Below are 144179 nucleotides of genomic sequence, written 5' to 3'. Positions count from 1 at the left end.
TTATGTTGTATATCACATCATGTTGTATATCACATCATTCTAATACATTATGTTGTATATCACATCATTCTAATACATCATGTTGTATATCACATCATTCTAATACATCATGTTGTATATCATATTATGTTGTATATCACATCATTCTAATACATTATGTTGTATATCACATCATTCTAATACATCATGTTGTATATCACATCATTCTAATACATCATGTTGTATATCACATCATTCTAATATATTATGTTGTATATCACATCATGTTGTATATCACATCATTCTAATACATTATGTTGTATATCACATCATTCTAATACATTATGTTGTATATCACATCATGTTGTATATCACATCATTCTAATACATTATGTTGTATATCACATCATTCTAATACATTATGTTGTATATCACATCATGTTGTATATCACATCATTCTAATATATTATGTTGTATATCACATCATGTTGTATATCACATCATTCTAATACATTATGTTGTATATCACATCATTCTAATACATTATGTTGTATATCACATCATTCTAATACATTATGTTGTATATCACATTATGTTGTATATCACATCATGTTGTATATCACATCATTCTAATACATTATGTTGTATATCACATCATGTTGTATATCACATCATTCTAATACATTATGTTGTATATCACATCATGTTGTATATCACATCATGTTGTATATCACATCATTCTAATACATTATGTTGTATATCACATCATTCTAATATATTATGTTGTATATCACATCATGTTGTATATCACATCATGTTGTATATCACATCATTCTAATATATTATGTTGTATATCACATCATGTTGTATATCACATCATTCTAATATATTATGTTGTATATCACATCATGTTGTATATCACATCATGTTGTATATCACATCATTCTAATATATTATGTTGTATATCACATCATTCTAATACATTATGTTGTATATCACATCATTCTAATACATTATGTTGTATATCACATCATGTTGTATATCACATCATGTTGTATATCACATCATTCTAATACATTATGTTGTATATCACATCATTCTAATATATTATGTTGTATATCACATTATGTTGTATATCACATTATGTTGTATATCACATTATGTTGTATATCACATCATTCTAATACATTATGTTGTATATCACATCATTCTAATACATTATGTTGTATATCACATTATGTTGTATATCACATCATGTTGTATATCACATTATGTTGTATATCACATTATGTTGTATATCACATCATTCTAATACATCATGTTGTATATCACATCATGTTGTATATCACATCATTCTAATACATCATGTTGTATATCACATCATGTTGTATATCACATCATTCTAATACATTATGTTGTATATCACATTATGTTGTATATCACATCATTCTAATATATTATGTTGTATATCACATTATGTTGTATATCACATCATTCTAATATATTATGTTGTATATCACATCATTCTAATACATTATGTTGTATATCACATCATGTTGTATATCACATCATTCTAATACATCATGTTGTATATCACATCATGTTGTATATCACATCATTCTAATACATTATGTTGTATATCACATCATTCTAATACATTATGTTGTATATCACATCATTCTAATACATTATGTTGTATATCACATCATTCTAATACATTATGTTGTATATCACATCATTCTAATACATTATGTTGTATATCACATCATTCTAATACATTATGTTGTATATCACATCATTCTAATATATTATGTTGTATATCACATCATTCTAATATATTATGTTGTATATCACATCATGTTGTATATCACATCATTCTAATATTATGTTGTATATCACATCATGTTGTATATCACATCATTCTAATACATTATGTTGTATATCACATCATGTTGTATATCACATCATTTATATATATCACATCATTCTAATATATTATGTTGTATATCACATCATTCTAATATATTATGTTGTATATCACATCATGTTGTATATCACATCATTCTAATACATTATGTTGTATATCACATCATTCTAATATATTATGTTGTATATCACATCATTCTAATATATTATGTTGTATATCACATCATGTTGTATATCACATCATTCTAATACATTATGTTGTATATCACATCATTCTAATACATTATGTTGTATATCACATCATTCATACATTATGTTGTATATCACATCATTCTAATATATTATGTTGTATATCACATCATTCTAATATATTATGTTGTATATCACATCATTCTAATATATTATGTTGTATATCACATCATGTTGTATATCACATCATTCTAATATATTATGTTGTATATCACATCATGTTGTATATCACATCATTCTAATATATTATGTTGTATATTACATCATGTTGTATATCACATCATTCTAATACATTATGTTGTATATCACATCATTCTAATACATTATGTTGTATATCACATCATTCTAATACATTATGTTGTATATCACATCATTCTAATACATTATGTTGTATATCACATCATTCTAATATATTATGTTGTATATCACATTATGTTGTATATCACATCATTCTAATATATTATGTTGTATATCACATCATGTTGTATATCACATCATTCTATTATGTTGTATATCACATCATGTTGTATATCACATCATTCTAATATATTATGTTGTATATCACATCATTCTAATATATTATGTTGTATATCACATCATTCTAATATATTATGTTGTATATCACATCATTCTAATATATTATGTTGTATATCACATCATTCTAATACATTATGTTGTATATCACATCATTCTAATACATTATGTTGTATATCACATCATGTTGTATATCACATCATTCTAATATATTATGTTGTATATCACATCATGTTGTATATCACATCATTCTAATATATTATGTTGTATATCACATCATTCTAATATATTATGTTGTATATCACATCATTCTAATATATTATGTTGTATATCACATCATTCTAATACATTATGTTGTATATCACATCATTCTAATATATTATGTTGTATATCACATCATTCTAATATATTATGTTGTATATCACATCATTCTAATATATTATGTTGTATATCACATCATTCTAATACATTATGTTGTATATCACATCATTCTAATACATTATGTTGTATATCACATCATTCTAATACATTATGTTGTATATCACATCATTCTAATATATTATGTTGTATATCACATCATTCTAATATATTATGTTGTATATCACATCATTCTAATATATTATGTTGTATATCACATCATGTTGTATATCACATCATTCTAATACATTATGTTGTATATCACATCATTCTAATATATTATGTTGTATATCACATTATGTTGTATATCACATTATGTTGTATATCACATCATTCTAATATATTATGTTGTATATCACATCATGTTGTATATCACATCATTCTAATACATTATGTTGTATATCACATCATTCTAATATATTATGTTGTATATCACATCATTCTAATATATTATGTTGTATATCACATCATGTTGTATATCACATCATTCTAATACATTATGTTGTATATCACATCATTCTAATATATTATGTTGTATATCACATCATTCTAATATATTATGTTGTATATCACATCATTCTAATATATTATGTTGTATATCACATCATTCTAATATATTATGTTGTATATCACATCATGTTGTATATCACATCATTCTAATACATCATGTTGTATATCACATCATTCTAATACATCATGTTGTATATCACATCATTCTAATACATTATGTTGTATATCACATCATTCTAATATATTATGTTGTATATCACATCATGTTGTATATCACATCATTCTAATACATCATGTTGTATATCACATCATTCTAATACATTATGTTGTATATCACATCATTCTAATACATTATGTTGTATATCACATCATGTTGTATATCACATCATTCTAATACATTATGTTGTATATCACATCATTCTAATATATTATGTTGTATATCACATCATTCTAATACATTATGTTGTATATCACATCATTCTAATACATTATGTTGTATATCACATCATTCTAATATATTATGTTGTATATCACATCATTCTAATACATTATGTTGTATATCACATCATGTTGTATATCACATCATTCTAATATATTATGTTGTATATCACATCATGTTGTATATCACATCATTCTAATACATTATGTTGTATATCACATCATGTTGTATATCACATCATTCTAATACATTATGTTGTATATCACATCATGTTGTATATCACATCATTCTAATATATTATGTTGTATATCACATCATGTTGTATATCACATCATTCTAATATATTATGTTGTATATCACATCATGTTGTATATCACATCATTCTAATATATTATGTTGTATATCACATCATTCTAATACATTATGTTGTATATCACATCATTCTAATATATTATGTTGTATATCACATCATTCTAATATATTATGTTGTATATCACATCATTCTAATACATTATGTTGTATATCACATCATGTTGTATATCACATCATTCATAATACATTATGTTGTATATCACATCATTCTAATATATTATGTTGTATATCACATCATGTTGTATATCACATCATGTTGTATATCACATCATTCTAATACATTATGTTGTATATCACATCATTCTAATACATTATGTTGTATATCACATCATGTTGTATATCACATCATTCTAATACATTATGTTGTATATCACATCATGTTGTATATCACATCATTCTAATATATTATGTTGTATATCACATCATTCTAATATATTATGTTGTATATCACATCATTCTAATATATTATGTTGTATATCACATCATGTTGTATATCACATCATTCTAATATATTATGTTGTATATCACATCATTCTAATATATTATGTTGTATATCACATCATGTTGTATATCACATCATTCTAATATATTATGTTGTATATCACATCATGTTGTATATCACATCATTCTAATATATTATGTTGTATATCACATCATTCTAATACATTATGTTGTATATCACATCATTCTAATATATTATGTTGTATATCACATCATTCTAATATATTATGTTGTATATCACATCATTCTAATACATTATGTTGTATATCACATCATGTTGTATATCACATCATTCTAATACATTATGTTGTATATCACATCATTCTAATATATTATGTTGTATATCACATCATGTTGTATATCACATCATGTTGTATATCACATCATTCTAATACATTATGTTGTATATCACATCATTCTAATACATTATGTTGTATATCACATCATGTTGTATATCACATCATTCTAATACATTATGTTGTATATCACATCATGTTGTATATCACATCATTCTAATATATTATGTTGTATATCACATCATTCTAATATATTATGTTGTATATCACATCATTCTAATATATTATGTTGTATATCACATCATGTTGTATATCACATCATTCTAATATATTATGTTGTATATCACATCATGTTGTATCACATCATTCTAATATATCCTTCTGTATCATTCTAAGCATTATGTTGTATATCGCCATCATCATTCCGGGACCACCCATTACGTTGTATATGCACACATGACATTCTAATAGCGTATTATGCATATATTATTATATTATGTTGTATATCACATCATTCTAATACATTATGTTGTATATCACATCATTCTAATACATCATGTTGTATATCACATCATGTTGTATATCACATCATTCTAATACATTATGTTGTATATCACATCATGTTGTATATCACATCATTCTAATATATTATGTTGTATATCACATCATTCTAATATATTATGTTGTATATCACATCATTCTAATACATCATGTTGTATATCACATCATGTTGTATATCACATCATTCTAATACATTATGTTGTATATCACATCATGTTGTATATCACATCATTCTAATATATTATGTTGTATATCACATCATTCTAATATATTATGTTGTATATCACATCATTCTAATACATTATGTTGTATATCACATCATGTTGTATATCACATCATTCTAATACATTATGTTGTATATCACATCATTCTAATATATTATGTTGTATATCACATCATGTTGTATATCACATCATTCTAATATATTATGTTGTATATCACATCATGTTGTATATCACATCATTCTAATATATTATGTTGTATATCACATCATGTTGTATATCACATCATTCTAATATATTATGTTGTATATCACATCATGTTGTATATCACATCATTCTAATACATTATGTTGTATATCACATCATTCTAATATATTATGTTGTATATCACATCATTCTAATACATTATGTTGTATATCACATCATTCTAATACATTATGTTGTATATCACATCATGTTGTATATCACATCATTCTAATACATTATGTTGTATATCACATCATTCTAATACATTATGTTGTATATCACATCATGTTGTATATCACATCATTCTAATACATTATGTTGTATATCACATCATGTTGTATATCACATCATTCTAATACATTATGTTGTATATCACATCATGTTGTATATCACATCATTCTAATACATTATGTTGTATATCACATCATGTTGTATATCACATCATTCTAATACATTATGTTGTATATCACATCATTCTAATACATTATGTTGTATATCACATCATTCTAATACATTATGTTGTATATCACATCATTCTAATATATTATGTTGTATATCACATCATTCTAATATATTATGTTGTATATCACATTATGTTGTATATCACATCATTCTAATACATTATGTTGTATATCACATCATTCTAATATATTATGTTGTATATCACATCATTCTAATACATTATGTTGTATATCACATCATTCTAATACATTATGTTGTATATCACATCATGTTGTATATCACATTATGTTGTATATCACATCATTCTAATATATTATGTTGTATATCACATTATGTTGTATATCACATCATTCTAATACATTATGTTGTATATCACATCATTCTAATATATTATGTTGTATATCACATCATTCTAATACATTATGTTGTATATCACATCATTCTAATACATTATGTTGTATATCACATCATTCTAATACATTATGTTGTATATCACATCATGTTGTATATCACATTATGTTGTATATCACATCATTCTAATACATTATGTTGTATATCACATCATTCTAATATATTATGTTGTATATCACATCATTTAATATATTATCATTGTAATACATTATGTTGTATATCACATTATGTTGTATATCACATCATTCTAATACATCATGTTGTATATCACATCATTCTAATACATTATGTTGTATATCACATCATTCTAATATATTATGTTGTATATCACATCATGTTGTATATCACATCATTCTAATACATTATGTTGTATATCACATCATTCTAATATATTATGTTGTATATCACATCATGTTGTATATCACATCATTCTAATACATTATGTTGTATATCACATCATGTTGTATATCACATCATTCTAATACATTATGTTGTATATCACATCATTCTAATATATTATGTTGTATATCACATTATGTTGTATATCACATCATTCTATATACATTATGTTGTATATCACATCATTCTAATATATTATGTTGTATATCACATCATGTTGTATATCACATCATTCTAATACATTATGTTGTATATCACATCATGTTGTATATCACATCATTCTAATACATTATGTTGTATATCACATCATTCTAATATATTATGTTGTATATCACATTATGTTGTATATCACATTATGTTGTATATCACATTATGTTGTATATCACATCATTCTAATATATTATGTTGTATATCACATCATGTTGTATATCACATCATTCTAATATATTATGTTGTATATCACATTATGTTGTATATCACATCATTCTAATATATTATGTTGTATATCACATCATTCTAATACATTATGTTGTATATCACATCATTCTAATACATTATGTTGTATATCACATCATTCTAATACATTATGTTGTATATCACATCATTCTAATATATTATGTTGTATATCACATCATTCTAATACATTATGTTGTATATCACATCATTCTAATATATTATGTTGTATATCACATTATGTTGTATATCACATTATGTTGTATATCACATTATGTTGTATATCACATTATGTTGTATATCACATCATTCTAATATATTATGTTGTATATCACATCATGTTGTATATCACATCATTCTAATATATTATGTTGTATATCACATCATTCTAATACATTATGTTGAATATCACATCATTCTAATATATTATGTTGTATATCACATCATGTTGTATATCACATCATTCTAATATATTATGTTGTATATCACATCATGTTGTATATCACATCATTCTAATATATTATGTTGTATATCACATTATGTTGTATATCACATCATTCTAATATATTATGTTGTATATCACATCATGTTGTATATCACATCATTCTAATATATTATGTTGTATATCACATTATGTTGTATATCACATCATTCTAATACATTATGTTGTATATCACATCATGTTGTATATCACATCATGTTGTATATCACATCATTCTAATATATTATGTTGTATATCACATCATGTTGTATATCACATCATGTTGTATATCACATCATGTTGTATATCACATCATTCTAATACATTATGTTGTATATCACATCATTCTAATATATTATGTTGTATATCACATCATGTTGTATATCACATCATTCTAATATATTATGTTGTATATCACATCATTCTAATACATTATGTTGTATATCACATCATTCTAATACATTATGTTGTATATCACATCATTCTAATACATTATGTTGTATATCACATCATTCTAATACATTATGTTGTATATCACATCATGTTGTATATCACATCATTCTAATATATTATGTTGTATATCACATCATTCTAATACATTATGTTGTATATCACATCATGTTGTATATCACATCATTCTAATACATCATGTTGTATATCACATCATTCTAATACATTATGTTGTATATCACATCATTCTAATATATTATGTTGTATATCACATCATTCTAATACATTATGTTGTATATCACATCATTCTAATACATCATGTTGTATATCACATCATTCTAATATATTATGTTGTATATCACATCATGTTGTATATCACATCATGTTGTATATCACATCATTCTAATATATTATGTTGTATATCACATCATGTTGTATATCACATCATTCTAATATATTATGTTGTATATCACATCATGGTGTATATCACATCATGTTGTATATCACATTATGTTGTATATCACATCATGTTGTATATCACATTATGTTGTATATCACATCATTCTAATATATTATGTTGTATATCACATCATGTTGTATATCACATCATGTTGTATATCACATCATGTTGTATATCACATTATGTTGTATATCACATCATTCTAATATATTATGTTGTATATCACATCATGTTGTATATCACATCATTCTAATATATTATGTTGTATATCACATCATTCTAATACATCGTTCTGGTAAAGGTAGTCTGGTAAACAGGTAGTCTGGTAAACAGGTCTGGGACAAGGTAGTCTGGTAAACAGGTAGTCTGGTAAACAGGTAGTCTGGTAAACAGGTAGTCTGGTAAACAGGTAGTCTGGTAAACAGGTCCAGGACAAGGTAGTCTGGTAAACAGGTCCAGTACAAGGTAGTCTGGTAAACAGGTAGTCTGGTAAACAAGTAGTCTGGTAAACAGGTCCAGGACAAGGTAGTCTGGTAAATATGTCTGGGACAAGGTAGTCTGGTAAACAGGTAGTCTGGTAAACAGGTAGTCTGGTAAACAGGTAGTCTGGTAAACAGGTCCAGGACAAGGTAGTCTGGTAAACAGGTCCAGTACAAGGTAGTCTGGTAAACAGGTCCAGGACAAGGTAGTCTGGTAAACAGGTAGTCTGGTAAACAGGTCCAGGACAAGGTAGTCTGGTAAACAGGTCCAGTACAAGGTAGTCTGGTAAACAGGTAGTCTGGTAAACAGGTCCAGGACAAGGTAGTCTGGTAAACAGGTCCAGGACAAGGTAGTCTGGTAAACAGGTAGTCTGGTAACCAGGTCCAGGACCAGGACTGGTAAACAGGTCCAGGTAGTCTGGTAAACAGGTCCAGGACAAGGTAGTCTGGTAAACAGGTAGTCTGGTAAACAGGTAGTCTGGTAAACAGGTAGTCTGGTAAACAGGTCCAGGACAAGGTAGTCTGGTAAACATGTCTGGGACAAGGTAGTCTGGTAAACAGGTCTGGGACAAGGTAGTCTGGTAAACAGGTAGTCTGGTAAACAGGTAGTCTGGTAAACAGGTCCAGGACAAGGTAGTCTGGTAAACAGGTCTGGGACAAGGTAGTCTGGTAAACAGGTAGTCTGGTAAACAGGTAGTCTGGTAAACAGGTAGTCTGGTAAACAGGTCCAGGACAAGGTAGTCTGGTAAACAGGTCCAGTACAAGGTAGTCTGGTAAACAGGTAGTCTGGTAAACAGGTAGTCTGGTAAACAGGTCCAGGACAAGGTAGTCTGGTAAATATGTCTGGGACAAGGTAGTCTGGTAAACAGGTAGTCTGGTAAACAGGTAGTCTGGTAAACAGGTAGTCTGGTAAACAGGTCCAGGACAAGGTAGTCTGGTAAACAGGTCCAGTACAAGGTAGTCTGGTAAACAGGTCCAGGACAAGGTAGTCTGGTAAACAGGTAGTCTGGTAAACAGGTCCAGGACAAGGTAGTCTGGTAAACAGGTCCAGTACAAGGTAGTCTGGTAAACAGGTAGTCTGGTAAACAGGTCCAGGACAAGGTAGTCTGGTAAACAGGTCCAGGACAAGGTAGTCTGGTAAACAGGTAGTCTGGTAACCAGGTCCAGGACAAGGTAGTCTGGTAAACAGGTCCAGGACAAGGTAGTCTGGTAAACAGGTCCAGGACAAGGTAGTCTGGTAAACAGGTAGTCTGGTAAACAGGTAGTCTGGTAAACAGGTAGTCTGGTAAACAGGTCCAGGACAAGGTAGTCTGGTAAACATGTCTGGGACAAGGTAGTCTGGTAAACAGGTCTGGGACAAGGTAGTCTGGTAAACAGGTAGTCTGGTAAACAGGTAGTCTGGTAAACAGGTCCAGGACAAGGTAGTCTGGTAAACAGGTCTGGGACAAGGTAGTCTGGTAAACAGGTAGTCTGGTAAACAGGTAGTCTGGTAAACAGGTCTGGGACAAGGTAGTCTGGTAAACAGGTAGTCTGGTAAACAGGTCTGGGACAAGGTAGTCTGGTAAACAGGTCCAGTACAAGGTAGTCTGGTAAACAGGTAGTCTGGTAAACAGGTAGTCTGGTAAACAGGTAGTCTGGTAAACAGGTAGTCTGGTAAACAGGTCTGGGACAAGGTAGTCTGGTAAACAGGTCCAGGACAAGGTAGTCTGGTAAACAGGTAGTCTGGTAAACAGGTAGTCTGGTAAACAGGTCCAGGACAAGGTAGTCTGGTAAACAGGTCCAGGACAAGGTAGTCTGGTAAACAGGTAGTCTGGTAAACAGGTAGTCTGGTAAACAGGTAGTCTGGTAAACAGGTCCAGGACAAGGTAGTCTGGTAAACAGGTCCAGTACAAGGTAGTCTGGTAAACAGGTAGTCTGGTAAACAGGTAGTCTGGTAAACAGGTCCAGGACAAGGTAGTCTGGTAAACAGGTCCAGGACAAGGTAGTCTGGTAAACAGGTAGTCTGGTAAACAGGTAGTCTGGTAAACAGGTAGTCTGGTAAACAGGTCCAGGACAAGGTAGTCTGGTAAACAGGTCCAGTACAAGGTAGTCTGGTAAACATGTCTGGGACAAGGTAGTCTGGTAAACAGGTAGTCTGGTAAACAGGTCCAGTACAAGGTAGTCTGGTAAACAGGTAGTCTGGTAAACAGGTAGTCTGGTAAACAGGTCCAGGACAAGGTAGTCTGGTAAACAGGTCCAGTACAAGGTAGTCTGGTAAACAGGTCCAGTACAAGGTAGTCTGGTAAACAGGTCCAGGACAAGGTAGTCTGGTAAACAGGTAGTCTGGTAAACAGGTCCAGGACAAGGTAGTCTGGTAAACAGGTCCAGTACAAGGTAGTCTGGTAAACAGGTCCAGGACAAGGTAGTCTGGTAAACAGGTAGTCTGGTAAACAGGTAGTCTGGTAAACATGTCTGGGACAAGGTAGTCTGGTAAACAGGTCTGGGACGAGGTAGTCTGGTAAACAGGTCAGTTTTCCATAGCAGCAGGCAGAACAGTAAATCAGACCGGTGCGCGTGTGAAAGAGCATTATATATTATTATCTGGAAAATGACTCCATTCAGCTTTTATGGTGACAATAACACCCTCATTTGCTGTGTGCTTTGGAGTATTGGAATTAGGCCAAGACAGTATCTAAGGAAATATCAACGCATTGATCACATGTCTTTGGAGGGGTTGGAATTAGGCCAAGACAGTATCTAAGGAAATATCAACGCATTGATCACATGTCTTTGGAGTATTGGAATTTGGCCAAGACAGTATCTAAGGAAATATCAACGCATTGATCACATGTCTTTGGAGGGGCTGGCAGAATTTTATTTTGCTTCATCCGGAACCTACATTCAGTGGTGTAAAGTACTTAAAATACTTTAAAGCACTTTAGGCATTTTTGGGGGTATCTGTACTTTATTATTTATATATTATATAAACTTTTACTTTTACTTCACTACATTCCTAATGAAAATAATGTACCATTTTCTCCATAATTTTTCACTGATACTCAAAAGTACTCGGTACATTTTGACAGGAAAATGGTCTAATTCACACACTTATTAAGATAACATCCCTAGTCATCCCCACTGCCTCTGATCTGGAGGACTCACTAAACAGATAACATCCCTAGTCATCCCTACTGCCTCTGATCTGGCGGACTCACTAAACAGAGAACATCCCTGGTCATCCCTACTGCCTCTGATCTGGCGGACTCACTAAACAGAGAACATCCCTGGTCATCCCTACTGCCTCTGATCTGGCGAACTCACTAAACAGAGAACATCCCTGGTCATCCCTACTGCCTCTGATCTGGCGAACTCACTAAACAGAGAACATCCCTGGTCATCCCTACTGCCTCTGATCTGGCGGACTCACTGAACACACATGCTTCATCTGTAAAGAATGTCTGAGTGTTGAAGCCCCTGGTTATCCTTCAATTTAAAAACCAAGCAAGTCTGGTTTGCTTAAACTAAGGAATTTTTAATGATTCATACATTTACTTTTGATACATAAGTTTATTTCAACCAAATACTTTTAGTCAAGTAGGATTTTACTGGGTGACTTTCATAATGACTTTAATCATTTTCTATTAAGGTATCCATACTTTTACTCAGTGCTTAATTTGTCAATCGGGAGGTGCGGGAACAAAAAGTGAGTGTGACTCTGAGGTAATCTCCTTTATAATAAAGCATTATTATCATTGCTTTAGCGTAGTGGCATAGAGTAGTTGTGTACAGGCGCTTGCAGAAGTTGCGAACATGGGGATTTGTTTGTAGCCTGGGGTCCAGGAAACATGTGGCATTTTTATAAACTAATTTCATGCAATTCTACATGACGGAATCTTTTTTAATCAATCAATAAATAAATTGGACACTGTGCTATCTAACCTCCAATCGAGCTTCAATGCCATACAACACTCCTTCCGTGGCCTCCAACTGCTCTTACACGCTAGTAAAACCAAATGCATGCTTTTCAACCGATCGCTGCCTGCACCCGCATGCCCGACTAGCATCACCACACTGGATGGCTCCGACCTTGAATATGTGGACACCTATAATTACCTAGGTGTCTGGCTAGAATGCAAACTCTCCTTCCAGACCCATATCAAACATCTCCAATCGAAAATCAAATCAAGAATCGGCTTTCTATTCCGCAACAAAGCCTCCTTCACTCACGCTGCCAAGCTTACCCTAGTAAAACTGACTATCCTACCGATCCTCGACTTCGGCGACGTCATCTACAAAATTGCTTCCAACACTCTACTCAGCAAACTGGATGCAGTTTATCACAGTGCCATCCGTTTTGTCACTAAAGCACCTTATATTACCCACCACTGCGACTTGTATGCTCTAGTCGGCTGGCCCTCGCTACATATTCGTCGCCAGACCCACTGGCTTCAGGTCATCTACAAGGCCATGCTAGGCAAAGCTCCACCTTATCTCAGCTCACTGGTCACGATGGCAACACCCATCCGTAGCACGCGCTCCAGCAGGTGTATCTCATTGATCATCCCTAAAGCCAACACCTCATTCGGCCGCCTTTCGTTCCAGTACTCTGCTGCCTGTGACTGGAACGAATTGCAAAAATCGCTGAAGTTGGAGACTTTTATCTCCCTCACCAACTTCAAACATCAGCTAGCTGAGCAGCTAACCGATCACTGCAGCTGTATATAATCTATTGGTAAATAGCACACCCATTTTCACCTATCTCACCCCCACAGTTTTTATTTATTTACTTTTCTGCTCTTTTGCACACCAATATCTCTACCTGTACATGATCATTTATCACTTCAGTGTTAATCTGCAATATTGTAATTATTCGCCTACCTCCTCATGCCTTTTGCACACATTGTATATAGACTCCCCTTTTTTTCTCTGTGTTATTGACTTGTTAATTGTTTACTCCATGTGTAACTCTGTGTTGTCTGTTCACACTGCTATGCTTTATCTTGGCCAGGTCGCAGTTGCAAATGAGAACCTGTTCTCAACTAGCCTACCTGGTTAAATAAAGGTGAAATAAATAAAAAATATTTTTAAAAATGTCACAAAGTGCTCTACGGAAACCCAGCCTAAAACACAAAACAGAAAGCAATGCAGATGTAGAAGCACGGTGGCTAGGTAAAACTTCCTAGTAAGGCCTAGAAAGGCAGGAAAAAACCTAGAGAGGAACCAGGCTCTGAGGGGTGGCCAGTCGTCTTCTGGTTTTGCCGGGTTGAGATTGAACATATTGGCCATGTGCTGTTATAAACATTCATAGATGTCCAGCAGGGTCAAATAATAATAATCCCAGTGGTTGTAGAGGGTGCAACAGGTCAGCACCTCATCAGTACTTTTAATACCCTGGTATCGATGGATGATCACGCAGATAGTCTTTCTGCTCCCGTAGGAGCTAATACATGGTCAGCTCTATCGTCCCTCCCAGTGGTTGTAGAGGGAGCTAATACATGGTCAGCTCTATCGTCCCTCCCAGTGGTTGTAGAGGGAGCTAATACATGGTCAGCTCTATCGTCCCTCCCAGTGGTTGTAGAGGGAGCTAATACATGGTCAGCTCTATCGTCCCTCCCAGTGGTTGTAGAGGGAGCTAATACATGGTCAGCTCTATCGTCCCTCCCAGTGGTTGTAGAGGGAGCTAATACATGGTCAGCTCTATCGTCCCTCCCAGTGGTTGTAGAGGGAGCTAATACATGGTCAGCTCTATCGTCCCTCCCAGTGGTTGTAGAGGGTGCAACAGGTCAGCACCTCATCAGTACTTTTAATACCCTGGTATCGATGGCTGATCACGCAGATAGTCTTTCTGCTCCCGTAGGTGGCGTCTGTGATGTTTTCTATGATGGATGTGCCTGTGAAATACAGTTGGAAATAAAGTATTTGTAAACAGTGATTTATTGCGTCCCACTGCTGGCCTGCCTCAGACGCTAAGCAGGGTCGGTCCTGGTTGGTAGGTTTGACCTGACGAAGATCCTTTTCAGATGGAAACGTCAATAAAGCAGGGAATTGGGAGCTTTCACAGTGTTCATGTTCTTTACTCAGTCCTGGTTGGTCCAGGAGACCAGATGCTGCTGGAAGTGGAGTTGGGGGGCCAGTAGGAGGCACCCTTTCCTCTGGTCTAAAAAATATATCCCAATGCCCCAGGGCAGTGATTGGGGACATTGCCCTGTGTAGGGTGCTGTCTTTTGGATTGGACTTTAAAAGGGTGTCCTGACAAAATTCCCAATCTGGCCCTAATACAATCCCCAGTTTCCAATTGGCTCATTCATCCCCCCTCCTCTCCTCTGTAACTATTCCCCAGGTCGCTGCTGTAAAATATGTTTTCAGTTAACTTACCTGTAAAATAAGGGTTCAATAAAATGTGGTGATGTTTTGTCTGTGGCTCAACACATGGCAGACCAGCAACTGGATATAGTCTTAACAATGTGGCTCCGTTTTCAACACATGGCAGACCAGGAACTGGATATAGTCTTAACAATGTGGTGATGTTTTCAGACCAGGAACTGGATATAGTCTTAACAATGTGGCTCCGTTTTCGAAACATGGCAGACCAGGAACTGGATATAGTCTTAACAATGTGGTGATGTTTTCAGACCAGGAACTGGATATAGTCTTAACAATGTGGTGATGTTTTCAGACAAGGGACTGGATATAGTCTTAACAATGTGGTGATGTTTTCAACACATGGCAGACCAGGAACTGGATATAGTCTTAACAATGTGGTGATGTTTTCAACACATGGCAGGCCAGGAACTGGATATAGTCTTAACAATGTGGTGATGTTTTCAACACATGGCAGAACAGGAACTGGATATAGTCTTAACAATGTGGTGATGTTTTCAGACCAGGGACTGGATATAGTCTTAACAATGTGGTGATGTTTTCAGACCAGGAACTGGATATAGTCTTAACAATGTGGTGATGTTTTCAGACAAGGAACTGGATATAGTCTGAACAACGTGGTGATGTTTTCAGACCAGGAACTGGATATAGTCTTAACAATGTGGTGATGTTTTCAGAACAGGAACTGGATATAGTCTTAACAATGTGGTGATGTTTTCAACACATGGCAGGCCAGGAACTGGATATAGTGTTAACAATGTGGTGATGTTTTCAGACCAGGAACTGGATATAGTCTTAACAATGTGGTGATGTTTTCAGACCAGGAACTGGATATAGTCTTAACAATGTGGTGATGTTTTCAGACCAGGAACTGGATATAGTCTTAACAATGTGGTGATGTTTTCAGACAAGGAACTGGATATAGTCTTAACAATGTGGTGATGTTTTCAGACCAGGAACTGGATATAGTCTTAACAATGTGGTGATGTTTTCAGACCAGGAACTGGATATAGTCTTAACAATGTGGTGATGTTTTCAGACCAGGAACTGGATATAGTCTTAACAATGTGGTGATGTTTTCAGACCAGGAACTGGATATAGTCTTAACAATGTGGTGATGTTTTCAACACATGGCAGGCCAGGAACTGGATATAGTCTTAACAATGTGGTGATGTTTTCAGACCAGGAACTGGATATAGTCTTAACAATGTGGTGATGTTTTCAGACCAGGGACTGGATATAGTCTTAACAATGTGGTGATGTTTTCAGACCAGGAACTGGATATAGTGTTAACAATGTGGTGATGTTTTCAGAACAGGAACTGGATATAGTCTTAACAATGTGGTGATGTTTTCAGACAAGGAACTGGATATAGTCTTAACAATGTGGTGATGTTTTCAGACCAGGAACTGGATATAGTCTTAACAATGTGGTGATGTTTTCAGACCAGGAACTGGATATAGTCTTAACAATGTGGTGATGTTTTCAGACCAGGAACTGGATATAGTCTTAACAATGTGGTGATGTTTTCAGACCAGGAACTGGATATAGTCTTAACAATGTGGTGATGTTTTCAACACATGGCAGGCCAGGAACTGGATATAGTCTTAACAATGTGGTGATGTTTTCAGACCAGGAACTGGATATAGTCTTAACAATGTGGTGATGTTTTCAGACCAGGAACTGGATATATTCTTAACAATGTGGTGATGTTTTCAGACCAGGAACTTCAATGTCAAAATTGCTCTGAATAGTCATTTTCCAGAGGGTCTGAATACTTATGTAAATAAGGTATTTCAGTTTTATTTTTTTAATTGCATAAATGTCTAAAAACCTGTTTTCGCTTTGTCATTATGGGATATTGCGTGTAGATTGATGAGAACATGTTTTTATTTCATCCATTTTTGAATAAGGCTGTTACCTCAATCCGAAATTACATTTAAATTTCAATCGTGCTGGAATGCGGCCCTTCGACGGTTCCAGAATGAATCTAGCCTAAACCCCCTAGAATTAGAATGAGTGACCCAATTCAACATATATTCGATGTTGGTTCAATGTCATTTAATTAACAATGTTCCGACAGACATAAATACAAATAAAATTGTTAAAAATACGATTCTAGTTGGTTTAGCCACGGAAAAAGGCAGGAACCTTCCCGCTAGCCATGATTGGCTGAGATATTGGATGAGCTGGATTTGCCGGGAGAAGAGTGTGGATTGGTCTGCAATGTCGCATGCTTCTGTCTATAACGTCAGCTGCTCAGTATGTGTTGATAGTCATTTCTACCGCGCTGTTTTTGAAAGATATAACGTTAGCCATCGAGAACTACAAAATTTTTGCTACTTTGATGCCCTGAATTTAGCAGGCCCTATCAACAGATCATTTGGAAAAAGTGATTGGCTACTTTCTGTACACGCCCCGGTCAGTGTGAACCGGAGTGACTTGACACAACGCTGACCAAACAAGATGTAGCTACAAACAGAACAGAGTTAAATATTTGCCGTGAAGCGTTCACCCATATATACGGGTAAGAGTCTAGCTACATTTTCACATATTCCAAGTTTCTAATTTGGTCAGAAAGTAATTTTCATTGCAGGTTAAAGCGTACTGTTCGCTAGCTAACGTTACATGTATGATCTGTGTAGTAATATTATTCAAATCAGAAATGCATTTGCATTGTTAGTTATAGCTGCAACAGTGTATGTTAAGAGGAGGCAGCGGGTTAAACAGCTAAACCACCCTAGGCCACAATCTCATGTCATTATCTATCTGTTATTATAATGTCATTATCTAGTTATAGCTGCAACAGTGTATGTTAAGAGGAGGCAGCGGGTTAAACAGCTAAACCACCCTAGGCCACAATCTCATGTCATTATCTATCTGTTATTATAATGTCATTATCTAGTTATAGCTGCAACAGTGTATGTTAAGAGGAGGCAGCGGGTTAAACAGCTAGACCACCCTAGGCCACAATCTCATGTCATTATCTATCTGTTATTATAATGTCATTATCTAGTTATAGCTGCAACAGTGTATGTTAAGAGGAGGCAGCGGGTTAAACAGCTAGACCACCCTAGGCCACAATCTCATGTCATTATCTATCTGTTATTATAATGTCATTATCTAGTTATAGCTGCAACAGTGTATGTTAAGAGGAGGCAGCGGGTTAAACAGCTAGACCACCCTAGGCCACAATCTCATGTCATTATCTATCTGTTATTATAATGTCATTATCTAGTTATAGCTGCAACAGTGTATGTTAAGAGGAGGCAGCGGGTTAAACAGCTAGACCACCCTAGGCCACAATCTCATGTCATTATCTATCTGTTATTATAATGTCATTATCTATTTATATTATTATAATGTCATTATCTATTTATATTATTATAATGTCATTATCTATATTATTATTATGTCATTATGTATATTATTACGGCATTATCTATATTATTATAATGTCATTATCTATCTATATTATTATAATGTCATTATCTATCTATATTATTATAATGTCATTATCTATATTATTATAATGTCAGTATTTATATTATTATAATGTCATTATCTATTTATATTATTATAATGTCATTATCTATTTATATTATTATAATGTCATTATTTATCTATGCTATAATAACATGTCATTATCTATTTATATTATTATAATGTCATTATCTATTTATATTATTATAATGTCATTATCTATCTATGCTATAATACCATGTCATTATCTATCTATATTATTAAAATGTCATTATCTATCTATATTATTATAATGTCATTATCTATCTGTTATTATAATGTCATTATCTATCTATGCTATAATAACATGTCATTATCTATCTATATTATTATAATGTCATTATCTATCTATATTATAATGTCATTATCTATCTGTTATTATGTCATTATCTATCTATATTATAATGTCATTATCTATCTATATTATAATGTCATTATCTATCTATATTATTATAATGTCATTATCTATCTATATTATAATGTCATTATCTATCTATGTTATTATAATGTCATTATCTATCTATATTATAATGTCATTATCTATCTATATTATAATGTCATTATCTATCTATATTATTATAATGTCATTATCTATCTATATTATAATGTCATTATCTATCTGTTATTATGTCATTATCTATCTATATTATAATGTCATTATCTATCTATATTATAATGTCATTATCTATCTATATTATAATGTCATTATCTATCTATATTATAATGTCATTATCTATCTATGTTATTAAACTGTCAATATTTATCTATCTGTTATTATGTCATTATCAATCTATATATTATATATATATTTTAATTTGGACTGTACACTTGTTTATTCCATGTGTAACTCTGTGTTGTTTGTGTCGCACTGCTTTGCTTTATCTTTGCCAGGTATCAGTTGTAAATGAGAACTTGTTCTCAACTAGCTTACCTGGTTAAATAAAGGTGAACGCTATTATACTGTCATTATCTGTCTATGTTATTATAATGACATTATCTATCTTGTCTGATAGATAGTGTTTGCTTTGAATTGAATCATGGTAATGTTACCGTGGTAACATTTATTTTAAATGGTGCATAGCTGAAAAGGGGCCATGGGATTGAATCCCGACCTTAGTATGACTGTGAGAGGTTGACTGTAAGAGAATGTATGACTATAAGAGGGGATGGATGGAAGAGCTCCTTTCATATGCCCAACAATGCCATCTGCCGGACAGGAAGGGAAATACTGTATGTCATAAACAGAAACCTCTCTTTTTATTGAACAATAACAATATATTGTTCAATATAAAATATTTTTCAACAGGAACTTAATATATTATTTCTAGTATAATACTGTAATAGAACATCAGACAGTAGCCTATAAATACTGTGTTGCAGTAAGGAGGACCAACAGGGCAGAGTAAAAACTAAAATAGTATTTAATGTATTTACAATGAACATACAATCATGTCATATTTTACAAGTCATATACAGAACTTAACATTGTTAAATATAAATGTATGCATTTTGAAAAAAGGTCAAATAAGTTGAAGCATTTGGGACATCTAAAAGTCTGACATGTTTAAAATACAGGAAGAGGATATTTTCATATTTCAATGCTTTTTGTTTTAAAAGATTTCCTGCAACGTGCCATGAGCTTTTGGTGTATATCACCTTCTAACGCGAGCCAACACCCCACTGCCCCGTTCAACCTTAATGAACCTGGTCAGCCCAGTGTTCCCCTTCAACCTTAATGAACCTGGTCAGCCCAGGGTTCCCCTTCAACCTTAATGAACCTGGTCAGCCCAGGGTTCCCCTTCAACCTTAATGAACCTGGTCAGCCCAGGGTTCCCCTTCAACCTTTATGAACCTGGTCAGCCCAGGGTTCCCCTTCAACCTTTATGAACCTGGTCAGCCCAGGGTTCCCCTTCAACCTTTATGAACCTGGTCAGCCCAGGGTTCCCCTTCAACCTTTATGAACCTGGTCAGCCCAGGGTTCCCCTTCAAACCAGAGCTGTGTTCACCACAGCGTTGGTGTCCATTACATTTAAATTCCAGGCAATTCAAAAAGTAAACCAAATTCCAATTCCAAATGGTCCTTATCAAAAAGCATAGTAGAGAATTGGAATTTCACTGTACTTCCTTGAAGATGCAGTCCGGGGATGGAATTACAACAACAAATAAACATATCATACTAAATGGATGATGTAGTACACAAAACACTAGCTAACTACCATCAGGTCTTAATGGCCTGGTACTCAGGGCTCTATTGTCCCTCCATCAGGTCTTAATGGCCTGGTACTCAGGACCCTATCGTCCCTCCATCAGGTCTTAATGGCCTGGTACTCAGGGCACTATTGTCTCTCCATCAGGTCTTAATGGCCTGGTACTCAGGACCCTATCGTCCCTCCATCAGGTCTTAATGGCCTGGTACTCAGGGCTCTATCGTCCCTCCATCAGGTCTTAATGGCCTGGTACTATATATAATATAATAATATATGCCATTTAGCAGACGCTTTTATCCAAAGCGACTTACAGTCATGTGTGCATACATTCTACGTATGGGTGGTCCCGGGGATCGAACCCACTACCCTGGCGTTACAAGCGCCATGCTCTACAAACTGAGCTACACAGGACCACAGGGCTCTATTGTCCCTCCATCAGGTCTTAATGGCCTGGTACTCAGGGTTCTATTGTCACTCCATCAGGTCTTAATGGCCTGGTACTCAGGACCCTATCGTCCCTCCATCAGGTCTTAATGGCCTGGTACTCAGGGCTCTATAGTCCCTCCATCAGGTCTTAATGGCCTGGTACTCAGGGCTCTATTGTCCCTCCATCAGGTCTTAATGGCCTGGTACTCAGGACCCTATCGTCCCTCCATCAGGTCCTAATGGCCTGGTACTCAGGGCTCTATCGTCCCTCCATCAGGTCCTAATGGCCTGGTACTCAGGGTTCTATCGTCCCTCCATCAGGTCTTAATGGCCTGGTACTCAGGGTTCTATTGTCCCTCCATAAGGTCTTAATGGCCTGGTACTCAGGGACTCTATCGTCCCTCCATAAGGTCTTAATGGCCTGGTACTCAGGGTTCTATTGTCCCTCCATCAGGTCTTAATGGCCTGGTACTCAGGGCTCTATCGTCCCTCCATCAGGTCTTAATGGCCTGGTACTCAGGGTTCTATTGTCCCTCCATCAGGTCCTAATGGCCTGGTACTCAGGGTTCTATTGTCCCTCCATCAGGTCCTAATGGCCTGGTACTCAGGGTTCTATTGTCCCTCCAACCACTCTGATATTATTGCAAATGCCATGGAAAATCACATGAAACACTTATCCTCAAAAGAGTAGTATCTTCCTTTTAAAAGGCAGGTTAAAACAGTGTAAAACATGGTTGCTGTGGATGTTGTTTCAAAGCCTCTAATACAACCAAATGGACAGCGCTTTCTAAAGTGATGATTCAGTCAAAACACCCATATGTATATTACCGTTTATGCACAGGCTTATGAGCCCAAGCCATCCTTATGGCATTACCCATCCTACCGCATGGCAGAAAAACATCTTATGTAACATGTCTTTGGTACATGATTGGTCCAGCCTATACTGGTTACCTTATGCTATACGCCAACATTATACTGTACATACATCTATACATTATACAGCCTATACTGGTTACCTTATGCTATACGCCAACATTATACTGTACATACATCTATACATTATACAGCCTATACTGGTTACCTTATGCTATACGCCAACATTATACTGGTTACCTTATGCTATACGCCAACATTATACTGTACATACATCTATACATTATACAGCCTATACTGGTTACCTTATGCTATACGCCAACATTATACTGTACATACATCTATACATTATACAGCCTATACTGGTTACCTTATGCTATACACCAACATTATACTGGTTACCTTATGCTATACTCCAACATTAAACACATTCTAGTAACGGCCTTTGGGTGTGGACTGTACTACTGGGCATACTGGTGGACTGGTTACCTTATGCTATACTCCAACATTAAACACATTCTAGTAACGGCCTTTGAGTGTGGACTGTACTACTGGGCATACTGGAGGACTGGTTACCTTATGCTATACTCCAACATTAAACACATTCTAGTAACGGCCTTTGAGTGTGGACTGTACTACTGGGCATACTGGTGGACTGGTTACCTTATGCTATACTCCAACATTAAACACATTCTAGTAACGGCCTTTGAGTGTGGACTGTACTACTGGGCATACTGGTGGACTGGTTACCTTATGCTACACTCCAACATTTATATCCACGAGTCTGGCAGAGAACGTAAAGCCCTAGGCCATGCGTTTAATAATAATAATAATATATGCCATTTAGCAGACGCTTTTATCCAAAGCGACTTACAGTCATGCGTGCATACATTCTACGTATGGGTGGTCCCGGGGATCGAACCCACTACCCTGGCGTTACAAGCGCCATGCTCTACCAACTGAGCTGATTCATTGATTGAGCAGGGTGGCTTACAGTTAGCCTACAATTAGTGAATTTGTATTTCATTTTGAATAGCCTAGTAATAGTGAATGTTTAATATTTGAATAATGAATTGGGTGCCCCATTACCTTTAGCTATCCATAATACAGTATCTCACCACTGTGCGTTTCCATCTCCTCCTCTCTCTCCTTTATTCCTTTCTGGAGCACACAGAGGGGCTGTCAACAGTTTAGTGAAGTATGTTTCGTTACGAAAACATGTTACTGTCAATGTTTCCCAAAAGATTTGACTTGGTTTCCAAAATGAAGCACTGGGTAGCTGCAGGAACAAGGTTGGAGAGCTCATGGTATACAGAGTACTGGGTAGCTGCAGGAACAGGGTTGGAGAGCCCATGGTATACAGAGTACTGGGTAGCTCCAGGAACAAGGTTGGAGAGCCCATGGTATACAGAGTACTGGGTAGCTGCAGGAACAAGGTTGGAGAGCTCATGGTATACAGACTACTGGGTAGCTGCAGGAACAAGGTTGGAGAGCTCATGGTATACAGAGTACTGGGTAGCTGCAGGAACAGGGTTGGAGAGCTCATGGTATACAGAGTACTGGGTAGCTGCAGGAACAAGGTTGGAGAGCCCATGGTATACAGAGTACTGGGTAGCTCCAGGAACAGGGTTGGAGAGCCCATGGTATACAGAGTACTGGGTAGCTCCAGGAACAAGGTTGGAGAGCTCATGGTATACAGAGTACTGGGTAGCTCCAGGAACAGGGTTGGAGAGCCCATCCAGAGTTTTGTCGGACAATCACCTGTCGGGCAGTGAGAGGCTGGCTGCTCCTCAAACTGCTTGATGTTGGAGTGAAATAAGTGTTTTTGTGTGCCCTAAAACTGAAACAACCTGGTGTTTACAACAAGCAATGTTAGGCAAGAGTTGCTGAAAGGGTCTGAAAAAGTCAACCAACCCAGAACGCAACGCAAGTTTGAGGACAAAGAAATCCTTTTCTACCCAAGCTACGGATGAGGAGCTGTGTCTAAGCGGGTGAATTCAAGTCCAACCACCCAGCCTCCATCTCCCATCGAATTGTGGTATCTAAAGGGTTTCATTCCTATGCTGAGAGCTCTGAGCTACAGAGCTCTCTGTCCTCAGAAGACCCCTTCCAGAGCAAAGGGGGGGACAGACTCCTAAGGGACATGGACACCGGGAGGACGAGCAATGAGGTGCGCAGGAGAAGTGCGTCATCGACCAACGGAACAGTCCACGCAGAGAATCCCCGGAGATCACCCCCCTACGTAATTACATCATTATATTCTGACCCATAAAAGCGGCAGTTTGAGGCAAGGTTGGGGTTAGAATAGCATAGCTGACAAATTAACCCAAATGTATATTTCTCTGGTGTACTTCTTTTTCTCTCTCTTTTGAAATCCCCACTGTGGGTAACACGCGCCATAGTGGGTAACACGCGCCATAGTGGGTAACACGCGCCATAGTGGGTAACACGCGCCATAGTGGGTAACACGCGCCATAGTGGGTAACACGCGCCATAGTGGGTAACACGCGCCATAGTGGGTAACACGCGCCATAGTGGGTAACACGCGCCATAGTGGGTAACGCGCGCCATAGTGTGTTGGCCCGTTATACTGAGTTCTAATAAATAGCCTATAATGTGTTTTGTCTATGTGTATCTTTTATCATCCTTTTAGTTTTTAGTAAATAACTCATTAGTGGGACCCAGGTCCGTGCAGATTCAAGGGCTATACAACGATCAGATTATGAGACTGATAGAGGAAACGGGTTCATTAGTGGGACCCAGGTCCGTGCAGATTCAAGGGCTATACAACGATCAGATTATGAGACTGATAGAGGAAACGGGTTCATTAGTGGGACCCAGGTCCGTGCAGATTCAAGGGCTATACAATGATCAGATTATGAGACTGATAGAGGAAACGGGTTCATTAGTGGGACCCAGGTCCGTGCAGATTCAAGGGCTATACAACGATCAGATTATGAGACTGATAGAGGAAACGGGTTCATTAGTGGGACCCAGGTCCGTGCAGATTCGAGGGCTATACAACGATCAGATTATGAGACTGATAGAGGAAACGAGTTCATTAGCGGCTGTTGTAAAATCCATATTCTGATATTCTTTGAGTTAATTTGGGAAATAGAAACTCAATAAAAAACAGTTTTCCCATGGTGCCCCAGGTTAATGAGTTAATAACTGCTTGATTCAGTTAATCATTGTTTTCCCATGGTGCCCCAGGTTAATGAGTTAATAACTGCTTGATTCAGTTAATCATTGTTTTCCCATGGTGCCCCAGGTTAATGAGTTAATAACTGCTTGATTCAGTTAATCATTGTTTTCCCATGGTGCCCCAGGTTAATGAGTTAATAACTGCTTGATTCAGTTAATCATTGTTTTCCCATGGTGCCCCAGGTTAATGAGTTAATAACTGCTTGATTCAGTTAATCATTGTTTTCCCATGGTGCCCCAGGTTAATGAGTTAATAACTGCTTGATTCAGTTAATCATTGTTTTCCCATGGTGCCCCAGGTTAATGAGTTAATAACTGCTTGATTCAGTTAATCATTGTTTTCCCATGGTGCCCCAGGTTAATGAGTTAATAACTGCTTGATTCAGTTAATCATTGTTTTCCCATGGTGCCCCAGGTTAATGAGTTAATAACTGCTTGATTCAGTTAATCACGTAATTATAAACTTGTAATCATTTGATGAGCAACAGTCGTCACTTTAACCAATTCAACGTTTATACCTGTAATGGTTTTCTTCATCTGAACGAGTAACACCCTGTATATAGCCTCCACATTGACTCTGTACCGGTACCCCCTGTATATAGCCTCCACATTGACTCTGTACCGGTACCCCCTGTATATAGCCTCCACATTGACTCTGTACCGGTACCCCCTGTATATAGCCTCCACATTGACTCTGTACCGGTACCCCCTGTATATAGCCTCCACATTGACTCTGTACCGGTACCCCCTGTTTATAGCTCCACATTGACTCTGTACCAGTACCCCCTGTTTATAGCTCCACATTGACTCTGTACCGGTACCCCCTGTATATAGTCTCCACATTGACTCTGTACCGGTACCCCCTGTATATAGCCTCCACATTGACTCTGTACCGGTACTCCCTGTATATAGCTCCACATTGACTCTGTACCGGTACACCCTGTATATAGCCTCCACATTGACTCTGTACCGGTACCCCCTGTATATAGCCTCCACACTGACTCGGTACCGGTACCCCCTGTATATAGCCTCCACATTGACTCTGTACCAGTACCCCCTGTATATAGCCTCCACATTGACTCTGTACCAGTACCCCCTGTATATAGCCTCCACATTGATTGACTCTGTATATAGTCTCCCATTGACTCTGTACCCCCCTGTATATAGCCTCCACATTGACTCTGTACCGGTACCTCCTGTATATAACCTCCACATTGACTTGACTCTGTACCGGTGCCCCCTGTATATAGTCTCCACATTGACTCTGTACCGGTACCTCCTGTATATAGCCTCCACATTGACTCTGTACCGGTACCTCCTGTATATAGCCTCCACATTGACTCTTGACTCTGTATATAGCCTCCACATTGACTCTGTACCCCCCTGTATATAACCTCCACATTGACTCGGTACCGGTACCCCCTGTATATATCCTTGTTATAGTTATGTTATTGTGTTTTTTTAAACTATTTTTTACTTTCGTTTTTTTGGTCAATATTTTCTTAACTCTTCTTGAACTGCACTGTTTGTTAAGGGCTTGTAAGTAAGCATTTCACAGTAAGGTCTACACCTGTTTGTTAAGGGCTTGTAAGTAAGCATTTCACAGTAAGGTCTACACCTGTTTGTTAAGGGCTTGTAAGTAAGTATTTCACAGTAAGGTCTACACCTGTTTGTTAAGGGCTTGTAAGTAAGCATTTCACAGTAAGGTCTACACCTGTTTGTTAAGGGCTTGTAAGTAAGTATTACACAGTAAGGTCTACACCTGTTTGTTAAGGGCTTGTAAGTAAGCATTTCACAGTAAGGTTCACCTGTTTGTTAAGGGCTTGAGGCATTTCACAGTAAGGTCACTACACTGTTTGTTAAGGGCTTGTAAGTCAGATTTCTATCAGTAAGGTCTCACCTGTTTGTTAACCCACAGTAACACACAGGTTCACCTGTTTGTTAAATGAGCCATAGATTCTACACCTGTTTGTTAAGGGCTTGTCAGTGTTTTCACAGTAAGGTCTACATTGTTTTTGTTTAGGTGTATTTGAGGTCTGCACCTGTTTGTTAACTTGTAAGTAAGTATTTCCAGTAAGGTCTACACCTGTTTGTTATACTTGTAAGTCAGACATTGCCAGTAAGGTCTACACCTGTTTGTTAATTTTCCAATGACTTCCAAGGTGAATGTTTGTTAAGGGCTTACAAGTACATTTCACAGTAAGGTTACACTGTATTTTGCAAAACGCAATTTGATTAGAATTGATCAGAGTTCACCATTTAAATGAGGCCCCAGGTCACTCCATGAGCCCTAGATTCTATCAGAAATGTTAACCCACAGTTAAGGGTTCACCATCTAAAGAGAATAATTCTAGTGTTAACCAGATTCTATCAGATCAGTGTTAAAGATCATTGTTTTTGTTTAGGTGATGTTGGAGGTGCATTGGAACAGTGACATCCACAATGCTCCCAGCGTTATACCTATCACAGACATTGCCATTGGTCCACCAATTCTTCCAATGACTTCCAATGAATGGAAGCTTACAAGTACAGTGGAGTTCCTGTCATTTTGCTAACGCTAGTTAGCATTGGCTCGCAAAATGACCTCCAACTTCCTCCATACTGCCGAGACATAGAAATGGTATCCACAAGTTAATCTCACTCTGGGGAAGCAGAATAATTCCAGAAATTGGCAGTATGGCTTTAATGTGATTGAATGTAGGCCTGAGTTGGGCCTTGGTCCTACTATAACCTGGTCCTACTATAACCTGGTCCTACTATAACCTGGTCCTACTATAACCTGGTCCTACTATAACCTGGTCCTACTATAACCTGGTCCTACTATAACCTGGTCCTACTATAACCTGGTCCTACTATAACCTGGTCCTACTATAACCTGGTCCTACTATAACCTGGTCCTACTATAACCTGGTCCTACTATAACCTGGTCCTACTATAACCTGGTCCTACTATAACCTGGTCCTACTATAACCTGGTCCTACTATAACCTGGTCCTACTATAACCTGGTCCTACTATAACCTGGTCCTACTATAACCTGGTCCTACTATAACCTGGTCCTACTATAACCTGGTCCTACTATAACCTGGTCCTACTATAACCTGGTCCTACTATAACCTGGTCCTACTATAACCTGGTCCTACTATAACCTGGTCCTACTATAACCTGGTCCTACTATAACCTGGTCCTACTATAACCTGGTCCTACTATAACCTGGTCCTACTATAACCTGGTCCTACTATAACCTGGTCCTACTATAACCTGGTCCTACTATAACCTGGTCCTACTATAACCTGGTCCTACTATAACCTGGTCCTACTATAACCTGGTCCTACTATAACCTGGTCCTACTATAACCTGGTCCTACTATAACCTGGTCCTACTATAACCTGGTCCTACTATAACCTGGTCCTACTATAACCTGGTCCTACTATAACCTGGTCCTACTATAACCTGGTCCTACTATAACCTGGTCCTACTATAACCTGGTCCTACTATAACCTGGTCCCTAACCTGGTCCTATAACCTGGTCCTACTATAACCTGGTCCCTATAACCTGGTCCTACTATAACCTGGTCCTACTATAACCTGGTCCTACTATAACCTGGTCCTACTATAACCTGGTCCTACTATAACCTGGTCCTACTATAACCTGGTCCTACTATAACCTGGTCCTACTATAACCTGGTCCTACTATAACCTGGTCCTACTATAACCTGGTCCTACTATAACCTGGTCCTACTATAACCTGGTCCTACCTGGTCCTACTAACCTGGTCCTACTATAACCTGGTCCTACTATAACCTGGTCCTACTATAACCTGGTCCTACTATAACCTGGTCCTACTATAACCTGGTCCTACTATAACCTGGTCCTACTATAACCTGGTCCTACTATAACCTGGTCCTACTATAACCTGGTCCTACTATAACCTGGTCCTACTATAACCTGGTCCTACTATAACCTGGTCCTACTATAACCTGGTCCTACTATAACCTGGTCCTACTATAACCTGGTCCTACTATAACCTGGTCCTACTATAACCTGGTCCTACTATAACCTGGTCCTACTATAACCTGGTCCTACTATAACCTGGTCCTACTATAACCTGGTCCTACTATAACCTGGTCCTACTATAACCTGGTCCTACTATAACCTGGTCCTACTATAACCTGGTCCCTATAACCTGGTCCTACTATAACCTGGTCCTACTATAACCTGGTCCTACTATAACCTGGTCCTACTATAACCTGGTCCTACTATAACCTGGTCCTACTATAACCTGGTCCTACTATAACCTGGTCCTACTATAACCTGGTCCTACTATAACCTGGTCCTACTATAACCTGGTCCTACTATAACCTGGTCCTACTATAACCTGGTCCTACTATAACCTGGTCCTACTATAACCTGGTCCTACTATAACCTGGTCCTACTATAACCTGGTCCTACTATAACCTGGTCCTACTATAACCTGGTCCTACTATAACCTGGTCCTACTATAACCTGGTCCTACTATAACCTGGTCCTACTATAACCTGGTCCTACTATAACCTGGTCCTACTATAACCTGGTCCTACTATAACCTGGTCCTACTATAACCTGGTCCTACTATAACCTGGTCCTACTATAACCTGGTCCTACTATAACCTGGTCCTATTTTAACCTGGTCCTACTATAACCTGGTCCTACTATAACCTGGTCCTACTATAACCTGGTCCTACTATAACCTGGTCCTACTATAACCTGGTTCTACTATAACCTTGATAAAGGATAAATATATCAAATGTTTTAGTGGTAGATAGCTCGACAGATAAGTACATGTTATGTTTTTGAAGCATAACATATTAAAATCGAATGTAAGTTTTACTAAAAACTAAAAGTCAGACTTCTTTTTGTGAGACCTAACTGTGTGACCGGGTCAGTATTTGACCGTTATCCATGAGAGAACTGTTTAGTCTTGGTCACAATGCATTTTGCGTGATAAAGTATTCTGGAACATTCTGGATCTGAAGGCCAATAACTGCTCAATATAGATGTAACCCTTGGTAAGCCATCAGCCACTCCCATGTCCGTGCAAGTAAATATATGTTTACATAAATCAGCAAGCTTTTCATCAACATAATATTATCACCTGCTTGCCACTGTTATTTAAAATATGCTTTTGGAAGTTATAGCTTTTTCTTGATGGCAAGTTATGAAAGTCTATCAAGGAAAAACATTCTAAATTAACAAATAAAATACATTCATATAAAAAGCAGAACAATATCGCTGCCAAACAGCCAGAGATATGGTTGAGCTGACAACCCTTTTCCTTGATCATGACTAGAGCCCAGAGTTATTCCTGGTTAGAAAAGCTCCTGGAAAACTCATGAAAACGGCGTTTTAAAAGACCAATCAGAAGGTAAGGTGTTGAGTGTCCAAACAGTTGAACTACTGATCTCTGTCTGAATCGTGTGCAGTGATGTCCACAGATTGACTAACACCACAGTGAATGAAGTAAAGGGATCAGTGATATGTCGTGCCAGAACATTCTAGACTTCTTCTATAAATATCACTATCTTCAATATATCTTTAACTCTAACTAGGTTTGCAAAACTAGTAAAATTACTACGTTTTCCAGAAATCCTACTTGGAAGGTTCCCAGAATCAGGGTGGAATAAGCAGGAAATGTGGAATCCTTCACCTAGGATCTCTGGAAAACCATGGAAGTTGGGGAAAATTACTGAATTCTGCAACCCTATCTCCAACTCATCTGTGGTGGAACTCTAACCTGCTAATCCACTAGCCTGCTGGTAAACCTGTCTACCATCTGTTGTGGAACTCTAACCTGCTAACCCACTAGCCTGCTGGTAAACCTGTCTACCATCTGTGGTGGAACTCTAACCTGCTAACCCACCAGCCTGCTGGTAAACCTGTCTACCATCTGTGGTGGAACTCTAACCTGCTAACGCACTAGCCTGCTGGTAAACCTGTCTATCATCTGTGGTGGAACTCTAACCTGCTAACCCACTAGCCTGCTGGTAAACCTGTCTATCATCTGTGGTGGAACTCTAACCTGCTAACCCACTAGCCTGCTTGTAAACCTGTCTATCATCTGTGGTGGAACTCTAACCTGCTAACCCACTAGCCTGCTGGTAAACCTGTCTATCATCTGTGGTGGAACTCTAACCTGCTAACCCACTAGCCTGCTGGTAAACCTGTCTATCATCTGTGGTGGAACTCTAACCTGCTAACCCACTAGCCTGCTGGTAAACCTGTCTATCATCTGTGGTGGAACTCTAACCTGCTAATCCACTAGCCTGCTGGTAAACCTGTCTATCATCTGTGGTGGAACTCTAACCTGCTAACCCACTAGCCTGCTGGTAAACCTGTCTACCATCTGTTGTGGAACTCTAACCTGCTAGCCCACTAGCCTGCTGGTAAACCTGTCTATCATCTGTGGTGGAACTCTAACCTGCTAACCCACTAGCCTGCTGGTAAACCTGTCTACCATCTGTGGTGGAACTCTAACCTGCTAACCCACTAGCCTGCTGGTAAACCTGTCTATCATCTGTGGTGGAACTCTAACCTGCTAACCCACTAGCCTGCTGGTAAACCTGTCTATCATCTGTGGTGGAACTCTAACCTGCTAACCCACTAGCCTGCTGGTAAACCTGTCTATCATCTGTGGTGGAACTCTAATCTGCTAACCCACTAGCCTGCTGGTAAACCTGTCTATCATCTGTGGTGGAACTCTAACCTGCTAACCCACTAGCCTGCTGGTAAACCTGTCTACCATCTGTGGTGGAACTCTAACCTGCTAACCCACTAGCCTGCTGGTAAACCTGTCTATCATCTGTGGTGGAACTCTAACCTGCTAACCCACTAGCCTGCTGGTAAACCTGTCTACCATCTGTGGTGGAACTCTAACCTGCTAACCCACTAGCAAACCTGTCTGTCAAATGAAACATTGGTTTAATGGCAGGTTCAACTAGCCCCTCCTTTAAGAGGATGGACTAGGACCAAACAACCAGTCAGAATAAAAAGACAATCATAAGCCGAAATCATTCAGATGATCTAGTGGGGATGCTATGTTCATTGGGACTGGTTGGAACTGAAAGAGATGTCCTATGATATGTAGAGCTGAGGAGAACAGACACTCTGAGGTGGATCAGGTCAGGACTGACCCTGTCTATCTGCACCCAGAGAGGACAACACATGACAGACGACAACAACTCCACCTCCTGTGGCCCTGACAAAAACCACTGAATTCTACCCAGCCAGTACTACCACTGTGTAGTCTGGCTCAGAACAATCATCCCAGGAGGAGACCTGTTAATGTGGATAAAACTGATCAGAAATGTCTATTAAAGACCAAAATAAAGATTGAATAGTAGTGTGTTGTGATGGCAACAGCAGTCAGCCAGCAAGCCAGCCAGTTAGCTTGCCAGTCAGCCAGCCAGCCAGTTAGCTTGCCAGTCAGCCAGCCAGCCAGTTAGCTTGCCAGTCAGCCAGCCAGTTAGCTTGCCAGTCAGGCAGCCAGCCAGGCAGCCAGCCAGTCAGCCAGCTTGCCAGTCAGGCAGCCAGCCAGTAGGTTAGCTTGCCAGTCAGGCAGCCAGCCAGTAGATTAGCTTGCCAGTCAGGCAGCCAGCCAGTCAGCCAGCTTGCCAGTCAGGCAGTCATCCAGCTTGCCAGTTAGTTAGCTTGCCAGTCAGGCAGTCAGCCAGCTTGCCAGTCAGGCAGCCAGCCAGTTAGTCATCCCCCGGGTCTTGGAGAAACTATAAAACAGACTCCATGTTATAACTCATCCCTGGTTCCTCCAGGTTATATATAAACGTTGTCCGGTTGCCTGGGTTCTGGGTGATCTCCTTGCCCAGGTTGTCCAGAGTCACGTTGGAGGCAAACAGCTGGGTGGGACTCAGGTAGCCTTCACGGTTCTTAATGTATTTCTTATAGTTGGTCCGGAGACACTGCCAAGTGGTGGTGTAAAGGATGAAGGCGGTGGACTTGAGAGCGATGGCGATACTCACGTAGAGGTGTCGATAGGCCACGTTGTCGTACAGCATGCAGGCTCCCTTGTCTCCACAGACTGTGGACCAGAACAGGCAGGTGGAGTCGATGCCCATGCCGAAGATCAGAGGGGGAGGGATGAAACCTGGGAGGAGAGGGAACATGGATCAGACATTAGACCCAAACCTTAGATGCTGTGATTGTCTGGTTTGCTTGGTTCATTGTGGCTTGAAAATGCAAACAATAGATCAGCCATCATACTTAAACACATACAGTATAGCTAACATTACATTGAATGGATTCAGCTTGGTTTGTATTGTACATAAACAATGGAGTAAAAGCCATGTTATTGATGACAGTGATCTCCTACCTAGTACTCTCAGGCCCAGAAACATGTTATTGATGACAGTCGTCTCCTACCTAGTAGTCTCATGCCCAGAAACATGTTATTGATGACAGTGATCTCCTACCGAGTAGTCTCAGGCCCAGAAACATGTTATTGATGACAGTGATCTCCTACCTAGTAGTCTCAGGCCCAGAAACATGTTATTGATGACAGTGATCTCCTACCTAGTAGTCTCAGGCCCAGAAACATGTTATTGATGACAGTGATCTCCTACCTAGTAGTCTCAGGCCCAGAAACATGTTATTGATGACAGTGATCTCCTACCTAGTAGTCTCAGGCCCAGAAACATGTTATCGATGACAGTGATCTCCTACCACGTAGTCTCAGGCCCAGAAACATGTTATTGATGACAGTGATCTCCTACCTAGTAGTCTCAGGCCCAGAAACATGTTATTGATGACAGTGATCTCCTACCTAGTAGTCTCAGGCCCAGAAACATGTTATTGATGACAGTGATCTCCTACCTAGTAGTCTCAGGCCCAGAAACATGTTACAGTGATCTCCTACCTATAGTCTCAGGCCCAGAAACATGTTATCGATGACAGTGATCTCCTACCACGTAGTCTCAGGCCCAGAAACATGTTATTGATGACAGTGATCTCCTACCTAGTAGTCTCAGGCCCAGAAACATGTTATTGATGACAGTCATCTCCTACATAGTAGTCTCAGGCCCAGAAACATGTTATTGATGACAGTGATCTACTACCTAGTAGTCTCAGGCCCAGAAACATGTTACAGTGATCTCCTACCTAGTAGTCTCAGGCCCAGAAACATGTTATCGATGACAGTGATCTCCTACCACGTAGTCTCAGGCCCAGAAACATGTTATTGATGACAGTGATCTCCTACCTAGTAGTCTCAGGCCCAGAAACATGTTATTGATGACAGTCATCTCCTACCTAGTAGTCTCAGGCCCAGAAACATGTTATTGATGACAGTGATCTCCTCTACCTAGGATAGGATAAGTAATCCTTCTCACCCCCCCCCTTTAAGATTTAGATGCACTATTGTAAAGTGACTGTTCTACTGGATGTCATAAGGTGAATGCACCAATTTGTAAGTCGCTCTGGATAAGAGCGTCTGCTAAATGACTTAAATGTAAATGTAAATGTTATTGATGACAGTCGTCTCCTACCTAGTAGTCTCAGGCCCAGAAACATGTTATTGATGACAGTGATCTCCTACCTAGTAGTCTCAGGCCCAGAAACATGTTATCGATGACAGTGATCTCCTACCACGTAGTCTCAGGCCCAGAAACATGTTATTGATGACAGTGATCTCCTACCTAGTAGTCTCAGGCCCAGAAACATGTTATTGATGACAGTCATCTCCTACATAGTAGTCTCAGGCCCAGAAACATGTTATTGATGACAGTGATCTACTACCACGTAGTCTCAGGCCCAGAAACATGTTATTGATGACAGTGATCTCCTACCTAGTAGTCTCAGGCCCAGAAACATGTTATTGATGACAGTCATCTCCTACCTAGTAGTCTCAGGCCCAGAAACATGTTATTGATGACAGTGATCTCCTCTACCTAGGATAGGATAAGTAATCCTTCTCACCCCCCCTCCTTTAAGATTTAGATGCACTATTGTAAAGTGACTGTTCTACTGGATGTCATAAGGTGAATGCACCAATTTGTAAGTCGCTCTGGATAAGAGCGTCTGCTAAATGACTTAAATGTAAATGTAAATGTTATTGATGACAGTCGTCTCCTACCTAGTAGTCTCAGGCCCAGAAACATGTTATTGATGACAGTGATCTCCTACCTAGTAGTCTCAGGCCCAGAAACATGTTATTGATGACAGTCGTCTCCTACCTAGTAGTCTCAGGCCCAGAAACATGTTATTGATGACAGTCATCTCCTACCTAGTAGTCTCAGGCCCAGAAACATGTTATTGATGACAGTGATCTCCTACCTAGTAGTCTCAGGTCCAGAAACATGTTATTGATGACAGTCATCTCCTACCTAGTAGTCTCAGGCCCAGAAACATGTTATTGATGACAGTGATCTCCTACCCAGTAGTCCCAGGCCCAGAAACATGTTATTGATGACAGTCGTCTCCTACCTAGTAGTGTCAGGCCCAGAAACATGTTATTGATGACAGTGATCTCCTACCTAGTAGTCTCAGGCCCAGAAACAGAACTCCAAGAGCGTAGGATTTTAGCTCAGGGCTCACTGTTCTGAAACACAAAGAAACACACTATAGAAAGCAGTCAAAATGTACAGCAGCAAGCCGTTACAGCAGCAGCATAGTAACAGCAGCATAGTAACAGCAGCAAGCTGTTACAGCAGCAGCATAGTAACAGCAGCATAGTAACAGCAGCATAGTAACAGCAGCATAGTAACAGCAGCATAGTAACAGCAGCAAGCCGTTACAGCAGCAGCATAGTAACAGCAGCAAGCCGTTACAGCAGCAGCATAGTAACAGCAGCATAGTAACAGTAGCATAGTAACAGCAGCATAGTAACAGCAGTATAGTAACAGCAGCATAGTAACAGCAGTATAGTAACTGCAGCATAGTAACAGCAGCATAGTAACAGCAGCAAGCCGTTACAGCAGCAGCATAGTAACAGCAGCATAGTAACAGCAGCATAGTAACAGCAGCAAGCCATTACAGCAGCATAGTAACAGCAGCATAGTAACAGCAGCATAGTAACAGCAGCAAGCCGTTACAGCAGCAGCATAGTAACAGCAGCATAGTAACAGCAGTATAGTAACAGCAGCATAGTAACAGCAGTATAGTAACAGCAGCATAGTAACAGCAGCATAGTAACAGCAGCAAGCCATTACAGCAGCATAGTAACAGCAGCATAGTAACAGCAGCATAGTAACAGCAGCAGGCCATTACAGCAGCATAGTAACAGCAGCATAGTAACAGCAGCATAGTAACAGCAGCAAGCCATTACAGCAGCATAGTAACAGCAGCATAGTAACAGCAGCAAGCCATTACAGCAGCATAGTAACAGCAGCATAGTAACAGCAGCAAGCCATTACAGCAGCATAGTAACAGCAGCATAGTAACAGCAGCATAGTAACAGCAGCATAGTAACAGCAGCAGGCCATTACAGCAGCAGAGTAACAGCAGCATAGTAACAGCAGCATAGTAACAGCAGCATAGTAACAGCAGCATAGTAACAGCAGCATAGTAACAGCAGCATAGTAACAGCAGCAAGCCGTTACAGCAGCAGCATAGTAACAGCAGCATAGTAACAGCAGCATAGCCATTACAGCAGCATAACAGCAGCATAGTAACAGCAGCATAGTAACAGCAGCATAGTAACAGCAGCAAGCCATTACAGCAGCATAGTAACAGCAGCATAGTAACAGCAGCATAGTAACACCCTCTCCGAGTTGGGCATCTCCGGCGCAGCCCACGCTTGGATTGCGTCCTACCTGACAGGTCGCTCCTACCAGGTGGCGTGGCGAGAATGTGTCTCCTCACCACGCGCTCTCACCACTGGTGTCCCCAGGGCTCTGTTCTTGGCCCTCTCCTATTCTCGCTATACACCAAGTCACTTGTAACTGTCATAACCTCACATGGTCTCTCTTATCATTGCTATGCAGATGACACACAATTAATCTTCTCCTTTCCCCCTTCTGATGACCAGGTGGCAATCGCATCTCTGCATGTCTGGCAGACATATCAGTGTGGATGACGGATCACCACCTCAAGCTGAACCTCGGCAGACGGAGCTGCTCTTCCTCCCGGGAAGGACTGCCCGTTCCATGATCTCGCCATCACGGTTGACAACTCCATTGTGTCCTCCTCCCAGAGCGCCAAGAACCTTGGCGTGATCCTGGACAACACCCTGTCGTTCTCAACTAACATCAAGGCGGTGGCCCGTTCCTGTAGGTTCATGCTCTACAACATCCGCAGAGTACGACCCTGCCTCACACAGGAAGCGGCGCAGGTCCTAATCCAGGCACTTGTCATCTCCCGTCTGGATTACTGCAACTCGCTGTTGGCTGGGCTCCCTGCCTGTGCCATTAAACCCCTTCAACTCATCCAGAACGCCGCAGCCCGTCTGGTGTTCAACCTTCCCAAGTTCTCTCACGTCACCCCGCTCCTCCGTTCTCTCCACTGGCTTCCAGTTGAAGCTCGCATCCGCTAACAAGACCATGGTGCTTGCCTACGGAGCTGTGAGGGGAACGGCACCTCAGTACCTCCAGGCTCTGATCAGGCCCTACACCCAAACAAGGGCACTGCGTTCATCCACCTCTGGCCTGCTCGCCTCCCTACCACTGAGGAAGTACAGCCCCCGCTCAGCCCAGTCAAAACTGTTCGCTGCCCTGGCCCCCCAATGGTGGAACAAACTCCCTCACGACGCCAGGACAGCGGAGTCAATCACCACCTTCCGGAGACACCTGAAACCCCACCTCTTTAAGGAATACCTAGGATAGGTTAAGTAATCCCTCTCACCCCACCCCCCCTAAGTTTTAGATGCACTATTGTTAAGTGACTGTCCCACTGGATGTCATAAGGTGAATGCACCAATTTGTAAGTCGCTCTGGATAAGAGCGTCTGCTAAATGACTTAAATGTAAATGTAAGTAACAGCAGCAAGCCATTACAGCAGCATAGTAACAGCAGCATAGTAACAGCAGCATAGTAACAGCAGCAGGCCATTACAGCAGCATAGTAACAGCAGCATAGTAACAGCAGCATAGTAACAGCAGCATAGTAACAGCAGCAAGCCATTACAGCAGCATAGTAACAGCAGCATAGTAACAGCAGCATAGTAACAGCAGCAAGCCGTTACAGCAGCAGCATAGTAACAGCAGCATAGTAACAGCAGTATAGTAACAGCAGCATAGTAACAGCAGTATAGTAACAGCAGCATAGTAACAGCAGCATAGTAACAGCAGCAAGCCATTACAGCAGCATAGTAACAGCAGCATAGTAACAGCAGCATAGTAACAGCAGCATAGTAACAGCAGCAAGCCATTACAGCAGCATAGTAACAGCAGCATAGTAACAGCAGCATAGTAACAGCAGCAGGCCATTACAGCAGCATAGTAACAGCAGCATAGTAACAGCAGCAAGCCATTACAGCAGCATAGTAACAGCAGCATAGTAACAGCAGCATAGTAACAGCAGCAGGCCATTACAGCAGCATAGTAACAGCAGCATAGTAACAGCAGCATAGTAACAGCAGCAAGCCATTACAGCAGCATAGTAACAGCAGCATAGTAACAGCAGCAAGCCATTACAGCAGCATAGTAACAGCAGCATAGTAACAGCAGCAAGCCATTACAGCAGCATAGTAACAGCAGCATAGTAACAGCAGCATAGTAACAGCAGCATAGTAACAGCAGCATAGTAACAGCAGCAGAGTAACAGCAGCATAGTAACAGCAGCATAGTAACAGCAGCATAGTAACAGCAGCATAGTAACAGCAGCATAGTAACAGCAGCATAGCCATTACAGCAGCATAGTAACAGCAGCATAGTAACAGCAGCAAGCCATTACAGCAGCATAGTAACAGCAGCATAGTAACAGCAGCATAGTAACAGCAGCAAGCCATTACAGCAGCATAGTAACAGCAGCATAGTAACAGCAGCATAGTAACAGCAGCAAGCCATTACAGCAGCATAGTAACAGCAGCATAGTAACAGCAGCATAGTAACAGCAGCATAGTAACAGCAGCAGGCCATTACAGCAGCATAGTAACAGCAGCATAGTAACAGCAGCATAGTAACAGCAGCAAGCCGTTACAGCAGCAGCATAGTAACAGCAGCATAGTAACAGCAGCATAGTAACAGCAGCATAGTAACAGCAGTATAGTAACAGCAGCATAGTAACAGCAGCATAGTAACAGCAGCAAGCCATTACAGCAGCATAGTAACAGCAGCATAGTAACAGCAGCATAGTAACAGCAGCATAGTAACAGCAGCAAGCCATTACAGCAGCATAGTAACAGCAGCATAGTAACAGCAGCATAGTAACAGCAGCAGGCCATTACAGCAGCATAGTAACAGCAGCATAGTAACAGCAGCAAGCCATTACAGCAGCATAGTAACAGCAGCATAGTAACAGCAGCATAGTAACAGCAGCAGGCCATTACAGCAGCATAGTAACAGCAGCATAGTAACAGCAGCATAGTAACAGCAGCAAGCCATTACAGCAGCATAGTAACAGCAGCATAGTAACAGCAGCAAGCCATTACAGCAGCATAGTAACAGCAGCATAGTAACAGCAGCAAGCCATTACAGCAGCATAGTAACAGCAGCATAGTAACAGCAGCATAGTAACAGCAGCATAGTAACAGCAGCAGGCCATTACAGCAGCATAGTAACAGCAGCATAGTAACAATAATAGTAATATAGCATTTAGTAACGCTTTTATCCAAAGCCATTACAGTCAGCATACATTCTACGATAACAACATTAGACCATTAGACCATAACAACATTAGCATTAGACCATAACAACATTAGACCATTAGACAGCATAACAACATTAGACCATAACAGCAGACCATAGTAATAACAGCATTAGACCATAACAACATAGTAACAACATTAGACCAGCAGCATAGTAACAACATTAGACCATAACAACATTAGCATTAGACCATAACAGCAGACCATAGTAACAACAACATTAGACCATAACAACATTAGACCATAACAACATTAGACCATTAGATCATAACAACATTAGATCATAACAACATTAGATCATAACAACATTAGACCATTAGACCATAACAACAGCATAACAACATTAGACCATAACAACAAGACCATTAGCAGCATAGTAACAGCAGCATAGTAACATTAGACCATAACAACATTAGATCATAAGCAATAGACCATACAGCAGCATAGTAACAGCAGCATAGTAACAACATTAGACCATACAGCAGCATTAGACCATAACAGCAGCATAGTAACAGCCATAACAACATTAGACCATAACATTAGCAGCATAGTAACACCATAACAACAGCAGCATTAGACCATAACAGCATTAGAGCCATAACAAGCATAGTAACAGCAGCATAGTAACAACATTGCACCATAACAACATTAGACCATAACAACATTAGCATTATCATAACAACATTAGTAACAGCAGATAGTAACAACATTAGACCATTAGACCATAACAACATTAGACCATTAGATCATAACAACATTAGCATCATAACAGCAGCATAGATCATAACAGCAGACCATAGTCATAACAGCATTAGATCATACAGCAGCATAGACCATAACAACATTAGATCATAACAGCATTAGTAACAGCAGCATAGTAACAGCATTAGATCATAACAGCATTAGAGTAACAGCAGCATAGTAACAACATAGTAACAGCAGCATAGTAACAGCAGCATAGTAACAGCAGCATAGTAACAGAAGCATAGTAACAGCAGCAGGCCATTACAGCAGCATAGTAACAGCAGCATAGTAACAGCAGCAAGCCATTACAGCAGCATAGTAACAGCAGCAAGCCATTACAGCAGCATAGTAACAGCAGCAAGCCATTACAGCAGCATAGTAACAGCAGCATAGTAACAGCAGCATAGTAACAGCAGCAAGCCATTACAGCAGCATAGTAACAGCAGCATAGTAACAGCAGCAAGCCATTACAACAGCATAGTAACAGCAGCATAGTAACAGCAGCATAGTAACAGCAGCAAGCCATTACAGCAGCATAGTAACAGCAGCAAGCCATTACAGCAGCATAGTAACAGCAGCAAGCCATTACAGCAGCATAGTAACAGCAGCATAGTAACAGCAGCATAGTAACAGCAGCATAGTAACAGCAGCAAGCCATTACAGCAGCATAGTAACAGCAGCATAGTAACAGCAGCAAGCCATTACAGCAGCATAGTAACAGCAGCATAGTAACAGCAGCATAGTAACAGCAGCATAGTAACATCAGCAGTAAGCATCATGTGGGAATAAAGGGATATTCATGATAGAATAAAGTGTAAGAGACCTGATGTGAACTGTTACAGGCTTTGATTGGACCATTTCTGCTTTGGAGTTAGACTTTAGCACAGATTGGTTTCACATCCTTAGTCAGTATGTGTTATACCTGTTCTGGTTGTCACCTCGTTAGTCAGTATGTGTTACACCTGTTCTGGTTGTCACCTCGTTAGTCAGTATGTGTTACACCTGTTCTGGTTGTCACCTCGTTAGTCAGTATGTGTTACACCTGTTCTGGTTGTCACCTCGTTAGTCAGTATGTGTTACACCTGTTCTGGTTGTCACCTCGTTAGTCAGTATGTGTTACACCTGTTCTGGTTGTCACCTCGTTAGTCAGTATGTGTTACACCTGTTCTGGTTGTCACCTCGTTAGTCAGTATGTGTTACACCTGTGCTGGTGTCATCTCGTTAGTGGGAAGGTGTTTATACTGTGCTGGCCCAGGTGTTATTTAAGAGTGTCTGGCCCAGGTGTTATTTAAGAGTTTCTGACCCAGGTGTTATTTAAGAGTGTCTGGCCCAGGTGTTATTTAAGAGTGTCTGGCCCAGGTGTTATTTAAGAGTGTCTGGCCCAGGTGTTATTTAAGAGTGTCTGGCCCAGGTGTTATTTAAGAGTGTCTGGCCCAGGTGTTATTTAAGAGTGTCTGGCCCAGGTGTTATTTAAGAGTGCCTGACCCAGGTGTTATTTAAGAGTGTCTGGCCCAGGTGTTATTTAAGAGTGTCTGGCCCAGGTGTTATTTAAGAGTGTCTGGCCCAGGTGTTATTTAAGAGTGTCTGGCCCAGGTGTTATTTAAGAGTGTCTGGCCCAGGTGTTATTTAAGAGTGTCTGGCCCAGGTGTTATTTAAGAGTGCCTGACCCAGGTGTTATTTAAGAGTGTCTGGCCCAGGTGTTATTTAAGAGTGTCTGGCCCAGGTGTTATTTAAGAGTGTCTGGCCCAGGTGTTATTTAAGAGTGTCTGGCCCAGGTGTTATTTAAGAGTGTCTGGCCCAGGTGTTATTTAAGAGTGTCTGGCCCAGGTGTTATTTAAGAGTGTCTGGCCCAGGTGTTATTTAAGAGTGTCTGGCCCAGGTGTTATTTAAGAGTGTCTGGCCCAGGTGTTATTTAAGAGTGTCTGGCCCAGGTGTTATTTAAGAGTGTCTGGCCCAGGTGTTATTTAAGAGTGTCTGGCCCAGGTGTTATTTAAGAGTGCCTGGCCCAGGTGTTATTTAAGAGTGTCTGGCCCAGGTGTTATTTAAGTGTGTCTGGCCCAGTGCTCCAGTTGTCTTGAGAGATGTGAGGAGTTAACACCTGTAGTTGGCTCCCAATCTGATTTCTAGAAAAACATCCTTTATCTGATTTCATTGGTTTAGTATTGCACCACCTTTTTGGTTTGCTTCCTGTCTTTAAGTTTGGTGGGGGTTTTTCGTTGCCTCTTCTTGGGGAAATTTAGTGGGCTCTCATGGTGGGTGTCTTTTAGGTTCCAGTTGTTGTTGCTAGTCAACTGTCAGTGGACACCCCCATGAGTGTCTTTCAGAACCCCTCCTAAAACCTGTTTGGTTCTGGTTGGTGTCAGTGACTCTTTGTTCGTTCCCCTTCTGTTTGAGGAACATTATTTGGCTTTCTTGCTGGGGACCAGAATGATGACATCGGGGGTTACAGGATTTCATTGATTAGGACCCTTTGACTATTGCAAATCCAGCAGCTACTCTTCCTGTGGTCCACATAACACAGGTATGTCTGAGTGGTCTAACCTGATGAGTATGATAACAGAGGGGGTCAGGGTTAGAGGTCAGGAATAGAGATGACCTGATGAGTATGATAACAGAGGGGGTCAGGGTTAGAGGTCAGGAATAGAGATGACCTGATGAGTATGATAACAGAGGGGGTCAGGGTTAGAGGTCAGGGTTAGAGGCTACCTGATGAGTATGATAACAGAGGGGTCTGGGTTAGAGGTCAGGAATAGAGATGACCTGATGAGTATGATAACAGAGGGGGTCTGGGTTAGAGGTCAGGGTTAGAGTTCAGGGATAGAGATGACCTGATGAGTATGATAACAGAGGGGGTCTGGGTTAGGGTCAGGGTTAGAGTTCAGGGATAGAGATTAGAGGTCAGGGGGGTTAGAGGTCAGGTCAGGAATAGAGATGACCTGATGAGTATGATAACAGAGGGGTCTGGGTTAGAGGTTTTTAGTTTATTTTATTTTTACAGGGACAGTGCACATTAATCAACGTTTCAGTAAAAGTGCCGGTTTTAGCCAGCCGGCTAATTTTCAACCACAGTCCCTGGGCAGGTTATTAAAAACAATTACAATATAGACAATAGCACCATAGAACAAGCAAGACATAGCAACATAGGACAAGCAAGACATAGCATACAGACAGAGCAACATAGAACAAAAAGCAGCAAAACAAAATTCATAAAAGCAACAAAGTGTTTCCACACCTCACAAGCTACAGACAACAGACAACATGGAAAGCGGCAACACACAGCTAGGGACCATGTTCACAAATCTGATTGACCTTTAGCCAGGTCTTCAAGCATTTTGTGAAAGTGTGATATGTGGTGCAGTTATGTGTGTCTGATGGCAGTGTATTCCAGACATGGGAAGCTCTCACAGAGAATGCAGATTTACTAAAGGTGCTTTTCCTTAGGGGAACTATACAGTCACCTCTCATGGCAGACCTTGTGGATCTGCTGCCATATGTCTGGGTTTTCTGTTTAACAAAAATATTGAGTGGAGGGGGAGCCAGGCCATTAAGGATCTTGAATACAAGACATGCGTCGGTGTATTGCACAAGATTTTCCCAACTCAAGAGTTCATGTTTTCTAAGGATGTGACAATGATGATGGCTATTGGGCTTCCTATCAAGCACTTTGAGAGCCTGTTTGTAGACAGACTGAATAGGTTTTAATGTTGTACAGCAAGCTTGGGCCCAACTAGACAAGCAGTATGTTAAGTGGGGAGTATCATAGAATTGAAGAACAGTTTTGCTACCTCTGTAGTCAAACAATTTCGTATAAATCGGAAATTAGCTAGGTTGAATTTGGTTATTTGAATTACCTTTTCACATGCTTTTTAAAAGAGAGGTTGGAATAAAGTATGATGCCAAGGTACTTAAAATTGGATACCACCTGGAGCTTCTCCCCTGACACATAGACATCTGGTCAGGGTTAGAGTTCAGGGATAGAGATGACCTGATGAGTATGATAACAGAGGGGGTCTGGGATAGAGGTCAGGGTTAGAGTTCAGGGATAGAGATGACCTGATGAGTATGATAACAGAGGGGTCTGGGATAGAGGTCAGGGTTAGAGTTCAGGGATAGAGATGACCTGATGAGTATGATAACAGAGGGGGTCTGGGAGGTCAGGGTTAGAGTTCAGGGATAGAGATGACCTAGAGGAGGGTTAGAGTTCAGGGATAGAGATGACCTGATGAGTATGATAACAGAGGGGTCTGGGATAGAGGTCAGGGTTAGAGTTCAGGGATAGAGATGACCTGATGAGTATGATAACAGAGGGGTCTGGGATAGAGGTCAGGGTTAGAGGTCAGGGATAGAGATGACCTGATGAGTATGATAACAGAGGGGGTCTGGGTTAGAGGTCAGGGATAGAGATGACCTGATAAGTATGATAACAGAGGGGGTCTGGGTTAGAGGTCAGGGAGTATGATAACAGAGGGGGTCTGGGTTAGAGGAGGTCAGGTCAGGGATAGAGGTTACCTGATAAGTATGATAACAGAGGGGGTCTGGGTTAGAGGTCAGGGATAGAGATGACCTGATAACGAGGGGGTCAGAGGTCAGGGTTAGTATGATAACAGAGGGGTCAGGGATAGAGATGACCTGATGAGTATGATAACAGAGGGGGTCTGGGTTAGAGGTCAGGGTTAGAGGCTACCTGATGAGTATGATAACAGAGGGGGTCTGGGTTAGAGGTCAGGGATAGAGATGACCTGATAACAGAGGGGGTCAGGGTTAGAGGTCAGGGATAGAGATGACCTGATGAGTATGATAACAGAGGGGGTCTGGGTTAGAGGTCAGGGTTAGAGGCTACCTGATGAGTATGATAACAGAGGGGGTCTGGGCCAGAGGTCTGGGCCAGAGGTCAGGGTTAGAGGTCAGGGTTAGAGGTTAGGGTTAGAGGTTACCTGATAAGTATGACGACGGAGGGTGTCTGGGCCATGGCTCCGATCATGCTGCACACACAGATGACACAAAGGAAGGTGATAAAGGCCTGTCGGCAGCCTGGACTGGGACATTTCCCCGGCAACGCCACCGACTCCTCCTCCTTACTGCTGATACACATACAGCTGGTCAGGTTCTGGAGGAGGACAGGAGAGGTTATCACCTATCGATAGACAGCTGGTTCTGGAGGAGGACAGGAGAGGTTATCACCTATAGATAGACAGCTGGTTCTGGAGGACAGGAGAGGTTATCACCTATAGATAGACAGCTGGTTCTGGATGACATGAGAGGATATCACCTATAGATAGACAGCTGGTTCTGGAGGACATGAGAGGATATCACCTATAGATAGACAGCTGGTTCTGGAGGAGGACAGGAGAGGTTATCACCTATAGATAGACAGCTGGTTCTGGAGGACATGAGAGGATATCACCTATAGATAGACAGCTGGTTCTGGAGGACATGAGAGGATATCACCTATAGATAGACAGTTGGTTCTGGAGGAGGACAGGAGAGGATATCACCTATAGATAGACAGCTGGTTCTGGAGGACATGAGAGGATATCACCTATAGATAGACAGCTGGTTCTGGAGGACATGAGAGGATATCACCTATAGATAGACAGTTGGTTCTGGAGGAGGACAGGAGAGGATATCACCTATAGATAGACAGTTGGTTCTGGAGGAGGACAGGAGAGGATATCACCTATAGATAGACAGTTGGTTCTGGAGGAGGACAGGAGAGGATATCACCTATAGATAGACAGTTGGTTCTGGAGGACATGAGAGGATATCACCTATAGATAGACAGCTGGTTCTGGAGGAGGACATGAGAGGATATCACCTATAGATAGACAGTTGGTTCTGGAGGAGGACAGGAGAGGATATCACCTATAGATAGACAGTTGGTTCTGGAGGAGGACATGAGAGGATATCACCTATAGATAGACAGTTGGTTCTGGAGGACATGAGAGGATATCACCTATAGATAGACAGTTGGTTCTGGAGGAGGACAGGAGAGGATATCACCTATAGATAGACAGTTGGTTCTGGAGGAGGACAGGAGAGGATATCACCTATAGATAGACAGTTGGTTCTGGAGGAGGACAGGAGAGGATATCACCTATAGATAGACAGCTGGTTCTGGAGGACAGGAGAGGATATCACCTATAGATAGACAGTTGGTTCTGGAGGAGGACAGGAGAGGATATCACCTATAGATAGACAGTTGGTTCTGGAGGAGGACATGAGAGGATATCACCTATAGATAGACAGCTGGTTCTGGAGGAGGACATGAGAGGATATCACCTATAGATAGACAGTTGGTTCTGGAGGACATGAGAGGATATCACCTATAGATAGACAGCTGGTTCTGGAGGAGGACATGAGAGGATATCACCTATAGATAGACAGTTGGTTCTGGAGGACATGAGAGGATATCACCTATAGATAGACAGCTGGTTCTAGAGGACATGAGAGGATATCACCTATAGATAGACAGCTGGTTCTAGAGGACATGAGAGGATATCACCTATAGATAGACAGTTGGTTCTGGAGAGGACAGGAGAGGATATCACCTATAGATAGACAGTTGGTTCTAGGAGGACATGAGAGGATATCACCTATAGATAGACAGCTGGTTCTAGAGGACATGAGAGGATATCACCTATAGATAGACAGTTGGTTCTGGAGGAGGACAGGAGAGGATATCACCTATAGATAGACAGCTGGTTCTAGAGGACATGAGAGGATATCACCTATAGATAGACAGTTGGTTCTGGAGGAGGACAGGAGAGGATATCACCTATAGATAGACAGTTGGTTCTGGAGGAGGACAGGAGAGGATATCACCTATAGATAGACAGCTGGTTCTGGAGGAGGACATGAGAGGATATCACCTATAGATAGACAGCTGGTTCTGGAGGAGGACAGGAGAGGATATCACCTATAGATAGACATACAGCTGGTTCTGGAGGAGGACAGGAGAGGTTATCACCTATAGATAGACAGCTGGTTCTAGAGGACATGAGAGGATATCACCTATAGATAGACAGTTGGTTCTGGAGGAGGACAGGAGAGGATATCACCTATAGATAGACAGCTGGTTCTAGAGGACATGAGAGGATATCACCTATAGATAGACAGCTGGTTCTGGAGGACATGAGAGGATATCACCTATAGATAGACAGCTGGTTCTGGAGGAGGACAGGAGAGGATATCACCTATAGATAGACAGTTGGTTCTGGAGGAGGACAGGAGAGGATATCACCTATAGATAGACAGTTGGTTCTGGAGGAGGACAGGAGAGGATATCACCTATAGATAGACAGCTGGTTCTAGAGGACAGGAGAGGATATCACCTATAGATAGACAGTTGGTTCTAGAGGACATGAGAGGATATCACCTATAGATAGACAGTTGGTTCTAGAGGACATGAGAGGATATCACCTATAGATAGACAGCTGGTTCTGGAGGACATGAGAGGATATCACCTATAGATAGACAGTTGGTTCTAGGAGGACAGGAGAGGATATCACCTATAGATAGACAGTTGGTTCTGGAGGAGGACAGGAGAGGATATCACCTATAGATAGACAGTTGGTTCTGGAGGAGGACAGGAGAGGATATCACCTATAGATAGACAGCTGGTTCTAGAGGACATGAGAGGATATCACCTATAGATAGACAGTTGGTTCTAGAGGACATGAGAGGATATCACCTATAGATAGACAGTTGGTTCTAGAGGACATGAGAGGATATCACCTATAGATAGACAGTTGGTTCTAGAGGACATGAGAGGATATCACCTATAGATAGACAGTTGGTTCTAGAGGACATGAGAGGATATCACCTATAGATAGACAGTTGGTTCTAGAGGACATGAGAGGATATCACCTATAGATAGACAGTTGGTTCTAGAGGACATGAGAGGATATCACCTATAGATAGGCAGCTGGTTCTAGAGGACATGAGAGGATATCACCTATAGATAGACAGCTGGTTCTAGAGGACATGAGAGGATATCACCTATAGATAGACAGTTGGTTCTGGAGGACATGAGAGGATATCACCTATAGATAGACAGCTGGTTCTGGAGGAGGACAGGAGAGGATATCACCTATAGATAGACAGTTGGTTCTGGAGGACATGAGAGGATATCACCTATAGATAGACAGCTGGTTCTGGAGGACATGAGAGGATATCACCTATAGATAGACAGTTGGTTCTGGAGGAGGACATGAGAGGATATCACCTATAGATAGACATACAGCTGGTTCTGGAGGAGGACAGGAGAGAATATCACCTATAGATAGACAGTTGGTTCTGGAGGAGGACAGGAGAGGATATCACCTATAGATAGACAGTTGGTTCTGGAGGAGGACAGGAGAGGATATCACCTATAGATAGACAGCTGGTTCTGGAGGACATGAGAGGATATCACCTATAGATAGACAGCTGGTTCTGGAGGACATGAGAGGATATCACCTATAGATAGACATACAGCTGGTTCTGGAGGAGGACAGGAGAGGATATCACCTATAGATAGACAGTTGGTTCTGGAGGAGGACAGGAGAGGATATCACCTATAGATAGACAGCTGGTTCTGGAGGACATGAGAGGATATCACCTATAGATAGACAGTTGGTTCTAGAGGACATGAGAGGATATCACCTATAGATAGACAGCTGGTTCTAGAGGACATGAGAGGATATCACCTATAGATAGACAGTTGGTTCTGGAGGACATGAGAGGATATCACCTATAGATAGACAGCTGGTTCTGGAGGAGGACAGGAGAGGATATCACCTATAGATAGACAGTTGGTTCTGGAGGAGGACAGGAGAGGATATCACCTATAGATAGACAGTTGGTTCTGGAGGACATGAGAGGATATCACCTATAGATAGACAGCTGGTTCTGGAGGACATGAGAGGATATCACCTATAGATAGACAGTTGGTTCTGGAGGAGGACATGAGAGGATATCACCTATAGATAGACATACAGCTGGTTCTGGAGGAGGACAGGAGAGGATATCACCTATAGATAGACAGTTGGTTCTGGAGGAGGACAGGAGAGGATATCACCTATAGATAGACAGCTGGTTCTGGAGGAGGACAGGAGAGGATATCACCTATAGATAGACAGTTGGTTCTGGAGGACAGGAGAGGATATCACCTATAGATAGACAGTTGGTTCTGGAGGACAGGAGAGGATATCACCTATAGATAGACAGCTGGTTCTGGAGGAGGACAGGAGAGGATATCACCCATAGATAGACAGCTGGTTCTGGAGGACAGGAGAGGATATCACCTATAGATAGACAGCTGGTTCTGGAGGAGGACAGGAGAGGATATCACCTATAGATAGACAGCTGGTTCTGGAGGAGGACAGGAGAGGATATCACCTATAGATAGACAGCTGGTTCTGGAGGAGGACAGGAGAGGATATCACCTATAGATAGACAGCTGGTTCTAGAGGACATGAGAGGATATCACCTATAGATAGACAGCTGGTTCTGGAGGAGGACAGGAGAGGATATCACCTATAGATAGACAGCTGGTTCTGGAGGAGGACAGGAGAGGATATCACCTATAGATAGACAGCTGGTTCTAGAGGACATGAGAGGATATCACCTATAGATAGACAGCTGGTTCTAGAGGACATGAGAGGATATCACCTATAGATAGACAGCTGGTTCTAGAGGACATGAGAGGATATCACCTATAGATAGACAGCTGGTTCTAGAGGACAGGAGAGGATATCACCTATAGATAGACAGTTGGTTCTAGAGGACATGAGAGGATATCACCTATAGATAGACAGTTGGTTCTAGAGGACATGAGAGGATATCACCTATAGATAGACAGCTGGTTCTAGAGGACAGGAGAGGATATCACCTATAGATAGACAGCTGGTTCTGGAGGAGGACAGGAGAGGATATCACCCATAGATAGACAGCTGGTTCTGGAGGAGGACAGGAGAGGATATCACCTATAGATAGACAGCTGGTTCTGGAGGAGGACAGGAGAGGATATCACCTATAGATAGACAGCTGGTTCTGGAGGAGGACAGGAGAGGATATCACCTATAGATAGACAGCTGGTTCTGGAGGAGGACAGGAGAGGATATCACCTATAGATAGACAGCTGGTTCTAGAGGACATGAGAGGATATCACCTATAGATAGACAGCTGGTTCTAGAGGACATGAGAGGATATCACCTATAGATAGACAGCTGGTTCTAGAGGACATGAGAGGATATCACCTATAGATAGACAGCTGGTTCTAGAGGACAGGAGAGGATATCACCTATAGATAGACAGTTGGTTCTAGAGGACATGAGAGGATATCACCTATAGATAGACAGTTGGTTCTAGAGGACATGAGAGGATATCACCTATAGATAGACAGCTGGTTCTAGAGGACAGGAGAGGATATCACCTATAGATAGACAGCTGGTTCTGGAGGAGGACATGAGAGGATATCACCTATAGATAGACAGCTGGTTCTGGAGGAGGACAGGAGAGGATATCACCTATAGATAGACAGTTGGTTCTGGAGGAGGACAGGAGAGGATATCACCTATAGATAGACAGCTGGTTCTGGAGGAGGACATGAGAGGTTATCACCTATAGATAGACAGTTGGTTATGGAGGAGGACAGGAGAGGATATCACCTATAGATAGACAGCTGGTTCTGGAGGACAGGAGAGGTTATCACCTATAGATAGACAGCTGGTTCTGGAGGAGGACAGGAGAGGATATCACCTATAGATAGACAGCTGGTTCTGGAGGAGGACAGGAGAGGATATCACCTATAGATAGACAGCTGGTTCTGGAGGAGGACAGGAGAGGATATCACCTATAGATAGACAGCTGGTTCTGGAGGAGGACAGGAGAGGATATCACCTATAGATAGACAGCTGGTTCTGGAGGACAGGAGAGGTTATCACCTATAGATAGACAGCTGGTTCTGGAGGAGGACAGGAGAGGATATCACCTATAGATAGACAGTTGGTTCTGGAGGAGGACAGGAGAGGATATCACCCATAGATAGACAGTTGGTTCTGGAGGAGGACATGAGAGGATATCACCTATAGATAGACAGTTGGTTCTGGAGGAGGACATGAGAGGATATCACCTATAGATAGACAGTTGGTTCTGGAGGAGGACATGAGAGGATATCACCTATAGATAGACAGCTGGTTCTAGAGGACATGAGAGGATATCACCTATAGATAGACAGCTGGTTCTAGAGGACATGAGAGGATATCACCTATAGATAGACAGCTGGTTCTAGAGGACAGGAGAGGATATCACCTATAGATAGACAGCTGGTTCTAGAGGACAGGAGAGGATATCACCTATAGATAGACAGCTGGTTCTAGAGGACAGGAGAGGATATCACCTATAGATAGACAGCTGGTTCTAGAGGACAGGAGAGGATATCACCTATAGATAGACAGCTGGTTCTAGAGGAGGACAGGAGAGGATATCACCTATAGATAGACAGTTGGTTCTGGAGGAGGACAGGAGAGGATATCACCTATAGATAGACAGCTGGTTCTGGAGGACAGGAGAGGTTATCACCTATAGATAGACAGCTGGTTCTAGAGGACAGGAGAGGATATCACCTATAGATAGACATACAGCTGGTCAGGTTCTGGAGAGGAGTGGATACAGTATATAAACTATAGGAATCATTGGGCCCTGGTCTAAAGTAGTGCACTATATAGGGAATAGGGTGCCATAGGGCCCTGGTCTAAAGTAGTGCACTATATAGGGAATAGGGTGCCATAGGGCCCTGGTCTAAAGTAGTGCACTATATAGGGAATAGGGTGCCATAGGTCTCTGGTCTAAAGTAGTGCACTATATAGGGAATAGGGTGCCATAGGGCCCTGGTCTAAAGTAGTGCACTATATAGGGAATAGGGTGCCATAGGGCCCTGGTCTAAAGTAGTGCACTATATAGGGAATAGGGTTCTATAGGGCTCTGGTCTAAAGTAGTGCACTATATAGGGAATAGGGTGCCATAGGGCCCTGGTCTAAAATAGTGCACTATATAGGGAATAGGGTGTCATAGGGCCCTGGTCTAAAGTAGTGCACTATATAGGGAATAGGGTGCCATAGGGCCCTGGTCTAAAGTAGTGCACTATATAGGGAATAGGGTGCCATAGGTCTCTGGTCTAAAGTAGTGCACTATATAGGGAACAGGGTGCCATAGGGCCCTGGTCTAAAGTAGTGCACTATATAGGGAATAGGGTGCCATAGGTCTCTGGTCTAAACCGGTTCCGGTTGGAGCGAGTGGTCGCATCTGCACTTCGCTCCCACGGGTAGTATAACTTTTTCATTATATTTCATTATATCACAACGGTTTGATTTGTCTTATCTTAGCAATTTCTTCTCAGCTAGCTACATAGCCGTCTTTGTATCAAAGATAATTGCGTAATTATAGGGTCCTAACGTAGTCTTCACTAGCCAGCTAGCTAACGTCCACTGATTAGCTGCACTGGAGAAACTATTACACTCAACTGAACGACTTGATTAGTTTAGTGGCTAGCTACATAGCTGTCTTTGCTGTCTTCGTATCATCGTATCCAAGATAATTGTGTTGTTTAGGTTTAGAGTGTGTAGTCTTAGAGTGATTATCTTAATTTAAGTTAGCTAGCCAGCTATTTGTCGTCCTTAACGTAGGTGACTCTGCTAGCTAGCCAACGCTAGCCAACGTCTTCTGTATAGAACTCAACTACCCGGTCGCATTCACAGGTAGTATCACATTTTCACTTCATTTCATTACAGTACAACGGTTTGATTTGTTTGATCGTAGCTAGCTACTTAGCTAGCTACATAGCCGTCTTTGTATCAAAGATAATTGTGTAGTCTAGAGCGATTTTCTAGGTTCGCTAGCCATCTATTGTCGTTCTTTTAACGCAACGTAACGTAAACAACACTGCTAGCTAGCCTGCTAGCCCCGAATAGCAACACTGCAGAAACTATTACACTCAACGGAACGACTTGATTAGTGTAGTGTCAACAACGCACCCACTGCCAGCTGGCCTACTTCAGCAGTACTGTATCATTTTAGTCAATATGATTCTTGCTACGTAGCTTAACTTTCTGAACATTCGAGACGTGTAGTCCACTTGTCATTCCAATCTCCTTTGCATTAGCGTAGCCTCTTCTGTAGCCTGTCAACTATGTGTCTGTTTATCCCTGTTCTCTCCTCTCTGCACAGACCATACAAACGCTCCTCACCGCGTGGCCGCGGCCACCCTACTCTGGTGGTCCCAGCGCGCACGACCCACGTGGAGTTCCAGGTCTGCCAACTCCTTCCTCCTCACCGGTAGCCTCTGGAACTGCCAATCTGCGGTCAACAAGGCAGAGTTCATCTCAGCCTATGCCTCCCTCCAGTCCCTCGACTTCTTGGCACTGACGGAAACATGGATCACCACAGACAACACTGCTACTCCTACTGCTCTCTCTTCGTCCGCCCACGTGTTCTCGCACACCCCGAGAGCGTCTGGTCAGCGGGGTGGTGGCACCGGGATCCTCATCTCTCCCAAGTGGTCATTCTCTCTTTCTCCCCTTACCCATCTGTCTATCGCCTCCTTTGAATTCCATGCTGTCACAGTTACTAGCCCTTTCAAGCTTAACATCCTTATCATTTATCGCCCTCCAGGTTCCCTCGGAGAGTTCATCAATGAGCTTGATGCCTTGATAAGCTCCTTTCCTGAGGACGGCTCACCTCTCACAGTTCTGGGCGACTTTAACCTCCCCACGTCTACCTTTGACTCTTTCCTCTCTGCCTCCTTCTTTCCACTCCTCTCCTCTTTTGACCTCACCTCCTCTCACCTTCCCCCCTACTCACAAGGCAGGCAATACGCTCGACCTCATCTTTACTAGATGCTGTTCTTCCACTAACCTCATTGCAACTCCCCTCCAAGTCTCCGACCACTGCCTTGTATCCTTTTCCCTCTCGCTCTCATCCAACACCTCCCACACTGCCCCTACTCGGATGGTATTGCGCCGTCCCAACCTTCGCTCTCTCTCCCCCGCTACTCTCTCCTCTTCCATCCTATCATCTCTTCCCTCCGCTCAAACCTTCTCCCACCTATCTCCTGATTCTGCCTCCTCAACCCTCCTCTCCTCCCTCTCTGCATCCCTTGACTCTCTATGTCCCCTATCCTCCAGGCCGGCTCGGTCCTCCCCTCCCGCTCCGTGGCTCGATGACTCATTGCGAGCTCACAGAACAGGGCTCCGGGCAGCCGAGCGGAAATGGAGGAAAACTCGCCTCCCTGCGGACCTGGCATCCTTTCACTCCCTCCTCTCTACATTTTCCTCCTCTGTCTCTGCTGCTAAAGCCACTTTCTACCACGCTAAATTCCAAGCATCTGCCTCTAACCCTAGGAAGCTCTTTGCCACCTTCTCCTCCCTCCTGAATCCTCCGCCCCCTCCCCCCTCCTCCCTCTCTGCAGATGACTTCGTCAACCATTTTGAAAAGAAGGTCGACGACATCCGATCCTCGTTTGCTAAGTCAAACGACACCGCTGGTTCTGCTCACACTGCCCTACCCTGTGCTCTGACCTCTTTCTCCCCTCTCTCTCCAGATGAAATCTCGCGTCTTGTGACGGCCGGCCGCCCAACAACCTGCCCGCTTGACCCTATCCCCTCCTCTCTTCTCCAGACCATTTCCGGAGACCTTCTCCCTTACCTCACCTCGCTCATCAACTCATCCCTGACCGCTGGCTACGTCCCTTCCGTCTTCAAGAGAGCGAGAGTTGCACCCCTTCTGAAAAAACCTACACTCGATCCCTCCGATGTCAACAATTACAGACCAGTATCCCTTCTTTCTTTTCTCTCCAAAACTCTTGAACGTGCCGTCCTTGGCCAGCTCTCCCGCTATCTCTCTCTGAATGACCTTCTTGATCCAAATCAGTCAGGTTTCAAGACTAGTCATTCAACTGAGACTGCTCTCCTCTGTATCACGGAGGCGCTCCGCACTGCTAAAGCTAACTCTCTCTCCTCTGCTCTCATCCTTCTAGATCTATCGGCTGCCTTCGATACTGTGAACCATCAGATCCTCCTCTCCACCCTCTCCGAGTTGGGCATCTCCGGCGCGGCCCACGCTTGGATTGCGTCCTACCTGACAGGTCGCTCCTACCAGGTGGCGTGGCGAGAATCTGTCTCCTCACCACGCGCTCTCACCACTGGTGTCCCCAGGGCTCTGTTCTTGGCCCTCTCCTATTCTCGCTATACACCAAGTCACTTGGCTCTGTCATAACCTCACATGGTCTCTCTTATCATTGCTATGCAGACAACACACAATTAATCTTCTCCTTTCCCCTTCTGATGACCAGGTGGCGAATCGCATCTCTGCATGTCTGGCAGACATATCAGTGTGGATGACGGATCACCACCTCAAGCTGAACCTCGGCAAGACGGAGCTGCTCTTCCTCCCGGGGAAGGACTGCCCGTTCCATGATCTCGCCATCACGGTTGACAACTCCATTGTGTCCTCCTCCCAGAGCGCCAAGAACCTTGGCGTGATCCTGGACAACACCCTGTCGTTCTCAACCAACATCAAGGCGGTGGCCCGTTCCTGTAGGTTCATGCTCTACAACATCCGCAGAGTACGACCCTGCCTCACACAGGAAGCGGCGCAGGTCCTAATCCAGGCACTTGTCATCTCCCGTCTGGATTACTGCAACTCGCTGTTGGCTGGGCTCCCTGCCTGTGCCATTAAACCCCTTCAACTCATCCAGAACGCCGCAGCCCGTCTGGTGTTCAACCTTCCCAAGTTCTCTCACGTCACCCCGCTCCTCCGTTCTCTCCACTTCCAGTTGAAGCTCGAGCTCGCATCCGCTACAAGACCATGGTGCTTGCCTACGGAGCTGTGAGGGGAACGGCACCTCAGTACCTCCAGGCTCTGATCAGGCCCTACACCCAAACAAGGGCACTGCGTTCATCCACCTCTGGCCTGCTCGCCTCCCTACCACTGAGGAAGTACAGCTCCCGCTCAGCCCAGTCAAAACTGTTCGCTGCCCTGGCCCCCCAATGGTGGAACAAACTCCCTCACGACGCCAGGACAGCGGAGTCAATCACCACCTTCCGGAGACACCTGAAACCCCACCTCTTTAAGGAATACCTAGGATAGGATAAGTAATCCCTCTCACCCCACCCCCCCTAAGTTTTAGATGCACTATTGTTAAGTGACTGTCCCACTGGATGTCATAAGGTGAATGCACCAATTTGTAAGTCGCTCTGGATAAGAGCGTCTGCTAAATGACTTAAATGTAATGTAAATGAATAGGGTGTCATATGGCCCTGGTCTAAAGTAGTGCACTATATAGGGAATAGGGTGTCCATAGGGCCCTGCACTATATAGGGAATAGGGTGCCATAGGTCTCTGGTCTAAAGTAGTGCACTATATAGGGAATAGGGTCTATAGGGCCCTCTGGTCTATATAGGGAAAGTAGGGCTCTGGCACTATATAGGGAATAGGGTATAGGGCCCTGGAATAGTGGGTGCCATAGGGCCCTAGGGTCTAAAGTAGTGCACTATATAGGGAATAGGGTGCCATAGGGCCCTGGTCTAAAGTATGGGGTGCACTATATGGGGAATAGGGCTCTGGGTTCTAGGGAATAGGGCTCTGGTCTAAAGTAGTGCACTATATAGGGAATAGGGTTCTATAGGGCTCTGGTCTAAAGTAGTGCACTATATATGGGGAATAGGGGGAATAGGGTGAATAGGGTTCATTTGGGACTCAGCCACAGACTTCTATATATCACCTACATGACTAATATAGCTTGCTCCTACAGTTTTGGTGACCCTGATAACCCGATGGGTTTATGTGATCTACTATCATGTGAATGATACAGCCTTGAGGCAGCTGTCTAGGACTCTATAATGTATAGAGACTTTTAGAACATGGTCCACTATGGTTGCCAATGACAATGCACCTGGCTGTAGAGGTCCTGCCAGAAGACCCGGGACTTACAGGTGTGAGGCAGCCGGCGAAGCAGGCAGAGAGGTAGGTGATCCCGTTGGAGCCACACACAGGGCTCACTGAGGCTGTGTAGCAGTTACAGTTGTTGATGCAGGAATGCTCCGGTCTCTGCCATGACCGCAGGGTCCTGGGAACAGGCAAACAGGTTACATACTGTTATATAGAAAACCATGGCATTATCAAAACACTGGAAACATGCTATGTACAATGATAGCTACAGTGGGGCAAAAAAGTATTTAGTCAGCCACCAATTGTGCAAGTTCTCCCACTTAAAAAGATGAAAGAGGCCTGTAATTTTCATCGTAGGTACACGTCAACTATGACAGACAAAATGAGAAAAAAAATCCAGAAAATCACATTGTAGGATTTTTTATGAATTTATTTGAAAATTATGGTGGAAAATAAGTATTTGGTCACCTACAAACAAGCAAGATTTCTGGCTCTCACAGACCTGTAACTTCTTCTTTAAGAGGCTCCTCTGTCCTCCACTCGTTACCTGTATTAATGGCACCTGTTTGAACTTGTTATCAGTATAAAAGACACCTGTCCACAACCTCAAACAGTCACACTCCAAACTCCACTATGGCCAAGACCAAAGAGCTGTCAAAGGACACCAGAAAGAAAATTGTAGACCTGCACCAGTGTGGGAAGACTGAATCTGCAATAGGAAAGCAGCTTGGTTTGAAGAAATCAACTGTGGGAGCAATTATTAGGAAATGGAAGACATACAAGACCACTGATAATCTCCCTCGATCTGGGGCTCCATGCAAGATCTCACCCCGTGGGGTCAAAATGATCACAAAAACAGTGAGCAAAAATCCCAGAACCACACGGGGGGACCTAGTGAATGACCTGCAGAGAGCTGGGACAAAAGTAACAAAGCCTACCATCAGTAACACACTACGCTGCCAGGGACTCAAATCCTGCAGTGCCAGACCTGTCCCCCTGCTTAAGCCAATACATGTCCAGGCCCGTCTGAAGTTTGCTAGAGAGCATTTGGATGATCCAGAAGAAGATTGGGAGAATGTCATATGGTCAGATGAAACCAAAATATAACTTTTTGGTAAAAACTCAACTCGTCGTGTTTGGAGGACAAAGAATGCTGAGTTGCAACAATATCAGACAGTCTTGTCTGTCTGTAGCCTGTTTGTCTGCATGGCAGTTGTTTTAGTGGTGTCGGAGCATGGCAGTTGTTTTAGTGGTGTCGGAGCATGGCAGTTGTTTTAGTGGTGTAGGAGCATGGCAGTTGTTTTAGTGGTGTCGGAGCATGGCAGTTGTTTTAGTGGTGTCGGAGCATGGCAGTTGTTTTAGTGGTGTCGGAGCATGGCAGTTGTTTTAGTGGTGTCGGAGCATGGCAGTTGTTTTAGTGGTGTCGGAGCATGGCAGTTGTTTTAGTGGTGTCGGAGCATGGCAGTTGTTTTAGTGGTGTCGGAGCATGGCAGTTGTTTTAGTGGTGTCGGAGCATGGCAGTTGTTTTAGTGGTGTCGGAGCATGGCAGTTGTTTTAGTGGTGTCAGAGCATGGCAGTTGTTTTAGTGGTGTCGGAGCATGGCAGTTGTTTTAGTGGTGTCGGAGCATGGCAGCTGTTTTAGTGGTGTCGGAGCATGGCAGTTGTTTTAGTGGTGTAGGAGCATGGCAGTTGTTTTAGTGGTGTAGGAGCATGGCAGTTGTTTTAGTGGTGTAGGAGCATGGCAGTTGTTTTAGTGGTGTAGGAGCATGGCAGTTGTTTTAGTGGTGTCAGAGCATGGCAGTTGTTTTAGTGGTGTCGGAGCATGGCAGTTGTTTTAGTGGTGTAGGAGCATGGCAGTTGTTTTAGTGGTGTCGGAGAATGGCAGTTGTTTTAGTGGTGTCGGAGCATGGCAGCTGTTTTAGTGGTGTCGGAGCATGGCAGTTGTTTTAGTGGTGTTGGAGCATGGCAGTTGTTTTAGTGGTGTCGGAGAATGGCAGTTGTTTTAGTGGTGTCGGAGAATGGCAGTTGTTTTAGTGGTGTCGGAGCATGGCAGTTGTTTTAGTGGTGTCGGAGCATGGCAGTTGTTTTAGTGGTGTCAGAGCATGGCAGTTGTTTTAGTGGTGTCGGAGCATGGCAGTTGTTTTAGTGGTGTCGGAGCATGGCAGTTGTTTTAGTGGTGTCGGAGCATGGCAGTTGTTTTAGTGGTGTCGGAGCATGGCAGTTGTTTTAGTGGTGTCGGAGCATGGCAGTTGTTTTAGTGGTGTCGGAGCATGGCAGCTCCGACACCATGGCAGTTCTAAACTATCATCTATAGAGGCTACACTGTCATCTATAGAGGCTACACTTTCTGTCATCTATAGAGGCTACACTTTCTGTCATCTATAGAGGCTACACTATCATCTATAGATGCTACACTTTCATTTATAGAGGCTACACTGTCATCTATAGAGACTACACTTTCATCTATAGAGGCTACACTTTCTGTCATTTATAGAGGCTACACTATTCAATAACCTTTTTGAACTTCTAACTGTGGTAGAGATAATAAGGGAGTGGTTTTATGACCGGAGGAGGAGGAGGTCGGAGACCTGGCAGTGTGGTGCCAAGACAACCTCTCACTCAACGAGGGCAAGACAAAGGTGCTCATTGTGGACTACACGAAACGGAGGGCCGAACATGTCCCCATTCACATCGACGGGGCTGTAGTGGAGCGGGCCTAGAACATCACGTTCCTTGGGTTCCGCATAACTAAGGACCTATCAATGTCCAAACACACCAACGCAGTCGTGAAAGAGGGCACGTCAATGCCTCTTCCCCCACAGGAGGCTGAAAAGATGTGGCATGGGCCCTCAGACCCTCAGAAAGATACAGCTGCACCATTGAGAGCATTTTGACTGGCTGCATTACCGCCTGGTATAGCAACTGCTCGGTATCTTACCACTAGGTGCAACTCGGGGTAGTGTCCAATACATCACTGGGGCCTAACTCCCTGCCATTTAGGACCTCTAGACAAGATGGTGTCAGAATAAGGCCTGGAAAATGTTCAAGGACTCCAGAAACCCAAGTCATATAGACTGTTCTCTCTGCTACCGCACGGCAAGCGGTACCGGAGCCAGGCACCCAAGCCATATCGACTGTTCTCTCTGCTAAGCGGTACCGGAGCCAGCCACCCAAGCCATATAGACTGTTCTCTCTGCTAAGTGGTACCGGAGCCAGCCACCCAAGTCATATAGACTGTTCTCTCTGCTAAGCGGTACCGGAGCCAGCCACCCAAGCCATATAGACTGTTCTCTCTACAAAGTGGTACCGGAGCCAGCCACCCAAGCCTTATAGACTGTTCTCTCTGCTAAGTGGTACTGGAGCCAGCCATCCAAGTCATATAGACTGTTCTCTCTGCTACCGCACGGCAAGCGGTACCGGAGCCAGCCACCCAAGTCATATAGACTGTTCTCTCTGCTAAGTGGTACCGGAGCCAGCCACCCAAGTCATATAGACTGTTATCTCTGCTAAGTGGTACCGGAGCCAGCCACCCAAGCCATATAGACTGTTCTCTCTGCTACCGCACGGCAAGTGGTACCGGAGCCAGCCACCCAAGTCATATAGACTGTTCTCTCTGCTAAGCGGTACCGGAGCCAGCCACCCAAGCCATATAGACGGTTCTCTCTGCTAAGCGGTACCGGAGCCAGCCAGCCAAGTCATATAGACTGTTCTCTCTGCTACCACACGCTAAGTGGTACCGGAGCCAGCCACCCAAGTCATATAGACTGTTCTCTCTGCTAAGCGGTACCGGAGCCAGCCACCCAAGTCATATAGACTGTTCTCTCTGCTAAGCGGTACCGGAGCCAGCCACCCAAGCCATATAGACTGTTCTCTCTGCTAAGCGGTACCGGAGCCAGCCACCCAAGCCATATAGACGGTTCTCTCTGCTAAGCGGTACCGGAGCCAGCCACCCAAGTCATATAGACTGTTCTCTCTGCTAAGCGGTACCGGAGCCAGCCACCCAAGCCATATAGACGGTTCTCTCTGCTAAGTGGTACCGGAGCCAGCCACCCAAGTCATATAGACTGTTCTCTCTGCTACCACACGCTAAGTGGTACCGGAGCCAGCCACCCAAGCCATATAGACTGTTCTCTCTGCTAAGTGGTACCGGAGCCAGCCACCTCCCTGTAAATAACCATGTTATTACCTCGCTGTATATAGCCATGTTATTACCTCCCTGTATATAACCATGTTATTACCTCCCTGTATATAGCCATGTTATTACCTCCCTGTATATAACCATGTTATTACCTCCCTGTATATAGCCATGTTATTACCTCCCTGTATATAACCATGTTATTACCTCCCTGTATATAGCCATGTTATTACCTCCCTGTATATAACCATGTTATTACCTCCCTGTATATAGCCATGTTATTACCTCCCTGTATATAGCCATGTTATTACCTGGTACCCCCTGTATATAACCATGTTATTACCTCCCTGTATATAGCCATGTTATTACCTCGCTGTATATAGCCATGTTATTACCTCCCTGTATATAGCCATGTTATTACCTCCCTGTATATAGCCATGTTATTACCTGGTACCCCTGTATATAGCCGTGTTATTACCTGGTACTCCCTGTATATAACCATGTTATTACCTGGTACTTCCTGTATATCGCCATGTTATTACCTGATACTCCCTGTATATAGCCATGTTATTACCTCCCTGTATATAGCCATGTTATTACCTGGTACCCCTGTATGTAGCCGTGTTATTACCTGGTACTTCCTGTATATAGCCATGTTATTACCTGGTACTTCCTGTATATAGCCATGTTATTACCTCCCTGTATATAGCCATGTTATTACCTGGTACTCCCTGTATATAGCCATGTTATTACCTGGTACTTCCTGTATATAACCATGTTATTACCTGGTACTCCCTGTATATAGCCATGTTATTACCTGGTACTTCCTGTATATAACCATGTTATTACCTGGTACTCCCTGTATATAGCCATGTTATTACCTGGTACCCCTGTATATAGCCATGTTATAGCCATGTTATTACCTGGTACTCCCTGTATATAACCATGTTATTACCTGGTACTCCTTGTATATAGCCATGTTATTACCTGGTACTTCCTGTATATAGCCATGTTATTACCTGGTACTTCCCCTTACACTGTGTATAAGACAGTAGTTTTGGAATTGTTAGTTAGATTACTTGTTGGTTATCACTGCATTGTCGGAACTAGAAGCACAAGCATTTCGCTACACTCGCATTAACATCTGCTAACCATGTGTATGTGACAAATAAAATTTGATTTGATTTGATTTGATTTATATAGCCATGTTATTACCTCCCTGTATATAGCCATGTTATTACCTGATACTCCCTGTATATAGCCATGTTATTACCTCCCTGTATATAGCCATGTTATTACCTGGTACCCCTGTATATAGCCATGTTATTACCTGGTACTCCCTGTATATAACCATGTTATTACCTGGTACTCCCTGTATATAGCCATGTTATTACCTGGTACTCCCTGTATATAACCATGTTATTACCTGGTACTTCCTGTATATAGCCATGTTATTACCTGGTACTCCCTGTATATAACCATGTTATTACCTGGTACTCTCTGTATATAACATGTTATTACCTGGTACTTCCTGTATATAACCATGTTATTACCTGGTACTCCCTGTATATAGCCATGTTATTACCTGGTACTTCCTGTATATAACCATGTTATTACCTGGTACTCCCTGTATATAACCATGTTATTACCTGGTACTCCCTGTATATAACCATGTTATTACCTGGTACTCCCTGTATATAACCATGTTATTACCTGGTACTCCCTGTATATAGCCATGTTATTACCTGGTACTCCCTGTATATAACCATGTTATTACCTCCCTGTATATAGCCATGCTATTACCTGGTACTCCCTGTATATAACCATGTTATTACCTCCCTGTATATAACCATGTTATTACCTGGTACTCCCTGTATATAACCATGTTATTACCTGGTACTCCCTGTATATAACCATGTTATTACCTGGTACTCCCTGTATATAACCATGTTATTACCTGGTACTCCCTGTATATAACCCTGTTATTACCTGGCACTTCCTGTATATAGCCATGTTATTACCTGGTACTTCCTGTATATAGACATGTTATTACCTGGCACTTCCTGTATATAGCCATGCTATTACCTGGTACTCTCTGTATATAGCCATGTTATTACCTCCCTGTATATAGTCATGTTAATACCTGGTACTTCCTGTATATAGACATGTTATTACCTGGCACTTCCTGTATATAACCATGTTATTACCTGGTACTCCCTGTATATAACCATGTTATTACCTGGTACTTCCTGTATATAGTCATGTTATTACCTAGTACTCCCTGTATATAACCATGTTATTACCTGGTACTCACTGTATACACCTATGTTATTACCTGGTACTCCCTGTATATAACCATGTTATTACCTGGTACTCCCTGTATATAGCCATGTTATTACCTGGTACTCCCTGTATATAACCGTTATTACCTCCCTGTATATAACCATGGTATTACCTGGTACTCCCTGTATATAGCCATGTTATTACCTGGTACTCCCTGTATATAACCATGTTATTACCTGGTACTCACTGTATACACCTATGTTATTACCTGGTACTCCCTGTATATAACCATGTTATTACCTGGTACTCCCTGTATATAGCCATGTTATTACCTGGTACTCCCTGTATATAACCATGTTATTACCTGGTACTCCCTGTATATAACCATGTTATTACCTGGTACTCCTTGTATATAGCCATGTTATTACCTGGTACCCCTGTATGTAGCCATGTTATTACCTGGTACTTCCTGTATATAGCCATGTTATTACCTGGTACTTCCTGTATATAGCCATGTTATTACCTCCCTGTATATAGCCATGTTATTACCTGGTACTCCCTGTATATAGCCATGTTATTACCTGGTACTTCCTGTATATAACCATGTTATTACCTGGTACTCCCTGTATATAGCCATGTTATTACCTGGTACTTCCTGTATATAACCATGTTATTACCTGGTACTCCCTGTATATAGCCATGTTATTACCTGGTACCCCTGTATATAGCCATGTTATAGCCATGTTATTACCTGGTACTCCCTGTATATAACCATGTTATTACCTGGTACTCCTTGTATATAGCCATGTTATTACCTGGTACTTCCTGTATATAGCCATGTTATTACCTGGTACTTCCCCTTACACTGTGTATAAGACAGTAGTTTTGGAATTGTTAGTTAGATTACTTGTTGGTTATCACTGCATTGTTGGAACTAGAAGCACAAGCATTTCGCTACACTCGCATTAACATCTGCTAACCATGTGTATGTGACAAATAAAATTTGATTTGATTTGATTTGATTTATATAGCCATGTTATTACCTCCCTGTATATAGCCATGTTATTACCTGATACTCCCTGTATATAGCCATGTTATTACCTGGTACCCCTGTATATAGCCATGTTATTACCTGGTACTCCCTGTATATAGCCATGTTATTACCTGGTACTCCCTGTATATAGCCATGTTATTACCTGGTACTCCCTGTATATAACCATGTTATTACCTCCCTGTATATAACCATGTTATTACCTGGTACCCCCTGTATATAACCATGTTATTACCTGGTACTCCCTGTATATAGCCATGTTATTACCTGGTACTCCCTGTATATAACCATGTTATTACCTGGTACTCCCTGTATATAGCCATGTTATTACCTGGTACTCCCTGTATATAACCATGTTATTACCTGGTACCCCCTGTAAATAGCCATGTTATTACCTCCCTGTATATAGCCATGTTATTACCTCCCTGTATATAGCCATGTTATTACCTCCCTGTATATAGCTATGTTATTACCTGGTACTCCCTGTATATAACCATGTTATTACCTGGTACCCCCTGTATGTAGCCATGTTATTACCTCCCTGTATATAGCCATGTTATTACCTCCCTGTATATAACCATGTTATTACCTGGTACCCCCTGTAAATAGCCATGTTATTACCTCCCTGTATATAGCCATGTTATTACCTCCCTGTATATAGCCATGTTAGTACCTCCCTGTATATAGCCATGTTATTACCTCCCTGTATATAGCCATGTTATTACCTCCCTGTATATAGCCATGTTAGTACCTGGTACTCCCTGTATATAACCATGTTATTACCTGGTACTCCCTGTATATAGCCATGTTATTACCTGGTACCCCCTGTATATAGCCATGTTATTACCTGGTACTCCCTGTATATAGCCATGTTATTACCTCCCTGTATACAGCCATGTTATTACCTGGTACTCCTTGTATATAGCCATGTTATTACCTGGTACCCCTGTATATAGCCATGTTATTACCTGGTACTCCCTGTATATAACCATGTTATTACCCGGTATTCCCTGTATATAACCATGTTATTACCTCCCTGTATATAACCATGTTATTACCTGATACTTCCTGTATATAACAATGTTAATACCTGGTACTTCCTGTATATAACCATGTTATTACCTGGTACTTCCTGTATATAACCATGTTATTACCTCCCTGTATCTAACCATGTTATTACCTGGTACTCCCTGTATATAACCATGTTATTACCTGGTACTTCCTGTATATAACCATGTTATTACCTGGTACTTCCTGTATATAACCATGTTATTACCTGGTACTTCCTGTATATAACCATGTTATTACCTGGTACTTCCTGTATATAGCCATGTTATTACCTGGTACTTCCTGTATATAGCCATGTTATTACCTCCCTGTATATAGCCATGTTATTACCTGGTACTCCCTGTATATAGCCATGTTATTACCTGGTACTTCCTGTATATAACCATGTTATTACCTGGTACTCCCTGTATATAGCCATGTTATTACCTGGTACTTCCTGTATATAACCATGTTATTACCTGGAACTCCCTGTATATAGCCATGTTATTACCTCCCTGTATATAGCCATGTTATTACCTGGTACTCCCTGTATATAACCATGTTATTACCTGGTACCCCCTGTATGTAGCCATGTTATTACCTCCCTGTATATAGCCATGTTATTACCTGGTACTCCCTGTATATAACCATGTTATTACCTCCCTGTATATAACCATGTTATTACCTCCCTGTATATAACCATGTTATTACCTGGTACTCCCTGTATATAACCATGTTATTACCTGGTACTCCCTGTATATAACCATGTTATTACCTGGTACCCCCTGTAAATAGCCATGTTATTACCTTCCTGTATATAGCCATGTTATTACCTCCCTGTATATAGCCATGTTATTACCTCCCTGTATATAGCTATGTTATTACCTGGTACTCCCTGTATATAACCATGTTATTACCTGGTACCCCCTGTATGTAGCCATGTTATTACCTCCCTGTATATAGCCATGTTATTACCTGGTACTCCCTGTATATAACCATGTTATTACCTGGTACTCCCTGTATATAACCATGTTATTACCTGGTACTCCCTGTATATAGCCATGTTATTACCTGGTACTCCCTGTATATAGCCATGTTATTACCTGGTACTCCCTGTATATAGCCATGTTATTACCTCCCTGTATACAGCCATGTTATTACCTGGTACTCCCTGTATATAACCATGTTATTACCTGGTACTCCTTGTATATAGCCATGTTATTACCTGGTACCCCTGTATATAGCCATGTTATTACCTGGTACTCCCTGTATATAACCATGTTATTACCTGGTACTCCCTGTATATAACCATGTTATTACCTCCCTGTATATAACCATGTTATTACCTGATACTTCCTGTATATAACAATGTTAATACCTGGTACTTCCTGTATATAACCATGTTATTACCTGGTACTTCCTGTATATAACCATGTTATTACCTCCCTGTATATAGCCATGTTATTACCTGGTACTTCCTGTATCTAACCATGTTATTACCTGGTACTCCCTGTATATAACCATGTTATTACCTGGTACTTCCTGTATATAACCATGTTATTACCTGGTACTTCCTGTATATAACCATGTTATTACCTGGTACTTCCTGTATAATTTTTAATCTACACCGCTTGTATTCTGCACTGTTGGGAAAGGGCTCGTAGGTAAGCATTTCACTGTAAATCTACACCGTTTGTATTCTGCACATGTGGCCAATAAAATGTTTTTAGATGTCCTGTAGTTGAAGGTGAGGAACAACTTGGTAACATTGTTGAACGCGCTAACAGTGATACGGTAGGCTACTCACGCGTTGCCGTAGGCGACAGTCACCCCGGCGACAGGGCCGGTGTCACAGCCGAGGAAGAGGAAGGAGACGTAACAGGCGGTGGAGACGAGGTTGACCCCCATGGCCATACGGATGGCCCCTAACGCTGACAGGTCTAACTTCTTCACCAAGAGACCACCCAGGAAGATACCCAGACACGCACACGGAATGGCTGTCATACCTATGGAGGAAGGGAGGGAGGGAGAGGACAGGGGTTATGGTTGGAAGGATAGAGGACAGTGTGAGGACAAGGGTTAGGGAGAGACAGAGGACAGGGGTTATGGTTGGAAGGATAGAGGACAGTGTTACGACCTAGGATAGGATAAGTAATCCCTCTCACCCCCCCCCCCCCCTTAAGTTTTAGATGCACTATTGTAAAGTGACTGTTCCACTGGATGTCATAGGGTGAATGCACCAATTTGTAAGTCGCTCTGGATAAGAGCGTCTGCTAAATGACTTAAATGTAATGTAAATGGTTAGGGAGAGACAGAGGACAGGGGTTATGGTTGGAAGGATAGAGGACAGTGTTAGGACCAGGGTAAGGGAGAGACAGAGGACAGTGTTAGGACCAGGGTTAGAGAGAGACAGAGGACAGTGTTATGACCAGGGTTAGGGAGAGACAGAGGACAGTGTTAGGACCAGGGTTAGGGAGAGACAGAGGACAGTGTTAGGACCAGGGTTAGGGAGAGACAGAGGACAGTGTTAGGACCAGGGTTAGGGAGAGACAGAGGACAGTGTTAGGACCAGGGTTAGGGAGAGACAGAGGACAGTGTTAGGACCAGGGTTAGGGAGAGACAGAGGACAGTGTTAGGACCAGGGTTAGGGAGAGACAGAGGACAGTGTTAAGACCAGGGTTATGGAGAGACAGAGGACAGTGTTAGGACCAGGGTTAGGAAGAGACAGAGGACAGAGGACAGTGTTAGGACCAGGGTTAGGGAGAGACAGAGGACAGTGTTAGGACCAGGGTTAGGGAGAGACAGAGGACAGTGTTAGGACCAGGGTTAGGGAGAGACAGGGGACAGTGTTAGGACCAGGGTTAGGGAGAGACAGAGGACAGTGTTAGGACCAGGGTTAGGGAGAGACAGAGGACAGTGTTAGGACCAGGGTTATGGAGAGACAGAGGACAGTGTTATGACCAGGGCTGGGAGAGACAGAGGACAGTGTTAGGACCAGGGTTAGGGAGACAGAGGACAGTGTTAGGACCAGGGTTAGGGAGAGACAGAGGACAGTGTTAGGACCAGGGTTAGGGAGAGACAGAGGACAGTGTTAGGACCAGGGTTAGTGTTAGGACCAGGGTTAGACAGAGGACAGTGTTAGGACCAGGGTTAGGGAGAGACAGAGGACAGTGTTAGGACCAGGGTTAGGGAGAGACAGAGGACAGTGTTAGGACCAGGGTTAGGGAGAGACAGAGGACAGTGTTAGGACCAGGGTTAGGGAGAGACAGAGGACAGTGTTAGGACCAGGGTTAGGGCCATGAGACAGAGGACAGTGTTAGGACCAGGGTTAGGGAGAGACAGAGGACAGTGAGACCAGGGTTAGGGAGAGACAGAGGACAGTGTTAGGACCAGGGTTAGGGAGAGACAGAGGACAGTGTTAGGACCAGGGTTAGGGAGAGACAGAGGACAGTGTTAGGACCAGGGTTAGGGAGAGACAGAGGACAGTGTTAGGACCAGGGTTAGGGAGAGACAGAGGACAGTGTTAGGACCAGGGTTAGGGAGAGACAGAGGACAGTGTTAGGACCAGGGTTAGGGAGAGACAGAGGACAGTGTTAGGACCAGGGACAGTGTTAGGGGAGGGAGAGACAGAGGACAGTGTTAGGACCAGGGTTAGGGAGAGACAGAGGACAGTGTTAGGACCAGGGTTAGAGACAGAGGACAGACCAGGGTTAGGGAGGACAGAGGTGTTAGGACCAGGGTTAGGGAGAGACAGAGGACAGTGTTAGGACCAGGGTTAGGGGAGGACAGTGTTAGGACCAGGACAGGTTAGGACCAGGGTTAGGGAGAGACAGAGGACAGTGTTAGGACCAGGGTTAGGGAGAGACAGAGGACAGTGTTAGGACCAGGGTTAGGGAGAGACAGAGGACAGTGTTAGGACCAGGGTTAGGGAGAGACAGAGGACAGTGTTAGGACCAGGGTTAGGGAGAGACAGAGGACAGTGTTAGGACCAGGGTTAGGGAGAGACAGAGGACAGTGTTAGGACCAGGGTTAGGGAGAGACAGAGGACAGTGTTAGGACCAGGGTTAGGGAGAGACAGAGACAGTGGACCAGGGTTAGGGAGAGACAGAGGACAGTGTTAGGACCAGGGTTAGGAGAGAGAGACAGAGGACAGTGTTAGGACCAGAGGACAGTGTTAGGACCAGGGAGGGAGACAGAGGACAGTGTTAGGACCAGGGTTAGGGAGAGACAGAGGACAGTGTTAGGACCAGGGTTAGGGAGAGACAGAGGACAGTGTTAGGACCAGGGTTAGGGAGAGACAGAGGACAGTGTTAGGACCAGGGTTAGGGAGAGACAGAGGACAGTGTTAGGACCAGGGTTAGGGAGAGACAGAGGACAGTGTTAGGACCAGGGTTAGGGAGAGACAGAGGACAGTGTTAGGACCAGGGTTAGGGAGAGACAGAGGACAGTGTTAGGACCAGGGTTAGGGAGAGACAGAGGACAGTGTTAGGACCAGGGTTAGGGGGAGAGACAGAGGACAGTGTTAGGACCAGGGTTAGGGAGAGACAGAGGACAGTGTTAGGACCAGGGTTAGGGAGAGACAGAGGACAGTGTGTTAGGACCAGGGTTAGGGAGAGACAGAGGACAGTGTTAGGACCAGGGTTAGGGAGAGACAGAGGACAGTGTTAGGACCAGGGTTAGGGAGAGACAGAGGACAGTGTTAGGACCAGGGTTAGGGAGAGACAGAGGACAGTGTTAGGACCAGGGTTAGGGAGAGACAGAGGACAGTGTTAGGACCAGGGTTAGGGAGAGACAGAGGACAGTGTTAGGACCAGGGTTAGGGGGAGAGACAGAGGACAGTGTTAGGACCAGGGTTAGGGAGAGACAGAGAGGACAGTGTTAGGACCAGGGTTAGGGAGAGACAGAGGACAGTGTTAGGACCAGGGTTAGGGAGAGACAGAGGACAGTGTTAGGACCAGGGTTAGGGAGAGACAGAGGACAGTGTTAGGACCAGGGTTAGGGAGAGACAGAGGACAGTGTTAGGACCAGGGTTAGGGAGAGACAGAGGACAGTGTTAGGACCAGGGTTAGGGAGAGACAGAGGACAGTGTTAGGACCAGGGTTAGGGAGAGACAGAGGACAGTGTTAGGACCAGGGTTAGGGAGAGACAGAGGACAGTGACAGTGTTAGGACCAGGGTTAGGGAGAGACAGAGGACAGTGTTAGGACCAGGGTTAGGGAGAGACAGAGGACAGTGTTAGGACCAGGGTTAGGGAGGACAGAGGACAGGGTTAGGACCAGGGTTAGGGAGAGACAGAGGACAGTGTTGTTAGGACCAGGGTTAGGGAGAGACAGAGGACAGTGTTAGGACCAGGGTTAGGGAGAGACAGAGGACAGTGTTAGGACCAGGGTTAGGGAGAGACAGAGGACAGTGTTAGGACCAGGGTTAGGGAGAGACAGAGGACAGTGTTAGGACCAGGGTTAGGGAGAGACAGAGGACAGTGTTAGGACCAGGGTTAGGGAGAGACAGAGGACAGTGTTAGGACCAGGGTTAGGGAGGGACAGAGGACAGTGTTAGGACCAGGGTTAGGGAGAGACAGAGGACAGTGTTAGGACCAGGGTTAGGGAGAGACAGAGGACAGTGTTAGGACCAGGGTTAGGGAGAGACAGAGGACAGTGTTAGGACCAGGTGTTAGGACCAGGGTTAGGGAGAGACAGAGGACAGTGTTAGGACCAGGGTTAGGGAGAGACAGAGGACAGTGTTAGGACCAGGGTTAGGGAGAGACAGAGGACAGTGTTAGGACCAGGGTTAGGGAGAGACAGAGGACAGTGTTAGGACCAGGGTTAGGAGACAGAGACAGAGGACCAGTGTTAGGACCAGGGTTAGGACCAGGGGGAGAGACAGAGGACAGTGTTAGGACCAGGGTTAGGGAGAGACAGAGGACAGTGTTAGGACCAGGGTTAGGGAGAGACAGAGGACAGTGTTAGGACCAGGGTTAGGGAGAGACAGAGGACAGTGTTAGGACCAGGGTTAGGGAGAGACAGAGGACAGTGTTAGGACCAGGGTTAGGGAGAGACAGAGGACAGTGTTAGGACCAGGGTTAGGGAGAGACAGAGGACAGTGTTAGGACCAGGGTTAGGGAGAGACAGAGGACAGTGTTAGGACCAGGGTTAGGGAGAGACAGAGGACAGTGTTAGGACCAGGGTTAGGGAGAGACAGAGGAGTGAGGACAGGGTTAGAGGACAGTGTTAGGACCAGGGTTAGGGAGAGACAGAGGACAGTGTTAGGACCAGGGTTAGGGAGAGACAGAGGACAGTAGGACCAGGGTTAGGGAGAGACAGAGGACAGTGTTAGGACCAGGGTTAGGAGAGACAGAGGACAGTGTTAGGACCAGGGTTAGGGATTAGACAGAGGACAGTGTTAGGACCAGGGTTAGGGAGAGACAGAGGACAGTGTTAGGACCAGGGTTAGGGAGAGACAGAGGACAGTGTTAGGACCAGGTTAGGGGGAGAGACAGAGGACAGTGTTAGGACCAGGGTTAGGGAGAGACAGAGGACAGGACCAGGGTTAGGGAGAGACAGAGGACAGTGTTAGGACCAGGGTTAGGGAGAGACAGAGGACAGTGTTAGGACCAGGGTTAGGGAGAGACAGAGGACAGTGTTAGGACCAGGGTTAGGGAGAGACAGAGGACAGTGTTAGGACCAGGGTTAGGGAGAGACAGAGGACAGTGTTAGGACCAGGGTTAGACAGGGAGTGTTAGGACAGAGGACAGTGTTAGGACCAGGGTTAGGGAGAGACAGAGGACAGTGTTAGGACCAGGGTTAGGGGGAGAGACAGAGGACCAGGGTTAGGGAGAGACAGTGTTAGGACCAGGGTTAGGGAGAGACAGAGGACAGTGTTAGGACCAGGGTTAGGGAGAGACAGAGGACAGTGTTAGGACCAGGGTTAGGGAGAGACAGAGGACAGTGTTAGGACCAGGGTTAGGGAGAGACAGAGGACAGAGAGGAGTGTGTGTGAGAAGGGGCCAATAACAAACACTGTGGATGGCCACAGGGTCATTGAAAACCACTATAGAAGTCCCATGTTTTATTTGGCTCTGGTTTGGATGTAGTGATTAGCATTATCACCTAGCAGCTGATTGGCTGAGGAAGTGGTGAGGTTGAACTGCTGTTCCATGTACTTCCCTAGGAAGGTGGCGAAGCCTGCAACCACAGCGATCTCCATACAGGCTGCCAGAGAGATGCAGGTAAACACAGGGTTGGACAGGAGGTGCTTGGTCACCTTGGGGATGACTGTAAAGGGGGGGGGGTGATTGAAACAGTGTACGTCACAACATAATATCTTGTATGTATTTGACATGTGTACCGTATCCATTAACAGCAGTCTGTTAATAAACAGAGAAGCAGACCTCTCCCCTGACCAACATCGCTGACGTTACCATGTTATTCTATGACAGTAGATCTCACCTCTCATGTGCTCGCAGCAGGTCAGTCCACTATTGGCCTGGAAGCCATGAATCACCCCATTAGTGGGCTTGTTCCCCTCGTAATCCCTGGACAGGGAGGGGGGCAACATGGCCTGTTCACTCTCCCCCCCAATGTCCACATCCTGCTCATTCAGGGACTGGGGGAAGCCGAACATGAAGAGGGAGGAGATGAAGAGTAAGGCACCGCAGAGCAAGAAGCCACCCCACCACGCACCAATCCACCTGGGGTCGTCAGGGCCGATGTCCAGCTTACCTGGCAACACAGGTAGAAAACACCAGATTAAACACATATAACACAGTCAGGATACCAGGTTAATATAACACAGTCAGGATACCAGGTTAATATAACACAGTCAGGATACCAGGTTAATATAACACAGTCAGGATACCAGGTTAATATAACACAGTCAGGATACCAGGTTAATATAACACAGTCAGGATACCAGGTTAATATAACACAGTCAGAATACCAGGTTAATTTAACACAGTCAGGATACCAGGTTAATATAACACAGTCAGGATACCAGGTTAATATAACACAGTCAGGATACCAGGTTAATATAACACAGTCAGGATACCAGGTTAATATAACACAGTCAGGATACCAGGTTAATATAACACAGTCAGGATACCAGGTTAATATAACACAGTCAGGATACCAGGTTAATATAACACAGTCAGGATACCAGGTTAATATAACACAGTCAGGATACCAGGTTAATATAACACAGTCAGGATACCAGGTTAATATAACACAGTCAGGATACCAGGTTAATATAACACAGTCGGGATACCAGGTTAATATAACACAGTCAGGATACCAGGTTAAACACATATAACATGGTCAGGATACCAGGTTAATATAACACAGTCAGGATACCAGGGGGAACACATATAACACAGTCAGGATACCAGGTTAATATAACACAGTCAGGATACCAGGTTAATATAACACAGTCAGGATACCAGGTTAATATAACACAGGCAGGATACCAGGTTAATATAACACAGTCAGAATACCAGGTTAATTTAACACAGTCAGGATACCAGGTTAATATAACACAGTCAGGATACCAGGTTAATATAACACAGTCAGGATACCAGGTTAATATAACACAGTCAGGATACCAGGTTAATATAACACAGTCAGGATACCAGGTTAATATAACACAGTCAGGATACCAGGTTAATATAACACAGTCAGGATACCAGGTTAATATAACACAGTCAGGATACCAGGTTAATATAACACAGTCAGGATACCAGGTTAATATAACACAGTCAGGATACCAGGTTAATATAACACAGTCAGGATACCAGGTTAATATAACACAGTCAGGATACCAGGTTAATATACAGGTTAATATAACACAGTCAGGATACCAGGTTAATATAACACAGTCAGGATACCAGGTTAATATAACACAGTCAGGATACCAGGTTAATATAACACAGTCAGATACCAGGTTAATATAACACAGTCAGGATACCAGGTTAATATAACACAGTCAGGATACCAGGTTAATATAACACAGTCAGGATACCAGGTTAATATAACACAGTCAGGATACCAGGTTAATATAACACAGTCAGGATACCAGGTTAATATAACACAGTCAGGATACCAGGTTAATATAACACAGTCAGGATACCAGGTTAATATAACACAGTCAGGATACCAGGTTAATATAACACAGTCAGGATACCAGGTTAATATAACACAGTCGGGATACCAGGTTAATATAACACAGTCAGGATACCAGGTTAAACACATATAACATGGTGAGGATACCAGGTTAATATAACACAGTCAGGATACCAGGGGGAACACATATAACACAGTCAGGATACCAGGTTAATATAACACAGTCAGGATACCAGGTTAATATAACACAGTCAGGATACCAGGTTAATATAACACAGTCAGGATACCAGGTTAATATAACACAGTCAGGATACCAGGTTAATATAACACAGTCAGGATACCAGGTTAATATAACACAGTCGGGATACCAGGTTAATATAACACAGTCGGGATACCAGGTTAATATAACACAGTCAGGATACCAGGTTAATATAACACAGTCAGGATACCAGGTTAATATAACACAGTCAGGATACCAGATTAAACACATATAACATGGTCAGGATACCAGGTTAATATAACACAGTCAGGATACCAGGTTAATATAACACAGTCAGAATACCAGGTTAATATAACACAGTCAGGATACCAGGTTAATATAACACAGTCAGGATACCAGGTTAATATAACACAGTCAGGATACCAGGTTAATATAACACAGTCAGGATACCAGGTTAATATAACACAGTCAGGATACCAGGTTAATATAACACAGTCAGGATACCAGGTTACTATAACACAGTCAGGATACCAGGTTAATATAACACAGTCAGGATACAGGTTAATATAACACAGTCAGAATACAGAATACCAGGTTAATTTAACACAGTCAGGATACCAGGTTAATATAACACAGTCAGGATACCAGGTTAATATAACACAGTCAGGATACCAGGTTAATATAACACAGTCAGGATACCAGGTTAATATAACACAGTCAGGATACCAGGTTAATATAACACAGTCAGGATACCAGGTTAATATAACACAGTCAGGATACCAGGTTAATATAACACAGTCAGGATACCAGGTTAATATAACACAGTCAGGATACCAGGTTAATATAACACAGGTTAATATAACACAGATACCAGGTTAATATAACACAGTCAGGATACCAGGTTAATATAACACAGTCAGGATACCAGGTTAAACACATATAACATGGTCAGGATACCAGGTTAATATAACACAGTCAGGATACCAGGGGGAACACATATAACACAGTCAGGATACCAGGTTAATATAACACAGTCAGGATACCAGGTTAATATAACACAGTCAGGATACCAGGTTAATATAACACAGTCAGGATACCAGGTTAATATAACACAGTCAGGATACCAGGTTAATATAACACAGTCAGAATACCAGGTTAATTTAACACAGTCAGGATACCAGGTTAATATAACACAGTCAGGATACCAGGTTAATATAACACAGTCAGGATACCAGGTTAATATAACACAGTCAGGATACCAGGTTAATATAACACAGTCAGGATACCAGGTTAATATAACACAGTAACACAGTCAGGATACCAGGTTAATATAACACAGTCAGGATACCAGGTTAATATAACACAGTCAGGATACCAGGTTAATATAACACAGTCAGGATACCAGGTTAATATAACACAGTCAGGATACCAGGTTAATATAACACAGTCAGGATACCAGGTTAATTTAACACAGTCAGGATACCAGGTTAATATAACACAGTCAGGATACCAGGTTAATATAACACAGTCAGGATACCAGGTTAATATAACACAGTCAGGATACCAGGTTAATATAACACAGTCAGGATACCAGGTTAATATAACACAGTCAGGATACCAGGTTAATATAACACAGTCAGGATACCAGGTTAATATAACACAGTCAGGATACCAGGTTAATATAACACAGTCGGGATACCAGGTTAATATAACACAGTCGGGATACCAGGTTAATATAACACAGTCAGGATACCAGGTTAAACACATATAACATGGTGAGGATACCAGGTTAATATAACACAGTCAGGATACCAGGGGAACACATATAACACAGTCAGGATACCAGGTTAATATAACACAGTCAGGATACCAGGTTAATATAACACAGTCAGGATACCAGGTTAATATAACACAGTCAGGATACCAGGTTAATATAACACCGTCAGGATACCAGGTTAATATAACACAGTCAGGATACCAGGTTAATATAACACAGTCAGGATACCAGGTTAATATAACACAGTCGGGATACCAGGTTAATATAACACAGTCAGGATACCAGGTTAATATAACACAGTCAGGATACCAGGTTAATATAACACAGTCAGGATACCAGATTAAACACATATAACATGGTCAGGATACCAGGTTAATATAACACAGTCAGGATACCAGGTTAATATAACACAGTCAGGATACCAGGTTAATATAACACAGTCAGGATACCAGGTTAATATAACACAGTCAGGATACCAGGTTAATATAACACAGGCAGGATACCAGGTTAATATAACACAGTCAGGATACCAGGTTAATATAACACAGTCAGGATACCAGGGGGAACACATAAAACACAGTAGGGATACCAGGGGGGGGGACATATAACACAGTAGGGATACCAGGGGAACACATATAACACAGTAGGGATACCAGGGGGAACACATATAACACAGTCAGGATACCAGGTTAATATAACACAGTCAGGATACCAGAGGAACACATATAACACAGTAGGGATACCAGAGGAACACATATAACACAGTAGGGATACCAGGGGGAATACATATAACACAGTCAGGATACCAGGGGGGGCATATAACACAGTAGGGATACCAGGGGAACACATATAACACAGTAGGGATACCAGGGGGAACACATATAACACAGTCAGGATACCAGGTTAATATAACACAGTCAGGATACCAGAGGAACACATATAACACAGTAGGGATACCAGAGGAACACATATAACACAGTAGGGATACCAGGGGGAACACATATAACACAGTCAGGATACCAGGGGGGGCATATAACACAGTCAGGATACCAGAGGAACACATATAACACAGTAGGGATACCAGGGGGAACACATATAACACAGTCAGGATACCAGGGGGAATACTGGCTGAATCCCCTCTGACTTCAAAATGTCCTGAGTCACTCCCCTCCTCAAGAAACCAACACTCAACAACTAAACAGACAACAAACTACAAAAACAAACAAACAAACTACAGACCTGCATTCCTTCTTCCTATAAAACTACAGACCTGCATTCCTTCTTCCTATAAAACTACAGACCTGCATTCCTTCTTCCTATAAAACTACAGACCTGCATTCCTTCTTCCTATAAAACTACAGACCTGCATTCCTTCTTCCTATAAAACTACAGACCTGCATTCCTTCTTCCTATAAAACTACAGACCTGCATTCCTTCTTCCTATAAAACTACAGACCTGCATTCCTTCTTCCTATAAAACTACAGACCTGCATTCCTTCTTCCTATAAAACTACAGACCTGCATTCCTTCTTCCTATAAAACTACATACCTGCATTCCTTCTTCCTATAAAACTACAGACCTGCATTCCTTCTTCCTATAAAACTACAGACCTGCATTCCTTCTTCCTATAAAACTACAGACCTGCATTCCTTCTTCCTATAAAACTACAGACCTGCATTCCTTCTTCCTATAAAACTACAGACCTGCATTCCTTCTTCCTATAAAACTACAGACCTGCATTCGTTATTTTCCGGTAAGTGGGGCAGACGTGGATCCTCCCTATGTTCCTACCAGGTGACGTGGTTCCTCCCTATGTTCCTACCAGGTGACGTGGATCCTCTCTATGTTCCTACCAGGTGACGTGGTTCCTCTCTATGTTCCTACCAGGTGACGTGGATCCTCTCTATGTTCCTACCAGGTGACGTGGTTCCTCTCTATGTTCCTACCAGGTGACGTGGATCCTCTCTATGTTCCTACCAGGTGACGTGGATCCTCTCTATGTTCCTACCAGGTGACGTGGTTCCTCTCTATGTTCCTATCAGGTGACGTGGATCCTCTCTATGTTCCTACCAGGTGACATGGTTCCTCTCTATGTTCCTACCAGGTGACGTGGATCCTCTCTACGTTCCTACCAGGTGATGTGGATCCTCTCTACGCTCCTACCAGGTGACGTGGTTCCTCTCTACGCTCCTACCAGGTGACGTGGTTCCTCCCTATGTTCCTACCAGGTGACGTGGATCCTCTCTACGTTCCTACCAGGTGACGTGGAGAGGATCTATGTCTGCACCACGTACTCTCACTACTAGTGTCCCCCAGGGCTCGGTTCTAGGCCCTCTCCTCTTCTCTCTATAGACCAAGTCACTGGTCATATCATCACATGGTCTCTCCTCTCACTGCTATGAGGATGGACCTCTCCTCTTCTCTCTATAGACCAAGTCACTGGTCATATCCTCACATGGTCTCTCCTCTCACTGCTATGAGGATGGACCTCTCCTCTTCTCTCTATAGACCAAGTCACTCAGCTCTGTCATATCCTCACATGGTCTCTCCTCTTCTCTCTATAGACCAAGTCACTCAGCTCTGTCATATCCTCACAAATGGTCTCTCCTGTCACTGCTATGAGGATGGACCTCTCCTCTCCTCTCTATAGACCAAGTCACTCAGCTCATATCACTGCTATGAAGATGACTCAACTACTTTTCTCCCTCCCCCTTCTGACACCCAGGTGGCAACACGTATCTCTGCGTGCCTGGCAGATATCTCAGCTTGGATGTCGGCCCACCACATCAAGCTCAACCTTGACAAGACAGAGCTGCTCTTCATCACAGAGAAGGCCTGTCCACTCAAAGACCTCTCCATCATGGTTGACAACTCCACACTGTCACCCTCCCAGAGTGTAAAGAACCTTGGCGTGACCCTGGACAACACCCTGTCATTCTCTGCTAACATCAAAGCAGTGACTCCTGCAGATTCATGCTGTACAACATCCGTAGAGTATGACCCCCCTCACACAGGAAGTGGCACAGGTCCTAATACAGGCTCATCATCTCCCCTCTGGACTCCTGCAGATTCATGCTGTACAACATCCGTAGAGTACGACCCCCCCTCACACAGGAAGTGGCGCAGGTCCTAATACAGGCTCGTCATCTCCCCTCTGGACTCCTGCAGGTTCATGCTGTACAACATCAGTAGAGTACGACCCCCCCTCACACAGGAAGTGGCGCAGGTCCTAATCCAGGAACTTGTCATCTCCCTTCTGGACTACTGCAACTCGCTGTTGGCTGGGCTGCTCGCTTTGCCATCAAACCCCTGCAACTTATCCAGAATTCCAGTTGACGCTCACATCCACTACAAGACCATGGTGCTTATCTACAGAACAGCAAGAGGAACTGTCCCTCCCTACCTTCAGGCTATGATCAAACCCTACACCCCAACCCATCCACTACAAGACCATGGTGCTTATCTACAGAACAGCAAGAGGAACTGTCCCTCCCTACCTTCAGGCTATGGTCAAACCCTACACACCAACCCATCCACTACAAGACCATGGTGCTTATCTACAGAACAGCAAGAGGAACTGTCCCTCCCTACCTTCAGGCTATGGTCAAACCCTACACCAGGAGACTCCAGCGGGAACAAAGATTATATATATACACAGGAGACTCCAGCGGGAACAAAGATTATATATATACACAGGAGACTCCAGGGGGAACAAAGATTATATATATACACAGGAGACTCCAGGGGGAACAAAGATTATATATATACACAGGAGACTCCAGGGGGAACAAAGATTATATATATACACAGGAGACTCCAGGGGGAACAAAGATTATATATATACACAGCAGAGACTCCAGGGGGAAGAAATATAACACTGTTTTTGTCACACAGCAGTAGAAACCAAGGAAAAGAGAGACACAGTGCTACATATGGTGGAGAATGCAGCCAGAAGTTGTAGTGTATATTGTACCATATTGTTGTCTGAATGGGAGAGATACCCAGTAGGCTATGCTTGCATGTGTGTTAAACATGTTTTGACACAGGGATCACTTCCATATACTTCAAGTGACCAAGACATCGCAGTACAATGCCACATTACTGTATTAAAGACATGGTCAGGGTTGGGATCAATTCCATTTCAATTCCAGTCAATATTAGGAAGTACACTGAAATTCCTATTCCAATTCTTTTCAACAATTTTTCAATTGGGAACATTTGGAATTTGGTCTCCTTTTGGAATTGACTGGAATTGATGTAGAATTGACACCAACTCTGGACATATTACTAGGTAACAGGTACTGACTTGTGTCGATGAAGACAGCGTCCACATAGACTTTGGTGCAGAGGGATCCTAATATGAATCCACAGGCTGGGCCAAACACCAGCGTGGAAAATACTATACCTAAAGAGAAACACAGACAGGACACTTTAACAGTAACATCCACAACGTTAAAAAGACACTTCTCATTGGTAAGGACACGTTTAGACAGATTTATACCAAGGCAAATGTAACCTTTCATTACTTTCCAGTGAAGTCACAAAAATATACCTTCCCTCTTTTTATACAATTGGACGACTGTATGCTGCAATATGTCACTTTTAGGAGCGACCCGGCCAAATGCACAGAACGGAGAGTTATAGATCCGTCATTCGCATTGAAAGCAAGTCTAAGAAGCGGTAGATCTGTTCTATGTGCGCTATTTCTATGCTTCCTGTTCTGAAGTGTAGTTATTGTATCTTTTACTTGTGGTTTTGGACACCAGCTTCAAACAGATGAAAATACAACATTCTTGGTTCTGGAGAATATCACAGCGGTTTAGATGGTACAGTGATTCTCTACACTAGGCCTGCTTGTTATGTCACATGAACTGAAAATAGATGAACTATTAGAATTTTAGCAACCAGGAAATGGCAGAGTGATTTCTACATAGCATCTTTAAAAGTTAGTTATTTTAGGAAATATAAATATTTTCAGTTCTAAGCCACAAGAGGGAGGCAGTACTCTGCACATATCTCTCTGACCAGGACCCTGTTGTCACTACCCTGCATATCTCTCTGACCAGGACCCTAAACACGTTGTCACTACCCTGCATATCTCTCTGACCAGGACCCTAAACACGTTGTCACTACCCTGCATATCTCTCTGACCAGGACCCTAAACACGTTGTCACTACCCTGCATATCTCTCTGACCAGGACCCTGTTGTCACTACCCTGCATATCTCTCTGACCAGGACCCTAAACACGTTGTCACTACCCTGCATATCTCTCTGACCAGGACCCTAAACACGTTGTCACTACCCTGCATATCTCTCTGACCAGGACCCTAAACACGTTGTCACTACCCTGCATATCTCTCTGACCAGGACCCTGTTGTCACTACCCTGCATATCTCTCTGACCAGGACCCTAAACACGTTGTCACTACCCTGCATATCTCTCTGACCAGGACCCTGTTGTCACTACCCTGCATATCTCTCTGACCAGGACCCTGTTGTCACTACCCTGCATATCTCTCTGACCAGGACCCTAAACACGTTGTCACTACCCTGCATATCTCTCTGACCAGGACCCTGTTGTCACTACCCTGCATATCTCTCTGACCAGGACCCTGTTGTCACTACCCTGCATATCTCTCTGACCAGGACCCTTAACACGTTGTCACTACCCTGCATATCTCTCTGACCAGGACCCTGTTGTCACTACCCTGCATATCTCTCTGACCAGGACCCTGTTGTCACTACCCTGCATATCTCTCTGACCAGGACCCTAACACGTTGTCACTACCCTGCATATCTCTCTGACCAGGACCCTGTTGTCACTACCCTGCATATCTCTCTGACCAGGACCCTGTTGTCACTACCCTGCATATCTCTCTGACCAGGACCCTAAACACGTTGTCACTACCCTGCATATCTCTCTGACCAGGAGGACCCTGCATATGTTGTCACTACCCTGACCTGACCAGGACCCTGTTGTCACTACCCTGCATATCTCTCTGACCAGGACCCTGCATATCTCTCTGACCAGGACCCTAAACACGTTGTCACTACCCTGCATATCTCTCTGACCAGGACCCTGCATATCTCTCTGACCAGGACCCTGTTGTCACTACCCTGCATATCTCTCTGACCAGGACCCTGTTGTCACTGCCCTGCATATCTCTCTGACCAGGACCCTGTTGTCACTACCCTGCATATCTCTCTGACCAGGACCCTAAACACGTTGTCACTACCCTGCATATCTCTCTGACCAGGACCCTAAACACGTTGTCACTACCCTGCATATCTCTCTGACCAGGACCCTAAACACGTTGTCACTACCCTGCATATCTCTCTGACCAGGACCCTGTTGTCACTACCCTGCATATCTCTCTGACCAGGACCCTAAACACGTTGTCACTACCCTGCATATCTCTCTGACCAGGACCCTGTTGTCACTACCCTGCATATCTCTCTGACCAGGACCCTGTTGTCACTACCCTGCATATCTGACCAGGACCCTAAACACGTTGTCACTACCCTGCATATCTCTCTGACCAGGACCCTAAACACGTTGTCACTACCCTGCATATCTCTCTGACCAGGACCCTGTTGTCACTACCCTGCATATCTCTCTGACCAGGACCCTTAACACGTTGTCACTACCCTGCATATCTCTCTGACCAGGACCCTGTTGTCACTACCCTGCATATCTCTCTGACCAGGACCCTGTTGTCACTACCCTGCATATCTCTCTGACCAGGACCCTGTTGTCACTACCCTGCATATCTCTCTGACCAGGACCCTAAACACGTTGTCACTACCCTACATATCTCTCTGACCAGGACCCTAAACACGTTGTCACTACCCTGCATATCTCTCTGACCAGGACCCTAAACACGTTGTCACTACCCTGCATATCTCTCTGACCAGGACCCTAAACACGTTGTCACTACCCTGCATATCTCTCTGACCAGGACCCTGTTGTCACTACCCTGCATATCTCTCTGACCAGGACCCTAAACACGTTGTCACTACCCTGCATATCTCTCTGACCAGGACCCTGTTGTCACTACCCTGCATATCTCTCTGACCAGGACCCTGTTGTCACTACCCTGCATATCTCTCTGACCAGGACCCTAAACACGTTGTCACTACCCTGCATATCTCTCTGACCAGGACCCTTAACACGTTGTCACTACCCTGCATATCTCTCTGACCAGGACCCTGTTGTCACTACCCTGCATATCTCTCTGACCAGGACCCTGTTGTCACTACCCTGCATATCTCTCTGACCAGGACCCTGTTGTCACTACCCTGCATATCTCTCTGACCAGGACCCTAAACACGTTGTCACTACCCTGCATATCTCTCTGACCAGGACCCTGTTGTCACTACCCTGCATATCTCTCTGACCAGGACCCTGTTGTCACTACCCTGCATATCTCTCTGACCAGGACCCTGTTGTCACTACCCTGCATATCTCTCTGACCAGGACCCTAAACACGTTGTCACTACCCTACATATCTCTCTGACCAGGACCCTAAACACGTTGTCACTACCCTGCATATCTCTCTGACCAGGACCCTTAACACGTTGTCACTACCCTGCATATCTCTCTGACCAGGACCCTGTTGTCACTACCCTGCATATCTCTCTGACCAGGACCCTTAACACGTTGTCACTACCCTGCATATCTCTCTGACCAGGACCCTGTTGTCACTACCCTGCATATCTCTCTGACCAGGACCCTTAACACGTTGTCACTGCCCTGCATATCTCTCTGACCAGGACCCTGTTGTCACTACCCTGCATATCTCTCTGACCAGGACCCTTAACACGTTGTCACTACCCTGCATATCTCTCTGACCAGGACCCTGTTGTCACTACCCTGCATATCTCTCTGACCAGGACCCTTAACACGTTGTCACTACCCTGCATATCTCTCTGACCAGGACCCTGTTGTCACTACCCTGCATATCTCTCTGACCAGGACCCTTAACACGTTGTCACTGCCCTGCATATCTCTCTGACCAGGACCCTGTTGTCACTACCCTGCATATCTCTCTGACCAGGACCCTAAACACGTTGTCACTACCCTGCATATCTCTCTGACCAGGACCCTTAACACGTTGTCACTACCCTGCATATCTCTCTGACCAGGACCCTGTTGTCACTACCCTGCATATCTCTCTGACCAGGACCCTAAACACGTTGTCACTACCCTGCATATCTCTCTGACCAGGACCCTGTTGTCACTACCCTGCATATCTCTCTGACCAGGACCCTTAACACGTTGTCACTACCCTGCATATCTCTCTGACCAGGACCCTTAACACGTTGTCACTACCCTGCATATCTCTCTGACCAGGACCCTGTTGTCACTACCCTGCATATCTCTCTGACCAGGACCCTGTTGTCACTACCCTGCATATCTCTCTGACCAGGACCCTTAACACGTTGTCACTACCCTGCATATCTCTCTGACCAGGACCCTGTTGTCACTACCCTGCATATCTCTCTGACCAGGACCCTGTTGTCATCAGATCCCTGACAGCTCAGCATCAAGATGAGAGGGCCAGGGAGAACCTTAGAGAACATCTCCTGATGAAATCATTGGCCACTCTAACCAATGGATCACTAGTCACTTTATTAACCCCACTTTAATAATGATGTTTACACATCTTGCACTACTCATCCCAGATGTATATACAGTAGTATATACCTTCCAGTTACAGCTGACAGAACCTTCCAGTTCCAGCTGACAGAACCTTCCAGTTCCAGCTGACAGAACCTTCCAGGTCCAGCTGACAGAACCTTCCAGGTCCAGCTGACAGAACCTTCCAGTTCCAGCAGACAGAACCTTCCAGTTCCAGCAGACAGAACCTTCCAGTTCCAGCTGACAGAACCTTCCAGTTCCAGCTGACAGAACCTTCCAGGTCCAGCTGACAGAACCTTCCAGGTCCAGCTGACAGAACCTTCCAGGTCCAGCTGACAGAACCTTCCAGTTCCAGCTGACAGAACCTTCCAGTTCCAGCTGACAGAACCTTCCAGTTCCAGCAGACAGAACCTTCCAGTTCCAGCAGACAGAACCTTCCAGTTCCAGCTGACAGAACCTTCCAGTTCCAGCAGACAGAACCTTCCAGGTACAGCTGACAGAACCTTCCAGTTCCAGCTGACAGAACCTTCCAGTTCCTGCAGACAGAACCTTCCAGTTCCAGCAGACAGAACCTTCCAGTTCCAGCAGACAGAACCTTCCAGGTACAGCTGACAGAACCTTCCAGTTCCAGCTGACAGAACCTTCCAGGTACAGCTGACAGAACCTTCCAGGTACAGCTGACAGAACCTTCCAGGTACAGCTGACAGAACCTTCCAGTTCCAGCTGACAGAACCTTCCAGGTACAGCTGACAGAACCTTCCAGGTACAGTTGACAGAGAGAGACTGGGTAGCAGTGTGTACAGGCTGGGTACAGGACAGAGAGAGGCCTGGTAGCAGTGTGTACAGGCTGGGTACAGGCTGGGTACAGGACAGAGAGAGGCTGGGTATTAGTGGGTACAGGCTGGGTACAGCACAGAGAGAGCCTGGGTAGCAGTGGGTACAGGCTGGGTACAGGACAGAGAGAGGCTGGGAAGCAGTGTGTACAGGCTGGGTACAGGACAGAGAGAGGCCTGGTAGCAGTGGGTACAGGCTGGGTACATGACAGAGAGAGGCTGGGTAGCAGTGGGTACAGGCTGGGTACAGGACAGAGAGAGGCTGGGTATTAGTGGGTACAGGCTGGGTACAGCACAGAGAGAGCCTGGGTAGCAGTGGGTACAGGCTGGGTACAGGACAGAGATAGGCTGGGTAGCAGTGGGTACAGGCTGGGTACAGGACAGAGAGAGGCTGGGTAGCAGTGGGTACAGGCTGGGTACAGGACAGAGAGAGGCTGGGTAGCAGTGGGTACAGGCTGGGTACAGGACAGATAGAGACTGGGTAGCAGTGGGTACAGGACAGAGAGAGGCTGGGTAGCAGTGGGTACAGGCTGGGTACAGGACAGAGAGAGGCTGGGTAGCAGTGGGTACAGGCTGGGTACAGGACAGAGAGAGACTGGTTAGCAGTGGGTACAGGCCTCTCTCTGTCCACAGCTGATACATGGGGGATGGGCTAGCTGTAGGACACTGTATTGTAATACATGGGGGATGGGCTAGCTGTAGGACACTATTGTAATACATGGGGGATGGGCTAGCTGTAGGACACTGTATTGTAATACATGGGGGATGGGCTAGCTGTAGGACACTGTATTGTGGTACATGGGGGATGGGCTAGCTGTAGGACACTGTATTGTAATACATGGGGGATGGGCTAGCTGTAGGACACTGTATTGTAATACATGGGGGATGGGCTAGCTGTAGGACACTGTATTGTAATACATGGGGGATGGGCTAGCTGTAGGACACTGTATTGTAATACATGGGGGATGGGCTAGCTGTAGGACACGGTATTGTGATACATGGGGGATGGGCTAGCTGTAGGACACTGTATTGTAATACAAGGGAAAAGAAATGGTCTGACCTTAAACTGTAGGGGAAAGAAATGGTCTGACCTTAAACTGTAGGGGAAAGAAATGGTCTGACCTTAAACTGTAAGGGAAAGAAATGGTCTCACACAGGAAGCGGCGCAGGTCCTAATCCAGGCACTTGTCATCTCCCGTTGTCATGTTTTGTCATATATTGTCTTGTCCTTGTGCTTTCCCTTCTGTTCGTTTCCCCCTGCTGGTCTTATTAGGTTCGTTCCCTCTTTCTATCCCTCTCTCTCCCCCTCCCTCTCTCTCTTCTCTCTATCGTTCCGTTCCTGCTCCCAGCTGTTCCTCATTCTCCTAACTCACTCATTTACTCTTTTCACACCTGTCCCCTATTTTGCCCTCTGATTAGAGCCCCTATTTCTCCCCTTGTTTTCCGCTTCTGTCCTTGTCGGATCCTTGTATGATGTTCGCTGTTCTGTGTCCTTGTCTCGCCCTGTCGTGTTTTATCTTCTTCAGATGCTGCGTATGAGCAGGTGTCTTAGTCTGCTACGGTCGGTGCCTTCCCGAAGCAACCTGCAGTCTATGGTCGAGTCTCCAGTCAGTCCTCGCAACTACGAGTGGATTCAGTTTTTCCTGTTTTGTTTTCTCCTTGATATTTCCAGGATTATTACTTTTGTCATTTACTGGAATAAAGACTCTGTTTTCGTTAAGTCGCTTTTGGGTCCTCATTCACCAGCATAACAGAAGGATCCGACCAAGAATGGACCCAGCGACTACGGATTCTTGTAACACTGCCGTCGAGATCCAGGGAGCAATGCTCGGCAGACACGAGCAGGAATTGTCTGCTGCTCGTCATGCCGTTGAGACCCTGGCCGCTCAGGTTTCCGACCTCTCAGGACAGTTTCAGAGTCTTCGTCTTGTGCCACCAGCTACTTCCTGGTCTTCCGAGTCTCCGGAACCTAGGGTTAATAACCCACCATGTTACTCTGGGCAGCCCACTGAGTGCCGCTCCTTTCTCACCCAGTGTGATATTGTGCTCTCTCTCCAACCCAACACATACTCAAGAGAGAGAGCTCGGATTGCTTACGTCATTTCACTCCTTACTGGTCGGGCTCGAGAGTGGGGCACAGCTATCTGGGAGGCAAGGGCTGAGTGTTCTAACAATTACCTGAACTTTAAAGAGGAGATGATACGGGTTTTTGATCGTTCAGTTTTTGGTAGGGAGGCTTCTAGGGCCCTGGCTTCCATATGTCAAGGTGATCGATCCATAACGGATTACTCTATAGAGTTTCGCACTCTTGCTGCCTCTAGTGACTGGAACGAGCCGGCGCTGCTCGCTCGTTTTCTGGAGGGACTCCACGCTGAGGTTAAGGATGAGATTCTCTCCCGGGAGGTTCCTTCCAGTGTGGACTCTTTGATTGCACTCGCCATCCGCGTAGAGCGACGGGTAGATCTTCGTCACCGAGCTCGTGGAAGAGAGCTCGCGTTAACGGTGTTCCCCCTCTCCGCATCGCAACCATCTCCTCCCTCCGGCTCAGAGACTGAGCCCATGCAGCTGGGAGGTATTCGCATCTCGACTAAGGAGAGGGAACGGAGGATCACCAACCGCCTTTGCCTCTATTGCGGTTCTGCTGGACATTTTGTCAATTCATGTCCAGTAAAAGCCAGAGCTCATCAGTAAGCGGAGGGCTACTGGTGAGCGCTACTACTCAGGTCTCTCCATCAAGATCCTGTACTACCATGTCGGTCCATCTACGCTGGACCGGTTCGGCTGCTTCATGCAGTGCCTTGATAGACTCTGGGGCTGAGGGTTGTTTTATGGACGAAGCATGGGCTCGGAAACATGACATTCCTCTCAGACAGTTAGGGAAGCCCACGCCCATGTTCGCCTTAGATGGTAGTCTTCTCCCCAGTATCAGATATGAGACACTACCTTTAACCCTCACAGTATCTGGTAACCACAGTGAGACCATTTCCTTTTTGATTTTTCTTTCACCTTTTACACCTGTTGTTTTGGGTCATCCCTGGCTAGTATGTCATAATCCTTCTATTAATTGGTCTAGTAATTCTATCCTATCCTGGAACGTTTCTTGTCATGTGAAGTGTTTAATGTCTGCTATCCCTCCTGTTTCTTCTGTCCCCTCTTCTCAGGAGGAACCTGGTGATTTGACAGGAGTGCCGGAGGAATATCATGATCTGCGCACGGTCTTCAGTCGGTCCAGAGCCAACTCCCTTCCTCCTCACCGGTCGTATGATTGTAGTATTGATCTCCTTCCGGGGACCACTCCCCCTCGGGGTAGACTATACTCTCTGTCGGCTCCCGAACGTAAGGCTCTCGAGGATTATTTGTCTGTTTCTCTCGACGCCGGCACCGTAGTGCCTTCTTCCTCTCCCGCCGGAGCGGGGTTTTTTTTTGTTAAGAAGAAGGACGGTACTCTGCGCCCCTGCGTGGATTATCGAGGGCTGAATGACATAACGGTTAAGAATCGTTATCCGCTTCCCCTTATGTCGTCAGCCTTCGAGATTCTGCAGGGAGCCAGGTTCTTTACTAAGTTGGACCTTCGTAACGCTTACCATCTCGTGCGCATCAGAGAGGGGGACGAGTGGAAAACGGCGTTTAACACTCCGTTAGGGCATTTTGAGTACCGGGTTCTGCCGTTCGGTCTCGCTAATGCTCCAGCTGTTTTTCAGGCATTAGTTAATGATGTACTGAGAGACATGCTGAACATCTTTGTTTTTGTCTACCTTGACGATATCCTGATTTTTTCACCGTCACTCGAGATTCATGTTCAGCACGTTCGACGTGTACATTTACATTTACATTTACATTTAAGTCATTTAGCAGACGCTCTTATCCAGAGCGACTTACAAATTGGTGCATTCACCTTATGACATCCAGTGGGACAGTCACTTAACAATAGTGCATCTAAAACTTAGGGGGGGTGGGGTGAGAGGGATTACTTAACCTATCCTAGGTATTCCTTAAAGAGGTGGGGTTTCAGGTGTCTCCGGAAGGTGGTGATTGACTCCGCTGTCCTGGCGTCGTGAGGGAGTTTGTTCCACCATTGGGGGGCCAGGGCAGCGAACAGTTTTGACTGGGCTGAGCGGGAGTTGTACTTCCTCAGTGGTAGGGAGGCGAGCAGGCCAGAGGTGGATGAACGCAGTGCCCTTGTTTGGGTGTAGGGCCTGATCAGAGCCTGGAGGTACTGAGGTGCCGTTCCCTCACAGCTCCGTAGGCAAGCACCATGGTCTTGTAGCGGATGCGAGCTTCAACTGGAAGCCAGTGGAGAGAACGGAGGAGCGGGGTGACGTGAGAGAACTTGGGAAGGTTGAACACCAGACGGGCTGCGGCGTTCTGGATGAGTTGAAGGGTTTAATGGCACAGGCAGGGAGCCCAGCCAACAGCGAGTTGCAGTAATCCAGACGGGAGATGACAAGTGCCTGGATTAGGACCTGCGCCGCTTCCTGTGTGAGGCAGGGTCGTACTCTGCGGATGTTGTAGAGCATGAACCTACAGGAACGGGCCACCGCCTTGATGTTAGTTGAGAACGACAGGGTGTTGTCCAGGATCACGCCAAGGTTCTTGGCGCTCTGGGAGGAGGACACAATGGAGTTGTCAACCGTGATGGCGAGATCATGGAACGGGCAGTCCTTCCCCGGGAGGAAGAGCAGCTCCGTCTTGCCGAGGTTCAGCTTGAGGTGGTGATCCGTCATCCACACTGATATGTCTGCCAGACATGCAGAGATGCGATTCGCCACCTGGTCATCAGAAGGGGGAAAGGAGAAGATTAATTGTGTGTCGTCTGCATAGCAATGATAAGAGAGACCATGTGAGGTTATGACAGAGCCAAGTGACTTGGTGTATAGCGAGAATAGGAGAGGGCCAAGAACAGAGCCCTGGGGACACCAGTGGTGAGAGCGCGTGGTGAGGAGACAGATTCTCGCCACGCCACCTGGTAGGAGCGACCTGTCAGGTTCAAGCGTGGGCCGCGCCGGAGATGCCCAACTCGGAGAGGGTGGAGAGGAGGATCTGATGGTTCACAGTATCGAAGGCAGCCGATAGATCTAGAAGGATGAGAGCAGAGGAGAGAGAGTTAGCTTTAGCAGTGCGGAGCGCCTCCGTGATACAGAGGAGAGCAGTCTCAGTTGAATGACTAGTCTTGAAACCTGACTGATTTGGATCAAGAAGGTCATTCAGAGAGAGATAGCGGGAGAGCTGGCCAAGGACAGCACGTTCAAGAGTTTTGGAGAGAAAAGAAAGAAGGGATACTGGTCTGTAATTGTTGACATCGGAGGGATCGAGTGTAGGTTTTTTCAGTGTACTCCAACGCCTTTTAGAGAATTGTCTCTACGTGAAGGCTGAGAAGTGCGCCTTTCATGTCTCCTCTGTCACATTTCTCGGTTCTGTTATTTCCGCTGAAGGCATTCAGATGGATCCCGCTAAAGTCCAGGCTGTCAGTGATTGGCCCGTTCCAAGGTCACGTGTCGAGTTGCAGCGCTTTCTAGGTTTCGCTAATTTCTATCGGCGTTTCATTCGTAATTTCGGTCAAGTTGCTGCCCCTCTCACAGCTCTTACTTCTGTCAAGACGTGCTTTAAGTGGTCCGGTTCCGCCCAGGGAGCTTTTGATCTCCTCAAGAAGCGTTTTATGTCCGCTCCTATCCTTGTTACTCCTGACGTCACTAAACAATTAATTGTCGAGGTTGACGCTTCAGAGGTGGGCGTGGGAGCCATTCTATCCCAGCGCTTCCAGTCTGACGATAAGGTCCATCCTTGCGCTTATTTTTCTCATCGCCTGTCGCCATCGGAACGCAACTATGATGTGGGTAACCGCGAACTGCTCGCCATCCGCTTAGCCCTAGGCGAATGGCGACAGTGGTTGGAGGGGGCGACCGTTCCTTTTGTCGTTTGGACTGACCATAAGAACCTTGAGTACATCCGTTCTGCCAAACGACTTAATGCACGTCAAGCTCGTTGGGCGTTGTTTTTCGCTCGTTTCGAGTTCGTGATTTCTTATCGCCCGGGTAATAAGAACACCAAGCCTGATGCCTTATCTCGTCTCTTTAGTTCTTCTGTGGCTTCTACCGATCCCGAGGGATACTTCCTGATGGGCGTGTTGTCGGGTTGACTGTCTGGGGAATTGAGAGACAGGTTAAGCAAGCACTCACTCACACTGCGTCGCCGCGCGCTTGTCCTAGTAACCTGCTTTTCGTTCCTGTTTCTACTCGTCTGGCTGTTCTTCAGTGGGCTCACTCTGCCAAGTTAGCTGGCCACCCCGGCGTTCGGGGTACACTTGCATCTATTCGCCAGCGGTTTTGGTGGCCTACTCAGGAGCGTGACACGCGCCGTTTCGTGGCTGCTTGTTCGGACTGCGCGCAGACTAAGTCAGGTAACTCTCCTCCTGCCGGTCGTCTCAGACCGCTTCCCATTCCTTCTCGACCATGGTCTCACATCGCCTTAGACTTCATTACCGGTCTGCCTTCGTCTGCGGGGAAGACTGTGATTCTTACGGTTGTCGATAGGTTCTCTAAGGCGGCACATTTCATTCCCCTCGCTAAGCTTCCTTCCGCTAAGGAGACGGCACAAATCATCATTGAGAATGTGTTCAGAATTCATGGCCTCCCGTTAGACGCCGTTTCAGACAGAGGTCCGCAATTCACGTCACAGTTTTGGAGGGAATTCTGTCGTTTGATTGGTGCTTCCGTCAGTCTCTCTTCCGGTTTTCATCCCCAGTCTAACGGTCAAGCAGAAAGGGCCAATCAGACGATTGGTCGCATATTACGCAGCCTTTCTTTTATAAACCCTGCGTCTTGGGCAGAACAGCTCCCCTGGGCAGAATACGCTCACAACTCGCTTCCTTCGTCTGCTACCGGGCTATCTCCGTTTCAGAGTAGTCTGGGGTACCAGCCTCCTCTGTTCTCGTCCCAGCTCGCCGAGTCCAGCGTTCCCTCCGCTCAGGCGTTTGTCCAACGTTGTGAGCGCACTTGGAGGAGGGTGAGGTCTGCACTTTGCCGTTACAGGGCGCAGACTGTGAGAGCCGCCAATAAACGTAGGATTAAGAGTCCTAGGTATTGTCGCGGCCAGAGAGTGTGGCTTTCCACTCGTAACCTTCCCCTTACGACAGCTTCTCGCAAGTTGACTCCGCGGTTCATTGGTCCGTTCCGTGTCTCCCAGGTCGTCAATCCCGTCGCTGTGCGACTGCTTCTTCCGCGACATCTTCGTCGCGTCCACCCTGTCTTCCATGTCTCCTGTGTCAAGCCCTTTCTTCGCGCCCCCGTTCGTCTCCCCCCCCCCCCCGTCCTTGTCGAGGGCGCACCTATTTACAAAGTACGAAAGATCATGGACATGCGTTCTCGGAGACGTGGTCACCAGTACTTAGTGGATTGGGAGGGTTACGGTCCTGAGGAGAGGAGTTGGGTTCCATCTCGGGACGTGCTGGACCGTTCGCTGATTGATGATTTCCTCCGTTGCCGCCAGGGTTCCTCCTCGAGTGCGCCAGGAGGCGCTTGGTGAGTGGGGGGGGTACTGTCATGTTTTGTCATATATTGTCTTGTCCTTGTGCTTTCCCTTCTGTTCGTTTCCCCCTGCTGGTCTTATTAGGTTCGTTCCCTCTTTCTATCCCTCTCTCTCCCCCTCCCTCTCTCTCTTCTCTCTATCGTTCCGTTCCTGCTCCCAGCTGTTCCTCATTCTCCTAACTCACTCATTTACTCTTTTCACACCTGTCCCCTATTTTGCCCTCTGATTAGAGCCCCTATTTCTCCCCTTGTTTTTCCGCTTCTGTCCTTGTCGGATCCTTGTATGATGTTCGCTGTTCTGTGTCCTTGTCTCGCCCTGTCGTGTTTTATCTTCTTCAGATGCTGCGTATGAGCAGGTGTCTTAGTCTGCTACGGTCGGTGCCTTCCCGAAGCAACCTGCAGTCTATGGTCGAGTCTCCAGTCAGTCCTCGCAACTACGAGTGGATTCAGTTTTTCCTGTTTTGTTTTCTCCTTGATATTTCCAGGATTATTACTTTTGTCATTTACTGGAATAAAGATTCTGTTTTCATTAAGTCGCTTTTGGGTCCTCATTCACCAGCATAACACCCGTCTGGATTACTGCAACTCGCTGTTGGCTGGGCTCCCTGCCTGTGCCATTAAACCCCTATAACTCATCCAGAACGCCGCAGCCCGTCTGGTGTTCAACCTTCCCAAGTTCTCTCACGTCACCCCGCTCCTCCGCTCTCTCCACTGGCTTCCAGTTGAAGCTCGCATCCGCTACAAGACCATGGTGCTTGCCTACGGAGCTGTGAGGGGAACGGCACCTCAGTACCTCCAGGCTCTGATCAGGCCCTACACCCAAACAAGGGCACTGCGTTCATTCACCTCTGGCCTGCTCGCCTCCCTACCACTGAGGAAGTACAGTTCCCGCTCAGCCCAGTCAAAACTGTTCGCTGCTCTGGCCCCCCAATGGTGGAACAAACTACCTCACGACGCCAGGACAGCGGAGTCAATCACCACCTTCCGGAGACACCTGAAACCCCACCTCTTTAAGGAATACCTAGGATAGGATAAGTAATCCTTCTCACCCCCCCCTTTAAGATTTAGTTGCACTATTGTAAAGTGACTGTTCCACTGGATGTCATAAGGTGAATGCACCAATTTGTAAGTCGCTCTGGATAAGAGCGTCTGCTAAATGACTTAAATGTAATGTAAATGTAAATGTAAATGTCTGACCTTAAACTGTAGGGGAAAGAAATGGTCTGACCTTAAACTGTAGGGGAAAGAAATGGTCTGACCTTAAACTGTAGGGGAAATAAATGGTCTGACCTTAAACTGTAACCCTAACCCTACTATCATACTACTGACTGGGGGACATATGGCTGATCTCATCATACTACTGACTGGGGGACATATGGCTGATCTCATCATACTACTGACTGGGGGACATATGGCTGATCTCATCATACTGGGGGACATATGGCTGATCTCATCATACTACTGACTGGGGGACATATGGCTGATCTCATCATACTACTGACTGAGGGACATATGGCTGATCTCATCATACTACTGACTGGGGGACATATGGCTGATCTCATGATACTACTGACTGAGGGACATATGGCTGATCTCATCATACTACTGACTGAGGGACATATGGCTGATCTCATCATACTACTGACTGGGGGACATATGGCTGATCTCATCATACTACTGACTGGGGGACATATGGCTGATCTCATCATACTGGGGGACATATGGCTGATCTCATCATACTACTGACTGGGGGACATATGGCTGATCTCATCATACTACTGACTGAGGGACATATGGCTGATCTCATCATACTACTGACTGGGGGACATATGGCTGATCTCATGATACTACTGACTGAGGGACATATGGCTGATCTCATCATACTACTGACTGAGGGACATATGGCTGATCTCATCATACTACTGACTGAGGGACATATGGCTGATCTCATCATACTACTGACTGGGGGACATATGGCTGATCTCATCATACTACTGACTGGGGGACATATGGCTGATCTCATCATACTACTGACTGAGGGACATATGGCTGATCTCATCATACTACTGACTGGGGGACATATGGCTGATCTCATCATACTACTGACTGAGGGACATATGGCTGATCTCATCATACTACTGACTGGGGGACATATGGCTGATCTCATCATACTACTGACTGAGGGACATATGGCTGATCTCATCATACTGGGGGACATATGGCTGATCTCATCATACTGGGGGACATATGGCTGATCTCATCATACTGGGGGACATATGGCTGATCTCATCATACTACTGACTGGGGGACATATGACTGATCTCATCATACTACTGACTGAGGGACATATGGCTGATCTCATCATACTGGGGGACATATGGCTGATCTCATCATACTACTGACTGAGGGACATATGGCTGATCTCATCATACTACTGACTGAGGGACATATGGCTGATCTCCATATCATACTACTAACTGAGGGACATATGGCTGATCTCATCATACTACTGACTGGGGGACATATGACTGATCTCATCATACTGGGGGACATATGGCTGATCTCATCATACTACTGACTGAGGGACATATGGCTGATCTCATCATACTACTGACTGAGGGACATATGGCTGATCTCATCATACTACTGACTGGGGGACATATGGCTGATATCATCATACTGGGGGACATATGGCTGATCTCATCATACTACTGACTGGGGGACATATGGCTGATCTCATCATACTACTGACTGAGGGACATATGGCTGATCTCATCATACTACTGACTGGGGGACATATGGCTGATCTCATCATACTACTGACTGGGGGACATATGGCTGATCTCATCATACTGGGGGACATATGGCTGATCACATCATACTACTGACTGAGTGACATATGGCTGATCTCATCATACTACTGACTGGGGGACATATGGCTGATCTCATCATACTACTGACTGAGGGACATATGGCTGATCTCATCATACTGGGGGACATATGGCTGATCTCATCATACTACTGACTGAGGGACATATGGCTGATCTCATCATACTGGGGGACATATGGCTGATCTCATCATACTACTGACTGAGGGACATATGGCTGATCTCATCATACTACTGACTGAGGGACATATGGCTGATCTCCATATCATACTACTAACTGAGGGACATATGGCTGATCTCATCATACTACTGACTGAGTGACATATGGCTGATCTCATCATGCTACTGACTGAGGGACATATGGCTGATCTCCATATCATACTACTAACTGAGGGACATATGGCTGATCTCATCATACTACTGACTGGGGGACATATGGCTGATCTCATCATACTGGGGGACATATGGCTGATCTCATCATACTACTGACTGAGGGACATATGGCTGATCTCATCATACTACTGACTGGGGGACATATGGCTGATCTCATCATACTACTGACTGAGGGACATATGGCTGATCTCATCATACTACTGACTGAGGGACATATGGCTGATCTCATCATACTACTGACTGGGGGACATATGGGATCATACTGGGGGACATATGGCTGATCTCATCATACTACTGACTGAGGGAAATTGGCTGATCTCATCATACTACTGACTGGGGGACATATGGCTGATCTCATCATACTGGGGGACATATGGCTGATCTCATCATACTGGGGGACATATGGCTGATCTCATCATACTACTGACTGAGGGACATATGGCTGATCTCATCATACTACTGACTGAGGGACATATGGCTGATCTCCATATCATACTACTAACTGAGGGACATATGGCTGATCTCATCATACTACTGACTGAGTGACATATGGCTGATCTCATCATACTACTGACTGGGGGACATATGGCTGATCTCATCATACTGGGGGACATATGGCTGATCTCATCATACTACTGACTGAGTGACATATGGCTGATCTCATCATACTACTGACTGGGAGACATATGGCTGATCTCATCATACTGGGGGACATATGGCTGATCTCATCATACTACTGACTGAGGGACATATGGCTGATCTCATCATACTGGGGGACATATGGCTGATCTCATCATACTACTGACTGAGGGACATATGGCTGATCTCATCATACTACTGACTGAGGGACATATGGCTGATCTCCATATCATACTACTGACTGAGGGACATATGGCTGATCTCATCATACTACTGACTGAGGGACATATGGCTGATCTCATCATACTACTGACTGGGGGACATATGGCTGATCTCATCATACTGGGGGACATATGGCTGATCTCATCATACTACTGACTGAGGGACATATGGCTGATCTCATCATACTACTGACTGGGGGACATATGGCTGATCTCATCATACTGGGGGACATATGGCTGATCTCATCATACTACTGACTGAGGGACATATGGCTGATCTCATCATACTGGGGGACATATGGCTGATCTCATCATACTACTGACTGAGGGACATATGGCTGATCTCATCATACTACTGACTGGGGACATATGGCTGATCTCATCATACTACTGACTGGGGGACATATGGCTGATCTCATCATACTACTGACTGAGGGACATATGGCTGATCTCATCATACTACTGACTGGGGGACATATGGCTGATCTCATCATACTACTGACTGGGGGACATATGGGATACTGGGGGACATATGGCTGATCTCATCATACTACTGACTGAGGGACATATGGCTGATCTCATCATACTACTGACTGGGGGACATATGGCTGATCTCATCATACTACTGACTGGGGGACATATGGCTGATCTCATCATTCTACTGACTGAGGGACATATGGCTGATCTCATCATACTACTGACTGGGGGACATATGGCTGATCTCATCATACTACTGACTGGGGGACATATGGCTGATCTCATCATACTACTGACGGGGACATATGGCTGATCTCATCATACTACTGACTGAGGGACATATGGCTGATCTCATCATACTACTGACTGGGGACATATGGCTGATCTCATCATACTACTGACTGGGGACATATGACTGATCTCATATCATACTACTAACTGAGGGACATATGGCTGATCTCATCATACTACTGACTGGGGGACATATGGCTGACTGGGGGACATATGGCTGATCTCATCATACTACTGACTGAGGGACATATGGCTGATCTCATCATACTACTGACTGAGGGACATATGGCTGATCTCATCATACTACTGACTGGGGGACATATGGCTGATCTCATCATACTACTGACTGAGGGACATATGGCTGATCTCATCATACTGGGGGACATATGGCTGATCTCATCATACTACTGACTGAGGGACATATGGCTGATCTCATCATACTGGGGGACATATGGCTGATCTCATCATACTACTGACTGAGGGACATATGGCTGATCTCATCATACTACTGACTGAGGGACATATGGCTGATCTCCATATCATACTACTAACTGAGGGACATATGGCTGATCTCATCATACTACTGACTGAGTGACATATGGCTGATCTCATCATACTACTGACTGAGGGACATATGGCTGATCTCATATCATACTACTAACTGGGGACATATGGCTGATCTCATCATACTACTGACTGGGGATCTCTGATCTCATCATACTGGGGACATATGGCTGATCTCATCATACTACTGACTGAGGGACATATGGCTGATCTCATCATACTACTGACTGGGGGACATATGGCTGATCTCATCATACTACTGACTGAGGGACATATGGCTGATCTCATCATACTACTGACTGAGGGACATATGGCTGATCTCATCATACTACTGACTGGGGGACATATGGCTGATCTCATCATACTGGGGGACATATGGCTGATCTCATCATACTACTGACTGAGGGACATATGGCTGATCTCATCATACTACTGACTGGGGGACATATGGCTGATCTCATCATACTGGGGGACATATGGCTGATCTCATCATACTGGGGGACATATGGCTGATCTCATCATACTACTGACTGAGGGACATATGGCTGATCTCATCATACTGGGGGACATATGGCTGATCTCATCATACTACTGACTGAGGGACATATGGCTGATCTCATCATACTACTGACTGAGGGACATATGGCTGATCTCCATATCATACTACTGACTGGGGGACATATGGCTGATCTCATCATACTACTGACTGAGGGACATATGGCTGATCTCATCATACTACTGACTGGGGGACATATGGCTGATCTCATCATACTGGGGGACATATGGCTGATCTCATCATACTACTGACTGAGGGACATATGGCTGATCTCATCATACTACTGACTGGGGGACATATGGCTGATCTCATCATACTGGGGGACATATGGCTGATCTCATCATACTACTGACTGAGGGACATATGGCTGATCTCATCATACTGGGGGACATATGGCTGATCTCATCATACTACTGACTGAGGGACATATGGCTGATCTCATCATACTACTGACTGAGGGACATATGGCTGATCTCATCATACTACTGACTGAGGGACATATGGCTGATCTCATCATACTACTGACTGACATATGGCTGATCTCATCATACTACTGACTGGGGGACATATGGCTGATCTCATCATACTGGGGGACATATGGCTGATCTCATCATACTACTGACTGAGTGACATATGGCTGATCTCTGACTCATACTACTGACTGGGGGACATATGGCTGATCTCATCATACTACTGACTGAGGGACATATGGCTGATCTCATCATACTGGGGGACATATGGCTGATCTCATCATACTACTGACTGAGGGACATATGGCTGATCTCATCATACTACTGACTGGGGGACATATGGCTGATCTCATCATACTACTGACTGGGGGACATATGGCTGATCTCATCATACTACTGACTGAGGGACATATGGCTGATCTCATCATACTACTGACTGGGGGACATATGGCTGATCTCATCATACTACTGACTGGGGGACATATGGCTGATCTCATCATACTGGGGGACATATGGCTGATCTCATCATACTACTGACTGAGGGACATATGGCTGATCTCATCATACTACTGACTGGGGGACATATGGCTGATCTCATCATACTACTGACTGGGGGACATATGGCTGATCTCATCATACTACTGACTGGGGACATATGGCTGATCTCATCATACTACTGACTGGGGGACATATGGCTGATCTCCATATCATACTACTGACTGGGGGACATATGGCTGATCTCATCATACTACTGACTGAGGGACATATGGCTGATCTCATCATACTACTGACTGAGGGACATATGGCTGATCTCATCATACTACTGACTGAGGGACATATGGCTGATCTCATCATACTGGGGGACATATGGCTGATCTCATCATACTACTGACTGAGGGACATATGGCTGATCTCATCATACTGGGGGACATATGGCTGATCTCATCATACTACTGACTGGGGGACATATGGCTGATCTCATCATACTGGGGGACATATGGCTGATCTCATCATACTACTGACTGAGGGACATATGGCTGATCTCATCATACTACTGACTGAGGGACATATGGCTGATCTCATCATACTACTGACTGGGGGACATATGGCTGATCTCATCATACTACTGACTGAGGGACATATGGCTGATCTCATCATACTACTGACTGGGGGACATATGACTGATCTCATCATACTACTGACTGAGGGACATATGGCTGATCTCATCATACTACTGACTGAGGGACATATGGCTGATCTCATCATACTGGGGGACATATGGCTGATCTCATCATACTACTGACTGAGGGACATATGGCTGATCTCATCATACTACTGACTGGGGGACATATGGCTGATCTCATCATACTACTGACTGAGGGACATATGGCTGATCTCCATATCATACTACTGACTGGGGGACATATGGCTGATCTCATCATACTGGGGGACATATGGCTGATCTCATCATACTACTGACTGGGGGACATATGGCTGATCTCATCATACTGGGGGACATATGGCTGATCTCATCATACTACTGACTGGGGGACATATGGCTGATCTCATCATACTACTGACTGGGGGGCTGATCTCATCATACTACTGACTGAGGGGATCATATATGGCTGATCTCATCATACTACTGACTGAGGGACATATGGCTGATCTCATCATACTACTGACTGGGGGACATATGGCTGATCTCATCATACTGGGGGACATATGGCTGATCTCATCTGAGTGACATACTGATCTCATCATACTACTGACTGGGGGACATATGGCTGATCTCATCATACTACTGACTGGGGGACATATGGCTGATCTCATCATACTACTGACTGGGGGACATATGGCTGATCTCATCATACTACTGACTGAGGGACATATGGCTGATCTCATCATACTACTGACTGGGGACATATGGCTGATCTCATCATACTGGGGGACATATGGCTGATCTCATCATACTACTGACTGAGGACATATGGCTGATCTCATCATACTACTGACTGGGGGACATATGGCTGATCTCATCATACTACTGACTGGGGGACATATGGCTGATCTCATCATACTACTGACTGGGGACATATGGCTGATCTCATCACTGGGGGACATGATCTCATCATACTGAGGGACATATGGCTGATCTCATCATACTACTGACTGAGGGACATATGGCTGATACTGACTGAGGGACATATGGCTGATCTCATCATACTACTGACTGAGGGACATATGGCTGATCTCATCATACTGGGGACTATGGCTGATCTCATCATACTGGGGGACATATGGCTGATCTCATCATACTACTGACTGGGGGACATATGGCTGATCTCATCATACTACTGACTGAGGGACATATGGCTGATCTCATCATACTACTGACTGGGGGACATATGGCTGATGGGGGACATATCATACTACTGACTGGGGGACATATGGCTGATCTCATCTGATCTCATCATACTACTGACTGAGGGACATATGGCTGATCTCATCATACTACTGACTGGGGGACATATGGCTGATCTCATCACTGGGGACATATGGCTGATCTCATATCATACTACTGACTGAGGGACATATGGCTGATCTCATCATACTACTGACTGGGGGACATATGGCTGATCTCATCATACTACTGACTGGGGGACATATGGCTGATCTCATCATACTACTGACTGGGGGACATATGGCTGATCTCATCATACTGGGGGACATATGGCTGATCTCATCATACTACTGACTGGGGGACATATGGCTGATCTCATCATACTACTGACTGGGGGACATATGACTGATCTCATCATACTACTGACTGGGGGACATATGGCTGATCTCATCATACTACTGACTGGGGGACATATGGCTGATCTCATCATACTACTGACTGAGGGACATATGGCTGATCTCATCATACTACTGACTGAGGGACATATGGCTGATCTCATCATACTGGGGGACATATGGCTGATCTCATCATACTGGGGGACATATGGCTGATCTCATCATACTACTGACTGAGGGACATATGGCTGATCTCATCATACTGGGGGACATATGGCTGATCTCATCATACTGGGGGACATATGGCTGATCTCATCATACTACTGACTGAGGGACATATGGCTGATCTCATCATACTGGGGGACATATGGCTGATCTCATCATACTACTGACTGAGGGACATATGGCTGATCTCATCATACTACTGACTGAGGGACATATGGCTGATCTCATCATACTACTGACTGGGGGACATATGGCTGATCTCATCATACTACTGACTGAGGGACATATGGCTGATCTCCATATCATACTACTGACTGGGGACATATGGCTGATCTCATCATACTACTGACTGGGGACATATGGCTGATCTCATCATACTACTGACTGGGGACATATGGCTGATCTCATCATACTACTGACTGAGGGACATATGGCTGATCTCATCATACTACTGACTGGGGGACATATGGCTGATCTCATCATACTACTGACTGAGGGACATATGGCTGATCTCATCATACTACTGACTGGGGGACATATGGCTGATCTCATCATACTGGGGGACATATGGCTGATCTCATCATACTACTGACTGGGGACATATGGCTGATCTCATCATACTACTGACTGGGGGACATATGGCTGATCTCATCATACTGGGGGACATATGGCTGATCTCATCATACTACTGACTGAGGGACATATGGCTGATCTCATCACTACTGACTGGGGACATATGGCTGATCTCATCATACTACTGACTGGGGGACATATGGCTGATCTCATCATACTACTGACTGAGGGACATATGGCTGATCTCATCATACTGCTGGGGACATATGGCTGATCTCATCATACTACTGACTGAGGGACATATGGCTGATCTCATCATACTACTGACTGGGGACATATGGCTGATCTCATCATACTACTGGGGACATATGGCTGATCTCATCATACATATGGCTGATCTCATCATACTGAGGGACATATGGCTGATCTCATCATACTACTGACTGAGGGACATATGGCTGATCTCATCATACTACTGACTGAGGGACATATGGCTGATCTCATCATACTACTGACTGAGGGACATATGGCTGATCTCATCATACTACTGACTGGGGGACATATGGCTGATCTCATCATGGGGGACATATGGCTGATCTCATCACTACTGACTGGGGGACATATGGCTGATCTCATCATACTACTGACTGAGGGACATATGGCTGATCTCATCATACTACTGACTGAGGGACATATGGCTGATCTCATCATACTACTGACTGGGGACATATGGCTGATCTCATCATACTGGGGGACATATGGCTGATCTCATCATACTGGGGGACATATGGCTGATCTCATCACTGGGGGACATATGGCTGATCTCATCATACTACTGACTGGGGACATATGGCTGATCTCATCATACTACTGACTGGGGACATATGGCTGATCTCATCATACTACTGGGGGACATATGGCTGATCTCATCATACTACTGACTGGGGGACATATGGCTGATCTCATCATACTACTGACTGAGGGACATATGGCTGATCTCATCATACTACTGACTGGGGGACATATGGCTGATCTCATCATACTACTGACTGGGGACATATGGCTGATCTCATCATACTACTGACTGGGGGACATATGGCTGATCTCATCATACTACTGACTGGGGGACATATGGCTGATCTCATCATACTACTGACTGGGGACATATGGCTGATCTCATCATACTACTGACTGGGGACATATGGCTGATCTCATCATACTACTGACTGGGGACATATGGCTGATCTCATCATACTACTGACTGAGGGACATATGGCTGATCTCATCATACTACTGACTGGGGGACATATGGCTGATCTCATCATACTACTGACTGGGGACATATGGCTGATCTCATCATACTACTGACTGGGGACATATGGCTGATCTCATCATACTACTGACTGAGGGACATATGGCTGATCTCATCATACTACTGACTGGGGGACATATGGCTGATCTCATCATACTACTGACTGGGGGACATATGGCTGATCTCATCATACTACTGACTGGGGGACATATGGCTGATCTCATCATACTACTGACTGAGGGACATATGGCTGATCTCATCATACTGGGGGACATATGGCTGATCTCATCATACTACTGACTGAGGGACATATGGGACATACTGGGGGACATATGGCTGATCTCATCATACTACTGACTGGGGACATATGGCTGATCTCATCATACTACTGACTGGGGGACATATGGCTGATCTCATCATACTACTGACTGGGGGACATATGGCTGATCTCATCATACTACTGACTGAGGGACATATGGCTGATCTCATCATACTACTGACTGGGGGACATATGGCTGATCTCATCATACTACTGACTGGGGACATATGGCTGATCTCATCATCTACTGACTGGGGACATATGGCTGATCTCATCATACTACTGACTGAGGGACATATGGCTGATCTCATCACTGGGGGACATACTGATCTCATCATACTGGGGACATATGGCTGATCTCATCATACTACTGACTGGGGACATATGGCTGATCTCATCATACTACTGACTGGGGACATATGGCTGATCTCATCATACTACTGACTGGGGGACATATGGCTGATCTCATCATGACTGAGGGACTACTGATCTCATCATACTGGGGGACATATGGCTGATCTCATCATACTACTGACTGGGGACATATGGCTGATCTCATCATACTACTGACTGGGGACATATGGCTGATCTATCATACTACTGACTGGGGGACATATGGCTGATCTCATCATACTACTGACTGGGGACATATGGCTGATCTCATCATACTACTGACTGGGGGACATATGGCTGATCTCATCATACTACTGACTGGGGGACATATGGCTGATCTCATCATACTACTGACTGAGGGACATATGGCTGATCTCATCATACTACTGACTGGGGACATATGGCTGATCTCATCATACTGGGGGACATATGGCTGATCTCATCATACTACTGACTGGGGGACATATGGCTGATCTCATCATACTACTGACTGGGGGACATATGGCTGATCTCATCATACTACTGACTGGGGGACATATGGCTGATCTCATCATACTACTGACTGAGGGACATATGGCTGATCTCATCATACTACTGACTGACTGGGGGACATATGGCTGATCTCATCATACTACTGACTGGGGGACATATGGCTGATCTCATCATACTACTGACTGGGGGACATATGGCTGATCTCATCATACTACTGACTGGGGGACATATGGCTGATCTCATCATACTGGGGGACATATGGCTGATCTCATCACTACTGACTGGGGGACATATGGCTGATCTCATCATCATACTGGGGGACATATGGCTGATCTCATCATACTGGGGGACATATGGCTGATCTCATCATACTACTGACTGGGGGACATATGGCTGATCTCATCATACTGGGGGACATATGGCTGATCTCATCTGATCTCATCATACTGGGGGACATATGGCTGATCTCATCATACTACTGACTGGGGGACATATGGCTGATCTCATCATACTGAGGGACATATGGCTGATCTCATCATACTGGGGGACATATGGCTGATCTCATCATACTGGGGGACATATGGCTGATCTCATCACTGGGGACATATGACTGATCTCATCATACTACTGACTGGGACATATGGCTGATCTCATCATACTACTGACTGGGGACATATGGCTGATCTCATCATACTACATATGATCTCATCATACTGGGGGACATATGGCTGATCTCATCATACTACTGACTGAGGGACATATGGCTGATCTCATCATACTACTGACTGAGGGACATATGGCTGATCTCATCATACTACTGACTGAGGGACATATGGCTGATCTCATCATACTACTGACTGAGGGACATATGGCTGATCTCATCATACTACTGACTGAGGGACATATGGCTGATCTCTCATCATACTACTGACTGAGGGACATATGGCTGATCTCATCATACTACTGACTGAGGGACATATGGCTGATCTCATCATACTGGGGGACATATGGCTGATCTCATCATACTGGGGGACATATGGCTGATCTCATCATACTGGGGGACATATGGCTGATCTCATCATACTGGGGGACATATGACTGATCTCATCATACTGGGGGACATATGGCTGATCTCATCAACTTTATTATCATCTGGATGGACAAATGGATGTGCTTTTCATTAATCACATGTAACTTTAATGAAGATACAACAGTATATTTGGGTAATAGGATAGCTATTTTATAAACTATGAGAACAGGGTGGGGTGTTTCCTGCAAACAAAGCAGCTTTAACCCTTAGTGAGGACTGTTTAAGACAACATGGCTAAGAGAGGTGCATCAGTGAGCTAGTCCCACCCAGAATAGCCCTAATGGATGAGCTGGAGACTGGACCAGCTGGAAACCGAGCTGTGTGTGTGTGTGTGTGTGTGTGTGTGTGTGTGTGTGTGTGTGTGTGTGTGTGTGTGTGTGTGTGTGTGTGTGTGTGTGTGTGTGTGTGTGTGTGTGTGTGTGTGTGTGTGTGTGTGTGTGTGTGTGTGTGTGTGTGTGTGTGTGTGTGTTGCAGGCCCGGTTCTAACATTTTTGGGGCCCCCCACCAAGGGATCAAAAAAATATTGTGGCCCCTCTCTTGAACGTTAAAGTACATGCTCTGCAGTTGTACACATTTTGCCATGTTACTGATATCTGAGTGATACGGACTAATACAATCTAAACAGTGTTATCTGGCTGCAGTTGTACACATTTTGCCATGTTACTGATATCTGAGTGATACGGACTAATACAATCTAAACAGTGTTATCTGGCTGCAGTTGTACACATTTTGCCATGTTACTGATATTTTGACTAATACAATCTAAACAGTGTTATCTGGCTGTTTACATTTTGCCATGTTACTGATATCTGAGTGATACGGACTAATACAATCTAAACAGTGTTATCTGGCTGCAGTTGTACACATTTTGCCATGTTACTGATATCTGAGTGATACGGACTAATACAATCTAAACAGTGTTATCTGGCTGATTGAGGGTCAGTGACTGACATAACAAGTGAAAAACAGCTGATGCACAACCACATTTCAAACTTGCACCTTGTGTATTCTACTAATTTAACTCTCAACAGTAAGTTGAGACCCTGACTGAGTTTCCCCCAAAATGATATGATTACATTTTTGGGGTCGGCGACCGCTCATGTCGCTTATGCCTGGAGCCGGCCCAGTAGTCCTAATGGTGGTTTTAAACAAGAACTCCAGCCTAGTAAATTAATCCTTGTGTAAACTGTAGATGGAGTCCTCCCTTCAGAGGTTTATTTAGAACTAACAACATGGACCCCAACCCTTAATCCTACTGCAGACACACCTGTAGAGGTCTGTATAAAAGCCCAGGACTGACCAGACAGAATCACACATCAAGACTCAGTGCCAAGGAGCCTCTCCAAAGCATCTCAAAGACCAAGACATCTAGAGTATCTCCACTGCCAGAACCAAGGAGCCATCCAGAATCTGTTCACACACTGAAGATGGAGCAAAGCCCCTCTCTCACCATCCTGCTGCTGGTACTGGGCCTCTCTCAGGCCCAAATGGACCACAGTGGACCAGCCATGTGGATAGACCACCTTGAGGCTGTAGACATCACTGAGAGAATTCTGACCGCTAATAACGGCTCTGATGAGATGCTGATGGAGGGAGACCTGGTGGTACCAAGAACCAGAAACGCCATGCAGTGCATGCAAGGAGGAAACAGCTGCCTGTGGAAGAAAGCCTCTAGCGGATACATTGAAGTGCCCTACATAATAGAAGACAGCAGATTCACTCCCTCCGACATGAAGGAGATTGAGCACGCCGTCCAGTCGTTCCACAGCAAGACCTGCATTCGCTTTGTGCCACGTGGCAACCAGAAAGACTACATCAGCTTTGAGAGTTTGAGCGGCTGCTACTCTTCTCTCGGGAGAATTGGAGGAAACAGACGGTCTCTGTTAACAGCGTTGGCTGCATCTTTCTCGGCATCATTCAGCACGAGACCCTCCACGCTCTGGGATTCCAGCACGAACAAACCAGGAGCGACCGTGACCAGTACGTCACCATCAACTGGAGTAACATCGACTCTTACATGGTCAATAACTTCGATAAACAAAACACCAACAACCTGAACAGTCCCTATGACTACAGCTCTGTCATGCACTATGGAAAAACAGCCTTCTCTGTCAACGGGAAGGACACCATCACCCCCATCCCCAACCCCGACGTGTCCATCGGCCAGAGACAGGGGATGTCCACCACTGACATCCTGAGGATCAGCCGACTCTACGGCTGCTGAGAGGAAGACATCAAGTCACAGGAGGAGGAGAGTAAGGTGAAGATGTCTACAATACATCTGACACATCATCCAGTGTCCTGTTCATTCAAATCATCAGCTGTGTGTTATTCACTATACTTCACGGCTTCTCATGTCTTATGGCCTTATCGGATTTAGATCAAATAAATATTTAGTAGTACAGAACAATGTGCTTTTCTGTATCACTTTGGGTTGAAACATAGAAATAAAAGCGTTTGAAACAACATTATTGAATCTGCATGTGTTTCTCTGATGACACTATGGTGCTGTATACATGTTGACAATGATTCCTCCAATGTTTCCGGAAGATAGCCTGTTCTAGCCTGCTGGTAGCCTGGTTCTAGCTGCTGGTAGCCTGGTAGCCTGGTTCTAGCCTGCTGGTAGCCTGGTTCTAGCCTGCTGGTAGCCTGGTTCTAACCTGCTGTAGCCTGGTTCTAGCCTGGTTCTAGCCTGCTGGTAGCTTGGTTCTAGCCTGGTTCTAGCCTGCTGGTAGCCTGGTTCTAGCCTGCTGGTAGCTTGGTTCTAGCCTGGTTCTAGCCTGGTTCTAACCTGCTGGTAGCCTGGTTCTAGCCTGCTGGTAGCCTGGTTCTAGCCTGGTTCTAGCCTGCTGGTAGCTTGGTTCTAGCCTGCTGGTAGTCTGGTTCTAGCCTGGTTCTAGCCTGCTGGTAGCTTGGTTCTAACCTGCTGGTAGCCTGGTTCTAACCTGCTGGTAGCCTGGTTCTAGCCTGCTGGTAGCTTGGTTCTAGCCTGGTTCTAGCCTGCTGGTAGCCTGGTTCTAACCTACTGTAGCCTGGTTCTAGCCTGGTTCTAGCCTGCTGGTAGCTTGGTTCTAGCCTGGTTCTAGCCTGGTTCTAGCCTGCTGGTAGCTTGGTTCTAGCCTGGTTCTAGCCTGGTTCTAGCCTGCTGGTAGCCTGGTTCTAGCCTGGTTCTAGCCTGCTGGTAGCTTGGTTCTAGCCTGGTTCTAGCCTGGTTCTAGCCTGCTGGTAGCCTGGTTCTAGCCTGCTGGTAGCCTGGTTCTGCTGGTAGCCTGGTTCTAGCCTGCTGGTAGCTTGGTTCTAGCCTGCTGGTAGTCTGGTTCTAGCCTGGTTCTAGCCTGCTGGTAGCTTGGTTCTAACCTGCTGGTAGCCTGGTTCTAACCTGCTGGTAGCCTGGTTCTAGCCTGCTGGTAGCTTGGTTCTAGTCTGGTTCTAGCCTGCTGGTAGCCTGGTTCTAGCCTGCTGGTAGCTTGGTTCTAACCTGCTGGTAGCCTGGTTCTAGCCTGCTGGTAGCCTGGTTCTAGCCTGCTGGTAGCCTGGGTTAGCCTGGTTCTAGCCTGCTGGTAGCTTGGTTCTAGCCCTGGTAGCCTGGTTCTAGCCTGCTGGTAGCCTGGTTCTAGCCTGGTGGTAGCCTGGTTCTAGCCTGCTGGTAGCCTGGTTCTAGCCTGCTGGTAGCCTGGTTCTAGCCTGCTGGTAGCCTGGTTCTAGCCTGCTGGTAGCCTGGTTCTAGCCTGCTGGTAGCTTGGTTCTAACCTGCTGGTAGCCTGGTTCTAGCCTGGTTCTAGCCTGCTGGTAGCCTGGTTCTAGCCTGCTGGTAGCCTGGTTCTAGCCTGCTGGTAGCCTGGTTCTAGCCTGCTGGTAGCCTGGTTCTAGCCTGCTGGTAGCCTGGTTCTAGCCTGCTGGTAGCCTGGTTCTAGCCTGCTGGTAGCCTGGTTCTAGCCTGCTGGTAGCCTGGTTCTAGCCTGCTGGTAGCCTGGTTCTAGCCTGCTGGTAGCCTGGTTCTAGCCTGCTGGTAGCCTGGTTCTAGCCTGCTGGTAGCCTGGTTCTAGCCTGCTGGTAGCTGGTTCTGCTGGTAGCCTGGTTCTACCCTGCTGGTAGCCTGGTTCTAGCCTGGTAGCCTGCTGGTAGCCTGGTTCTAGCATGCTGTTAGCCTGGTTCTAGTCTGGTAGCATGGTTCTAACCTGTAGCTTGGTTCTAGCCTGGCAGTAGCCTGGTTCTAGCCTGCTGGTAGCCTGGTTCTAGCCTGCTGGTAGCCTGGTTCTAGTCTGATGGTAGCCTGGTTCTAGTCTGGAGATAGCCTGGTTCTAGCCTGTACGGTAGCCTGGTTCTAGTCTGCTGGTAGCCTGGTTCTAGCCTGCTGGTAGCCTGGTTCTAGCCTGCTGGTAGCCTGGTTCTAGCCTGCTGGTAGCCTGGTTCTAGCCTGGTTCTAGCCTGCTGGTAGCCTGGTTCTAGCCTGTAGCCTGGTTCTAGCCTGCTGGTAGCCTGGTTCTAGCCTGCTGGTAGCCTGGTTCTAGCCTGCTGGTAGCCTGGTTCTAGCCTGCTGGTAGCATGGTTCTACCCTGCTGGTAGATTGGTTCTAGCCTGGTAGTAGCCTGGTTCTAGCATGCTGTTAGCCTGGTTCTAGTCTGGTGGTAACCTGATTCTAGCCTGGCAGTAGCCTGGTTCTAGCCTGCTGGTAGCATGGTTCTAGCCTGCCGGTAGCCTGGTTCTAGCCTGCTGGTAGCCTGGTTCTAGCCTGCTGGTAGCCTGGTTCTAGTCTGACGGTAGCCTGGTTCTAGTCTGGTAGCCTGGTAGCCTGGTTCTAGCCTGCCTGGTAGCCTGCTGGTAGCCTGGTTCTAGCCTGGTTCTAGCCTGCTGGTAGCCTGGTTCTAGCCTGCTGGTAGCATGGTTCTAGCCTGGTAGTAGCCTGGTTCTAGCATGCTGTTAGCCTGGTTCTAGTCTGGTGGTAACCTGATTCTAGCCTGGTGGTAACCTGATTCTAGCCTGGCAGTAGCCTGGTTCTAGCCTGCTGGTAGCATGGTTCTAGCCTGCCGGTAGCCTGGTTCTAGCCTGCTGGTAGCCTGGTTCTAGCCTGCTGGTAGCCTGGTTCTAGTCTGACGGTAGCCTGGTTCTAGTCTGGCAATAGCCTGGTTCTAGCCTGCTGGTAGTCTGGTTCTAGCCTGCTGGTAGCCTGGTTCTAGTCTGCTGGTAGCCTGGTTCTGTCTAATGTAGCCTGGTTCTAGTCTGCTGGTAGCCTGGTTCTGTCTAATGACACATTAACTACAGAGGTCTAATGACACAGTGACTACAGAGGTCTAATGACACAGTGACTACAGAGGTCTAATGACACAGTGACTACAAAGGTCTAATAACACTGTCAGTCACTGTGTCATTAGACCTCTGTAGTCACTGTGTCATTAGACCTCTGTAGTCACTGTGCCATTAGATGTTTGTAGTCACTGTGTCATTAGACCTCTGTAGTCACTGTGTCATTAGACCTCTGTAGTCACTGTGCCATTAGATGTTTGTAGTCACTGTGTCATTAGACCTCTGTAGTCACTGTGTCATTAGACCTCTGTAGTCACTGTGTCATTAGACCTCTGTAGTCACTGTGTCATTAGACCTCTGTAGTCACTGTGCCATTAGATGTTTGTAGTCACTGTGTCATTAGACCTCTGTAGTCACTGTGTCATTAGACCTCTGTAGTCACTGTGTCATTAGACCTCTGTAGTCACTGTGTCATTAGACCTCTGTAGTCACTGTGTCATTAGACCTCTGTAGTCACTGTGTCATTAAACCTCTGTAGTCACTGTGTCATTAGACCTCTGTAGTCAGTGTCATTAAACCTCTGTAGTCACTGTGTCATTAAACCTCTGTAGTCACTGTGTCATTAGACCTCTGTAGTCACTGTGTCATTAGACCTCTGTAGTCACTGTGTCATTAGACCTCTGTAGTCACTGTGTCATTAGACCTCTGTAGTCACTGTGTCATTAAACCTCTGTAGTCACTGTCATTAGGTTTACGTAACCTAGTAACTGGTCAGAATCAGTCCCTCAGTCAGCCCCTTAGTCACGCCATTAGTCTTGATGGTGATTTAAATGTAGGGGAGAGATTAATTTGAGAGTTAATCCAGGGCTAGTATTTATTAGTTAGAGCCACAGAGCTCATCCAGGACTAGTACTTGTTAGTTAAGAGACAGAGAGTTAATCCAGGGATAGTACTTGTTACTTAGAGACAGAGTTAATCCAGGGTTAGTACTTGATAGTTAGAGACAGAGAGTTAATCCAGGGATAGCACTTGTGAGTTAGAGCCACAAAGTTAATCCAGGGCTAGTACTTGTTACTTAGAGACAGAGTTAATCCAGGGTTAGTATTTATTAGTTAGAGACAGAGAGTTAATCCAGGGATAGTACTTGTTAGTTAGAGACAGAGAGTTAATCCAGGGTTAGTACTTGTTAGTTAGAGACAGAGTTAATCCAGGGATAGCACTTGTGAGTTAGAGACAGAGTTAATCCAGGGATAGCACTTGTTACTTAGAGACAGAGTTAATCCAGGGTTAGTACTTGTTACTTAGAGACAGAGTTAATCCAGGGATAGCACTTGTTACTTAGAGACAGAGTTAATCCAGGGATAGCACTTGTTACTTAGAGACAGAGTTAATCCAGGGTTAGTACTTGTTATTTAGAGACAGATTTAATCCAGGGATAGCACTTGTTACTTAGAGACAGAGAGTTAATCCAGGGATAGCACTTGTTAGTTAGAGACAGAGAGTTAATCCAGGTTTGGACTTGTTACTTAGAGACAGAGTTAATCCAGGGATAGCACTTGTGAGTTAGAGCCACAAAATTAATCCAGGGCTAGTACTTGTTACTTAGAGACAGAGTTAATCCAGGGTTAGTATTTATTAGTTAGAGACAGCGAGTTAATCCAGGGCTAGTACTTGTTAGTTAGAGACAGAGAGTTAATCCAGGTATAGTACTTGTTAGTTAGAGACAGAGTTAATCCAGGGCTAGTACTTGTTAGTTAGAGACAGATAGTTAATCCAGGGCTAGTACTTGTTAGTTAGAGACAGAGAGTTAATCCAGGGGTAGTACTTGTTAGTTAGAGACAGATAGTTAATCCAGGGCTAGTACTTGTTAGTTAGAGACAGAGTTAATCCAGGGCTAGTATTTATTAGTTAGAACCACAGAGTTAATCCAGGGCTAGTATTTATTAGTTAGAACCACAGAGTTAATCCAGGGCTAGTATTTATTAGTTAGAACGACAGAGTTAATCCAGGGCTAGTATTTGTTAGTTAGAACGACAGAGTTAATCCAGGGCTAGTACTTGTTAGTTAGAACGACAGAGTTAATCCAGGGCTAGTACTTGTTAGTTAGAACGACAGAGTTAATCCAGGGATAGCACTTGTTAGTTAGAACGACAGAGTTAATCCAGGGATAGTACTTGTTAGTTAATCCAGAGTTAATCCAGGGCTAGTACTTGTTAGTTAGAACGACAGAGTTAATCCAGGGATAGTACTTGTTAGTTAGAAACAGAGTTAATCCAGGGCATTTGAGTTAATCCAGGTTAATCCAGGGATAGCACTTGTTAGTTAGAACAACAGAGTTAATCCAGGGCTAGTACTTGTTAGTTAGAGACAGAGAGTTAATCCAGGGCTAGTACTTGTTAGTTAGAGACAGAGAGTTAATCCAGGTATAGCACTTGTTAGTTAGAGACAGAGTTAATCCAGGGATAGCACTTGTTAGTTAGAGACAGAGAGTTAATCCAGGGATAGTACTTGTTAGTTAGAGACAGAGAGTTAATCCAGGGATAGTATTTGTTAGTTAGAGACAGAGAGTTAATCCAGGGATAGTATTTGTTAGTTAGAGATAGAGAGTTAATCCAGGGATAGTACTTGTTAGTTAGAGACAGATAATGTTGTAAAGAATGGATTTATTATGATATAGTGTTGAATTGAATTTTTCTTCACATATACTAGCCACTGTATTCTGCCTGTTGTGCTGATGGTAAATTACCTCATTACCATCTGTTACTGTCCTCATCATTCTCTCTCAACACTTAACCTCTATGGCAGGGGTCGGCAACTGGCAGCCCTCGTGCCAAAATTGGCCTGCCAGTCATTTGTTTTGGGCCCCCCCAAAGCTTTTTGCAAAAAAACATTACAATAATAATTGGTCCAAAAAGACTAAAAACCGCCAGGAATCCAGCGAAAAAAAAGACATTTGATCGTGTCTCAATGTAATCAAGCTATGAAATTCCTGTTATATTCAAATACAATCTATTTTTGGGTCAATATAATTGTGGTCAATTTAGAGTGTTTATTATAATTATGTTCCATTCTCCCAACCATCTGCTCTGACATGAATCAGGCCTAGGCTGAATGTAGTGACCTAACTCTGCCCTCTGGTTTCCAAACACATCACAGGAAAACTAACAAGTAGTTAGTCATGTTCCAATAGGTTATATTGTCACAGATCAGGGAACCAAATTCAACTCCAAACTCATAAAGCAGCATCACAGACAGCATGGCACAACCCCTTACCACCCTCAAACGGACGGGCTGGTTGAACGTTTCAGCGAGGTGCTCCGAGTTATTTTGTTCTAAAGTGTGTGGTCCTACTCACCTACAGTATATACAGAGAGAACCTGCTGGAATTGTGGTTAGGGTTATTGTGGTTAGGGAGAGGTAGTTAACTGACCTCTATATACAGTATAGAGACGAGTCACTACTTTCTTCCTACTCCTTACTCCTCTGGGAGGTTCCATGCGTGTGGTCCTGGTCCTACTCCATATACAGAGACGAGTAACAGTTGTTCTGTTATTAATATGTATATTATATAAGGTTGATATACTCACCTATATACAGAGAGGAGTCTTTCCTCTTGACGTGGTCGTCTATGTAGGACACCCCTAGAGGCTGTACTGGTGTTGCCCCGATCCCCAGCAGTACCTGGGCCCCTATCAGCAGCAGGTACATCATGTTGGTGTTGGACTTGTTCCCACACAGGAAGGCAGAGTCTCTGCCCTCAGTCCTGGTCATGTTGGAACACACATCTCTCCCGTCCTCCGCGTGCCACCCATCCCCGGCCTCATACTCATATTGGTGGGTCAGGAACTCTGGCAGGGCGGAGAGCAGCGCGCCCAGCGCCATGACGAGACCCCCACAGCCTATCAGACGCGGCCGGTGGGCCTTTGCGCCGAAGTAGCTGACAAATAGGATGAGGGCCAGGTTGCCGATCTCGAAGCTGCTGGCGATCACGCCCACGTCGGCGGACTGGAGGTTGAAGCGGCGCTCCAGGGTGGTCAGAACACTCACCTAGAAACACAATGTTATATCTGTCTATGTAGTGGGGGGAGAGGGCTATCTGTCTATGTAGTGTGGAGGAGAGGACTATCTGTACTATGTAGTGTGGGGAGAGGACTATCTGTCTATGTAGTGTGGGGAGAGGGCTATCTGTCTATGTAGTGTGGAGGAGAGGGCTATCTGTCTATGTAGTGGGGGGAGAGGGCTATCTGTCTATGTAGTGTGGAGGAGAGGGCTATCTGTCTATGTAGTGGGGGAGAGGGCTATCTGTCTATTTAGTGTGGGGGAGAGGACTATCTGTCTATGTAGTGGGGGAGAGGGCTATCTGTCTATTTAGTGTGGGGGAGAGGGATATCTGTCTATGTAGTGTGGGGGAGAGGACTATCTGTCTATGTAGTGTGGAGGAGAGGACTATCTGTCTATGTAGTGTGGAGGAGAGGGCTATCTGTCTATGTAGTGAGGGGAGAGGGCTATCTGTCTATGTAGTGTGGAGGAGAGGGCTATCTGTCTATGTAGTGTGGAGGAGAGTGTGGAGTGGGGGAGAGGGCTATCTGTCTATGTAGTGTGGAGGAGAGGACTATCTGTCTATCTGTCTATGTAGTGTGGAGGAGAGGGCTATCTGTCTATGTAGTGTGGAGGAGAGGGCTATCTGTCTATGTAGTGTGGAGGAGAGGACTATCTGTCTATGTAGTGGGGGGAGAGGGCTATCTGTCTATGTAGTGTGGAGGAGAGGGCTATCTGTCTATGTAGTGTGGAGGAGAGGGCTATCTGTCTGGGGGGAGGACTATCTGTCTATGTAGTGTGGAGGAGAGGACTATCTGTCTATGTAGTGGGGGAGAGGGCTATCTGTCTATGTAGTGTGGAGGAGAGGGCTATCTGTCTATGTAGTGTGGACAGTTGTTCTGTTATTAATATGTATATTATAGAGGGCTATCTGTCTATGTAGTGTGGAGGAGAGGGCTATCTGTCTATGTAGTGTGGAGGAGAGGACTATCTGTCTATGTAGTGTGGAGGAGAGGACTATCTGTCTATGTAGTGGGGGAGAGGGCTATCTGTCTATGTAGTGTGGAGGAGAGGGCTATCTGTCTATGTAGTGGAGGAGTGGGCTATCTGTCTATGTAGTGTGGAAGAGAGGACTATCTGTCTATGTAGTGGAGGAGAGGGCTATCTGGCTATGTAGTGTGGAGGAGAGGGTTATCTGTCTATGTAGTGTGGAGGAGAGGACTATCTGTCTATGTAGTGGGGGGAGAGGGCTATCTGTCTATGTAGTGTGGAGGAGAGGACTATCTGTCTATGTAGTCTGGAGGAGAGGGCTATCTGTCTATGTAGTGTGGGGGAGAGGGCTATCTGTCTATGTAGTGTGGAGGAGAGGGATATCTGTCTATGTAGTGTGGAGGAGAGGACTATCTGTCTATGTAGTGTGGGGGAGAGGGCTATCTGTCTATGTGGTGTGGGGGAGAGGGCTATCTGTCTATGTAATGGGGGAGAGGGCTATCTGTCTATGTAGTGTGGGGGAGAGGGCTATCTGTCTATGTAGTGGGGGAGAGGGCTATCTGTCTATGTAGTGTGGGGGAGAGGGCTATCTGTCTATGTAGTGTGGGGAGAGGGCTATCTGTCTATGTAGTGTGGAGGAGAGGGATATCTGTCTATGTAGTGTGGAGGAGAGGACTATCTGTCTATGTAGTGTGGGGAGAGGGCTATCTGTCTATGTGGTGTGGGGGAGAGGGCTATCTGTCTATGTAATGGGGGAGAGGGCTATCTGTCTATGTAGTGTGGGGGAGAGGGCTATCTGTCTATGTAGTGTGGGGGAGAGGGCTATCTGTCTATGTAGTGTGGGGGAGAGGGCTATCTGTCTATGTAGTGTGGAGGAGAGGGCTATCTGTCTATGTAGTGTGGGGGAGAGGGTTATCTGTCTATGTAGTGTGGAGGAGAGGGCTATCTGTCTATGTAGTGTGGAGGAGAGGGCTATCTGTCTATGTAGTGGAGGAGAGGGATATCTGTCTATGTAGTGGAGGAGAGGGCTATCTGTCTATGTAGTGGGGGAGAGGGCTATCTGTCTATGTAGTGTGGGGGAGAGGGCTATCTGTCTATGTAGTGTGGGGAGAGGGCTATCTGTCTATGTAGTGGGGGAGAGGGATATCTGTATTATGTAGTGTGGAGGAGAGGGCTATCTGTCTAGTGTGGGGGAGAGGGCTATCTGTACTATGTAGTGGAGGAGAGGGACTATCTGTCTATGTAGTGGGGGAGAGGGCTATCTGTCTATGTAGTGTGGGGGAGAGGGCTATCTGTCTATGTAGTGTGGAGGAGAGGACTATCTGTCTATGTAGTGTGGAGGAGAGGGACTATCTGTCTATGTAGTGTGGAGGAGAGGGCTATCTGTCTATGTAGTGTGGGGGAGAGGGCTATCTGTCTATGTAGTGTGGGGAGAGGGCTATCTGTCTATGTAATGGGGGAGAGGGCTATCTGTCTATGTAGTGTGGGGGAGAGGGCTATCTGTCTATGTAGTGTGGGGAGAGGGCTATCTGTCTATGTAGTGTGGAGGAGAGGGATATCTGTCTATGTAGTGTGGAGGAGAGGACTATCTGTCTATGTAGTGTGGGGGAGAGGGCTATCTGTCTATGTGGTGTGGGGGAGAGGGCTATCTGTCTATGTAATGGGGGGAGAGGGCTATCTGTCTATGTAGTGTGGGGGAGAGGGCTATCTGTCTATGTAGTGTGGGGGAGAGGGCTATCTGTCTATGTAGTGTGGGGGAGAGGGCTATCTGTCTATGTAGTGTGGAGGAGAGGGCTATCTGTCTATGTAGTGTGGGGGAGAGGGTTATCTGTCTATGTAGTGTGGAGGAGAGGGCTATCTGTCTATGTAGTGTGGGGGAGAGGGCTATCTGTCTATGTAGTGTGGAGGAGAGGGCTATCTGTCTATGTATGGGGGAGAGGGTTATCTGTCTATGTAGTGTGGGGAGAGGGCTATCTGTCTATGTAGTGTGGAGGAGAGGGCTATCTGTATCTGTCTATGTAGTGTGGAGGAGAGGACTATCTGTCTATGTAGTGTGGGGGAGAGGGCTATCTGTCTATGTAGTGTGGGGGAGAGGGCTATCTGTCTATGTAGTGTGGAGGAGAGGGCTATCTGTCTATGTAGTGGGGGGGCTATCTGTCTATGTAGTGTGGAGGAGAGGGCTATCTGTCTATGTAGTGTGGGGGAGAGGGCTATCTGTACTATGTAGTGTGGAGGAGAGGACTATCTGTCTATGTAGTGCTATCTGTCTATGTAGTGTGGGGGAGAGGGCTATCTGTCTATGTAGTGTGGGGGAGAGGACTATCTGTCTATGTAGTGTGGAGGAGAGGGACTATCTGTCTATGTAGTGTGGAGGAGAGGGCTATCTGTCTATGTAGTGTGGGGGAGAGGGCTATCTGTCTATGTAGTGTGGGGGAGAGGGCTATCTGTCTATGTAATGGGGGAGAGGGCTATCTGTCTATGTAGTGTGGGGGAGAGGGCTATCTGTCTATGTAGTGGGGGGAGAGGGCTATCTGTCTATGTAGTGTGGGGGAGAGGGCTATCTGTCTATGTAGTGTGGAGGAGAGGGCTATCTGTCTATGTAGTGGGGGGGAGAGGGATATCTGTCTATGTACTGTGGGGGAGACGAGGAGCCTATAAATATAAATATAAATATATGCCATTTAGCAGACGCTTTCATCCAAAGCGACTTACAGTCATGTGTGCATACATTCTACGTATGGGTGGTCCCGGGGATCGAACCCACTACCCTGGCGTTACAAGCACCATGCTCTACCAACTGAGCTAACTGAGCTACAGAACTGAGCTACAGAACTGAGCTATAAGGTTGACATCTCAAATCAAATCACACTTTATTTGTCAAATGCGCTGAACACAACCTCTTATAAGGGCTTGTTAAGTAAGCATTTCACTGTAAGGTCTACCTGTTGTCTACCTGTTCACCTGTTGTAACAAGCATTTCGCTACACTCGCATTAACATCTGCTAACCATGTGTATGTGACAAATAAAATTTGATTTGATTTGACTGTAAGGTCTACCTGTTGTCTACCTGTTCACCTGTTCACCTGTTGTATTCAGCATTTCACTGTAAGGTCTACCTGTTGTCTACCTGTTCACCTGTTGTATTCAGCATTTCACTGTAAGGTCTACCTGTTGTCTACCTGTTCACCTGTTGTATTCAGCATTTCACTGTAAGGTCTACCTGTTGTCTACCTGTTCACCTGTTGTATTCAGCATTTCACTGTAAGGTCTACCTGTTGTCTACCTGTTCACCTGTTGTATTCAGCATTTCACTGTAAGGTCTACCTACACCTGTTGTATTCAGCATTTCACTGTAAGGTCTACCTGTTGTCTACCTGTTCACCTGTTGTATTCAGCATTTCACTGTAAGGTCTACCTACACCTGTTGTATTCGGTGCATGTGACAATACAATTTGATTTGATCTAGGGCCTTCTGGTCAACATTTTGGTTCTAATATCATGATCTACATCTATTATTGAATAATGTGGCAATTTAGTAAGTTGAGGAGACTAAACTGCTGGGTGTAACCCTAGACAGTAAGTTGAGGAGACTAAACTGCTGGGTGTAACCCTAGACAGTAAGTTGAGGAGACTAAACTGCTGGGTGTAACCCTAGACAGTAAGTTGAGGAGACTAAACTGCTGGGTGTAACCCTAGACAGTAAGTTGAGGAGACTAAACTGCTGGGTGTAACCCTAGACAGTAAGTTGAGGAGACTAAACTGCTGTGTGTAACCCTAGACAGTAAGTTGAGGAGACTAAACTGCTGGGTGTAACCCTAGACAGTAACTTCAGGAGACTAAACTGCTGGGTGTAACCCTAGACAGTAAGTTGAGGAGACTAAACTGCTGGGTGTAACCCTAGACAGGAAGTTGAGGAGACTAAACTGCTGGGTGTAACCCTAGACAGTAAGTCGAGGAGACTAAACTGCTGGGTGTAACCCTAGACAGTAAGTTGAGGAGACTAAACTGCTGGGTGTAACCCTAGACAGGAAGTTGAGGAGACTAAACTGCTGGGTGTAACCCTAGACAGTAAGTTGAGGAGACTAAACTGCTGGGTGTAACCCTAGACAGTAAATTGAGGAGACTAAACTGCTGGGTGTAACCCTAGACAGTAAGTTGAGGAGACTAAACTGCTGGGTGTAACCCTAGACAGGAAGTTGAGGAGACTAAACTGCTGGGTGTAACCCTAGACAGGAAGTCAAAACATATACAGTGCCAGTCAAAAGTTTGGAAAAACAGCAGAATACAGTGCTAGATTAATACCATAGTAACTAGTTCTACAAATACAGCTCTAGATTAATACCATAGTAACTAGTTCTACAAATACAGCTCTAGATTAATACCATAGTAACTAGTTCTACAAATACAGCTCTAGATTAATACCATTGTAACTAGTTCTACAAATACAGCTCTAGATTAATACCATAGTAACTAGTTCTACAAATACAGCTCTAGATTAATACCATTGTAACTAGTTCTACAAATACAGCTCTAGATTAATACCATAGTAACTAGTTCTACAAATACAGCTCTAGATTAATACCATAGTAACTAGGTCTACAAATACAGCTCTCTGGCCTAGCCAGTACTCTGACACCATAGTAACTAGGTCTATATGGGGCTGCAGGTAGCCTAGTAGTTAGAGCGTTGGGCCAGTAACCGAAAGGTAACCAAACCCCTGAAGGAACCACGTTCATCTGTACAAACAATAGTACGCAAATATAAACACCATAGGACCACGCAGCCGTCATATCGCTCAGGAAGGAGATTCGTTCTGTCTCCTAGAGATGAACGTACTTTCGTGAGAAAAGTGAAAATCAATCCCAGAACAACAGCAAAGGACCTTGTGAAGATGCTGGAGGAAACAGGTTCAAAAGTATCTATATCCACAGTAAAACAAGTCCTATATCAACATAACCTGAAAGGCCACTCAGGAAGGAAGAAGCCACTGCACCAAAACCACCATAAAAAAGCCAGACTACGGTTTGCAACTGCACATGGGAACAAAGATGGTACTTTTTGGAGAAATGTCCTCTGGTCTGATGAAACAAAAATATAACTTTTGGGCCATAATGACCATCATTATATTTGTAGGAAAAAGGGGGAGGGATTACAAGCCGAAGAACACCATCCCAACCATGAAGCATGGGGGTGGCAGCATCATGTTGTGGGGGTGCTTTGCTGCAGGAGGGACTGGTACACTTCACAAAATAGATGGCTTCATGAGGCAGGAAAATGATGTGGATATATTGAAGCAACATCTCAAGACATCAGTCAGGAAGTTAAAGCTTGGTCGCAAATGGGTCTTCCAAATGGACAATGACCAAAAGCATACTTCCAAAGTTATGGAAAATGGCTAAAGGACAACAAAGTCAAGGTATTCACAAAGCCCTGACCTCAATCCTGTAGAAAATGCGTGGGCAGAACTGAAAAAGCATGTGCGAGCAAGGAGGCCTACAAACCTAACTCACTTACACCAGCTCTGTCAGGAGGAATGGGCCAAAACTCACCCAAATTATTGTGGGAAGCTTGTGGAAAGCTACCTGAAACGTTTGACCCAAGTTAAACAATTTATAGACAATGCTACCAAATACTAATTGAGTGAATGTAAACTTCTGACCCACTGGGAATGTGATGAAAGAAATAAAAGCTGAAAGAAATCATTCTCTCTACTATTATTCTGACATTTCACATTCTTAAAATAAAGTCGTGATCCGAACTGACCTAAAACAGGGAATTTTTACTAGGATTAAATGTCAGGAATTGTGAAAAACTGAGTTTAAATGTATTTGGTTAAGGTGTATGTAAACTTCCCACTTCAACTGTATGTCTGAGTGTTGAAGCGTGTCCCTAGTTATCCTTCAATTAAAAAGCAAGAGAATGGTGCCGGCTGGTTTGCTTAAACTAAGGAATTTTAAATGATTCATACTTTTACTTTTGATACTTAAGTATACTTTAACAATTACATTTACTTTTGATACTTAAGTATATTGAAAACAGAATACTTTTAGACTTTAACTCAAGTTGGATTTTACTTGGTGACTTTTTCTATTAAGGTATCTTTACTTTTACTCAAGTATGACAATTGGGTACTTTTCCCACCACTTGTGGTTAGGGGCTTAGACATAAGGGGACACTATTAATTGTACACTAAGCACTGCACTACAGACCAGCCCAACAAGTCAAAACAAATTGCCCACATCTGCATTATTGAAAATAGATGTAGCCTAACTGCCATCAAAATACACATTTTATATTGAGACCAGATGTCACCTGGTGAACCGGTCAAAAAGTGTTTGTGCGTTGTTACGTGTCGTGGCAGCCATTCTACTGGTGCAGTCTCTTAGCCTGATGGGTATGCGTTATAAATCAATGGGCAGTGGAAATTGGAAGGCTCCGTGATATGAGCCTGATTTCATGTGAACACAAAACAACACCGCCGGCGACATTGTTGTGCATGAACGTTGATTCTGGCGAGCTCCGTGTGTAAGGGCCACTTGACCTAACGTCACGGTTTCTCACCAAAAGAAAATCGCCTACATCGCATGTGAAGGGGATCAAACATGATTTCCCATCACTGGAAGGTTGGGACGTTCGACAGCGTTCTGAGAGGATAACTTACCAGATACGCGCCAACCGTCCCCTGCGCCAGCATCAGCGCACATTCCGATACTAGAAATATTTTGATATTAGAAAAACATGAAGTATGTTTCTGGTTATCATCGTGTTCGGGGTCTTCGGTACTCCTCTCTGTACAGATCTGATTTTTCACCTGCATCCTTTCAGAAAAGGTAAGGCTGGAAGCTACACAGATCCAGTCTAATGATGACCATTTCCAGCGAGATAACTTAGTCTATTGCAGGAGAACTAGCTGTCACTATCCGGTTCGAATGATTAACCCTGCTACAGTATGTCCACACACCATAAACATGTTCGGAAAACCGCAATACATTATTCTGAAGACTTTATTGGTCTGGTGGGTCCGGGCGGCTTCTAAACATCCCTGGTGCGTCGCCTCAGCTCCAGCAGGAATGAATGCCCCCATCAGACGACACGTTGAAGGACATAGTTTTTCCGCCGACTGTATATTGATATCTCTAACCGCGGCAATGATCAAATTCCATAACAGTCGGAATCCAGGTCTCCATATCGTGCAGGTTGTTTTTCACAGAGAAATGCAATGATCACACACCGTACCGTGCGTGTTGCGTTACTACGTAGCCACCTCTCTCAGTGCAGCTGGATAACCTGCACCAAAACACCACCCCCAAGCTCTCCCTCTCTGCCCCTCTTTCTCTCTGCCTAATTCGCTCTCTCTGCCTATTTCTCTCCATTTCTCTGTCCATTTCTCTAGCTCTCTGCTCTCCCTTTCATCTCTATCACATCTTCAATTTAAGTAGTCCATCCATTCCTGACTATATTAAACTTTACGAGATTACCCAGACTATTTACATTACCTGCTCCCGTGTTTTTACACTGCTGCTACTCACTGTTTCTTATCTATGCAGTCACTTTATCCCTACCTACATGTACAAATTACCTGGACTAACCTGTACCCCCAACTGGGTATCAGTACCCCTGTATATAGCCTTGGTATTGTTATTTTATTGTGTTACTTTTTATTTAATATTTAAATGTATTTTATTTAGTAAATATATTTATTGAACTGAATAGTTGGTTAAGAGCTTGTAAAGTAAGCATTTCACGGTACAACACCTGTTGTATTAGGCCCATGTGACAAATACAATTTGATTGTGTCCAAGTATTGATTTTCTACATTTGTATTTGTATTTATTAGGGATCCCCATTGCCAAGGCAACAGCTACTCTGTACCTGTGTGTGTGTGTCTCTTCACAGTCCCCGCTGTTCCATATGGTGTATTTTTATGTCTTTTTAAATCGGATTCTACTGCTGCATCTGTTACATCCTAAATAGATCCACAGACAATGCAATCGACATAGCACTGCAAACTGCCCAATTCCACCTGGAAAAGAGAATACCTCTGTGAGAATGCTGTTCATTGACTAAAACTTAGCCTTCAACACCATAGTAACCTCCAAGCTCATCATTAAGCTTGGGGCCCTTGGTCTGAGCCCCACCCTGTGCTACTGGGTCCTGGACTTCCTGACGGGCCGCCCCACAGGAAGGCTAAAAACATAATCAAGGACACCAACCACCCAAGCCATGGCCTGTTCACCCCGCTACTATCCAGAAGGCTAGGTCAGTACAGGTGCATCAAAGCTGGCACCAGGAGACTGAAAAACATCTTCTATGTCAAGGCCATCACACTGTTAAATAGCCATCACTAGCCGGCTACCACCCGGTTACTCAACCCTGCACCTTAGAGGCTGCTGCCCTATATACATATGTAGCAGTGTGATGTTATTCCCCTAGATTAGGCACCAAGTTGCACACAAGGACCAGTTCAAATAGGCCAGGACAAGAGGGAATGTTAATAATGTGATAATAATAATAATAATAATTTAATTACAGCTGCATAGCTAATGTTTTTCTTTGGTGTACAAACACTTTTCATATCAATATTGTACATACATATGATTGTAAAGGTTTTGTATATTTTCTGAAATGGTTCAATATAAAACCGTCATAATGTTACACAATGTACTGTTATGCTACCATAAGTTTGTTACAATGTGGATAATATACAGATTTATGTTAACAAGTTTCACAAAGCTCCCTAACTAGGGTATCTATTGTAACGTGTGAGTACTTGAATAAGTGTTTGAGTGAGTGTCCATGTGCTTGCGCAGGTGCCTGAGAGCTATGACTGCTCCAAGGGTTAACATAATGTGTGTTGTCTCTTCGTGTACAGGTGCCCGAGAGCTATGACTGCTCCAAGGGTTAACATAATGTGTGTTGTCTCTTCGTGTACAGGGGCCTGAGAGCTATGACTGCTCCAAGGGTTAACATAATGTGTGTTGTCTCTTCGTGTACAGGGGCCTGAGAGCTATGACTGCTCCAAGGGTTAACATAATGTGTGTTGTCTCTTCGTGTACAGGGGCCTGAGAGCTATGACTGCTCCAAGGGTTAACATAATGTGTGTTGTCTCTTCGTGTACAGGGGCCTGAGAGCTATGACTGCTCCAAGGGTTAACATAATGTGTGTTGTCTCTTCGTGTACAGGGGCCTGAGAGCTATGACTAAACCAAGGGTTAACATAATGTGTGTTGTCTCTTCATGTACAGGGGCCTGAGAGCTATGACTGCTCCAAGGGTTAACATATATAATGTGTGTTGTCTCTTCGTTTGAAGGTATGTCTTTATGTTGTCTGAATGATGTGCTGTATCATTTTGCTTGTGTTGTATGGTGTGCTGTTGTACATTGAATGTGTGCACGCAGCACCTGTTATTTCCTTTGGGTTCTCTTTTGCCTGACCTCCAGCTAGCAAGGTGCCTGAGAGATAGGAGCCAAGGTGCCAGGACCTCCAGCTAGCAAGGTGCCTGAGAGATAGGACCTCCAGCTAGCAAGGTGCCTGAGAGATAGGACCTCCAGCTAGCAAGGTGCCTGAGAGATAGGACCTCCAGCTAGCAAGGTGCCCTCCAGAGCAAGGTGCCTGAGAGATAGGACCTCCAGCTAGCAAGGTGCCTGAGAGATAGGACCTCCAGCTAGCAAGGTGCCTGAGAGATTCCAAGCAAGGTGCCTAGATAGGACCTCCAGCTAGCAAGGTGCCTGAGAGTCTCCAGCTAGCAAGGTGCCTGAGAGATAGGACCTCCAGCTAGCAAGGTGCCTGAGAGATAGCTAGCTAGCAAGGTGCCTGAGAGATAGGACCTCCAAGCAAGGTGCCTGAGAGATAGGACCTCCATAGCAAGGTGCCTGAGAGATAGGACCTCCAGCTAGCAAGGTGCCTGAGAGATAGGACCTCCAGCTAGCAAGGTGCCTGAGAGATAGGACCTCCAGCTAGCAAGGTGCCTGAGAGATAGGACCTCCAGCTAGCAAGGTGCCTGAGAGATAGGACCAAGGTGCCAGACCTAGCAAGGTGCCTGAGAGATAGGACCTCCAGCTAGCAAGGTGCCTGAGAGATAGGACCTCCAGCTAGCAAGGTGCCTGAGAGATAGGACCTCCAGCTAGCAAGGTGCCTGAGAGATAGGACCTCCAGCTAGCAAGGTGCCTGAGAGAAGGACCTCCAGCTAGCAAGGTGCCTGAGAGATAGGACCTCCAGCTGCAAGGTGCCTGAGAGATAGGACCTCCAGCTAGCAAGGTGCCTGAGAGATAGGACCTTAGCAAGGTGCCTGAGAGATAGGACCTCCAGCTGCAAGGTGCCTGAGAGATAGGACCTCCAGCTAGCAAGGTGCCTGAGAGATAGGACCTCCAGCTAGCAAGGTGCCTGAGAGATAGAACCTCCAGCTAGCAAGGTGCCTGAGAGATAGGACCTCCAGCTAGCAAGGTGCCTGAGAGATAGGACCTCTAGCTAGCAAGGTGCCTGAGAGATATGACCTTAGCAAGGTGCCTGAGAGATAGGACCTCCAGCTAGCAAGGTGCCTGAGAGATAGGACCTCCAGCTAGCAAGGTGCCTGAGAGATAGGACCTCCAGCTAGCATGGTGCCTGAGAGATAGGATCTCCAGCTAGCAAGGTGCCTGAGAGATAGGACCTCCAGCTAGCAAGGTGCCTGAGAGATAGGACCTCCAGCTAGCAAGGTGCCTGAGAGATAGGACCTCCAGCTAGCAAGGTGCCTGAGAGATAGGACCTCCAGCTAGCAAGGTGCCTGAGAGATAGGACCTCCAGCTAGCAAGGTGCCTGAGAGATAGGACCTCCAGCTAGCAAGGTGCCTGAGAGATAGGACCTCCAGCTAGCAAGGTGCCTGAGAGATAGGACCTCCAGCTAGCAAGGTGCCTGAGAGATAGGACCTCCAGCTAGCAAGTGCCTGAGAGATAGGACCTCCAGCTAGCAAGGTGCCTGAGAGATAGGACCTCCAGCTAGCAAGGTGCCTGAGAGATAGGACCTCCAGCTAGCAAGGTGCCTGAGAGATAGGACCTCCAGCTAGCAAGGTGCCTGAGAGATAGGACCTCCAGCTAGCAAGGTGCCTGAGAGATAGGACCTCCAGCTAGCAATGTGCCTGAGAGATAGGACCTCCAGCTAGCTTTGAGAGATAGGACCTCCAGCTAGCAAGGTGCCTGAGAGATAGGACCTCCAGCTAGCAAGGTGCCTGAGAGATAGGACCTCCAGCTAGCAAGGTGCCTGAGAGATAGGACCTCCAGCTAGCAAGGTGCCTGAGAGATAGGACCTCCAGCTAGCAAGGTGCCTGAGAGATAAGACCTCCAGCTAGCAAGGTGCCTGAGAGATAGGACCTCCAGCTAGCAAGGTGCCTGAGAGATAGGACCTCCAGCTAGCAAGGTGCCTGAGAGATAGGACCTCCAGCTAGCAAGGTGCCTGAGAGATAGGACCTCCAGCTAGCAAGGTGCCTGAGAGATAGGACCTCCAGCTAGCAAGGTGCCTGAGAGATAGGACCTCCAGCTAGCAAGGTGCCTGAGAGATAGGACCGCGCCAAGGGTTAACATAATGTGTGTTGTCTCTTTGTGTGCAGGGCAAATAAAAATAATTCAACTAGCAGACCTTCAGTTGTGGCAGCATCCTAATTAAAATTATACAACGCAGAGTGTTGGTCTGTAGTGACGCCTCTAGCACAGAGAAGCATGTGCTGACCAAATGGCAAGTGTCTTCACTGACATTTTCAACCTGTCCCTGACCGAGTCTGTAATACCAACATGTTTTAAGCAGACCACCCTAGAGTTCTTGGGCACAGGGACTAAGGTAACCTGCCTAAATGACTACCGACCTGTAGCATTCACGTCTGTAGCGATGAAGTGCATTGAAAGGCTGGTCATGGCTCACATCAACACCATCATCCCAGAAACCCTAGACCCACTCCAATTTGCATACCACCATAACAGATCCACAGATGATGCAATCTCTATTGCACTCCGCGCGGCCCTTTCCCACCTGGACAAAAGGAACATCTGCGTGAGAATGCTGTTCATTGACTACAGCTCAGTGTTCAACACCATAGTGCCCTCAAAGCTCATCACTAAGCTAAGGACCCTGGGACTAAACACCTCCCTCTGCAACTGGATCCTGGACTTCCTGACTGGCCGCCCCCAGTTGGTAAGGGTAGGTAACAACACATCCGCCACGCTGATCCTCAACACAGGGGTCTCTCAGCGGTGCGTGCTCAGTCCCCTCCTGTACTCCCTGTTCACTCATGACTGCACGGCCAGGCATGACTCCAACACCATTACGTTTGCAGACGACAACAGTGGTAGGCCTGATCACAGACAACGACGAGACTATAGGGAGGAGGTCAGAGACCTGGCCGTGTGGTGCCAGAACAACAACCTCTCCCTCAACGTGATCAAGACAAAGGAGATGATTGTGGACTACAGGAAAAAGAGGACCGAGCACACCCCCATTCTCATCGACGGAGCTGTAGTGAAGTAGGTTGAGAGCTTCAAGTTCCTTGGTGTCCATATCACCAACAGACTAACATGGTCCAAGCACACCAAGACAGTCGTGAAAAGGGCACAACAAAACCTATTTCCCCTCAGGAAACTGAAAAGATTTGGCATGGGTCCTCAGATTCTCAAAAGGTTCTACAGCTGCACAATCGAGAGCATCCTGACTGGTTGCATCAACGCCTGGTATGGCAACTGCTCGGCCTCCGACCGCAAGGCACTACAGAGCGTAGTGCGTATGGCCCAGTAAATCACTGGGGCAAAGCTCCCTGCCATCCAGGACATCTATAACAGGCGGTGTCAGAGGGAGGCCCTAAAATTGTCAAAGACTCCAGCCATCCTAGTCATAGACTATTCTCTCTGCTACCGCACGGCAAGCGGTACTGGAGCGCCAAGTCTAGATCCAAAAGGCTTCTAAACAGCTTCTACATCCAAGCCATAAGACTCCTGAACATCTAATCAAATGGCTACCCAGACTATTTGCAATGCCTCCCCCCTCCTCTTTTACACTGCTGCTACTCTCTGTTGTTATCATCTATACAGTCACTTTAATAACTCTACCTACATGTACATATCACCTCAATTACCCCAACTAACCGCTGCCCCCGCACATTGCCTCTGTACCGGTACTCCCCTGTATAGAGTATCGCTATTGTTATTTTAATGCTGCTCTTTAATGACTTGTTACTTTTATTTCTTATTCTTATTTGTACTGCATTGTTGGTTGGGGGCTCGTAAGTAAGCATTTCACTGTTGTATTCGGCGCATGTGACTAATAAAATTTGATTTAAGCCACTTTAAGCATCGGCTATCAAAGCAGCTTACAGATCATTGCACCTGTACCTACAGTGGGGCAAAAAAGTATTTAGTCAGCTGCTTACCTATTGCAGATTCAGTCTTCCCAGCCTGGTGCAGGTCTACAATTTTGTTTCTGGTTTCCTTTGACAGCTCTTTGGTCTTGGCCATAGTGGAGTTTGGAGTGTGACTGTTTGAGGTTGTGGACAGGTGTCTTTTATACTGATAACAAGTTCAAACAGGTGCCATTAATACAGGTAACAAGTGGAGGACAGAGGAGCCTCTTAAAGTTACAGGTCTGTGAGAGCCAGAAATCTTGCTTGTTTGTAGGTGACCAAATACTTATTTTCCACCATAATTTGCAAATAAATTCATTAAAAATCCTACAATGTGATTTTTTTCCCCTCATTTTGTCTGTCATAGTTGAAGTGTACCTATGATGAAAATTACAGGCCTCTCTCATCTTTTTAAGTGGGAGAACTTGCACAATTGGTGGCTGACTAAATACTTTTTTGCACCACTGTAACCATTTAAGTCATTTAACCCATCTGTAAATAGCCCATCCAACTACTTCATCCCCATATTGTAATTATTATCATTTGTTTTGCTCCTTTGCACCACTAGTTTCTCTACTTGCACATTCATCTTCTGCACATCTCACCCCAGTGTTTATTTGCAAAATTGTAATTATTTCGCCACTACGGCCTATTTATTGCCTTACCTCCCTAATCTTACCTCATTTGCACACACTGTTTATAACGCTTTGTTTTGATTGGATGTTTTGCATGCCAACGGTGGTTCCATGTGCTGTAACTAGGAATGAGAGAGTTCAACAGAGTAAAGAACACAAACTGGAAGTGCAGTCTTTGTTGTTGAAAACGTATGCTATACCCCATCCACACTGAAGAGGCTCTGAAATGTACAACAACCAGGGATAATGTATGCTATACCCCATCCACACTGAAGAGGCTCTGACATGTACATCAACCAGGGATAATGTATGCTATACCCCATCCACACTGAAGAGGCTCTGACATGTACATCAACCAGGGTTAATGTATGCTATACCCCATCCACACTGAAGAGGCTCTGAAATGTACATCAACCAGGGATAATGTATGCTATACCCCATCCACACTGAAGAGGCTCTGACATGTACAGTACATCAACCAGGGATAATGTATGCTATACCCCATCCACACTGAAGAGACTCTGACCCATCCACACTGAGGAGGCTCATGACACTGAAGAGGCTCTGACATGTACATCAACCAGGGATAATGTATGCTATACCCCATCCACACTGAAGAGGCTCTGACATGTACATCAACCAGGGATAATGTATGCTATACCCCATCCACACTGAAGAGGCTCTGACATGTACATCAACCAGGGATAATGTATGCTATACCCCATCCAAACTGAAGAGACTCTGAAATGTACATCAACCAGGGATAATGTATGCTGTACCCCATCCACACTGAAGAGGCTCTGACATGTACAGTACATCAACCAGGGATAATGTATGCTATACCCCATCCACACTGAAGAGACTCTGACATGTACAGTACATCAACCAGGGATAATGTATGCTATACCCCATCCACACTGAAGAGGCTCTGACATGTACATCAACCAGGGATAATGTATGCTATACCCCATCCACACTGAAGAGGCTCTGACATGTACAGAACATCAACCAGGGATAATGTATGCTATACCCCATCCACACTGAAGAGGTTTCTGACATGTACATCAACCAGGGATAATGTATGCTATACCCCATCCACACTGAAGAGGCTCTGACATGTACATCAACCAGGGATAATGTATGCTATACCCCATCCACACTGAAGAGGCTCTGAAATGTACATCAACCAGGGATAATGTATGCTATACCCCATCCACACTGAAGAGGCTCTGACATGTACAGTACATCAACCAGGGATAATGTATGCTATACCCCACACTGAAGAGACTCTGACATGTACATCAACCAGGGATAATGTATGCTATACCCCATCCACACTGAAGAGGCTCTGAAATGTACATCAACCAGGGATAATGTATGCTATACCCCATCCACACTGAAGAGGCTCTGACATGTACAGTACATCAACCAGGGATAATGTATGCTATACCCCATCCACACTGAAGAGGCTCTGACATGTACATCAACCAGGGATAATGTATGCTATACCCCATCCACACTGAAGAGGCTCTGACATGTACATCAACCAGGGATAATGTATGCTATACCCCATCCACACTGAAGAGGCTCTGACATGTACATCAACCAGGGATAATGTATGCTGTACCCCAACCACACTGAAGAGGCTCTGACATGTACATCAACCAGGGATAATGTATGCTATACCCCATCCACACTGAAGAGGCTCTGACATGTACAGTACATCAACCAGGGATAATGTATGCTATACCCCATCCACACTGAAGAGGCTCTGAAATGTACATCAACCAGGGATAATGTATGCTGTACCCCATCCACACTGAAGAGGCTCTGACAACATGTACATCAACCAGGGATAATGTATGCTATACCCCATCCACACTGAAGAGGCTCTGAAATGTACATCAACCAGGGATAATGTATGCTATACCCCATCCACACTGAAGAGGCTCTGAAATGTACATCAACCAGGGATAATGTATGCTATACCCCATCCACACTGAAGAGGCTCTGACATGTACAGTACATCAACCAGGGATAATGTATGCTATACCCCATCCACACTGAAGAGGCTCTGACATGTACATCAACCAGGGATAATGTATGCTATACCCCATCCACACTGAAGAGGCTCTGACATGTACATCAACCAGGGATAATGTATGCTATACCCCATCCACACTGAAGAGGCTCTGACATGTACAGTACATCAACCAGGGATAATGTATGCTATACCCCACACTGAAGAGGCTCTGACAATGTACATCAACCAGGGATAATGTATGCTATACCCCATCCACACTGAAGAGGCTCTGACATGTACATCAACCAGGGATAATGTATGCTGTACCAGTTATCTCTATCGTTAGCCGGTAATCTCTCTCTGTAGCCAGTAATCTCTCTCGGTAGCCAGTAATCTCTCTCTGTAGCCAGTAATCTCTCTCGGTATCCGGTTCGCTTGAGCGCATGACGGTTGGTTCCAAGCAGCAGAGTAAAGGGAGGCGTTGTTGTCATGACGACGCTACACAACTCACCGGAAGGAAATGTGTCGCAAGGTCAGTGCTTTACGGGATCAGTTTCAACTTCAACTGGGGATGTCCCAAAGATCCAAATTAGCAAGGATCATATGTTAAGGACGGCTTTGGTTAGCCAATTTCTGACGTAAAAGGTAATAGTAACTTCAAAGTGAACAATGAAGCCAAATGTCATTTTCTTTTGTGTCGACAGTATATTAACTAGCAAGTATTTCTGTGTCTCTTGTCAGAAGAGTTTTGAGAAAAGTCTGTGTGTAAAGCTTCACAATGTTTGTTTCCAATGCCACTGATGCTAACGTAACGTTAGCTAATAAGGAGACACACGACACGAGCTAGCAACTCGGGTAAGAAAACTTTCCAATCAGTGTTGAGGCAGAACACTCTTGATTGGTTGATCGATCAAAAGGGGTATGATGACATCAGTATTTAACCTTCCCAGGTATTGATGACATTACGACATATCCGCTTTCTCAGCAGGATGCCAGTATACGTCAGAAAAGGGCCTGCAGATATCCCCGAGCCCCCCGACAACGGCCACGGTGATGACGAGGAGGAGTTGTTCCTGAGTGACCCTGATCAACTCCAGGACCAGCTCCCCCAGCCGTTCAGAATGATAGACAAGGTCCTGGACAGACTTGTAGACAGGGCATGGGACTTCATCTCACAGAGAGAAACTGTCAGGGTCACAGAGCAAGCTATTAAAACTATACCCATTATGCAGGCCTCAGGGGACGTAAAGGTACAAACCCATATATTTTCTCAAGTATCTTCTTTTAGCCTTATAAACTTATGTTATGTTATTGACATGATGAAACTTGATGCATAAAACCCAGTCTAATTGTGTTCACCACATGATAGTCCAACACATATCCTGTGTTTGTTCCCAGCTCCCTGTGAGGACCAACTGCGTGGCCTGCTCTGAGGATGGCAGGTACATCTTCCTGGGTCACCCCCACGGCCTGTCTGTTATGGCTCAGCCCCAGGGAATCACCACCTCCTCCTCTTCCTCTCCCTACTGTGTGCCAGTATGGCAGGAGGACCAGGTAGAGATCACCTCTCTTCAGATCACCTGTCTCGGGGAGATGGTCTACCTGCTAGCATCCCTGGATGATATGGGTAACACCACACATTTAAACAGAACACTATTATATCATATGACTATGGGTAACACCACAGAATTACACTATTATATCATATGTCTATGGATAACACCACAGAATTACACTATTATATCATATGACTATGGTAACACCACAGAATTACACTATTATATCATATGACTATGGATAACACCAAAACTATTCTAGTTGTTCTTTCTATCTCCTCACCCACCTCCTCCTCTCCCTCATCCATCTCCTCTCCGTCCTCTTCTACCAACTCCTCACCCACCTCTCCCTCATCCACCTCCTCTTCCTCCAACTCCTCACCCACCTCCTCCTCTCCCTCATCCACCTCCTCTCCCTCCTCTTTTACCAACTCCTCACCCACCTCCTCCTCTCCCTCATCCACCTCCTCTCCCTCCTCTTCCTCAACTCCTCACCCACCTCCTCCTCTCCCTCATCCACCTCCTCTCCCTCCTCTTTTACCAACTCCTCACCCACCTCCTCCTCTCCCTTATCCTCCTCCTCTCCCTCATCAACCTCCTCTTCCTCCAACTCCTCACCTCCTTCCCCTCTTCCTCTACTTGTTCCTCTTACACCTCCTCATCTGACTGTAGGTGTTGCCAGACTGTTTGCTTATTCCTCAGAAACCACCCACCTGATAAAAGTCATGAACGAAACAGTAAGTTTGGTCTTTATTTTTCCATTGGCTCATTCATCCCCCCTCCCTCTATCCTCTCCCCTGTACATGTTCCCCAGGTCGTTGCTGGAAATGAGTGTGTTCTCAGTCAACTGATTACATTTACATTTACATTTAAGTCATTTAGCAGACGCTCTTATCCAGAGCGACTTACAAATTGGTGCATTCACCTTATGACATCCAGTGGAACAGCCACTTTACAATAGTGCATCTAAATCTTTTAAGGGGGGGGGGTGAGAAGGATTACTTTATCCTATCCTAGGTATTCCTTAAAGAGATGGCGTCGTGATCTGGTAAAATAAGGGTTAAGTGAAAAATAAATCAGAATTTAATGACCATTTTGATTCAGTTTTGTTTTTATCACAATATGTTATTGTTAGGAATTAAGTTAGTCAGTTTCCCATTATAACATCCCACCATTAGGGGGCAGCATTCAGAAGGTACTTTGAGCACCAGCAAGGCTGGATAAAGGAGTATGTAGCTCATAGGTGTGAGTGAGGTTAGTGCTATCCGGAATCCTTGGGACTAGGGCATTACATTTTGTCAGCCGGTAACTGTCATGCAAATGGCTGCCGGTCTTACGGTAATGAACCTTTAATTAACATAAACACATGTAGCATCTCCAGGCCACTGATGTGCACCTTTTTTTGGTTGGTGTTCTACATGCAGCATCTTAAATGCTTTGAATGAATCAGCACCTTAGAAAGGCTGTCCATTTAGTTGTTTGCCTTTGAAACAACATCCAATGACCATGTTTTCCACTCAGTTTCAACCTGTTGAAGTTATTTCTTCAAATTGATCAATCACCTTTATCAATCACCTTTATCAATTACAGTGAGGTCAAACAATGTAGCCTAATTGAATTTTAAAAGTATGATACTGTTTTGATGACGGGTTTGATGCAATTTTTCGATTGCATTTGAATTGATGTCAGAGTGATTACTTGGACAATAGAGCCCTGAGTACCAGGCCGTTAGGACCTGTTGGAGGGACAATAAAGCCCTGAGTACCAGGTCGTTAGGACCTGATGGAGGGACAATAGAGCCCTGAGTACCAGGCCATTAGGACCTGTTGGAGGGACAATAGAGCCCTGAGTACCAGGCCGCTAGGACCTGATGGAGGGACAATAGAGCCCTGAGTACCAGGCCATTAGGACCTGATGGAGGGACAAGAGAGCCCTGAGTACGAGGCCATTAGGACCTGATGGAGGGACGAGAGAGCCCTGAGTACGAGGCCATTAGGACCTGATGGAGGGACGAGAGAGCCCTGAGTACCAGGCCATTATCGTCCTGTTGTAGGGACAAGAGAGCCCTGAGTACCAGGCCATTATGGTCCTGTTGGAGGGACAATAGAGCCCTGAGTACCAGACCATTAGGGACCTGATGGAGGGACAATATAGCCCTGAGTACCAGGCCGTTAGGACCTGATGGAGGGACGATAGAGCCCTGAGTACCAGGCCGCTAGGACCTGATGGAGGGACAATAGAGCCCTGAGTACCAGGCCATTAGGACCTGATGGAGGGACAAGAGAGCCCTGAGTACGAGGCCATTAGGACCTGATGGACAATAGAGCCCTGAGTACCAGGGTCCTGTTGGAGGGAGAGCCCTGAGTACCAGGCCATTATCGTCCTGTTGTAGGGACAAGAGAGCCCTGAGTACCAGGCCATTATCGTCCTGTTGTAGGGACAAGAGAGCCCTGAGTACCAGGCCATTATCGTCCTGTTGTAGGGACAATAGAGCCCTGAGTACCAGGCCATTATCGTCCTGTTGTAGGGACAAGAGAGCCCTGAGTACCAGGCCATTATCGTCCTGTTGGAGGGACAATAGAGCCCTGAGTACCAGGCCATTATCGTCCTGTTGGAGGGACAATAGAGCCCTGAGTTCCAGGCCATTAGGACCTGATGGAGGGACAATAGAGCCCTGAGTACCAGGCCATTAGGACCTGATGGAGGGACAATATAGCCCTGAGTACCAGGCCATTAGGTCCTGTTGGAGGGACAATAGAGCCCTGAGTACCAGGCCATCAAGATCCCTGTCAGTGATTGGCGGGTGATTGCAGAGTCTGAGGTGGAAGGCAATGGACATAGTTTGTCTAGTTGGTTTCATCCCAGTTATCATTAGATTATATCATTATATCTTACCATGCACCTTTTAATGTGACCAGGATGACCTCAACCAGAGAAGTGTCTGTGTGAAGTTTGAACTGTCCAGAGGAGGAGACTACGGAGCTGCTACCATCAGCTGTAAGGTTTATTACACAACATAGATCATGGTCACATCTCATCTGCATAATGATGAATACATCATCCTGAATATTAAATTACATAGATCATGGTCACATCTCATCTGCATAATGATGAATACATCATCCTGAATATTAAACTACATAGATCATGGTCACATCTCATCTGCACAATGATTAATACATCATCCTGAATATTAAATTGACTTAAAATGTCAGTGGTTCACTATAACAATTAGACAACACAGTAATGTATTGATTATCTGTGGTATGTGTATAAACAATATTGTTTCTAGTGGAGGTTAGTTACATGTCAAGTGTCCTGGCACCTGGCAGTGTCCTGGCACCTGGCAGTGACCTGGCTTCACATCAGTGTCCTGGCACCTGGCTTCACAACAGTGTCCTGGCACCTGGCTTCACAACAGTGTCCTGGCACCTGGCTTCACAACAGTGTCCTGGCACCTGGCTTCACAACAGTGTCCTGGCACAACAGTGTCCTGGCACCTGGCTTCACAACAGTGTCCTGGCACCTGGTTTCACAACAGTGTCCTGGCACAACAGTGTCCTGGCACCTGGCTTCACAACAGTGTCCTGGCACAACAGTGTCCTGGCACCTGGCTTCACAACAGTGTCCTGGCACCTGGCTTCACAACAGTGTCCTGGCACAACAGTGTCCTGGCACAACAGTGTCCTGGCACAACAGTGTCCTGGCACCTGGCTTCATAACAGTGTCCTGGCACCTGGCTTCACAACAGTGTCCTGACACAACAGTGTCCTGGAACCTGGCTTCACAACAGTGTCCTGGCACCTGGCTTCACAACAGTGTCCTGGCACAACAGCGTCCTGGCACCTGGCTTCACAACAGTGTCCTGGCACCTGGCTTCACAAAAGTGTCCTGGCACCTGGCTTCACAACAGTATCCTGGCACAACAGTATCCTGGCACAACAGTGTCCTGGCACAACAGTGTCCTGGCACCTGGCTTCATAACAGTGTCCTGGCACCTGGCTTCACAACAGTGTCCTGGCACAACAGTGTCCTGGAACCTGGCTTCACAACAGTGTCCTGGCACCTGGCTTCACAACAGTGTCCTGGGACAACAGTGTCCTGGCACAAAAGTGTCCTGGCACCTGGCTTCATAACAGTTGAAAAGATTGACGAGTGACGGAAGTGATCGCCTGGGATTGAAAAGGACCCTTTCCATCTGTTTAGTCCAGTCCTAAGTACAGTATGCAGGCCTTTCCATCTGTTTAGTCCAGTCCTAAGTACAGTATGCAGGCCTTTCCATCTGTTTAGTCCAGTCCTAAGTACAGTATGCAGGCCTTTCCATCTGTTTAGTCCAGTCCTAAGTACAGTATGCAGGCCTTTCCATCTGTTTAGTCCAGTCCTAAGTACAGTATGCAGGCCTTTCCATCTGTTTAGTCCAGTCCTAAGTACAGTATGCAGGCCTTTCCATCTGTTTAGTCCAGTCCTAAGTACAGTATGCAGGCCTTTCCATCTGTTTAGTCCAGTCCTAAGTACAGTATGCAGGCCTTTCCATCTGTTTAGTCCAGTCCTAAGTACAGTATGCAGGCCTTTCCATCTGTTTAGTCCAGTCCTAAGTACAGTATGCAGGCCTTTCCATCTGTTTAGTCCAGTCCTAAGTACAGTATGCAGGCCTTTCCATCTGTTTAGTCCAGTCCTATGTACAGTATGCAGGCCTTTCCATCTGTTTAGTCCAGTCCTAAGTACAGTATGCAGGCCTTTCCATCTGTTTAGTCCAGTCCTAAGTACAGTATGCAGGCCTTTCCATCTGTTTAGTCCAGTCCTAAGTACAGTATGCAGGCCTTTCCATCTGTTTAGTCCAGTCCTAAGTATGCATCTAGAATATTTCATTCAATCCTCATATTATTTTCATGTCTCCCACCAGGTAATGGTTGTCAGTGTTTAGAGGTGTACAGATTCCCTAAAGACTCCTGGCTGAAAGAGCTGTCCCAGCATGCACCTGGAGTAGGAGATACAGGCAAACTGTCTCCTGTCGCCATGCTGATGAAGATCAAACCACCTAAACCTCACACAGGTACTTCCCATGACATACTGTCCTACCAAACTTTAACAGATCACAGTCGGGTCGTTCCATGTCATTTCAGCAAGACATGACCCCCACCATCTCAGATCGATCTGAAATAGTTTCTGTTGTAGAAACAGATAAGTTCAGCATTCCTGAATCATTATTTTGTTTAAATATAATTTGATCTCTAAGAAATTAAGCTTATTGATTTTATTTTCATTTATAGGATTCATATAATATTCAATAAATATATTACCTAACATCCAATTTGGACCCAACTTTATTTCTAACAATGAGTCCGACATGAGAAATCTAAATAAATGGTCAAAATCCATCCACGGACCGCCCCCCATGACTTCCCCCCATGACTTCCCCCCATGACTGCCCCCCATGATTGCCCCCCATGATCGCCTCCCATGACCGCCCCCAATGACCGCACCCCATGACCGACCGCTCCCCTATGACCACCCCCATGACTGCCCCCATTACCGACCGCCCCCCATGACTGCCCCCCATTACCGACCGCCCCCATGACTGCCCCCATAACTGCCCCCATTACCGACCGCCCCCATGACTGCCCCCATTACCGACCGCCCCTATGACCGCCCCCACACCAATCCCACCCCAACAATGAGTATATACCATCAGAGGGCCAGGGAGAGGAGTAGGAGGAGGAGGTCCAAGGAGAGGAGTAGGAGGAGGAGGTCCAGGGAGAGGAGGTCCAGGGAGAGGAGGAGGTCCAGGGAGAGGAGGAGGAGGTCCAGGGAGAGGAGGAGGAGGTCCAGGGAGAGGGGGAGGAGGTCTAGGGGAGGGGGAGGAGGTCTAGGGAGAGGAGGAGGAGGTCTAGGGAGAGGAGGAGGAGGTCTAGGGAGAGGAGGGGGAGGAGGAGGAGGTCCAGGGAGAGGAGGAGGAGGTCCATGGAGAGGAGGGGGAGGAGGAGGAGGTCCAGGGAGAGGAGGAGGAGGTCCAGGGAGAGGAGGAGGAGACCCAGGGAGAAGAGGAGGCAGAGGTCCAGGGAGAAGAGGAGGAGGTGGTCCAGGGAGAGGAGGAGGAGGAGGTCCAGGGAGAGGAGGAGGAGGAGGTCCAGGGAGAAGAGGAGGTCCAGGAAGAGGAGGAGGAGGAGGTCCAGGAAGAGGAGGAGGAGGAGGTCCAGGAAGAGGAGGCGGAGGAGGTCCAGGGAGAGGAGGAGGAGGAGGTCCAGGAAGAGGAGGGGGAGGAGGAGGAGGTCCAGGAAGAGGAGGAGGAGGAGGTCCAGGAAGAGGAGGGGGAGGAGGAGGAGGTCCAGGGAGAGGAGGAGGCGGAGGAGGTCCAGGGAGAGGAGGAGGAGGTCCAGGGAGAGGAGGAGGAGGAGGTCCAGGGAGAGGAGGAGGTATGATGGCAACCCTTGCTTTGGTTTTGTTTACCTGGCCACTGTTTCAAATGCTGTTTTAGCATTTGTGGCACAAATCCCATGCGAGTCAACGGTACATATATTAGCCTTTTTGTGCTTTGTATCTAAGTAAGATAATACAGTTACACAATCCATTTTTGATACTTTAGGATGATTTGTATTTATTATGGATCCCCATTACTCTTCCTGGGGTCTGGCAAAATGAAGGTAGTTATAGAACTTTTAAACATTACAATACATTCATTACAGTATTCACAACACACTGTGTGTGCCCTCAGGCCCATACTCCACTAACACATATCTACAGTCCATAGTCTGTTCTGGGGACTGTGTAGAGACCTCTTGTGGACCTCTTGTCTCACGGTTTGTACAACATGGCTGCGTTCCAAATGGCACCCTATTACCTATATAGTGTTCTGATGAACATGAAGCATGAAAATGCTACTATACGTACCATTGACTTGCATTGAATTTGTGCCACAAATGCTAAGTTAGCTCTTGAGACAGTGGCTGAAAAACCCAAGCATTGGTTGCTGTCACACCTTGCTGTCTGTAGACAACCAATGTCATTTTGCAATTTAGGTGAACAATCCCTTTAACATTGGGGGGGTCTTCAAACTTTCCCACCTAATAGCATGAACAGCACCGTCTAGGGGTCAGAACCTGTATTGTTGTTGTTGGGGTGT

General features: G+C 44.6%; 2 protein-coding genes and 1 pseudogene across 4 annotated transcripts; 2 read left to right on the top strand and 1 right to left on the bottom strand.

Moving 5' to 3' along the window:
- Positions 1 to 34196: 34196 nt before the first annotated feature.
- Positions 34197 to 126197, bottom strand: LOC124034979 (solute carrier organic anion transporter family member 3A1-like). The gene is made up of 10 exons (XM_046348371.1): positions 126150 to 126197; positions 118047 to 118506; positions 82823 to 82921; positions 74854 to 75126; positions 74515 to 74679; positions 69217 to 69415; positions 58936 to 59071; positions 46902 to 47074; positions 36957 to 37021; positions 34197 to 34573 (listed from the first exon to the last, which is right to left on the bottom strand). The coding sequence occupies exons 1-10, from the start codon at positions 126180 to 126182 to the stop codon at positions 34197 to 34199; spliced, it is 1980 nt and encodes a 659-aa protein (XP_046204327.1). The 5' UTR covers positions 126183 to 126197.
- On the top strand, positions 110643 to 111439 carry LOC124034980 (annotated as a pseudogene).
- A 9821-nt stretch (positions 126198 to 136018) lies between the features above and the next one.
- LOC124034978 (WD repeat-containing protein 93-like) lies at positions 136019 to 142227 on the top strand. Of its 3 annotated transcripts, XM_046348369.1 has the most exons (7): positions 136032 to 136148; positions 136322 to 136358; positions 136489 to 136753; positions 136902 to 137130; positions 137732 to 137796; positions 139978 to 140056; positions 141963 to 142227. In XM_046348369.1, exons 3-7 carry the CDS (start codon positions 136493 to 136495, stop codon positions 142190 to 142192), a joined length of 864 nt encoding a protein of 287 aa, XP_046204325.1. In that variant the 5' UTR covers positions 136032 to 136148; positions 136322 to 136358; positions 136489 to 136492; the 3' UTR covers positions 142193 to 142227. The 3 variants fall into 3 exon arrangements, with proteins under 3 accessions (XP_046204324.1, XP_046204326.1, XP_046204325.1); XM_046348368.1 differs by lacking the exon at positions 136322 to 136358 and having other exon boundaries at positions 136019 to 136148; XM_046348370.1 differs by lacking the exon at positions 136322 to 136358 and having other exon boundaries at positions 136025 to 136148; positions 136492 to 136753.
- The last annotated feature ends 1952 nt before the right edge of the window (positions 142228 to 144179 follow it).

The sequence above is a fragment of the Oncorhynchus gorbuscha genome, linkage group LG05 (genome assembly GCF_021184085.1).
Source record: "Oncorhynchus gorbuscha isolate QuinsamMale2020 ecotype Even-year linkage group LG05, OgorEven_v1.0, whole genome shotgun sequence".
Lineage (NCBI taxonomy): Eukaryota > Metazoa > Chordata > Actinopteri > Salmoniformes > Salmonidae > Oncorhynchus > Oncorhynchus gorbuscha.
The sequence above is the reverse complement of the archived record's forward strand: the minus strand, read 5'-3'. Positions and strand labels throughout refer to the sequence as shown.

Bases quoted from the DNA above. Each gene is read 5' to 3' on its own strand.
- LOC124034978 (XM_046348368.1), top strand. From the start codon at position 136,493: ATGCCAGTATACGTCAGAAAAGGGCCTGCAGATATCCCCGAGCCCCCC. The intron at 137,131-137,731 runs GTAACACCACAC...ATCTGACTGTAG, and splicing joins AGCATCCCTGGATGATATGG to GTGTTGCCAGACTGTTTGCT. The intron at 137,797-139,977 runs GTAAGTTTGGTC...TAATGTGACCAG, and splicing joins TAAAAGTCATGAACGAAACA to GATGACCTCAACCAGAGAAG.
- LOC124034979 (XM_046348371.1), bottom strand. From the start codon at position 126,182: ATGCTGGCGCAGGGGACGGTTGGCGCGTATCTG. The intron at 118,507-126,149 runs GTAAGTTATCCT...TTGTGTTTCTAG, and splicing joins GGACGGTTGGCGCGTATCTG to GTGAGTGTTCTGACCACCCT. The intron at 74,680-74,853 runs GTGAGATCTACT...CCCCCTTTACAG, and splicing joins CTGCTGCGAGCACATGAGAG to TCATCCCCAAGGTGACCAAG.